This window comes from Schistocerca americana, chromosome 1 (assembly GCF_021461395.2).
Source record: "Schistocerca americana isolate TAMUIC-IGC-003095 chromosome 1, iqSchAmer2.1, whole genome shotgun sequence".
Taxonomy (NCBI): Eukaryota; Metazoa; Arthropoda; class Insecta; order Orthoptera; family Acrididae; genus Schistocerca; species Schistocerca americana.
The window spans coordinates 164,509,167-164,653,345 of NC_060119.1; positions in this window are offsets into that span (position 1 = coordinate 164,509,167).

Here is a 144,179-nt window from a genome sequence, read left to right on the forward strand (position 1 = left end):
AAATTATAGCCGTGAATTACCTAATGGACTCATGAAAAGCTTTGTTTCCTCGTCATGTCCGCCTTCGCGTCATTAAGCCCATCGCCATATGGCTTAAGTTGTTTTATTATATTTTGAATATATTCAGCAGCATGTCTTCTGCTTCTGTGCTACGCAAAAATATATATGTAATTAACATCACATAATGTGCTGTATAAATGACTTAGATGTACATAAATATACAAAAGCAAACGAAACTTATTCTCAGCCAAAAGGGCGATCTGCAAAACATCCTGAAGGAAGAACAAAGGATTATGGGGAAACTTTCTGGCCCGGAAAAAATGGACAGGTACATACTGAAATCTCGTACAGTAACAGAAAAATTATCAAACCTGGCAGCAACCCTTATAAACTGAAGGCTAAACAATGAGCTAAGACACAAAACTGTGACATACAATACATAGCAAAATTAAACATTTTTTACTGAAAAGTATATTAATTCCACAGCTTCTGTCTTTACTCCGTCGATGCCGCTTTCAACGTGCTGGGTACACGCAATGGCAGCTCCGCGGATCCAACAGGAAAAACAGCAAAACGTATCTAATGGCACAGCGTGATCCAACGGGGTCCATACACCAATAATAATAATACTAATACGAGTGTACTAATGTACATTCAAAAACACTGCGTGTAAAGGCATGGCCGGCCGCGGTGGCCGAGCGTCTCTAGGCGCTTCAGCCCGGAACCGCACGTCTGCTACGGTCGAAGGTTCGAGTCCTGCCTCGAGGCATAGATGTGCGTGATGTCCTCAGGTTAGTTAGGTTTAAGTAGTTCTAAGTTTTAGGGAACTGATGACCTCAGATGTTGAATCCCATAGTGCTCAGAGCCACTTGAACCATTTTTGTAAAGGCATGTATGAAGCTGCAACTGCTTTGAAGAATATTATGATGTGTCCGCGTGCCACAGTGGATTGTAAATTGTATACATGTTGTTTATATTTAAACATTTCGTACTTCGTTCAAAAATTCGTAAAGACGAACAAAACTTCGCACACTAGAGATAATGTAAATGACGACTTCCTATGTTTTCTTTTGCATGCACATTACGACATTTCAATGTCAGTCATACATATCGTTGAAGTGGAGTGGTGTAGACTACGTATACATTCTGTTGCAATACAGACACAGCTGATATGTCGCTGACGATACAAACAGCGTAATGAAACAACAATGACCATCCCAAGAAGTGCATAATAGCCCGAAACCGGCGTGGCCATGGAATAATGCTTTCTTAGAAGTGTTTGCGGTTGGATTTTGCCTCCGTTAACGATTTTTAATTCAATAACAATGGCGTAGCTAACGAGACCAGCGTGGGTAGAATAACATCATTTTAATTAATCAAGCAATCACTTGAGCTCCAACTGATCTTTTGTTCACTGCACTGTTTTATAGTCTTTTATAGTTTCGATTACATCGGTTCGTAGACCATGTTCGTTGATATAAATTTGTCAATAATTTGGTCAAGTCGTGTTATGTTTATGAAATGTGAGTTCTTTACGCGATTACAAGCAGAGCTGTCCTACTAATGCACCATACTATTTTACGATATTTACTGTAGAATTTATTCGTTCAATCTGCTCGACAAATCGTTCGATTTGTTCTAATTTACTTAATTTTTGCAGCCTTTCAACTGTACTTTAATTCTTTTTCCGTGTTATTAGGAACAGAAACGCAAATAAGATTTGAACTAGTACTGGTATGCTGCATAACCATATCATACATTAACCTCAGCATGACTCGAACTCTCGAACTCCAGTATTCCAACGTAAAAAGTTCCGACTGCAATAACTGTGCAGCACAGGTCAAAGCACTGAATGGAGATAACTGTCGTAGATGTGATTGAAGTGTTTCCGAATTTCCTTTTCTTCTACGACCATTTTCTACTAAAAAAATTCACGCAATGAATAGTGACATTTACATCTTTGTAATGTCAGTATGCAAGGAATCGCGATGCGGTATCCGAGAGCACGAATTTCGGTTCATAGTTCTTTTTAATGCCCTGTTTGTTAGAGCTAGTGTGCTTTTTATATCCACCTTCTTCTGTCTGTCATGGGTTATTTTGCTGCCTAGACATCAGAATTTCTTGGGTTCATCTACTTCGTGATCAACCAAAGTGGATGTTAAGTTTCTCGCTATCCTCATTTCGGCTGCTACTCATTACTTTCGTTTTTCTTCTGTTTATTCTCGGTCCATATTCTGTACTCATTAGACTGTTTTTAACTTTCACTGTGGACAGCAATGTCATCAGCAAAGTGCAAATTGATATCCCTCCACCCTGAATTTCAATGACACTCTTCAATCTTTCTTTTATTTCCGTGATTGCCTCTTCGATTCGTAGACTGAACAGTAGGGACGAAAGACTACCTCCCTGTCTTCTCACATAGTGCTTAATCCGAACACTTCGTTTTGGTTTCCACTGTTATCGTTCCCTCTTGGTTATCGTACATATTGTATGTTACCCGTATTACCCTACAGCTTACCCCTGTTTTTCTCAGGATTTAGAATATATTGCGCCATTTCACACTGTCGAACGCTTTTTCTATATTGACAAGTCCTTCGAACGTGTCTTAATTTTTTTTCAGTCGTGTTTCCATTATCAACCTCAACGTCAGAACTTCCTCTCGGGTTCTTTTACTTTTCCTAAAGCCAGGCTCATCGTCATCTAACAGGCACTCAATTTTATTTTCCATTCCTCTGCATATTATTCTTGTCAGTAACTTCGATGCATGAGCTGTTAAGCTGATTGTGCAATAATTCTCGCACTTGACAGCTCTTGCAACCTTCGAAATTATGTGATTGACATCCTTCCAGAAGTCTGATGGTAATCCACCAGTCTCACAGATTCTATACACCAACTTTGGTCGCCTTTTCCGCCTAATGATTTTAGAAATTCCGATGGAATGTTATCTATCCCTTCTGCTTTATTTGTGCCTCATATCTACCAGATATTCTGACGCTAATACTGGATCCCCTTATCGGTTCCAGTTTCTTCTTCCATCAGGCACGTCCTCCCTCTAATAAAGACCTTCAGTGCACTCTTTCGACCTATCCACTCTCTCCCCTGCTTTTAACAGTGGAATTCCCATTGTACCCTTAATGTTACCGTCTTTGCTTTTAATTTACCGAAGACTGTTTTGACTTTTCCATATGCTAAGTTAATCCTTCCGACAATCATTTCTTTTTCGAATTCTTCACATTTTTCATGTAGGAATTTCGCCTTAGTTTCCCCGGGTTCCTATTTATTTCATTCCTAAGTGACTTATATTTTTGTATTCCTGACGTTCTCCGAAGATTTTTGTACTTCCTTCTTTCATCGATCAACTGCCTTCTTTCATCGATCAACTGTATTTCTCCTGTTACCCATGGTTTCTTCGCAGTTACCTTTTTTACGTATGCTTTTCTCTCCAACTTCTGTGATTGCACTTTTTGGAGATGTCCTTTGCTCTTAAACTGAATAGCCTACTGAGCTATTCTTTACCGCAGTATCTATAGCCTCAGAGAACTTCAGGTGTATCTCTTCATTCCTTATATTTGCGTATCCTATTTGTTTGCTCTTTGATTCTTCCTGGATAGTCTCTAAACTTCCGCCTGCTCTTCACCAAAGCTAAATTTTGATCTGAGTCTACATGATGTAATCTATCTAAAATCTTCCCGTATCTTCCAGCCTTTTCCAAGCATACCTCTTCCTCATGTGACTCTTGATCAGAGTATTCGCTATTATCTTTTGAAATTTATTGTAGAAATCTATTAGTCTTTCACTTCTCTCATTCTTGTACCAAGCCAATGTTTCCCCGTAACCCTTTCTTCTACTCCTCCTACAACCGCATTTCGATCCCCCATGACTATTAGATTTTCATCTTCCTTTACGTACTTAATTACCCGTTCAGTGTCCTCATATACTTTCTCTATCTCTTTGTAAGTTCTTCAATATTTATTCATTTATTGCAGGACTAAAAAAGTGTTCAACACAAGTTATTGTTTGTAACAGAAATGAATTTTTTAATTTTATCCCAGTGCCAAATCTTAAAAATAAACTTCCATTTAAATCAATTCTTGAGCTCTTTTAGTGAAAGGAGAATGAACTAAACCCATTAATAAGTTTTAGGCCGAATAAACATGTCGTCTCTGTTAAAGTGGAAAAAGGAAAATGTAAAGTAGTTCTCTTATTTTTTAGTTTAATAAATGAACTATTTCATTGTTTAGTTAACAAATTATTTGATTCTTACCGGAAAAAGTGGGACAGGAAAACGAAAAATATCATCTGATATATTACTGACGTGTTAAATGTAAGGAGCATAAGTAGTATTTAACGTCTTATTGGTGGGTATTCTTCACAAATAAGTAGTTAAATTTCAGAAAATTTGCCATGAAACTAGTTGAACATTGATGAACATGTTCAAACTTTCTGTGAATGCAAACGGAACGGAAAACCCAAATGTGCGTGTGATGCGAGGTCATACAAGAGCGGAATTTTATATTAATAAAGTCATTTGAGGACAGATGAAGAATAAATTGTAACACGTCATGTGCTACTGCATCGTACATATTGTTGAGGTAGGCTTTGGGTCAGATTTCAGCCCATTTACGCGGAGACTTAATCTAGCATTTTACATTTCAAATATCTGCTTTACTAAATGGCCGAAACGGTTCATGGTGCAAGATTCCAGTCGCAGGTTGCCTATATAAAGGCTTCCAGGACAGGGAAAAATTGATTTTCTGTATTTCATATAATTTTTGGCCTACTTTATAATTTAAAAATGCTGTCATAACCTAATCGTTAAGAGGAATAATCACACATTACAGACTTAACACGATATGCCAAGTATTAAAGTTAAAAATTGCTTTTAAGTCTTGAGACAGTGAAACTCATGGCGCGCAAATCACCCAGACTATAAACATTCAGTATTTAACCCTCCGTTACTCGCACGAAAATTCGTGACATCCTCACTCGCACGGATGACTGGTGTCATCCACAAAACAAGCGGTCTATTTGTATACTTTGAACGGTCTTAATGAGTGGTTTTTATGATTTTTTTATTAAATCTTAATATAAGACATTTAATATTTGTACAAAGTATAATATATTTTAACGTTTGAAACAGTTTGGCCATTCGAAGAACAATATCTTCAGCTGAATAACTGACATTACATGGTCCCTCTTGTTGCTTACCGACGGTTCTAAATGCATAGTGTAAGCTGTTTTTACACCAACCAAAGCAAACACTTTTAACCCATACATTGCTGGTTTGCTAGGAATACATTGCCTGAACGGACAGTTTCCTCTAAATGCCAAAAGCTGTTCGTCAACAGTAAGATATTCACCAGGTGAAAAATATTTTTGGCAATTGTTCGTGAATCTCTGATAGCAGGCAACGTGTCAAACTCTGCGAACACCTCTATCACGGATATTATCAAACCTCAGACATCTCAACAGAAACCTGAATCGGTTTTCACTTATGCCTAAATAACATGATTCAAGTCCGTTTCCCTTTGAGTTATCCCACAATTTCGGTATACTCTTCCCAGAACATCTCAAAGATCCGCATAGATACAACAAACCAATGAAAGCTCTGATCTCTATCGCATCTGTTTCTTTAGCGTCCCTTTTCCTAGAGAAGTTACCACGAACTTAATTGATGTATATATTAGTGCATGTTGCGATAGTGCTTATTATCTTTTCATCCAAGAACAAATTCAGAATTTCTGTTTTTGTCTTTTTTATACGAGCTTAATTTTTTGGTCCAGGCAAATGCGTACTAAAATTACGAGTTACGCTTCTAACACTGATAGGATATTTACTTTTCCTCCGTTTAGTTATTCCACCTTTCCCTAAAAAAATGCATCCTTTTGAGTTACTTCTTCCTGCGATTCATATTCATCATTTTCTGACACATCTTGTTCTGTTCCTGAATCATGACCGCTTTCATGGACAGTCCTCAGTCTCAGAGTCAGCGCTATCACTGTGAGCATCTTCATCACTCAGCTCATTGAACCATTCCAACCATACATTGGGATCTCTGCTAAACTCTGTCCGAGGTTTTTTGCCTTTGACATTTCTTCCACAATTCAGAAATAAAGAGAATACTAGCTAACATGGAAGGTAACTGCAATCAGTTTCAATACGTCTAAATTTACACACATGAAAGATCGATTGAATCTAGGAAAGTAATAAAATAATACAGACTTAATTTGTTTCAGATTGTGGCAGCAGAGCTCACGGGGATGACAAGTGTCCTCCAGACTATAATTATGTTTCATAAATAATGTATCTTTCGTAACTGAAAGCGAACAACGATTGGAGCTAACAGCCGGAGAGTTAACAGATAGGTACCGAAAATGGCGCGAACTCAGTCCAGGTCTGTCAGACAAAATTGAGCGGGAAAGTCACACGGATGACGAGTGTCATCCGCGCGTGCAACGGAGGGTTAAGAACTAGAGCACTTAGTTGCTTCCAATGAACTTTACATATAGTTTCAAACATTTCTAAACTTTTTCTCTCTTACATGCTTAACGCAAAATATTTAATTCAATAACTGATGTGTAGAGTAACCAGAAGTGTGAAGCTGTTTCGTAAAGGCTACTTCGATTTTTTAAAGAAACAACAGTATGTGATTACTGGTATGGATTCTAACTACGAAAAGATTTGGTACGGAAGACAATGGTGGCTCGAAGCCATACATCTCCAGTGATCTCGCAAGCTGCTCGTCTGCGGATCAACGTTTACTGGAACGTTCTTGCTTCTGTTGTCGTATACTTTTACCAGTGTCAGTTTTCGATACTAATTATGATACACCCTGTATACAAATTTTGCACATGAGCGCCTCTGGTCCCCCTCTCACCTTGACGCCCACTTGGATCGCTCAGGCCTTTCCCTGAGGTGACAGAAGTCATGGAATTCCTGCAATGTCGTGTCGGACCTCCAGAAGCTCCACGTGGCATGGACTCAACAAGTCGTTGGCAGTACCCTATAAAAATACTGATCCATGCTGCCTCTACAGCCGACCATAATCGCGAAAGTGTTTCCGGTGCATGATTTTGTGCACTAACGGACTTTTCTTATATCCGATAAACGTTCGATGAGATTCATAAGGGTGGCCAAATCCTTCGCTGGCACTGACCGGAATGTTCTCCAACCCAATCGCAAACAACTGTGGCGCGGGGAAAATACTATCCTTGTTTGTGAATATGAAGTCCATAGTCTCCGTGTTGCCGAACAGTCAACGGTCGCTTCAATTGGACCGGAGCACTGAGTCCTTTCTATTTGAGCATAACCCATACCATTATGGAGCCATCACCATCTTGCTCTACATCTACATCTACATTTATACTCCGCAAGCCACCCAACGGTGTGTGGCGGAGGGCACTTTACGTGCCACCGTCATTACTTCCCTTTCCTGTTCCAGTCGCGTATGGTTCGCGGGAAGAACGACTGCCGGAAAGCCTCCGTACGCGCTCGAATCTCTCTATTTACATTCGTGATCTCCTCTGGAGGTATAAGTAGGGGGAAGCAATATATTCGATACCTCATCCAGAAACGCATCCTCTCGAAACCTGGACAGCAAGCTACACCGCGATGCAGAGCGCCTCTCTTGCAGAGTCTGCCACTTGAGTTTGCTAAACATCTCCGTAACGCTATCACGCTTACCAAATAACACTGTGACGAAACGCGCCGCTCTTCTGTGGATCTTCTCTATCTCCTCTGTCAACCTGACCTGGTACGTATCCCACACTGATGAGCAATACTCAGGTGTATGGTTCAAATGGCTCTGAGCACTATGCGACTAACTTCTGAGGTCATCAGTCGCCTAGAACTTAGAACTAATTAAACCTATGTAACCTAAGGACAGCACACACATCAATGCCCGAGGCAGGATTCGAACCTGTGATCTAGCGGTCCCTCGGCTCCAGACTGTAGCGCCTAGAACCGCACGGCCACTCCGGCCGGCAATACTCAGGTATAGGTCGAATGAGTGTTTTGTAAGCCACCTCCTTTGTTGATGCACCACATTTTCTAAGGACTTTCCCAATGAATCTCAACCTGGTACCCGCCTTACCAACAATTAATTTTATATGATCATTCTACTTCAAATGCCTTGTTGACAACTTCGGCCCATGGCTTCATGGGTTCTGCACCGTGTTCGAACCTTACCATCCCCTCTTACCAACTGACTGGCCGTGGTTTTGCAGTCGCGTAGGTCACGAGGCCAGAAGCGGCGATGCAGGTGTCGTCGCGCTGTTGGCAAAGGCACTCGCACAAATGGTCCGCTGCCATAAGCCATTAACTCCGCATCTCTCACGGATACGTTCGTCGTTCGTACTGTTGGCACTGACAACACGATGCAAATGTCGCTGCTCTCGGTCGTGGTGAGAGGTAACTGCTGAAATTTGGTATTTTCGGCACACTCTTGGCAGTGTGTATCTCGGAATATTGAAGTCCGCAACGTTTTCCGAGATTGAATGTCCCATGTATATACCTCTAGCTACCGTTCTGCGCTCAAAGTCTGTTAATTCCCGTCCTGCTGCCATAATCACGCCTTAAGCTTTTCACACGAATCATGTGAGCAGAACTCTCGGCTCCGTCAATGCACTGCCCTTCTATGCCATGTGTATGCTATACTTCTCCCATCTGTGTATGTGCACATCGCTGTTCCTTGATGTTTGTCACTGGAACAAACCAGCCCTGATCCGAAGGTACGTAAGATGCCACTGACGATGAGCACGCGCACCGATACTAGTCGGGCAAGATAGAAATGAATGAAGGTGATTTCTATTGGGCAATTTACATCAACATATTTCCAAAGAATGTGAGTCTTTCCGTTTGTGTACGGTATTCCCATGTTCGGACAGACACAAACTCTCACTCAAACACTTGGACACACACAGTTGTGGTAATGCATGCGTGGTGTGGGACCTGGGCGGTAGAGATGAGTTAGGTGATAGATTCCGTGGCTCCGCGGCGCATCCCCGGCCTTTCCCGAAGGTGTCGTGAGTAACGGCCGCTGGAATCCTACACGGGCCCGTCACGACGCTCGCCGAGGTGGCGAGGCGAGTGCGTGTGTGTATGTGTATGTATGTATGTGTGTGTGTGTGTGTGTGTGTGTGTGTGAGCCCGCATGCGTGCCCCTACATCACGCCGCCCCCCTGATTTATCCGTAACAAATTAATGTGCGAGTTAATGGCGAGGCGGCCGGCCGTCGCAGCGGGGCCCCGCGACGCATAACTCAGCGCGCGCAGCCGCGGAGGTCCAGCTCCAGGCCTCCGGCTTCAGCTCCAGCTTCGCGGTGGTGGGCCCTTCCTACCCCTCCTCGCTGCCCCTAAATAACGTGCGCACGTTGTCAGCTTGTTAGCGCCGCCCGGGGGTCCGCAGCGCAGCGCAGCGCAGCCTAGCCAGGAGGCTGCGCCTCGCCTGCCGGGCGACTCAATCCCCACGTAGCATCCTCTGCCCCCCCCCCCCCCCTCACGCCAAGGTCATGACACGGGTCTAAAATCCAGTTAGTTCTGCAGGGGGGCGGGCTGGGGTCTACAGTTTGAGACAGTTTCCCTTCCCACCGCTCGCTGCTTGCCCCTCCCCCCCCCCCCCCCCCCCCACAAAACCTTTCACCACTGTAATTTTTAACGTGCCGCAGATGCCTATGATTCAAATAACTACAAAATATTATGAAATGTTTGTATTCAGGGTGGTCCATTGATAGTGACCGGGCCAAATATCTCACGAAATAAGCATCAAACGAAAAAACTACAAAGAACGAAACTTGTCTAGTTTGAAGGGGGAAACCAGATGGCGCTATGGTTGGCCCGCTAGATGGCGCTGCTATAGGTCAAACGGATATCAACTGCGTTTTTTTAAATAGGAACCCCCATTTTTTTATTACATATTCGTGTAGTACGTAAATGAATATGGATGTCTTAGTTGGACCACTTTTTTCGCTTTGTGATGGATGGCGCTTTAATAGTCACAAACGTACAAGACCGTGGTATCACGTAATATTCCGCCAGTGCGGACGGTATTTGCTTCGTGATACATTACCCGTGTTAAAATGGACCGTTCACCAACTGCGCAAAAGGTCGATATCGTATTGATGTATGGCTATTGTGAACAAATTGCCCAACGCGCGTGTGCTATGTATGCTGCTCGGTATCCTGGACGACATCATCCAAGTGTCCGGACCGTTCGCCGGATAGTTACGTTATTTAAGGAAACAGGAAGTGTTCAGCCACATGTGAAACGTCAACCACGATCAGCAACAAATGATGCCCAAGTAGGTGTTTTAGCTGCTGTCGCGGCTAATCCGCACTTCAGTAGCAGACAAACTGCGCGAGAATCGGGAATCTCAAAAACGTCGGTGTTGAGAATGCTACATCAACATCGATTGCACCCGTACCATATTTCTATGCACCAGGAACTGCATTGCGACGACTTTGAACGTCGTTTACAGTTCTGCCACTGGGCACAAGAGAAATTACGGGACGATGACAGATTTTTTGCACGCGTTCTATGTAGCGACGAAGCGTCATTCACCAACAGCGATAACGTAAACCGGCATAATATGCACTATTCGGCAACGGAAAATCCACGATGGCCGACAAGCGGAACATCACCGACCTTGGCGGGTTAATGTATGGTGCGGCATTATGGGAGGAAGGATAATTGGCCTTCATTTTATCGATGGCAATCTAAATGGTGCAATGTATGCTGATTTCCTACGTAATGTTCTACCGATGTTACTACAAGATGTTTCACTGCATGACAGAATGGCGATGTACTTCTAACATGATGGATGTCCGGTACATAGCTCGCGTGCGGTTGAAGCGGTATTGAATAGCATATTTCATGACAGGTGGATTGGTCGTCGAAGCGCCATACCATGGCCCGCACATTCACCGCATCTGACGTCCCCGGATTTCTTTCTCTGGGGAAAGTTGAAGGATATTTGCTATCGTGTTCCACAGACAACGCATTGTCAATTCATGTGCGAACATTACGTAAGACGAACTACTTGCTGTTGAGACAAATATCTTTACACGTATTGCCAAATGCATTGAGGTTGACGGACATCATTTTGAGAATTTATTGCATTAATGTTGTATTTACACGTAATTACGCTGTAACAGCATGCGTTCTCAGAAATGGTAAGTTCACGAAGGTACATGTATCACATTGGAACCACAGAAATAAAATGTTCAAACGTACCTACGTTCTGTATTTTAATTTAAAAAATTACCTGTTACCAACTGTTCGTCTAAAATTGTGAGCTATATGTTTGTGACTATTACAGCGCCATCTATCACAAAGCGAAAAAAGTGGTCCAACTGAAATATTCATATTTCTTTACGTACTACACGAATATGTAATAAAAATGGGGGTTCCTATTTAAAAAAACACAGTTGATATCCGTTTGACCCATGACAGCGCCATCTAGCGGGCCAACCATAGCGCCATCTAGTTTCCCCTTTCAAGCTAGACAAGTTTTGTTCTTTGTAGTTTTTTCGTTTGACGCTTATTTCGTGAGATATATGGCCCGGTCACGATCAATGGATCACCCTGTATAGTAATGATAATAATAATCATCGCTTTGGAATTTAGCGTGAGTAGCAATATGCGGCTGCCGATGATGATGCTGTGGTGTACGGGAAGGTGTAATCGTTGAGTGGCTGAAGGAGGATACAAGATGAGTAACGTAAAATCTCTGGTTGGTGTGATGAATGGCAGCTTGCTCTGAATGTAGAAAAATGTAAGCTAATGTAGATGAGTAGGAAAAACAATCCCGTAATGTTCTAATACAGCATTAGCAGTGTGCTGCTTGACACTGTTACGTCTATTAAATATTTCGGTGAAACGTCGCAAAACTATATGAAATGGAACCAGCGTGTGTGCATTGTAGTGGAGAGGGCGAATCGTCGTCTTTGGTTTATTGGAAGAATTCCGAGAAAGTGAGGATCATATGTAGAGGAGATCACATATAGGACGCTAGTGCTACGTATTCTTGAGTACTGCTTGACTATTTTCGGATTCGCACCGGGTCGGATTAAAGGAAGACATCGAAGCAATTCAGAGGCGGGCTGCTAAGTTTTTTGCCGGCAATTTCGATCAAAATGCGAGTGTTACGGAGATGCTTCGGGAAATACAATGCGAATTTCTGGAGGGAAGGCGACGTTCTTTTCAGGGAACACTACTGGGAAAAATTAGACAACCGGCATTAGAAGCTGACGTCAGAACGATTCCACTGCCATCAATGTACTTTTCACATAAGGAACAGGAAATAAGAGAAATTATGGTTCGTAAGGAGACATATTCACAGTCGATTCTCCCTCCCTCTATTTGTGAGTGGACCAGAAAAGAAAATAACTAGTTGTTGTAAAAGACACCCTCTGCTATGCACCTTTGGTTGACTTGCGGAGTATGTGTGTAAATATAAACATAGTTATAGAATTATTGTTTTTATTCCGCTGCCTATCCGTTCCAGATGTTCACGACGATAATAGATGTACCGGCTACATGCCTGTCATGATGGGTACTTGCCCGATATAAATCCGCCAATAATTAAATTATCTCTACTGGGTAACTTACGTCAATATTTGTAGGCTACATTACAATACACAATCGTTTTCTTAACCATCTAAAAGCAAATATTGTATTGTCAAAGTCTCATTACGATTTTTAAGGCATTCTGATATTTAGAATGCTATCTACACTTAGGTAATTCTTTTAAGAAATTAGAATATTACGGTTTTACAGGAAATGATTCCAAATATCTCTAATAGAAAATAAATTCCGTTATTAGGAAAGAAATATATATCAACTTGCCACGCACCATCCAAAACTGGAGCTAATTACATGCAATGTCCCACAAGGTTTCATCTTAGGGACCGTATTTTTTATTGTGTATATTAATCACCTTTCATCTGTAACATTATCGGATACTAAATTTGTTTTGTTTGCAGGTGACAGAAACGTTGCAATAAATAGCAAATAAAGTATAGTTTTAGAAAGATCGTTAATTAAATTCTCATGGAGATTAATAAATGGACAATTCTCTGCCACTAAACTTTGAAGAAATACAGTACATGCAGTTCAGAAGTTGTAGGATTTTCCCCATCAGTATATGCTTAAAATATGACGGCAAATAGATAGAAGAATTCTTGGGATTACTGCTTGGTAGTAAATTCAACCGAGAGGAGCATATCACAGGACAGCTGAAGTGCCTAAACAAATCTCTGTTTGCAATGGAAATGTTATGAGACACAGGTGATATAAAACTAAAATAGCTAGCATACTGTGTTTACTTTCGTTGCGTAGTGTCACAGGGGATTATTTTTTGGGGTAACTCATTAAGCCAGGCTAGAGTTTTCCAGGTTAAAAGATATATAATAGGAATTAGCTATCGTATGAACTTAAGAACATCCTGCAGAGGCCTGTTTAGGAAACTAGGGATACTAACTACTGCTTCCAAATATATTTATTTGTCCCTTGGTGAAATTTGTCATTATAATATATCTTTTCTTCTAACCAACAGCCCATTTCATGAAATCAATACTATAAATAAGAGTAGTCTTCAGAAAGTCGTTTTGGTCCAGAAAGGTGTCCATTAGTTAGGAACATACTTTCACAATAACTTGCCAGCAGACATAAGATGTTCAGTTTGAGAGGAGCCTAAAGGATTTAGTGGTAGCCGTCTCCTGCTACTCTCTCAATGAATTTTGTAGTACAACCAACTGATGTGTATATGTCACTAATAATATAAATATGCCAGTAATAGTACAAACTGTCTTCTGCAAGAATTCAGTGCTGTAATATGATGATTGTAAATAACTATTGTTAAATGATTTTTCTATTTGATAATGCATGGCTGCAATAGCCTTAGAATTATCATATGTATCGCGATGTACTGATCTTCTACATGTTTTGTGACAAGTTATTTGTCATCTTTATTATATGTGAAAGGTGATTTAGCATGTCTCTTTGTAAATATATATTGTGTATTTTTCTCTGGCATGTACTACGTCCTGGAGGATCTCCTCACAATCTATTGGAAGGAAAAGTACTTCCAATCTATTTAATCTGTATTACTGGTGTTTGTTGGAAAAAATTTCTTGCTCGTTTGTAACGCCCATGTTCTTAAGTTTCCAAGTCAATCAATTTTTCTTCCTTTTCGTCTTCTTTTGGCAGGTATCTTTCCTTGAAGAATGTTCTCCAGCAGTTTACACCAGTTTTCATTCCTCGTTACCTGGCCGAGATATTGCAGTTTTCTGCATTTCACTGTGGTTAGGACTCATTTTCCTACCTTAATTTTGCGGAGATTGTAGTTGTTAGTACTCTTATTTGCCCATGGCACTCTTGGCATTCTCGTGTACAGCCACATTTCAAATGCGTCGTCGTTTGCCCGTTGTGTAGGTCAAAGACGAGGAATAGGATGGGTAATACGTAGTATCGCAGAAATCTTAATTTTGTTTAGGTTGAGACTAGAGAGGCGGTGGATCGTGAACAAATTAGTCACTTTACAAAACGCGACTCTGGCTTTCCCAGTGCAGGTTTTAATTTGTTGCGAGCCATCCCGCTGGTTGTTAAAGTTAGTTCCCAGATAAGTACATTTGTTTACTTGTTCAATAAGCTACCTTTGATGTTCAGTGTGGTATATCTTTCTTGCCGATAAAAATTAATGTTGTTTTACTTATATTGGTTTCTACGACGTAAGATTCACAGCTCACGTTGATTCGCCACACAAGATGGTGAAGGCCATTTAATCTGTCAGCAAATACTAGTCTCACCAGCGTAGCGAATATTGTTCAGCCTCTTTCCATTCAAGACGAGTCCTTCTTTCGCCTACTCTCCAGTCAAAACTTCTTCTTCGACGTTTTCAAGGACTTTGAAGATATACTCCGAATAAAGATTGAATATCAGTGGTCACAAAATTACAGTTCTCTCTCACTCCTCGCCGGCCGAAGTGGCCGTGCGGTTAAAGGCGCTGCAGTCTGGAACCGCAAGACCACTACGGTCGCAGGTTCGAATCCTGCCTCGGGCATGGATGTTTGTGATGTCCTTAGGTTAGTTAGGTTTAACTAGTTCTAAGTTCTAGGGGACTAATGACCTCAGCAGTTGAGTCCCATAGTGCTCAGAGCCATTTGAACCATTTTTTTTCTCTCACTCCTCGCCATATCTTAAATGTGTCAGATTACTCATTTTCTGCTGTCACAGCAGCATATGGAAACAAATTAAGATTAATTGTGACCCAGAGGTCACTGTTATCTGTGAAGCTATTTTTATCACATCGGCCATATTGTAATGATGTACTGTATCAGAACCCTTTGATTACAACGACATCCCAGAAACTGCAAATCAGAGAAAACATTCGTCCGAAAATTTTAGAACTGCTTGGTATGTAACTGGTTTAAAACGTATAATAGCAACAATTTTCTCATCCTGGACAACATCAAAATGTACACAATATAAATTCGAAGTGTGTCTTTAGCATTATCAATGGTTCATTTATTATGCAGACGATGGCGAGCTTGTAAATGAGGGGAATTCAGTTAGTTGTTTCTGTGTACTTTTTCTGTAGTACTTTGTCTGGAAACTGGTGAATCACTGAACCTAGATTCGGTCAGCGACGAAAACGACGAACGTCTGGAACATCTCAGGTGGTGCAGTGGTTAGTTCACAAGACTCGTATTCGGGAGGACGGCAGTTTTCCGTTATTTCAGAACAAATTCCATGTTTGTTCCTTTGGATCGGTAAGCCGATTTCCTTCCTCGCCCTTCCAGAATTGGACATTTTTCTCCACCTCTAATGACTTTGTTGTCGTCGGGACGGAAAGCACTAACCATCGTATCTTTCTTCGAACATATCGGTGATGCAATCACCATCGGCGTCGAGGGATACCAGCGAATGCAGGCTGCCAGTGTCAAAAAGCTTCAACGCGATACGATAAATGATCAGAACAGCTGCAAGTATACTGTTCAGGAATTCAGGCCAAACACATATTAAATTAAGGCATACAACTGCATGTGTTTTATTTGTGTGTTATACCCAGTGAAGATAGCACTAAAAGCTAATATAGAATTTTTTCCTGTTTTACTACATTTTCTTTCACTTCTTTCCCGCTTTACTTTCATCGTACATTGAAAAGGTCATTTCAGAATGAGTTCTGCAAATTTAATTCTGGATAGTTATGTTTCTTTTTACATAATGTAGCTGTAAAGGCTGTGACTGTCATTTCCAATTATTCTGATATTGCATACTTTCTTATTTGTTGACATGTTACTTGAAATAATTTTCTATGGACAGAGCATAACGACATTTTTATTTTGTATAAAACAGTTAATCGATGTAAACAGAATTTCTGAAAGTGGTATGTCAAGTGAGATATTTGAACGATGTAGAATCATATGTAGAGTTCGACGGAGAAGGCGTCAACAAAGAGTTGGGAGCGAGAAGTAGAACGGTGGTGATCGTCGTGCCGCGTATGTACGGCTACACATCGTGCTCGTGATCGTTGACAAATATCTGGATAGTACTACATCTATGTTCTCGGTGTGCATAGCGATTAAAAAACTAGTGACTTTACGTGTCGCGTTGCTCATTTGCCGGAACTGTGCCTGAACTCATTAAACACAGAACTTTGATATGCAGACCTGTGAACTACATGCATGCTGTAAAAATAATGTTTTCATTTGTAGACAGCACAAACTGTTTACTGCATACCATGGACTGCGGAATGAAACAGAAAATACGCAACGCATTTTCATATCGTATACTGATACGAAGAAATTCGACTGTGACTGTACGGTGTGCTGATCACCGCATGATTGAAGTGATTTATGTAGACAACTGTGCATGGCACTCATCGTTCGGTTCAAAGCGCGAACTAATGATTCACGGTACAATGAACTTGGTTTACTTCCGCAGTGCGCGATCGTAAATCATAAATCTGAAAACTGTGCCTAAAGTGTGTAACTAACATTATTATGTCACAGTAAGTCATGCATTAATGGAAAGAAGGGTGTTTTATTTTCGTCGCTGCGGATGTCGACGACTCGGCGGCAGCATCAGCTAAATGGAAACTGTTTTGAAGGAACATTGGCTAAGAGATACCACGAACTACATCGTTCCAATCAGTTATGTAACATCTCTTTGTGTAGGAACAACAATAACTTGGTCATTCATTTCACGTAATTCTAAACTGGCGTGCAATATTGAAATACTCTTCAGCTTTGTTTTCAATAACGTTCAGAACATTACTTAGAACTTGGTTTCACTCATTTAATTATTTCTTTTCCTAACCATAACAGCTTTGCAAACGACAGTTACTAATATTAAAGATAAGAGTTAAACGGTTTAGGTTTCCTTTCAATTGCTCTTAACTGCCGATTTTTCTTAGTTTCTATATTCTTTAATTGTTCATCTGCATTTGCATGTTTTATTGTTTTGCATTTGATCTCATGCGAATTATTGTGCTCTGCCGATGAATTTTGCACGCTAGACATTAAGCGCCATTGCATCAATAAGCAGAAACACGGCACAGGTTGTTCAGTTTGTTTAGGAAAATACTTTAACAGTGGTAATGTGTTTGACTAGTGCTAATGGGTGATCATTCATGTTGTTACAGTTTTTGGGTAATTACTTGCATGAGTGAATGTAACGTTCAACCAAATAGAAGAAATTCCTGATACTAGTTAACTAAAAATTTCCGGGCGTGGAAATTTAGAGATGACGGATCGGAGTGTTGTCAGTCCGAGTAATGGAACACGGTAGCCTCTAACCCAGTTGAGATTCGAGAAGTGCTGTTTTGGATAACACTTCTGTTCCGTTATCGCCACAACCCTCAATTAGATGTAGGTGTGTCATAATGACGAACAACTTCGCTTTTTATTTCGGTAAAGCCAAATTCATTAATGCTCCGTAGACAAACACATGCTGTAATGAAAATACTATATCTGAGTCGTTACCTTGATATAATGTTATAATACAAAAATGATTGATGTCATATCGCAAAAGTGGTTTACATATTATGAGCCAACATGCTTCTACCGTCGTAAAAAAAGAGTTCGATAGCAGAATATATGTGTTATTTATTAGCGTCCGGTTTGGTCTATCGAAGTATTCAGTTATTTATTTAGTGAATTATTTGGTTACGTAATTAGTGTGTATATTATTCAGACAGGCAACATTAACACAAGAACATTAACACGACGCAAAGAGAAGGTGTCTGCTCAGTAAACAGCCATCATTCATTTCTACGAGTAGTATCTCTAACGCTTGGTGCACAATGTGCAGTACAAAAAGAACTGTTAAATAATATGGTGACTCCTAACCAACGGGCTGCAGTCTATACGAAAGAAAGCATTATACCGGAAAATTCCATGACTTCTAAAACAAACCAAATGGCTTACTGGAATCGCTGAAAGAGTCGGTAAGAATTTTAATGGGATATTCTTTTTTTTAGCAGAGAGTTTCAACAAAACGGTCATCTGAAAACCCATGGCAGACGTCACCTAGCAACGAAAACTTTGTACCAAACATCGAGTTACCTGTTTCTTACCGTATACCAGAAGATTCATTTTCCACGACAGAACAATGTTTTCCATAAGTTTCTATGAGGAACGAAGTAAATTAAAAATTCTCGTACGTAGATCTAGTGTACTGATCGTCGGCGTAGGTACGATAAATGTAAGCTAGTTAAGAGAGAAAGGCAGAAATTTTTTATGCAGACGAATGGTGGATGGACAGTAATATTATTTTTAGAAAATATTGACAGATTCGTCACCTTCAAAGCAATTTACGCAATGCTAATGGAAGCAACAGAATTCTTTTGGTCGAATAGCAATAAACCCTTTCTAATAACTGCACTATATAGAACTGCAAACTCTGTTCAAATTTATCCGTCCGCTTAGGAGGAAGTGATGGACAGTAAATATTGTGATGGACAGGCATTGCGTTAGTTATTTCTAGCAAATATACAGATCTTGTAAACTTTGTCAGTGTTATCATTTACTTTTCTATTTATTGTTATTTAATTTATAATGTAGAAACCTGGAAGAAGACAATAGTTAGTCAGTGAAGACTGTAGTCTTAATTTCTTAGGAGTGACTGTAAATGAGAGGCTTTGTTGAAAGTATCATGTTCACTGAATGCTGCTGATTTCACTGCAATAATGATATCCATTGCCTCTGACGCTGAAGCGTGAATACGTTTTTGCCCTGATGTCATATTCTAGGTCAACTTTGTGCACTCACCAAAACATTTTCACCTCAGAAAGGAGCGGTCAGACTGATCTGCAGTGTCAGTTCCCGAACTTCGTGAAGGCCGTCCTTCATGTGCCTCGGAATTCTAGCTCTGCCATCCCTGTAAATAGAGGGTATATGGTTATAAGTACAGATATTTTTTTCGGTGACTGAGGACAGTGTACTGAACAACATCACATCAGTATTTACTTCATCTGCAGTCTAAGAACTATAGCCAAGTGACTTGTTCATCTGATGTTTCCAAACGGCTCCATGGCACAGGTACAGTCGCGGAACGTGTACAGCTTTCGATAGTTGTACCAAATGATTATGATGTCGGTCTCCACCTGAAAAACAATATAATCAAGCTGCCGTCACTAGTACATGATCAACTCTCTTAACCAAGGCTTACCAATGTACTGAAATACGCCCGACACGAATCGGGATATTTAGAGGATCACCCCTGATGATCTGAAATTTGCAGAATATTGTTTTATATTGTCTTCGAGTATATTACGTGAAGAAATTTCGTTCATTTTGTTCACAAGATGTAGAAAAATCTTATGCTTGAAGATTTTCCTTAAAGAGAATCGTTACTGTAATTATTCTCTATCATAATTATGAGTTACTTATTATTTTAAATTAACAAAATGGTATGAAAGGGTACCCCAAAAAAACAAAACAAAAACATGAACATAAAACGTAAAATAACACTTCATAACATAAAACGAATGTAAGAGAAGTAAGTAGTTAGAATATTAGTGAGTGTTTAAGTACTGTAGTTGGTATGTTGAAAATACTCCGACAGCACATTGTTCACAGCATAATTTCCCAGACGGATATTTCAGAAACAAGCCCTGTTACACAGGGATGTATGTGGTTTACAAGCAGCTTTAATTTTGTTGTAACAAAAGTTTTTATAAGAAAATATTTTTTATGTATCATTGTTTCGAAGATATTCCGTCTAAACTTAAAATGCAAAATTATCTTTCGGTTTATGTTTTACCCATTAAAAGCGAAATTGGGCACAAACAATAAAAAGGCGTATTGCACTATTTTGGCCCTCTATACACCTTACAAGTTTCATCAAGATCGTTTCTTGACATTTGGCGAATGTTCCTTTTAGTGGTTCTAGGCGCTTCAGTCTGGAACCGCGTGACCGCTACGGTCGCAGGTTCGAATCCTGCCTCGGGCATGGATGTGTGTGATGTCCTTAGGTTACTTAGGTTTAAGTAGTTCTAAGTTCTAGGGGACTGATGACCACAGATGTTAAGTCCCATACTGCTCAGAGCCATTTGAACCTTTTAGTGGAGCATTACGACAGCGCGGAAAACAACAGGTAGTTAGACACAGAGAAAAAACAAGTAACACACAGAAGTGGGTACATATTAAGGCACCCATGATCACAATCTGCTGTTATAGCCCTAAGACACTGTACACTTTATCAAGGGGTTTGTCGTTGTCAATAGCGACTCATTAAAGGAAAGTGCAACAATCATTCAATGAACACGATGTGCACTTCGATAAAACTTACTTAAGCACTATGTAGAAAATGTGCACTATTCACCAGGTGGTAATCACGACATAGCCATCCGTACAAACCATGTTTGTGAGCTCCCTATTCCACTGCTAAAAGCGGCATCTACTAGAAAGTGGGTACTGCCATCATGTAGCCCTCAGCATTCACGTCAATTTAGGCTTTACTGTTTCATTGTTGATGCAAAGTTCTCAGATGTTTTCATGTGTCAACTTAAATGAAACTTCTTACGTACATACCGTAACTAGATGCCCACGGTTAAACAGTTATTTATTAAAAAAATTCCAAATATTTATTGCTCCTACGCCTCTCCCTGTCCATCTCCTCCCCCTCTTACTGTTTATCACTTCTTCCCTCCTCTCTCTTTCCATCTCTTCCTCTTTCCTTTCTCTGTTCATCTCCTCCTTTCCCCTCTCTCTGTCGATTTACTCCTCTTCCTTTCTCTGTCCATTTTCTCCCCCCCCCCCCCCCCCCGCCCCTCCCATCCTCATCTCCTCATCGATATCTTCCTACCCAATTTCTCTGTCAATTTCCTCCTCGCCTCCCGTGTCCATCTGCTGCTTACTCCTTTCTGTCCGTCTAGCTCCTCCTCCGCCTTCTCTCTTTAGGTTGTCACCTCCACCCCACTAAAAGGCTGGTGGTTCTCACCCCAACAGTATTTCTTTGCAGATCGTGTTTAATATGTGTACCAAATTTGAAGTATACTAACGCACACACACACACTCGCAAATTTTTGCATTCAGAATACATTATATATGTATAAGTACGTATAAAATTAATTTTCTTGAGTTGTGCTTTCTTCTTCAGACGACCTCGCGATTGGAACCTCGGTTTGCGTTCTTCGCCATCCATCGTGACCTCGTCACCATACATCTATTTATCCTTATCAAGTCCGGGGACGATTCGGATGTCATGTCCGTAACAATACAGAACATCCTAATAGCGTCTCTGCTAGGTCACTAAATTGATAGTATTGACAGTTTGGTAATAATCGACATTTTTAATTAATTACTTATATAATAATTTTTAATTAATCAATACCGTGCAGTCACGACTGTACAAACTCATGATTATAATTGTCTTACTAACAATACTAAATGAGGACTCTGAATACTAATGCCTTTGCTCAGCGTGGTTATCGTGTTTCTGACTGCAGTCCGAAGGCACTTCAACATACTGTGTCCGGAGTACCATTAAAACAATCTCGCACACGGTAATGAACCGCAAGGAGGATCTCTACAATTAGCAGAAACAAACTTGCGCACAGAAACGTTTTATTTTCGCAAGGAACGTTAGGAATAAAATTTCCATTCATATTTATAACCCTCATATTTTGGTGTGAGTATCATCATTACGGAGATAGTCGTCGCTATTATTATCAGCACCATGCAACTTTTTCTGTCGACGTGTTCGCGCGTCGTCACAGCAGTTTTTCTACTGCCTCTCCGTCGTTAGTTCGGCTGATGAAGCGTATCTATTCACGATCTTGCTCGCTCTGTGGATACATATTACCTGCTTACAGAACTGCGAATGAATCATAACTGGGACCTGTCCAATTACGATCCCAGTCTGTGATAACTGTAGCTGCAATCTATCTGACATCAGTGTCGCTGCACATCCGGTGTTATTTCTACACCTGAGATTTAATGTGGTCGCTGAAACGAGGGGTTAGTTAGGGTAAGAAAAAGTTATCCTATGTAGTCATTACGAGAAACATGATTTTATGCATGATGGAAAGAATTTTCTAGTTTACGATCTACGGGAGAAGTGGAGTAAGGGTAGAATAAAAAGAAAACTGACGGATTTATGACAATCTAACAGCTTATGAGCTAAGGAATGTTGGAAAAGCGCACATATAAAAAGATATTACTGCTTGTTACTGTAAAGCGATAGAAATTCTTTACTGATTTGATTCAACATGCAGCTTGGTCGAAAGTACAGACTTCGGGAAAAATTTGTTTTTAAAATAAAATCCGCTGATTTTTACCGCTAGTGATCCCAACTGAATAATGATTCAGGGTGAAAGTATATTAATAATGCCGGCCGAAGTGGCCGTGCGGTTAAAGGCGCTGCAGCCTGGAACCGCAAGACCGCTACGGTCGCAGGTTCGAATCCTGCCTCGGGCATGGATGTTTGTGATGTCCTTAGGTTAGTTAGGTTTAACTAGTTCTAAGTTCTAGGGGACTAATGACCTCAGCAGTTGAGTCCCATAGTGCTCAGAGCCATTTGAACCTTTTTTTTTTTGGAAGAGTTGAAAACAAATATGTCACCAGGTACAAATGGAGCCCTAATTCGGTATTCCAGAGCGTTCTCTGCGCCATTGTCCCCCTAATATAGCTTGTATTTATTACGAATCTGTCGCCTAGCGAAAAGGACCAAGCGACCTGCAAAAAATGAAGGTGTCTTCTGTATATAAGAAAGGTGAAAAAACCGACCAGCGTAGTTACAGACCCATATCTGTCACATCGGTTGGTCAGAATACTTGAACACATTCTGAGTTCGAATATAGTAAACTTCCTTCAGATGGTAAAGCATCTGTCCACAAATTAGCACGGATTTAGAACGTACCGCTGTGTGAAACTGAGTTTGCCCTTTCCTCATATGATATCCTGCAAACCATAGATTGAGGGCAACAGCCAGATGCCATATTCCTAGGTTTCCAGAAGCACTGTAGACTTCTGACGAAGGTCGGAGCATACGGTTTAGGTTCACTGACATGTGTGAGTGTCTCGAACACTTTAAGTAATATAGGCCAGCGTGTTACCGTCGACGGCGTGCGTTCATCAGAGGCAAGACTATCGTCAGGAGTGCCCCAGTGAATGTGGCAGCACTGCTCACAATCTCTATGTAGATAAATCTTTTGCCGGCCAGCATGAGCAACAATTTACGGCTGTTTACCGATGATGCTGTGGTGTATGGGAAGGTGTTGTCGTTGAGTGACCCTAGAAGTGTATAAGATACAAAATTTCTAGTTGGTGTGATGAATGGCAGCTAGCTCTAAATATAGAAAACTGTAACCTAATGCAGATGAATGGGAAAAACAAATCCGTAATGTTCTAATACTCGAACAGCATTACTAGTGTGCTGTTTGACACATTCACTTGACTGAATATCTAGGCGTAACACTGAGGATTGTGGTTGAGAAGGCGAATGGTCGACTTCGTTTTATTGGAAGAATTTTGGTAAAGTGTGGTTCATCTGTAAAGGAAACCGCATATAGAACTCTAGAGTGGCTCATACTTGAGTACTGTTTCAGTGTTTGGGATCCTCAAAAGGTCGAATTAAAGGAAGACATCGAAGCAATTCAAAGGTAGGGCTGCTAGATTTGCTATCAGTAGGTTAGATCAACACGCAAGTGTTACGGATATGTTTTGGGAACTCAAATTGGAATCCATGCACGGAAGGCGACATTCATTTCGAGGACAGCTACGGAGAAAATTTAGAGACCCAGATTCCGAAGCTGACTGCGGAATGATTCTACTTCCGCCAACGTACACTTCCCACAAGGGCTACGAAGATGAGGTGAGAAATCAGGGCTCGTACAGAGGCTTTTGAACAACCGTTTTTCCCTCTATTTGCGAGTGAAACACCAAAGCAAGCGACTAGTAGTAGTACGTGCTACCCTGCGCTATGCTCTGTACGATGTCTTGCGAAGAATGTATACAAATGTAGATGTAGATTACGAAAGAATGGAGAATGAAATCGGCCGTCCCCGATTCGAAGGCACCATCCGGGCAATTTCGTGGAGCGATTTAGCGAAATCGCGGAAAACCTAAATGTGGATGGCCGGATGGTTCAAAAAATGGCTCTAAGCACTTTGGGACTTAACATCTGAGGTTATCAGTCCCCTAGACTTAGAACTCCTTCAACCTAACTAACCGAAGAACATCACACACATCCACGCGCGAGGCAGGATTCGAACCTGCGACCGTAGCAGCCGCGTGGTTCCGGACTGAAGCGCTTAGAACCGCTGGGCTACAACGGCCGGACGGTGATTTGAACCGTTCTCATTTTCAAAGATGATAGCAATGGCATCAGTGAATGTTATTATTAATATAAAAATGGTTCAAATGCTTCTCTACGACACGGATGCCTTTCTGAACTATTTCTTAAAAGAAAAATTTAAAACTTCAGCTTTGCTTTTGCTGTTTACATTTGCCACCTCCATCTGGTCGACGAGTGACTGGATAGAAGCCTTCGACCCACTTGGGCATTTCACGTACGACCAAAATTTTCTAGGGTTCGCGACAAGATTTTTCGGTAAAGTATGATGGAAGTTGTATTCTTGTGCACTGATCTTACGGACGCACGAATTTCTGCTAACTTTTGCCTGTCAACATTTGCGCATTCTTTTTTGAACAGACTGTGCTACACTCTGTTTCCACAGCAATTTCCGAATTTTATCATTAAACAATGGAGGATTCTTTCCGTACTTAGTCCACTTAGGGTACATCGGGGCTATTCCTCTCATTTCAACTGTAAGCCGTCTATAACATGGCACAAAACTTTTTTTAAAAAATCTGTCAGTCTTATACAGTTATGTTATGTTAATTGTGAATATATCACAGAATATAAAAGATCGGAATACCTTTACGCGGACACAGTATTACAGAAACATCTGAATGAGGCACAAATCACAATATATAAAAATGGTGGGGGTATTCATCTGTTTGCGCCCACACCCACTGTATGAAGTAGCACATTGCTGGCACTGTGTCCAGAGGAGCTGCTTGTTTCGTATCTTCCTCAGACCACGAAGCACTTGGCTTTTTCCTTTTTTATGCACGGACCACTTAAAAAGGAACCAAGAAAACGTGCTCCCTAGAATTTCACTGTAAAATATGTTAAACTAATAATTTGACTGAGTGGAAATAGCATCCAGTGTTTGGGGAGAAATAGCCCGATGTGCAGACATTTCGAAAGATGCAGTAAATTAGACCTTTGTGGGAAAAGGCCAGTAATATTTGTTGATATACAAACTGCATAACCCTTGTTCTTATACATTTATTAACAAGTGTTTAAAATTTCATGTTATTGTGCATGGTGCACTCTAATTTGTTGTGTTGCATTCTTCAACTATGGCAATAATCCATCACAATGCGCTTGCCTCTAGAGTTTGTTCTTCTGTACTATCGATAATGTAGTTTGTTCTTCTGTGCTATCAATAATGTAACAGAAAGCAGCTTTACTGTAACCAAATGCGGCGACGCAGAGATACTGGCACACACTGAAGATAAAACGACCTTTATTCTGTGAGGAACTAGCGCACTGTTGCAACATTTCGTATTTCAGGCGGATTAGCTCTATGAGGAGAATAGCCCCACAGTACGCGCGTTCTTTTTTGAACCAAGAGTGCAACAATCTGTTTCCTTAGCGTTTTTCGAATTTAATTATTAAACCACGGAGGGTACTTTCCGCACTTATTCCATTTATTCGGCCCACAAGTCTCCAGAGCGCGATTTACAATCAGTTTAAACTTTGCCCATAGTTCATCAGCGTCCGTCATATTGGAAGAAAATGATGTTCATTCACTGTATAATGCTCCCCTAGCTCTATTGGTCGCGGTGTGGACAGGACGTTAAACTCTAAAATCACACTTCCTTTTAAAATGAGCGAAATTTACAGGACCTGTTGAATGGAATGAACAGTCCAGTGAGCACAGAATACGAACTGCAAGTAATTCAAAGAGAGAAGGACGTATTGAGTAGTACCAGAAATGAGAACAGCGATAACCAAATGCTGAGCATGTGTTACTGGCGTATATACGTCTTTATTTGCCAGTGTATACTTTTATGTATCACAGCAGCTCAATTTTATATGTTGACGAACTTTGAGCCTCGGTAAACAGTTTTTACACGACACCGAGGTGTGGTAACCGTTAATGTATGTGCCTGCTTTGGTTGAGAGTGACTGCACATGCTCGCTAATGTGACAAAATTGTTTCGAATATTTGATCGACAGCAGATAAAGTCGTTCACGTGTAAGTTCAACGTACTTTAAGGTTTCGTTCTGAAATATCTACTTGAACAATTGATTTTCTACCATCATTTTCAGCATCATAGCAACACGCATATTCTTACACTACGTCACTGAAAACAACGCAATACTTTTTTACATGTTAGCATTGAATTGAGGGTCGCACAGTGTGGTTATTGTGGCAACACCATAAATTTTTATGTGGGTCACACAAATTCGTTTTGTTACAAACTTATTACGAAACACAGCAGGTGAATAGCGGACAGTAAACAAAAGATTAATTTCATTCATCATAAACGATATTTTTCTAAAGCATGTAACTGTATCAATAACGACTTCAATAATATCTGTATCAGTTATATTTTTCCATGCGTAGCACCATCCGTGAGGTTACGTAACTAATGGACATCATATCTGCATTTGTGTTGTTCTGACTCTCTTTGAGTGCATTCGTCTTTCTGTGGTACTACTCAAATCGAAAAAACAGCAAATATAAGTCTTGGAGTTTAGATGCTGATGTTATGAAATATAATTTTTTCTGTGTCTACTTACTGGTATTGTACCTTCTTCATTACACGGAAGTTCACAAACACGCAGCACAAAATTCGCACTATTTGTTTGCGTTAAATCATAACACAGTACAAAGATATTGCGCCACCACGCTTACCAAAGACTATTATACAGCCAGAGGTGTTCTTTATAGTGGAAGACTTATGTATTGGCATTAAACTGACACTTACAGCTGTTGTTAGCAACAAAATAAAAATCCTGTTTTACATTATATTTCCTAAAAAGATTGCTCATTTTGCTTTATAAAATTTCGTGGAATGCGTCGTTCTACGTTTGAAAAAATATAACTGGTTCACCAAAGATTGCCAAAGCAAGGTTATATACACAAACAAGATGTAACTAGTAACCATTGGGCCTGATCTGGCGATGCAGAAACAGTTTGTGTTGTGTCCAATTTGAAGCTATGATCTGCATGACTCAGGAAGTTGGACCCTGAGATTAACAGGAAGGAAATGCACGAAACGGTGGGAGATGTATTGCTTGTAAGAAACTAAATAAACTACGTTGTGGGCAGATGAAACTGCGAAATAAGAAATTCCCAGGGATCCGCCCTGGTAGTGATTCGAATTCGGAAAGCATACAAGACTTGAACAAATTAACGCGTTGAGCTTTCTTAGCATTTCGTTCCAGGTTTTCCTTTACTCGAGAGATATTCTCTAGTGTTCGAACTGTTTTCGTATAGTTACGGATTATATTAGCCACAGAGACCATTTCGCGCCATTTTGTCACTAAGTTTTGCACTGCAAAGTTTCCTGGTGATCTTACTTCCACTTTCAGTCATAAGCTGTTGCACAAACAGTTTCGTACAGGTTTCTCACAAATTGTGCTCTACATAACAGTCGACAATGAACACGCGCTGTTTTATAGTGGTCACCATTGTGTTTCATTCAACTGCACGCTAAACACATCTGTTCCTCCCACTCAAATGTAGTGACTCGGGGCAGAGTATGCGGTAGATGGGCATACGCAGGCATGCGGCTGCAACTCGTTAGTAAGTTCTCATGTTCAATAACAAGGGTCAATTTCGTAACAGTATTTCATTTACCAGGTCGGCTCTATTTTACTCGCCATGTACAAATCGACGGGATTTTCCTACCTGATAGAATCTTTCTTCCAAACAACTCAATTTATATTCCGCGTTCTATGTGCAAATTTGGTATTTTTATGTATGAATTTCCGTATCGTGAAGAGTAATTAAAATACATTGAGCTGACAATAGTCCTGGGACACCTTCTAATATCGCGTCTGTGGCGTGGTGTACTGCAACTAGTCGACATGGCGTGGACTCAACAATTCGCTGGAAATCCCCAACTGAAATACTGGGCCACAATGTCTGTATAGGCGTCCATAATTGCGAAAGTGTTGCCGGAGCAGGACTTTGTGCACGATCTGATCACTCATTTATGTCCTATATATGATCGATGGGCCGTGCGGAATGGCCGCGCGGTTTGAGGCGTCATGTCACGGACTGCGCTGCCCTTCCCGCCGGAGGTTCGAGTTCTCCCTCGGGCATGGGTATGTGTGTTGTTCTTGGCATAAGTTAGTTTAAGTGGTGTGTAAGTCTAGGGACCGATGACCTAAGCAGTTTGGTTCCTTAGGAATTCACACACATTTGAACATTTTGAACATGATGGATGGGATTAATATCGGGCGATCTCGGTGGCCACAACATTCGTTAGAATTGTCCAGAATGTTCTCCAAATCAATCACGAACAATTGTCACCCAGAGACATGGCGCATTATCATCCATAAAAATTGTCTGATTTGGATCAAAACAAAATGTCCAGACACTCTGTGACCAAAATGGTACTGAAACAGAGGATGACAGACTAAAGGACGAAATACTAAATGTCTTTTTCCAAAGCTGTTTCACAGAGGAAGACTGCACTGTAGTTCCTTCTCTAGATTGTCGCTCAGATGACAAAATGGTAGATATCGAAATAAACGACAGAGGCATAGAGAAACAATTAAAATCGCTCAAAAGAGGAAAGGCCGCTGGACCTGATGGGATACCAGTTTGATTTTACACAGAGTACGCGAAGGAACTTGCCCCCCTTCTTGCAGCGGTGTACCGTAGGTCTCTAGAAGAGTGTAGCGTTCCAAAGGATTGGAAAAGCGCACAGGTCATCCCCGTTTTCAAGAAGGGACGTCGAACAGATGTGCAGAACTATAGACCTATATCTCTAACGTCGATCAGTTGTAGAATTTTGGAACACGTATTATGTTCGAGTATAATGACTTTTCTGGAGACTAGAAATCTACTCTGTAGGAATCAGCATGGGTTTCGAAAAAGACGGTCGTGTGAAACCCAGCTCTCGCTATTCGTCCACGAGACTCAGAGGGCCATAGACACGAGTTCCCAGGTAGATGCCGTGTTTCTTGACTTCCGCAAGGCGTTCGATACAGTTCCCCACAATCGTTTAATGAACAAAGTAAGAGTATACGGACTATCAGACCAATTGTGTGATTAGATTGAAGAGTTCCTAGATAACAGAACGCAGCATGTCATTCTCAATGGAGAGAAGTCTTCCGAAGAAAGAGTGATTTCAGGTGTGCCGCAGGGGAGTGTCATAGGACCGTTGCTATTCGCAGTATACATAAACGACCTTGTGGATGACATCGGAAGTTCACTGAGGCTTTTTGCAGATGATGCTGTGGTGTATCGAGAGGTTGTAACAATGGAAAATTGTACTGAAATGCAGGAGGATCTGCAGCGAATTGACGCATGATGCAGGGAATGGCAACTGAATCTCAATGCAGACAAGTGCAATGTGCTGCGAATACATAGAAAGATAGATCCCTTATCATTTAGCTACAAAATAGCAGGTCAACAACTGGAAGCAGTTCATTCCATAAATTATCTGGGAGTACGCATTACGAGTGATTTAAAATGGAATGATCATATAAAGTTGATCGTCGGTAAAGCAGATGCCATTCATTGGAAGAATCCTAAGGAAATGCAATCCGAAAACAAAGGAAGTAGGTTACAGTACGATTGTTCGCCCACTGCTTGAATACTGCTCGGCAGTGTGGGATCCGTACCAGATAGGGTTGATAGAAGAGAGAGAGAAGATCCAACGGAGAGCAGCGCGCTTCGTTACAGGATCATTTAGTAATCGCGAGAGAGTTACGGAGATGATAGATAAACTCCAGTGGAGGACTCTGCAGGAGAGACGCTCAGTCGCTCGGTACGGGCTTTTGTTAATGTTTCGAGAACATACCTTCACCGAAGAGTCAAGCAGTATATTGCTCCCTCCTACGTATATCTTGCGAAGAGACCATGAGGAAAAAGTCAGAGAGATTAGAGCCCACACAGAAGCATACCGACAATCCTTCTTTCCACGAACAATACGAGACTGGAATAGAAGGGAGAACCGATAGAGCTACTCAAGGTACCCTCCGCCACACACCGTCAGGTGGCTTGCGGAGTATGGATGTAGATGTAGATGTAGATGTAGATGAAGCCCATGAATGGCAGCAAATGGTCTCAAAGTAGTCAATGATCGGTTCAGCCGGAGCAGAAGACACAGTCAATTCCATGTAAACACAGCCCACACAATGATGGAGCCACGTCCAGCTTTCGTAGTGCCTTCTGATAACTTACGTCCATGGCTTAGTGGGGTCTGAGCCACACTCGGATCCTACCATCAGTTCTTACCAACTGAAATCAGGACTCTTATGACCAGACTGCGGTTATTCGGTCGCCTATGATCCAACCGAAATGGTCACGAGCCCAGGAGAGGCGATGCAGACGATGTCGCGCTGTTAAGAAAGGTACTCGTGTCAGTCGTCTGCTGCCGCAGCCCATTAACGCCAAATTCGCCGCACTGTCCTAACGGATACGTTCCTTGTACTTCCCACATTGATTTTAATGGTTATTTCACGCAGTGTTGCATGTCTGTTGACCCAGTCGACTCTGTGCAAACGACGCTGCTCTCGGTCGTTTAGTGAAGGACATCGGCGGCTGCGTTGTCCGTGGTGAGAGGTAATACCTGAAATTTGGTATTCTCGGCATACTCTTGACACTGTGGATCTCGGAATATTGCATTCACTAACGATTTCCGAAGTAAGATGTTCCTTGCGTCTAGTTCCAACTATCACTCCGCGATCAGTGTCTGTTAATTCCCTTCGTGCGGCCATAACCTCATCGGAAACATTTTCAAATGAATCACCTGAGTACAAAGGACAGCTCCGTCAACGCACTGTTCTTTTAAACCTTTCGTTCGCGATAATACTGCCATCTGTATATTCGCGATACTACTGTCATCTGTATAGGTGCATATCGTCATCGCATGACTCTGATCGCCTCAGTGGATGAGCTTGATGGAGGTTCATTTTTTCTGATGTTGTTACATATAGGGTACCAAGAATTCAAGTTACATTTTGAAATACAGTACATGGCTTAACGGTCAAAAATATCATCCGTAATCAAACTTTGCTTACTGCTAATATTTAGCTTGCAAACCGTTTGGCAAATGTGGAACGGCTTATGAGAAACCCAGCAGACACAGTAAGATACAGAATGAAACTGTCAGTGGCCAATTACTACGATCAGCGATATACACTTCAAAGTTTTTAACCTGGTCTGTCCTAACCATGTGACTGAGTAAAGTTACCGACCCTCTTCACCGATGCAGGTCATTAACTTATCAACAAAATAATGGCATAACACTGTCTGACAAAGACGTACTTTCAGAATACCAAGGTTCTATAACTTTTTTATGATGTTACGTTTTTCCAGAGTAAACAACTAATTTCGTTGTAAAATAATAAACCTAGGAGGAAAATCTTTCAATCATTTTGGCCTAGTCTTCTGTACGAATAATGCTCAAATTTCAATGCTGTGGAAAGCTAATCTTGTCACTGCTAGTTTAATTTTATAACTTCTATTTTTAAAATATAAATACTCGGTTGTGCTGTGAGTGTATAACAAACCTCACATTCTATAACGTTAAATATGTACCGTATTGCTAGGCTTCCTGCAAAACTCGTGCTAGAAAAATGTTGTTTCGCTGGTTGTAACCCTTCTCAAACAAATACGTAACGCTACCAAGTCTCTACCAACCATTAGTTATCACGGGCGAAAAGTCCAGATTTTGGTTTTCAGAAGCAAGCAGATTCACGTGAAAATTTGCTTACTATCTCCTCATTTTAATAACATTTAGAAAATTGCGATTGGTTCCCTGTCTTTTGGTTCGAGCTTAACATCTCTTGTAAACAAAAACTCAGCTTTGACCAGTCGGCAATGTACTGTTAATAACGTCAAAAATTTTTTGATCGTAAACCAATTTAAGACTTCTCTATGTTTTTCTTTTTTTAATGTGTACTTTTTTTCTATTCCGATAAACTCGTTAGAATAATACCAGTGATCAAAGAAAACTCTGATTATATAATGCATATCATTTAACCTTAATTTCTCTCTGTATGTTACTATCTTCGATCGCTATTTTGCCATTCATTTCAAAGGTTATCGCTGAAAGCGAGATATTTCGTGAATACTAATGCATTCGGCGTATCTTCTGTTTTTTTTTCTTTCTTTCTTGTTTGCTTTCTACCTTTTGCTCCACACTGGAATAGTATTGTTATATATTTATTTATTTTGAGAAACTATAATAACAAGTCTGGACTCCTGATATTCTTTTTAAACATCCATATCAAATGGGTTTATTTGAAGAAAAAGCCGCATAAAAATAACGTGTCCCTGCGCACGAATGCCCGAGTTTCCCCAAACCTAGTACCCTGTTGGCCTACGAATTACGAAGAAGAGAAATACTAATTCGACGCCACCGCCACTGTGATGGCGAAATTTTGGAGGTCAGACGTGAAGTTTCGCGAGTGACGTTGGATACACCAGTCCTCGCACTATCAGCTAAGATATGCAACGTCCGACTGGGTTAGTACTTTGACGGGTGACCGGCTGAGAACACAGGTTGCCATTGGCACGCATAAGTCGCCGAACTGGCACCCAATTGAAAGAATTGCTCAAGACCGTTGAACAATGTTGTTGTTGTGGTCTTCAGTCCAGAGACTGGTTTGATGCAGTTCTCCACGATACTCTATCCTGTGCAAGCTTCTTCATCTCCGAGTAACTACTGCAACCTACATCCTTCTGAATCTACTTAGTGTAATCATTTCGTGGTCCCCCACTACGATTTTTACCCTCCATAGTTCCCTCCAGTACTAAATTCGTGATCCCATGATGCCTCAGAACGTGTCCTACCAACCGATCCCTTCTACTAGTCAAGTTGTGCCCAAATTCCTCTTATCCCCAATTCAATTCATCATCTCATTAATCACGTGATCTACCCATCTAATCTTCAGCATTCTTCTGTAGTACCACGTCTCTTCTTGTCTAAACTATTTATCATCCATTTTTCACTTCCATACATATCTACACTCCATACAAATACTTTCAGAAAGTACTTTCTGACTCTTAAATCTATACTCGATGTTAACCAATTTCTCTTCTTCAGAAACGATTTCCTTGCCATAGTCAGTCTACATTTTATATCCTCTCTGCTTCCACCGTCATCAGTTATTTTGCTTCGCAGATAGCATAAAACATCTACCACTTCAAGTGTCTCATTTTCTAATCTAATTCTCTCAGCGTCACTTCATTTAATTCAACTACATTCCATTGTCTTCGTTTTGCTTTTGTTGATGTTCATCTTATGTCCTCAAGACATTGTCCATTCCGTTCATCTGCTCGTCCGTTGTTGTCCCCAACCGAATTACAGCGTCGTCGGCAAACCTCCAAGTTTTTATTTCTTCTCCATGAATGTTAATTTCCACACCAAACTTTTCTTTTGTTTCCTTTACTGCTTTCTCAATATACAGATTGAATAACATCGGAGATAGGCTAAAACTGTGTCTTATTCCCCTCTCTATCACTGCTTCCCTCGACTCTTGTAACTGCCATTTGGTTTCTGTACAAATTGTAAACAGCCCTTCGCTCGCTGCATTTTATCCCTGCCACCTTCAGAATTTGAAAGAGAGTACACTAGTCAACATTGTCAAAAGCTTTCTCTAAGTGTACAAATGCTAGAAACGTAGGTTTGCCTTTCCTTAACCTATCTCCTAAGATAAGTCGTAGGGTCAATATTGCCTCACGTGTTCCCACATTTCTACGGAATCCAAACTGATCTTCCCCGAGGCCGGCTTCTACCAGTTTTTCCATTCGTCTGTAAAGAATTCGTGTTGGTATTTTGCAACCATGACTTATTAAACTGATAGTTAGGTAATTTTCCCCTCTGTTAAAACCTGCTTTCTTTGGGATTGGAATCGTTATATTCTTCTTGTAGTTTCGCCTGTCTCATACATCTTGCTCATGAAATGGAAAAGTTTTGTCATGGCTGACTCACCCAAGGCTATCAGTAGCTCTAATGGAATGTTGTCTACTCTTGGGGCCTTATTTCAACTTAGGTCATTCAGTGGTTTGTGAAATTCTTGAAGCAGTATCGTATGTCTCATTTCAACTTCATCTACGTCCTCTCCCATTTCCATAATAGTGCTCTCAAGTACATCGCCCTTGTATAGACCCTCTATATACTCCTTCCACCTTTCTGCTTTCCCTTCTTTGCGTAGAACTGGTTCTCCATCTGAGCTCTTGGCATCCATACATGTGGTTTTATTTTCTCCAAATGTCTCTTTAATTTTCTTGTAGGCAGTGTCTATCTTACCCTTAGTGATACGTGCTTCTAAATCCTTACGTTTGTCCTCTAGCCATCCCTAATTAGAAATTTTGCATTTCCTGTCAATCTCATTTTGAGATGTTTGTATTCCTTTTCGCCTACTTCATTTACTGCGTTTTTATATTTTCTTCTTTCATCAATTAAATTCAATGTCTTATGTTGCCCAAGGATTCAAAATAGCACTCGCCTTTTTACCTATTCGATCCTCTGTTGCCTACACTATTTCATCTCTCAAAGCTACCCATTCCTCTTCTATTGAATTTCTTTCCCCTGTTGTTGTCAATCGTTCCCTAATGCTCTCTCTCTGAAACTCTCTACAACCTCTGGCTCTTTCACTTTATCCAGGTCCCATCTTCTTAAATTGCTATCTTTTTGCAGTTTCTTTAGTTTTAGTCTACAGTTCATAACCAAAAAATTGACATCGGGGTCCCCATCTGCCGTTGGAAATGTCTTACATTTAAAACCTGATTCCTAAATCTCTGTCTTACCATTGTATGCAAGCAAATGTTAGCTAGGGCTAAGTTGTGCTCTGCGCATAGTTCCAACATGCGACTTCCTCTTTCATTCCTTTCCCCCAGTCCATATCCCCCTACTACTTTTCCTTCTCTTCGTTTTCCTACTGTAGAATTCCAGCCCCCCACGACAATTAAATTTTTGTCTCTCTTATTATCTGAATAATTTCTCAGTCTAAACAAAGCCGTGTCAAAGTGTTTAGGTCTGTTCGCTACCATTCTAAAATGAAATTGAATGAAAGGTCATTACACACGATGTTTTTCGTCCTAAGAATTGTTAGACTTCAGAACACTCGACCGTGTTGTAAACGTAGGCTTCCGCGGCCGTTGTCACAGTCAATAATATTCTTCTGGGTTTGGGGCCGCATTGTCAACTATAAAATTCCGACGGAATTTTATTTGTAGACGTGATTTCGATTCTTTAAAAAATACTCGACTATGAAGCCATTTGTTACTTCATAGAGTTGTCTAGTGACACGAGATTTGTATTGAGATCACTGTTCTTTATCCCGATTCTTGCTATGTTTTTTACTCTTGAAGAAGAGAATGAAAACCGTCACGCAATTTCTTCATTGTTGTTTGTAATTAAACGATGTTCATTCTACAGCTGCTGCGTCGAGCCAGGTTCAAAATTTTAAACAAGGAAATTAAATAAATTTTATTGTGGACAGGGGAAACTAATGATCAGCGTAAGTGCCTATAAATTTAGGCGATACCTGCTTTTCCTTGGAGCAGAATGTATATTTCTGTGTTTGTTCTGTTTTGATCCTCATAAAATACATTAGACTGTGTGACAGAAAAACGAAGCACTCAGATGACAGTCTGGATGTCAATGTAACTTTGTATATGTGCACACCATTGGCGAGTATGTAAATGAGCAGCTGTCTGTGACAGGTAGGTGGGTCACCAAAGTCTGTTAATGTTATTAGTTTTTTCTGTTGTTACCAGGGCTGGTAGGCTATATATGGGAGGTGTACAGCGACAGATGTTGAGTGACGAATGTGAAGCACGCGGAATGCTGCGTAGCCGTCTGAGACAGGGTTATCAGCACCTGAAAGCGTTGGGATCGGTACTCATTATGGGTCTCTATATTAGCGATTAGTCAAATCGTGCAGAATATATATATATATATATATATATATATATATATATATATATATATATATATATATATATGTCCGGTATTTGTATCTGACAACGGCCCCATGCTCGAGAAAGAGAGGGCAGGCATACTTGTGAACACAGATTCCATCGTCCTCCTGTGTCATCTTTCACGCGACCTTGTTCTGATGCCATTTTTCTACAGGAAAATGCTAGTCCATTCGTGGTACGCGTCTCAATGAATTGCTTGGGTGATTTTGAAGTATTGCCGTGGCCAGCTAGATCCACCAGATCTGTTTCCGATAAAACATGTGTGGGATCAGATGGGACACCAACTCCGTCACAGTGCTGGTATATCAAGGACCAGTTCCTACTTGCTCGCCTCAAATGAGGATACAACGGCTTTATGACAACTTCCATAGTCTAATAAGTGCGTGCATCAAGGCCAAAAAGAGTGCAAAGTCGCACTAAAAAATGGGCACGTTTTGCGACTCCATTTTATAGTCACTGAAATAACATCATGTATCGTTTCATATCATGAAGTTTCATTTCTTTTCCACTTCTTCGTCTAGGTGCTACACTTTTTAGTCGGGCAATGTATACTTTCCTAGGAACCTGATGGCGAAAAAGTGACCAGAATTCTAATATTTTGGTATGTATACACAAAGCTTCTTTACTTTCTAAAGTTCTAACGATTTAACCTGGCCAGAAACGGATCCTACGACATGTCCGTTGAGACTGATTTTTTCAAAACCGGAAAAGTAGTTTCCGTGTGGCCTCGAAGCTCGACGATTTCAGTAAGTTGGAAGATCCAGCCATTCCTTATTTGATCGACAAAAGTAGCTAGAAAGTCTCCTCTCGAGAAAGAAAAATTTTCACTATATTTACAGGACAGCTCCACCTCTGGGATATGTGAGTGTGACAGAATTACCGAGTCAGTGTTGCTGTGTTTATTTTGTTGTCGTGTATTCTCTAGCGGAATTACTTCGAAGGGACCAGTGTTCCCAAACGGCCTATTCGAACGCAGATACAGTATTGTGTATGCATAGATAGCACGCCTTATTTATGGCTGCTGTTACTCGAAGCAATTTCCAGCTGCGTTATCTGCCGTTAGCTTCGATAACATTTGTTTATCTATGTTCCGAAAGCGTGGTGTGGCGTCCCAATTACGGCACTATTAAAATGTTAATTCGCGCTCGTGAACAACTCAGTGGCGAGCACAACGTGCGTGATGAAATGCGTATCGCCGGGCATAATGGAAGGCGTCAGCGCGCCTGTGAAAGGTGTTAATTGAATTTCTGGCGGACATTGTGGCGCTGGCCCCTGCGACGCACCTGTCGACGTCACACGTAGGGGCCGGAAGGAGGGGGGGGGGGGGGGGATGTCGTACGTTTCGGCGGGAGAACAGCTTGAGTCCTATGTCGATCCTCTCGATCGATACCAACGAGATTATCGGAATAACACTGCGAACATATCGAGTCCTCTTGCAGCATAGCGAAAAATGAATCTGGAACAATAAAACATGGTGATGATGATAGCCTTTCCTTCATGTAATAGCAGGGCAACGCTAATCAAGAGCTTAACTTCGCTCATTGTTAATCCGTAACTAAAAAAGTTAACTTCATTAAACGTTACTGAATAAGTTTACAGGAGATTCATCGAAAGTTACAGATAATCGTTAACTTGTCATAGTTAATTTTACATTATAGATGTAGTGAAAGGAGCAAATGAATCAAACGTATTACTGTTGCTTACATAAACATTTTTTTGGCTGTGGAAGTTTATGTAGGACATTGAAGATAAACGAAAAGCAATTTAAGCATTTAATGATTTAGTTTTATAATTATTTAGTTATCAACGATAAATTTTAATCGTATACGTGCCAACACTGCACAAATTCTGGCTCTTGTGTCAGGATCAAACCAGTGAACATCCATGCTCAAATACCTTTTCTTGTGAGCTGACCAGTAGTCAGCTGTAGAGGCCAGCCACACGACTTTGCCAAGTAAAATGAAATAATTTAATATTAATTACACTACCCTGTGGTCTTGGAGCTCCAGAGTACTAAAGACGCAGGGACAAATCAAATATAACATTTTGCAATCAGTGCAATTATCGCAACAAGACCTAAAATTATTTAATTTTCGCCTTCAACCTAATCACCTAATAATCGTAATATCTATACTGTTCAACTTACACTAATGAGTCAGAACATTATGACCACCAAACTACTATTGATACAAACCCGTCTTCACTATAGCAGCGTCTGCTGGCGAGGAATGATTGCTAAGCAGACACACATACGGTGCATGTAGTTTCAGTGAGCGTGCTGTCTATGTGTAGAATGGGGAAGGGGCGCTCTCTATCTCAGTTTGACCAAGGGCAGATTGTGATGGCCCAGGGGCTCAGCACGAGCATTTCGGAAACTACACTAGGGGTGCTGTGGTGAAGAAGATGAACTCACATCCAGACATCATTGAGTTGGGCAGCCACCTCTCATTACAAATGTCAGGGCCACCTCTCATTACAAATGTCAGATGTCGTAGGCTGGGCAGACTGGTAAAATAGGGCAAGTGCGAATTGTGGCATAAATAACATCAGATGTTGATTCTGGGTGGAGCACAAGTGCATCTGAACACAAAGTGCACCGAACACTCCTAAAGATGGGCCTCTGCAGTATCTGTACAAATGATGTAAAAGGAATGATTTTGTATGCCACAGGATAGGAACTGTATGTTTAATACATCGACATGGTACGTGGTGTTATATTGCTGGGTTGGAGATCAGTTTCACACTCTAATATTCAAGCTTCAGTCCTCAGTGGGAGAGGAGCGTAATTGAGTAAGAGTTTTTCCGTATTTGACGATATGTATGGTCACTTTGCAGGGTTTAATTGTCAGTGCAATATGGCGATCTGTGTAAAATAGATTTTTTCCCTCTGAAAGTCTCATCTGCAGAAAGAAAGAAAAGGTGGACGGTGCTTCCACACCAGCAGCATCAATAATTCGGAGGGTAAATTCGATAAGAGCTAATCATAAAGTTCCATTCATTCATACGACATCCGTTGTGCTGATAGGAGTATCTACGTAGCAGTGAGGACGTTTGTGTATGATGAAAGCAGGAAGGGTAACATGTGATGGATCTGGTGCTATATTAGGACTGCGAGGAAGAATGCATTTGAGGCTATTCCGCGCTATTTTCGTAAACAGGTTCTGTTAGGGCAAGAATATCCATGCATACAAGCTGAGACATCAAGAAAGCGAGCATTAACTATTTCTGTGACACTACAATGTTTCCGAATATGCGGCCTTGTGTCAGTCATGCTGGGCATCTAAACACAGTTAGATGCATCTCACACGTCGCACTAGGAATAATGCACCCTGTGCTATTTGGTGACGTCAGTATCCCCATGTATTGAATCAGCAATGTTAAAATACACATGCTGCCCAGAGGTGTCTCGTATATGGGGCCGGCGTGAGTCCACATTGGAGTTCTGTGACGTCAGTATGACACTGGGAGAACTCTAACTTTATATGTGAAAATAGAAGCAACTTTCACCTGCTTGCTGTAGGTAGCAGTAGCATGGGAGTGGTGGCTTGTACTGACTTGCATCTGGCAGTGGCTCACGGAGGCGTTGGTGTGCTCTGAAAATAGGTCTTCGCTGCTGTCCGGCCGTGTCAGCAATGGTGCCTAGGTGAACACATATTTCAAGAGGAATTTCTCAGGTGTCAAGTATGAAAGGGATGTCGCCACCTTATGCTTGTAGGACCTGTGTGTGGTTTGACAGCTGATGGCCGCGTCATTTTGCAGGGGCTGCCGGTAGTCTCCTGTGCGGTTTTATATACAGGGGATGGCAGGTGGTGTCTGCATATGTTGATTGCATGACTGTTGTATTATTTTGTTAGCAAGTCTGTAGGCTGTGCTATGCATTATTTGGACAGTTTACGAGTTGATTTCGTGTCTGTAAATCAGTTAACTGCAGTTTGCAGGTCTGTACTGAAATTATTTCAGTAATTTAGGATTTGTTTGTGTGTCTGCAGTGCATTATTTAGGAGTAGTTCACAGGTCTGTAGGTTGTGCTATGCATTATTTGGACAGTTTACGAGTACTGAGCATGTCTACACATCAGTGTGCTGCATTATTTAGGCGTAGTTTGCTGGTCTTTGTGCTGTGTACTGAAATTATTTCGGTGTAGTAGTTTGCATATGTTTAGGCTAAGGAATGCATTATTTTGACAGTTTACAATTAGCAAGCGTGTCTGTTGCAGGTCTGCAGGCTATGTATTGTGACCCCAAGCACATCAGGGTGATTGATTTGTGTCAGTGTGACAAATATACTATCTCACAAAATCCGTCCCTAAGTAAAGTGTTCCAAAATAAATAAAGTACACTCCTTCCTTACTCTCTCCAGCAGCCCAGCGCTGGCTGAGTCATTTTCCCCTCCAGAGAGTCAACTTGGGTTATGTCATGGATGAGAGCACTCCCTGGTGGCAGTAGTCTGTACTAGGTCAGAACCCAAGTACAAGTTTATGGACAGTATGTGTTCCTGATGAACTTGTGAACAGGTATGTGTGGTACACTGACTTAAGTAATGGGCACTTTGGGGCGAAGAAATGTTTTATGAGACTTAAAGAGACAGCACATTTCCCCAACATGGAAAGACGCATTCAGCAATTACTCAAAAAATGTAAGGATTCCCACCATGCCAAACACTTTACTTTTCAGACTAGACCACCATTGTCACCCATAATATCAAAAAGTCTGAAACATCTAGCAGCAACAGATTTGATGGGACCGTTAGAAAGGACAAGTAATGGGAATACTTTTACCTTTGTAGTTTTAGAGTTATCATCGAAGTTTGTCACTTTGACCCCTTTGAAACGTGCAACTGGTGTTACGGTCAGTAAGGCACTACAGTGTGACTTCCTCAAGCAGGTAGGGCATGTAGAAAGGTTAATTTCAGATAATGGGCCCCAATATAGATCTAAACCTTGGTCAGCGACTTTAAAAAGACATAAAATTAAACCTGTCTTCATATCCAGGTACAAACCAAGCGCTAATTGTGCAGAACGAACGATGAAGGGTATTGGAACATAGTGTTGTCAGCACTGTAGTACACAACATACCACATGCTATGTCAGTTTACATCATTTACAGACCATTATTAACGAAATGCTGCACAGCACTACATGATTAACACCAGTCACAGTGCTGAAAAACAAAAGACCTTTGGATAGGGTAAGAGAAGTTGTACAGTCCCCCCCCCCCCCATCCAGATGACCAGCACACCGGCAGATAATAAAATTAGCACTCAAAAACATTGAATGAGCAGCTGCAAAAAGGAAGCTCAGAGCAGACAAAGGTGTGTCCACAGGGGTATTCACTGTGGGACAGTTGGTTCTTGTTAGAACTCACTTATTATCTAATAAAGGAAAACAGGTTTGTCATAAATTTTATTAAGTTTATAAGGGACCTATGATAATTAGTAAAATGTGGTACAGTTGGTGAACTCAAGAATGGGAAAAAATATAGGTCTACATCACGTAAGCCACCTAAAGGCTTATAATGAATGATAATTCTTACAGTGGTCATACATAAATTAGCCATAAGAACTAAAATATAAATGGATCAGAGATGATACAGCAAAGGAATGTAGATATATTTCATGTAGCAGCAGATCTCAAGAGGCAGATGGGATGAGCTACAAACATGTAAATATTAAAAAATAGGTACAATAATACTAATCATTTAAATCATCAAAGTAGGTTAAAAAAATAAAAGAAAACTAATTGCATAATGTGCAAATTAATTAACCTAGACATCATCAATCAATGCTCATTCAAGAAGTAAAGGAACTGTAATAAAATGAAGTAACAGAATGTTTCAGAGAGATATTTTATTTTCTTATGTAAAGTCCTGAAAAAACTATTTAAACATTCATTTCGTATTATTCATGTAAATGTTCAAATGTAAAGATCATAGAAAATTTAGATGAAGAAACTTGTAAGTAGTAGCATTAAGCAAAATCATTGTAAAACAAATGGAACACAGAAGGCATGCAACACATCACATTTGTCTGGAGAAGGGAGCCAAGCTGACACAGAAGCAGGAAGTCGACAGGTATCTACAGTCTCAGTGTGAGAGTTTATACGATTGCACAGTATAGCATTGACGAAAAAACGAAGACAGAAGTAAGGAATTTACTGTCTCACACTTCACATTAGTATGGAGACTGAGAGAGGTTTATTTGAAGAATATTGTCCCACACATAACCCCAACAGCAAGAGGACGGGATACACAGTAGCAGTGAGGGACACAATGATCACACACCCGTGAGGAAGGCCAAGCGAACCAGTTAGTAGCAATGCATAATAGCAAACCGTCTGCAACAGCTCATTCGTACAACCACCTGGAAACATAAACTCAGAATATTTCTCTCAGTATTCTGGAAGAAGAAGAAGATAATAACTGAAAACAGATGTATCACTTCAGAAATTATCTATTCAGACTTGACCGTATCTCATAACAACATAACTGGTAGTCCTTCCGAGTACTTTCGCTGAATAACATAGCCTATCCTTATGCCCGAGAATTTCCAAGTTCCAAAAAAGAAGACATGAAGACACAGAAAGTAACAAAGAGGAGAATGGGTCCCAAGGGCAGAAGACAGCAAGATTCCTTTCTAAATCCTATACCTTAAACCAGTATGAGATTTGGCAGAATCAACAGAAAACAATATTCAACAAAACCATGGCAGTTGTTTCATTCTAACCATCAAACCAACCAAAGGCGGTCAAGCCATCAAACAGAGTACGTATAATGGGGACATCAAACTGCACCAACCATTGAGGGGCTACACTCATAAACCTAGTCAGCAACTACACCAATACAGGGCAATGCCACCAATGTTGTCACATCATGACATTGCCTTGGATGAGCAGTTTGTTATCAAAACAATGCAACATGGAATCGACCACGTAATGGCATTCATGCTCGAACACACAGAACTGTAAATGTCGATAATCTTCATCAACATCGTGCAGAATATACAACTGACTAGCAGCATCAACCACCACTGATTGACAGCAGCATCGGGAAACAAACGCAGCCCAAATTTTAAAGTGTAAAGTGCTTAAGAAAGAAAGTCATGTGTGTGACAAATTCAATGTTATATTTAAAGGGTGTACAAGATAATCACTTCAGCATGGAGTTGAGAAGCCTGCAAATATTCAGTCGCACCTGTACCACTGGGAATTTGTACTTTATGCGTTTCATTTGTTTTCTACTATTCGATTTGTAAATTGTTATAGTATATTCATAAATGTACCATGTTTTATATGTTGTATATCATCTGTAATTGATTAATGTCCTTTCAATCTAAATATATGTTAATAAGAATTTGTGTTTTGTAGATATTTTGGAAACATATCTTTTTAATGATAAATAATGTCAATGAATATAAAGTTTGTGTTAATGTATATTGAAATATGCAAAAATATAAACTATTTTAAAAATATAATGTCCAATTAAGTACATAAAGGTCTGTTTATGATGACAATTTTCAATGGTGATGTAGTATTTCAGTGTTGAGAGTAGATATAAGAGAAACTATAGCTTTCTTAACTCCGCTCATCTTTCACAATCATCAATATGAATGTTTGAGAACTGAAGAATGCCTGACATTATTGTAAAGAAAGAATCAAAGAAAGAATCTAAAGGATGGATGATCCATTTTCATAGAAATTAACCACAAGTACTAGAGAAAAATGTTCTAAGATTAGTTAACTAACTATCTATAAAGGACTGTAAAGCCACATAATAATCATCTAAATAGAAAATTCCTTGTAAAGCAATGCATTTCATATAAAAATATAATGAGGATCTCATACTGTATCGTCCTGTCATTATGGATCAAGCTCATGTAAGATCTGTAAAATCCGGACACCTTACATTTTCCGTCCCTTCTGAATTAATTTTGTGCTACTGTGATCAATAGTTGAGCCATTGCTCATTGCAGTGTAAAATTATAATTTCAAATAATTTAAACATTCTCCAGCTACTTGTCTATCTTATGACAGATGATGTGCATTGACCAGTTACAAATGTCAAAAGTAATTGAACATGATTGTTGTTTATCACTTGACCCCTGAAAGCAACAGTTGATAAATTATATGTAGAATAAAAAAGGGAATAGCTGTTTTGTCTTTCTAGAATAGACCCCAAACTTTCACTTTTACTAATTCCTGCATTCTAGGTACATGCCAACAGCATTTCTAATGATTTTGTTACTGTCTGCACCTGATATTAGCTGCCTTACAGGGTTAAGGTAATATTTACTTAGAATGTCTGACAGTCTGGACTTGAGAAGACAGTTCAGATGCTTTGTCGATTTGCGCACTAAGTGGTAAGCTAAGATTGCACACATTAGTACACTCACTGTGCAGATACAAAGGTCGGACATATGAAATGTCTTCCATCTCTTCTCCATCTACACCTTCGTCCCTTTCTGTAATATTGCTTCCAAGTTCATCTCCCATGTATTGAACAAAACTCCGCCGGAACAGGCCTTGGAAGCCCAGCGATTCCGACCGACCGCCGTATCATCCTCAGTCCACAAGCGTTACTGGATGTGGATATGGAGGAGCATGTGGTCAGCACACCACTCTCCCAGCCATTGTCAGTTTTTGTGAGGGGACCCACTACTTCCCAATCAAGTAGCTCCTCAGTTGGCCTCACAATGGCTGAGTGCACCTCTCTTGCCAACAGCGTTTGGCAGACCAGACAGTCACATACAAATGCTAGCCAATCCTGACAGTGCTTAACTTCAGTGATCTGACGGGAACTGGTGTTACCACAACGGCAAGGACCATGGCATCTCCCACTTATAGGTCTTTTATATATTCCTTCCACCTTTCAAAGTTCTCTTCTTCCCTTAGTACTGGCTTTCCCTCTCTTGAAATTCATACAGCTGCTTCTCGTTCTTCCAAAGGCCTATTTAATTTTCCTGTGTGTGGTACCTACCTTTCCATTATTCATACATGCTTCTATAGCCTTCTATTTATCCTCTACCCATTTTTCACTTACTGTCTAACGCATATTTTAGATGTCTATATTCTCTCTTGCCGAATATATTTGCTGCGATATAGTCTCCCTTCATCAGTTACATTTATTACTTCCTGTCATATCCAAAGATATCTACTAGGTCTCATATTTTTATGTACTTCTTCCTCTAGTACCTTCAGTAGATCATCTCTCAAAGCTATCCATTAATCTTCTACCGTATTCCTTTCACCTGTCTGAGTCAGTCGTTGCTTAATGTTTTGTCTGAAGGTCTCAACAATCTCTTCTTCTTTCAACTTACCCAGGTCCCCCCCCCCCCCCGGTCCCCCCACCCCTCTCCCAAGAATTTTCTATCTGTTTGTAATTTCTTCACGTTTATCTACAGTTTATAACTCATAACTTGTGATCAGACTCAAAATCTGCCCCTGGAACTGCCTTACAATTTAAAATCTAGTTCCGAAATTTCTGTCTTACCACTATACAATAGTGAAACTTTACGGTGTCTCCAGGTCTCTTCCACGTGCACAGCCTTCTTTCATGATTCTTAAACCAAGTGTTAGCTGAGATTGAATTATTCTCTGTGGCATATTCTCCCAGGTGCATCCTCTTTTCTTAGTTTCCCCTAGTCCATATTCATCTAGTATTATTCCTTCTCCTCCTTTTCCTACTACCGAAGTCAAGTCCCCCATCACTATCAAATTTTCACCTCCCGTAACTATTGGAATTATTTCTTTTATCTTCTCATACATTTCTTCATTCTATTCTTCATCCGCAGAGCTAGTTAATTTATAAACTTGCAGTACTACGATGGGTGTGTGCTTTGAGTCTATCTCGGTTATGATAATGCGTTCGCTTTGCTGTTCACAGTAGCTTATTCACATTCCTATTTTCTTATTCATTATTAAAGGTTTGCATTACCTATATTTGATTTTGTATTTATAACTCCGTATTCAGAAGTCCTGTTCTTCCTGCCACCTAACATCACTACTTCCAACTATACCTAATGGTAACCTATCCGTTTCCCTTTTTAAATTTTCTGTCGTACCTTCCGATTAAGAGATCTAACATTCCATGCTCCGATCCGTACAATACCAGTTTCGTTTCTCCTGATTACATCCTTCTGAGTAATCTGCCCCGGATATCTGAACGAGGGACTATTTTGCCTTTGAAATACTTCAAGCAAGAAGATGCCATTACCATTTAACTATACAGTCGAGCTGCATGTCGTCGGGAAAAATTACCGTTGCTTTCAGCCGTTTGCAGTACCAACACAGCATTGCAGTTTTCATTGATGTTACAAGGACAGATCAGCAAATTACCTGGGCAGTGGCCCCTGAAACTAGTGACAAGTCTGCTGTCTTTCCTGAGGAACCTCGTTTTTGCCTGGCATTTCCACAAGTACCACTCCATTGTGGTTGCACCTATGATACGGTTATCTGTATCGCTGAGGCACTCTAGCTACCCTACATCGCCAAGATCCGTATTTACAAAGGATGAAATAGTCAAGACAGACCACCCGACATACATCCGGAATTAATGAACGTATCAATGTGCGGTTTTCACCAAGTTATAGAGGACAAATGGCGGATTTCCTGATGTTTGTATGCAATTTTTATCGGTTATAGTCGCAGAATTTTTTTTGTGGTACTATATTTTGTTCTGTGGCATTCGAAAGAAGCTTCTAAGAAAACTTCTACGACGTAATACGTAATGGACATGATGAAACGGTATGAAGATAACAGCGTGAGCATGGTTCATGAGTTTACTGTCACGGCTGTCACACCAAGTGCTCAAAATGATAACCATGAGCATTTCTAAACGCTATGACTGATTCTAGTGAAACAATACTGCGCGTTGCATTTCGTATGGAGTTAATGGCACCACAAGCCCTTGTTAAAAATTTCATGCCTTCGGGAGCCGACAGTGGTTCCTAACAGATATCTTGTTTTAATTTTCGCCACAGATAAAACTGTAAAAATGTTAAGATTCGTGAGTGAACAAATCATTTTATGTTTTCTGAGCGACCGTTCCAATGCTCTCCGAATGTTCTTTTAAGGATGTCTGTCATTAATTGTACATAATGAGAAGATTAACTTGCCTATGCTTGTAAGCGATGCTTCTTCGTCAAACAAAATTTTCTATGGAATGTCACATCATTTTGCACACTTTGTCGATAACATTCAGAGAACTGTAAGCAGTTATGGAAGTCATTGCTGTGAAGCTGTAGTTGCAGCGAAATGTGAAGAGGATGAAATGCGATGTAATGTATTGCTCGCGGAACAGTCATTTGGTTGACACCTGTCTTACATCTGAGATACTTGCTAGTTGTATTTGCATTGTGTGTAACTGCTACTAAAATGGTAGTTACGTTTAATTTATCAGTTCCTTTTCCTTGACATACTTTATTCTCCACGCTTCCATTATCTAGATCTTTTTGTTATAATGTTTGTAAAGATAGATTGTGAGTACATGACAGAATCTAGCTACTCTTCATAACACAGCCACAATCCACTCTAACACTTTGGCGACATTCACCATAAACTGTATTCACTTTCTCGATCGTCTTATACACTACTGGCCATTAAAATTGCTACACCAAGAAGAAATGCAGATGATAAACTGGTATTCATTGAACAAATATATTATACTACAACTGACATGTGATTACATTTTCACGCAATTTGGGTGCATAGATCCAGAGAAATCAGTACCCAGAACAGCCACCTGTGGCCGTAATAACGGCCTTGATACGCCTTGGCATTGAGTCAAACAGAGCTTGAATGGCGCGTACAGGTACAGCTGCCCATGCAGCTACAACACGATACCACAGTTCATCTAGAGTAGTGACTGGCGTATTGTGACGAGCCAGTTGCTCGCCCACCATTGACCAGACGTTTTCAATTGGTGAGAGATCTGGAGAATGTACTGGCCAGGGCAGCAGTCGAACATTTTCTGTATCCAGAAAGTCCCGTACAGGACCTGCAACATGCGGTCATGCGTTATCCTGCTGAAATGTAGGGTTTCGCAGGGATCGAATAAAGGGTAGAGCCACAGGTCGTAACACGTCTGAAATGTAACGTCCACTGTTCAAAGTGCCGTCAATGCGAACAAGAGGTGACCGAGACGTGTAACCAATGGCACCCCATACCATCAGGCCGAGTGATACGCCAGTATGGCGATGACAAATACACGCTTCCAATGTGCGTTCACCACGATGTCGCCAAACACGGATGCGACCATCATGATGCTGTAAACAGTACCTGGATTCATCTGAAAAAATGACGTTTTGCCATTCGTGCATCCAGGTTCGTCGTCGAGTACACCATCGCAGGCGCTCCTGTCTGTGATGCAGCGTCAAGGGTAACCGCAGCCATGGTCTCCGAGCTGATAGTCCATGCTGCTGCAAACGTCGTAAAACTGTTCGTGCAGATGGTTGTTGTCTTGCAAACGTCCCCATCTGTTGACTCAGGGACGAGACGTGGCTGCACGATCCGTTACAGCCATACGGATAAGATGCCTGTCATCTCGACTGCTAGTGATACGAGGCCGTTGGGATCCAGCACGGCGTTCCGTATTACCCTTCTGAACCCACCGATTCCATATTCTGCTAAGAGTCATTGGATCTCGACCAACGCGAGCAGCAATGTCGCGATACGATAACCCGCAATCGCGATAGGCTACAATCCGACCTTTATCAAAGTCGGAAACGTGATGGTACGCATTTGTCCTCCTTACATGAGGCATCACAACAACGTTGCACCAGGCAACGCCGGTCAACTGCTGTTTGTGAATGAGAAATCGGTTGGAAACTTTCCTCATGCCAGCAAGTTGTAGGTGTCACTACCGGCGCCAACCTTGTGTGAATGCTCTGAAAAGCTAATCATCTGCATATCACAGCATCTTCTTCCTGTCGGTTAAATTTCGCATCTGTAGCAAGTAATCTTCGTGGTGTAGCAATTTTAATGGCCCATAGTGTACATTCAGAATACCTTAAGACTTTTATGATTAAGTTTTTCGACTGCTACAACTGCAGGACGTGTACTGACATCCTTCAAGCGCACAGGTAAACCTGGGTTATGAGTTTGCATACATTTGGCAGACGCTTGCCTCCTCCCCTGACGACGAGACAATGGTTTGCGGCGCTCTTATCTTGATATTATTTGTTTATGTCCCACATGTATTACGTCGCTGGAGTTCTCTTACAAAGTTCCACTAGAAGGAAGTCGGTGTCGCAATTCGGTGGCTATAAAAGATAAAAATTATTTGCGACCACCAGGAAATTCGTCATTTTATCATCTATTGCTAACCGCACCTCGTTTTATTTATTCTTTCTGGATATATCTGGGGTGGCCTGAGTTATCGGACTTAACCTTTATATTGATGCAAATAGAAAGCCGTAACCTTTTTGTTCTCTAGCAAACCGCTTTGACTCTATGTATTTTCATTGTGTGAATCAAGTCAGTTTTCGTTTGACCACAGGGCACGATCTTGATCTATCGCACGACTAAGACGAGAAACGAACAAGCACCGTCACATTACCGATTGCCTGATATGAAAAATTTCATTTAAATATTTATATAGTGCTTTCCAGTGTTACTGTAAATATATCACAAGCAACACGAAACATTAAGAAAGTTAACTACTTGCTTTCTGCCGGCCGCGGTGACCGTGCGGTTCTAGGCGCTTCAGTACGGAACCGCGCGACTGCTATGGTCGCAGGTTCGAATCCTGCCTGGGGCATGGATGTTTGTGATATCCTGAGGTTAGTTAGGTTTCAGTACTTCTAAGTCCTAGGGGACTGATGACCTCCGAAGTTAACTCCCATAGTGCTCAGAGCCATTTTTGAACTTGCTTTCTTTATCTAGCGACAAGAAGTATCGCGCATTTGCTTATCTTTTCCCAAATAAATCGCCAAGATGGTATTAACATTGGTTTTTTATCTATGACGGTTAGAAATACAACACCAATAACTGGAACATCAGTACCAAATTAAATAGACACGTGATCTTATCTAAAATCTAGAATTTTTTGTCTGTTTATTTGAAGTCTTCCAATCGTTCCGTAAGATTTCAAGACAACTTTTGCATTTATTTCGTAGGAAGTCGTAGCAGGAAAAACCGTATGGAGCCTTATTTATCAATAAGGGCGGAAAATGTTTTGATAATGTTGGTTTAACACTAGCCTTTCTTAATGAATCTTTAATTGATCTCTTGTTTATGTACTAGTCATTCCTTTGATTGCTGTACATTACCTACATGCGCTAACAGCAAGTGATCCTTTTTTATTAGACTAACATTTTAGCTTTTCTGCTTGTAGGAAAAATGTCTTCCTTTAATTAAAGTCCTTTAAAAGGTTGTTCAGCGATTCATTCTGAATATTTGGGTACCAGAATTAAAAGTGCAACACAACACTCGTAGGAACGGTAACACTAATATCGTCGAATCAGGCGAATATGAATGATGTATTCATTCGAAGAACAAGCCGATATGCTTCTCATTTGCGGAGAATGTCACCGAAATTCAGCGAGAGCTAGCGACTTATACGCTGAAAGATATCCTCAGCGTACTCGCCCTACACGTTGTATATTTAAATATGTGTATGATAAATTGACAACAACTCGATATTCAACACATCGCAAACATATCCGGCAAAGGAAAGTTACTAACTAGGAAACGCAAATTGGTACTCTTGCCACTATGGTTCGAGATCTTTGTGTTAGTTCGCAAGGGAATGTGGCATGAGCTAGAGTAGTGTTGTTCGTGTTCTACATCGCCATAAATATCATCTTTACCATACCAGTCTCCACCAAGACTTAACTGGTACGGATTGTATGAGACGCATTGAATTCTGCTGATAGGTTCAACTTCAGATTGAGAGGGATGAAACATTTATTTATTTGATTTTATTTTTTACAGGGCTACATTCACGAACCATGGAAACGTTAATTTGCATGACATGCATTATTGGGCAACTGCAAATCCATGTCGGCTACGGCAAGTTGCACACCAAAAACCGTGATCGGTGAATGTATGGTGTGGGATTCGAAAGGACAGAATTATAGGCCTCCATTTCATCGAAGGAAATGTTAATGGTAGGAAGTTCACCACACTCCTGCAAGAAAAATTATGTCTATTATTGGAAGAAATACATCTAGGAACAAGAAACAGACTGTGGCATCAACACGATGGGTGTCCGGCACATTTTTCGCTGATGGCTAGAAATGAGTTGCAGAGACAATTCCCAAATCGTTGGATTGGACGCGGAGGAGATGTGCCGTGGCCGGCTTGTTCACCAGACTTGACGCCTCTGGTTTTTTCTCATAGGGATTCGTGAAAGACATTGTTTACAAAGACGTTCGAACTACACCTGAAGATATGCGAGAGAGAATTGTCAGAGCATGTGCTTCGATAAGTGCCGATGTGATAAGGAATACCACTCCATCCATGATAAGAAGATTGCAGCACTTGTTGATACCAGTGATCAACACCTCGAACACCTTCTGTAAATGGATGTTCATGCTACCTTTTTGACGTTCATTGACCTTCAAAGACCTTGCTGTTTCACACCGTTGGATTCGTCTCGACAGCCGCTAACAGAAAATAAGTACCAAACTATAGCATCCTATTAAAAAAACAGTTGAGCTTCATATCTCTGAAGGGACCCCACCTAGCAACAAAAAACCAGCGTCATATTATGGCCCCGTTGTCCCATGCAATTTTTGTCCCATAAAGTCTTCAGCTCCTATAATACTTTCCGAGTTATTGTTGTTGGCAATAGTTAGTGACTCACTCTGCATATGTGCATATAGCGTGCCTCGATAATTTCTCTCCTTCATACCTCCTCTGTGTCACCACAGCTGACATGTCACTGATGTCGTTTGTGCTAAGAGTGCAGTACACGCGAGGTGTCTGTTTGCTTCCGCCGCCCTGAGTGGAATGCGTAAGTCGTAATAAATGTTCACTAACCTGCAGTCTTCTATAGTTGTTGTCTCCTGGGCAAAAAACAGCACGTAGGTCGTCAGTCCGCTATCTTGAGGCTGTAAGAAACTCTTAGCGAGGAATTGATATTACTTGAATAATTAAATCTCCAATTAGTTTGTTTATATGGGACGCCAGTAGCTTTTTATTGACAGAATACGAGAAACTGCACTGTTACATTCCACTTTAGAGTCACAAATAATTTCCATTCTTCAATAAAATAACGAACTGCTTATTTCCGTAATTATTATCACACTGTTCCGATCTACATGTCCATCTAACCATATATTGCTAATAAAGTTTTAATCTGACGCAGACCGCGGCAGACATGTCTGTTCTTCGATACTTCCGAATCAGCTTTACTCACAAACTAGACATTGCAAATTAAATTTTAAATGACACCGCCGTGGAGAACACTTCCATCCTCCGAGACACTTTTATCTTACAGGTGAACCACTTCGCCAGCCATTCAAGTTAGGTGTGATCCGAAGATCACCGAAATGCTTCGTTTTGCCTTTCATTTAGCAGTTGTTTATTATTTTGCTGGTTATTAATACGTGTGAAATAAGGGAATGACAGCACGCTATTGACAGAAGCTTTTACATGAAATGCAAGTAAATACACTGTTCAATTTGTCTAATATTAAAAACAAAAAATTATCATTTTGACGCACAACTTCCGAATGCAGTAGCCAATCGTGGAGAAGGACCTCCTCACGTTACCCGTACCGAACAAACCATTTATCATCGACAGCTTACACCACATTGTGTCATCTTGCCACTTCTGTCTTCTCAACTGCTCTAAGAAGAGCTTCTTGTACCTGAATATGATGGCTGCAGAGCCAGAAATATTACAGGGCGTGTCGGCTGTGTCGCACTGCTTGGAAACACGGCGCGCAGTAGTTGGCAAGGCATGTAACGGTGTTAGTCATCCCCTCCCCTTAGCGAGAACGGGGCCGACAATATCGATGGACCTACTGCCACTTCCTTGTGAGCGCCTTGTAAGTATGACATGGTATTTTCTTTAATGTACTGATATAGTTCTGAGATAGGCATCGACTCGTTTCAACGTTCAGTTTTCGCTTAGTGCTACAATTCTGCAGTTATTTTCATTATTATTTTTTCGGTTATATTTAATCAATTTTCTCCTGTAGAAGGCATAGAACGCATCTTGGTAAGATGGCCTTAGGCCGTGAGGAGATGCTCCCACTATGCTTACAGATCGATGAGCTGAGTGTTTCATGCTTTAGTTTGTTTCTAAATTCTTATGTGTCTTTGTTAAGGAAACTTTTAATATATCAGGATTCCTGTGATTTGAATATGTTCGTTCCTGCTTCGGACTTCATCCTTTGTTGATGGACACTGTAGTGATCAAATCTCATCCTGAGTTGTTCAAATGTGTCATTGCCTTCATGGATTGGAAACAGTTATTTCGCGGTCACCTCTTCCAGATCTTCATCAAAGATGAGCGATTGTCGTTCAACGCTTAACATAGTAGCCATAGGTCGGAGCTGCCATGTTTCCTTCATTTTGCATCCAACAAACCACATAAGATTACGAACTGAATACAAACATCCATGCCCGAGGCAGGATTCGAACCTGCGACCGTAGCGGTCTTGCGGTTCCAGACTGCAGCGCCTTTAACCGCACGGCTACTTCGGCCGGCTTACCGACATGGGTAACGATTTTTTTCTCGTCCTGCATTTATAGAATTAAGATGTTTTTCACCGTGTCGGTACCTGACCAACGATAGGGAAGTACACAGATGTGCCAAAAAGTTATAAACACCCGCTTAATGGTTTGTGTGTCCCTCTCTGGGACTCCGTGTATCAGGGTTCCGACAGTTTGTTGATAGGTATGTGGAGGTTTATGGCATTAGGTGACTACGCACTGCTCATGTAATTCGCGTAACGGGCCACTGGATGCAAAATGAAGGAAACATGGCAGCTCCGACCTATGGCTACTATGTTAAGCGTTGGACGACAATCGCTCATCTTTGATGAAGATCTGGAAGAGGTGACCGCGAAATAACTGTTTACAATCCATGAAGGCAATGACACATTTGAACAACTCAGGATGAGGTTTGATCACTACAGTGTCCATCAACATAGGATGAAGTCCGAAGCAGGAACGAACATATTAAAATCACAGGAATCCTGATATGTTAAAAGTTTCCTTAACAAAGACACATAAGAATTTAGAAACAAACTAAAGCGGTGATGGCGCCCGATAGCGACCCAGACGGTTCCATAGGCGAATGTGAGTTCACTATATTGCTCCTCAAACCAGTGTAGCACGGATATGGCTTCGAGGCACGGAAAATTATCCTGCTGACAGATGACATCGCAGTCGGGGAAGACATCAAGCATGAAGGGATGCAGGTGGTTCGCAGCTGTCAGCGTGCCCTCTATTACTACCGCAGGCCCCGTGCAGGCGCAGAAGAATGTCTCTCGAAGCATAATACTGTTCCCACCAGTCTGTGTCCGTGGCGCGCTGCACGTTTCGATCCTCTGTTTACTTCGATGACGGCGTATGGGAGACAGCCATCGACCTGGTGTAGAAAAAATATGATTCTCCCGAAGAGTCGACACGTTTCCATTGATCGACGACCGAATGCCGATGATCCCGCGCCCACTGCAATCGTAATTGACAATGTCGTTGACCAAACGAGTGGTCTACTGTGTAGCTCCATGTTTAACAATGTACGATGAATGGTGCGCTCAGAAACACTTGTGCTCTTTCGGTAGATATGCGACTATCTATCATAAATTTTTTTTCTATAGCGTATGGCGCTACACACATCGTTTACACTTACTACATTGTGAAATTATATGATAAAATACACTATAGAATACATAAGTGAAGGATACATACTCAGATAAAATATAATACATAAACACAATAAAAAGTAACATCACAGCAGATATTTTGCGCCACACAAGTCTTCAAATTCTGACGTCCAAATTGGCGATCCATTCGAGGCAGGGCGGTGTGACGTTGGAGAAGTCAGACCGACTACCCTGGTAGGCTCTTAATTCACAGGCCTGGGCGATGTGCTGTATTGTTTGATTAGGTGCCCCACAGTCACAGCTAGGTTTGGGGAGCTTTCCCCACTAGTGTAGATTGTATGCACATAGCCCATGTCCTGTTCGGATTCTGTTTAGACTTTTCCATAGCTGTCGTGGAAGTTCAAAGCCCTTAGGTTTCTCTGATGGACCGATAAGTTCATGATTGTCAGGGGAGGCACTATCACTCCAGCTCTCGTGCCATTGAGTATCCATGCTGAAGTTGTCAGCTGACAGTTGTTGCGCCTGTCTTAAAGGGGGATTTCTGGAGCGGAGTCGTGTTCTTTCCAAAGTTCGGACATCTTCATGGATAGGAAGTAGGGGGTTATTCATTATTTTTGTGTATTCCTTCATCAGAGCTTCCTGTCTTCGTAGGGAGGTTAGAGCTATATGACTAAGTGTTGGAAGCCAAAATAGAGGGGTAGTCTTTATGCATCCAGTTATGGTTCTCATAACAGCGCTGAGCTGGGTGTTCACCTTGTTTATATGCTTGTTGGTTAACCATGCTGGTGCACAGCACTCGGTTGCAGAGTACACTAAGGCGAGTGCAGAGGTTCGTAGTGTGTCTGGTGCTGCTCCCCAGTTAGTGCTGCACAGCCTCTGAATTTTATTGGACACGTTTTCCAGGTGTCTTTTGAAGGATAATGTCCTATCTAAAGTGACCCCCAAGTACTTTGGATATGGCTGATATCGCAGTTGACTGCTATTCATATGAACGTTCAGCTCATATCCCGCCATTCTGTTGTTCAAATGAAAGCAGCTGACTTCAGTCTTGGTGGGATTTGGTATTAACCTCCATTTGGTGAAATACTCATGCATTTTATTTAGGTCAGTTGTGAGGATGTTTTTAGTGTCTTCAAACTGCTTGCTTTGGATAGCTACGGCCATATCATCAGCATAGCTGAACTTCCTTGAAATGGTTTCAGGCAGGTCAGAGATGTAAAGATTAAAGAGCATTGGTGCTAAAACTGATCCTTGAGGCAGTCCATTGTTCAGTTTCCTCTGTTTGCTTATGTCATTACCCTGTATCACCTGGAAGTATCTATCCGAAAGCATGTTGTTGATAAGTCTCAGTGTCATGCGGCAAGGGATTACTTTTATCAGTTTGTGTAGAAGTCCTTCCTTCCATACAGTGTCATAGGCAGCTGTTAGGTCTATGAAAGCTACCGCAGTCTTTATTTTTTTTTTTTTTTTTGAAAACCTGCTTCAATATATGTCGTTAGACTTAGAACCTGGTCTGTGCAGCTCCTATTGGGTCTGAAACCTGCCTGCTCTGGTGGGATGACTTCTAGGATTCGAGGGCCCAGCCTGTTGAGGAGTAGCCGTTCCAGAAGTTTGTAGCAGCAGCTGAGAAGAGCGATAGGGCGGTAACTTTCGGCTTTATCTTATGGTTTGTTTGGTTTCAGCACACCAACTATTTTAGTAATTTTAAAAGCTTTTGGCAGGCAGCCCGATGTTAGTATGGATGAGTAAAACTTGGTCAGCCATTTCTTCGTTTCCTTCCCACATCGAGTCAGGAATTCAGGGTGCAATCCATCATAACCAGGCGCCTTACCCGTTTTAACATCACTGGGAGCAGCTTCTAGTTCTTCAGTTGTGAAGCTCCGAGAGTATTCAGTTTCTTGAGGTGTTGTTCGCTGTATGTTTCTGTATTCCCTTTTTACGTTTTCTGTGTGGTGTTTGTCTCGTGGTGCTCTAGATAGTGATACAGTTCGACTTGCTATCTGGTCTGTTAGCACTGTACGAGCTACTTTGATTGGTGGTTTACTTTCCCCCCCCCCCCCCCCCCCCCCCCCCGCCCAACATCTTTAGTAAGCTCCAAGCTTTTCTACTTGACTTCTTAAAATCCATTTCAGCAGTTGTCTTAAACCATCTATTTCTTGGAGCCTCATCCAGTGCCTGTAGCATTTCATCGGCTACGTCCGTATCACCATGTTTTACGTATGTTTCAAAAAGTTTCTCACAATCTTTGTTCCAGCCCGGAATGTATTCCTTGCGGAACCACGTGGGATACACTTTTTTGCTGTTGCAATCACTGCATCTACAAATCTGTTGTAATTTTTAGGTGTTGCTGGGATCCATCTTACGACCTTGTCAAGTTCTTGGGAGAACAGTTCCCAGTCTGCCTTTTGGAAATTCCATCTAGGTCTTGGTATAGATCGGACCACCGGGATTTGTATGCCTAATTCATATATGACTGGACGATGTCGACTGCGTGGGAAATCTGGTGGGGTAGTTGGTTGCCCACTGTGATTCTGGGTGGAGAAACATAAATCTGGATTTGAGTCTCTACCCCATGCTGCTGATCTGAAAGTTCCCTTGTCCTTTGGATCGAATATGAGACTTAGGCTGTTTTCTTCCATCCAGTCTGTGAGTGCAACGCCATTCTGGTCACTGATGTTGTATTTCCACATTGTATGGTGACTATTGAAATCTCTCAAGTACAGAGCTGGATGGGGGAGTGGGGGTAGTACCTCTGGAGGCCACTGGACGAGTGGAGGTTTGTAAACATTAGTTATTGAAACTTTTATAGTGACAGTGTGGATTCCACTGTCATTGCCAGAGTGCAAAACTTGGGCATTTTCTATGTTGCTGCGGATATAAGTAGCACAGCCGTGTGACTGATGGTATGTAACACCTAGTATCTCGTATCCTGGTATTCTGCCTCTTGCCTTAAGATCGGCCACACTAGTTACATGAGTCTCTTGTATAGCAACAACATCAATGTTCCTCTCACGGAGAATTCGAGACAGAGTTTCGCATTTGGATCTGCTTAGTTATTCAATATTTAGTTGCAAAATTCGGAGGCTAGGTCCGATATTTCTTGTCATGCAGCTCCTGCAGGCGCCATTATCTGACAGACTTGCTTCCATGTGCGCAAGGCCAGGAGATCCTCTAGAGAAGATAAGTCTGGCACCAGCTATCGTTCTAGCTCATTTAGCATTACCCAGGGTGCACGTGTGGACTACTTCCACGGACGTGAGCTAGTTTACACCCCATCTATCCTACTATACAGAGCAGACAAGCCTCCGAAATCGAAAACCACTTTCTGTGAAGAGTCGTGGGCGTCCAACCGTTTAGCCCCTAGAGGAAGTTTCAATGTCCTTCTATCTTTTTCTGTAGATGCTCACGATAGTAGCACGTGAACATTCGACCATCGTCGCCGTTTTCATGTACTCTTTCACAGACGCTGTGTCCCTCGTCAAAGTAGCTTATCTCAATGGATTGCCCCGTTTGCAGCCCTTATCTTCGCTAGGTGGCCCCCGTCCGTGTCTGCTCGTCATACATATTTGTGTTACCGCGTCACGTGCTCGTAACGGTTTCAGGTGGCATCCCACATCGCAGTGGACAATGGTCGTAATGTTTTGCCCATGAAAAGAGGCTACTGTGGTACACTTGTATGTGGCACCCGAATACGATACTAATACTACTGTAAACTAAAATGAAACTACTATATTACAAACGATGTATGTCTCTGATACGCTTTATAAAGCGGATCGCTGATGCGCACGACCGCAGAGCCAAAGATACTGCTTCTGGTCTGAGACTTAGTGTTGGAATAAGAGAGCGGTTAGCGCACAGCATTGGGTAGTTGTCTGTGAGCAAAAGAGGATGGAGTAGGCAGTTTCTGTGGTGTGCTGTGTGAAGCCACCAAGTGATAGACTATAGTGTAGGAATTACGAGTACATGTATTGTTCGGGGAATGAATCTGGAAGCAGTAGTCTTCTCGCAATCAAACTAAAGGTGTTAAATATTAATGACTTTCCTTTTGCTAGCGCGTTATTGTACCTGAATTGGCTGATAATGTGTAACTGTTGAGTATCCCCAGAATGTACCTAAACAGATATGATGTAGAGGTTAGTTAGATGTTTCCTCTTTGCAATATTTCTAAGATTTGTTAACACAGGTATACGTAATTTGATGATTTGTATTTATGCTTTTTCAGTGAAGTTAGATAATACTTGCTGTATAAATCTCATTGTTGTGTTTCAATTAGTAAAAAGGAAGTAATTTTCCTGAGTAATGTAATTTCAGTTGCCAGATGTTTTGGAAAGCAAACTTAACTTCGAATACAATTTCACTATTGAAGAAGTCAGTGTTAATAATTCACACAAATCAGTGCCTCCCGCCTGTCCTGGTCATATGTTTTTCAAAGACATTGAATATTTCTCAAATATTTTCATTCATCAGCCAAAAGAATTTCATGTTTATTTAAAAGTATTACAGACAGCATTGCACACAGCTGAGCCTGTAGTTAGTATATTTTATTCTTCTTCATGAGAGACCAGAATATAAAACGATCCCCCGTTGCTGCTTTAGAGGTAAGACAGTTTTATTTATTTATTTGTTGTGTGCACAGGGATCGAAGTTGTCAGTTTTGAACAGGACAGGGGATTCAGTGTCTAGCGGGCTGAACGTATTTTGCAGTGACTGTATTTCTTTATTGGTATTGGGAGTTGCATGGCTTAATCAGTTCGTACAAAGTTTTTGCTAACAATAACACAGAGTAAGTACACTACTTGCAGTTACAACGCACTACACAACAACTCCATTTATGTATGCATTCTCAGTTCAAGCATTCATTCAATGTATTACAAAGAAGAGATATCTTAAAGAACGTTAGTAAGTAAAATCAGTTGCACGAAATCTTCAGTCGCCCATTTATTCAACAATAATTATTTAAAGAAGCTACACTTTCATTGAACGTATTCTAAAGATTAATAATTAAAGAACGTTACGCTTAAGTATTTCTCCCAACAGATTTTTAAAGGAAATTACACTCTATCAGTGTATTCGTCCGGCGTTTACCCTAGCCTGTTTGAATGCAATAAATAAACCCCTGTATATCCTAAGCAGATTGAGCTCTGAATTCTAATATGCTAAATTGCGTGAGTCTCTGGTTTTTTATTCATTGTCTCGTGCCACGCTCCCTATCCACCACACATATAGAACAAACTACGTCTGTGGTAGGATCCCCCGTTGAAATGGGTTATCAGTTATTTTAGGGAACCATGTAAATATATAATTTTCATTTTTGTCCACGTTTCACTGGCAGAAGCCATATTCCCTAACGTTTTATTGTAAAGATTTGCGGCCATGCTATGTGTTCAGAGAAGAAATATCTATTATCTGTGACTACTGACCCGCTATCTTTTGTTAATAAACCGCATAGATTCAAACTTCACCCCTTCCTGCTATGCATATTAAATGTCTCCACCTGTCATCTCGTATTCTTCATGTCGAGTGATAATGAAAGTTACCGTGGCTCGTAAAATCGACGTCAATTCTGTGAGTGGCCTAATCAGATAGAGACAGATTCAGATCCTTTATTTATCCGCTTGACGCAAGCAAGCTCATTGATACATGGATATCCGTATGTGAATAAGCGTTAACTGATACGCGTTAACTGACAACCTCTATTGATACCGTCATGCATCCTGGGCGATCCTTCTTGTAACCACGAAGCTTAAATCTTTTCAAATGCGCGCCTTACATCTGGCATCACTAATCGAGTCATTTTCAGGACCGTCAGTAGCCTTTTATTTTTCTTCAGTCACCCCTAGTTTCATTATCACAGTTGACAGCACGATCAGAATTAACAAAACTTTTTGTCTTGATTGCAAAATAGTCCACCGGCTTCAATGAAGTTACTTTGGCCTTCATATCGTCTAACTACATACAGCATTCGTTATCGCAAGGTTCTTACACACAATATGCCGCAACATTTGATGTACCTCGTGGTATTTGGAACACAAAATGCTTGACACGCTCAGATCCACCCAGATAACCACGTGAATTAAAAAGCGCTCGCTTCCGGGACGCGGGGAAAAGAAAAAAGGAGAGATGCTCGACACACTCCTGCGATAACGAGTGTTGTATATCTCGATGAATGCAAGAGACTGAAAAGGTAGTCAAGGCTACTGCTTGTCAGCCAAAATAGATAAATGAGTTTATTTATTATTTTCATTACCGCCCGCTATGCAGATTTCAGCTCTTCCTCGCGTTGTATTGCCCTTTCTTAGAACATCGTCTCGGTATGAGTTTTTCGTTCTTCATACTACATTTCACTTATTGTTTTACTTCAGGCGCGGGTACTTATTCGTAGAAGACTCAGTGATAGGTCACAGGAAGCAGCGATTCGCCTGTACGTCTCCAGCTCCCGAAATGATGGCGGCAACACGGCTGATCTGGTAATAGTTGAAGGGAGACCGATTAAACAGCTGTATGTGGCAAGAATGGTAAAAACCGTTGTCATATCACTGATGACCAGGGTACCAAATGGCATATTCCAGTAAGATAATGTGAAACTTCGCACTGAATTTTTTAAGGTTATGTGGTAATCATAAGAAGCTAAGTCCCCCTGTTGCTATGCTGGTGCAGGGGATGAGCATCGAAAGTGAACCCCAGTGTACAGTTTCGGACCGGAGCAGCCACAAGCCACCCCTTTCCCACCTCCCCTACTGTACCACCATGCTACCATTACATGTGAAAGGCAGCCATCCTACTACCTGTCGCCTTGGACGTCGGCCCTGCTCCAGCATCACCACCACAACTGTCTCCTGAAATAGAAAGGAACAGTCTCCTCTGCAACGATTATTTTAGTATATTCAGTCTTTGAAGTAACTGTTTGATACCATCAAAAAACAATCATCATCAGGAATGTACGGATCCTTGATGTGCCTACCCAGCCCCTTGATGTGGTGGGAAGTCGTATACTTTCATATCAGCATACACCCAGCGGTCTTCATCAGCTGACATCGCATGCCTTTGTGACAGGGCAAGACATTTCTCAAGATGACATTCGGAGGTTGTCTCCTTCCATACCGTAACGCATACGAGAATTTATTACTGCCCATGGAGGTCGCACCTCCTACTGGTATCGAGGGCGAACATCAGTTCAAAATGGAATGAAAGTTTTCTAGTTTAATATATGTTGCCGGCCGGAGTGGCCGAGCGGTTCTAGGCGCTACAGTCTGGAACCGTGCGACCGCTACGGTCGCAGGTTCGAATCCTACCTCGGGCATGGATGTGTGTGATGTCCTTAGGTTAGTTAGGTTTAAGTGGTTCTAAGTTCTAGGGGACTGATGACCACAGCAGTTAAGTCCCAAAGTGCTCAAAGCCATTTGAAACATTTTTTAATATACGTTACGTGATAAACATCATCAAATTTTTATATTTTCGATCTGGCGTACGGTATACCATAGCCACTAGTGTAAGTTTACAATATGCTGACACAGATAGCAGCAACTGGACACTGGTACATCCACGTGAGTTTGCACTCCTGTGCCGCCACTATTGTACACGACCCTATCAAGATGATCAGGACTCGTCTTCGTAACGTTAAACTCACTATTAGGTGCCATGAGAGGAGAACCAGCCAGTATAAGAGGAGGGAAAGCGGATTGCGTCGACAATAGAGAGACAGTAAGAACCGGATGGTGAGCCAGGAGCTCAGTGACTTCGAACACGGAACAGTCACTGGATATCACCAGAGTAACAGACCCATTAGGGACATTTCAACCCAATAAAAGCTGCCCTAGTTGACTGTTGATGATGTGGCCGTGAAGTGGAAACGTGAAGTAACAGCCACAGCTAAATCAAGAGGACCGCTGAGAGTCAAATGGTTCAAATGGCCCTAAGCACTATGGGACTTAACATCTGAGGTCATCAGTCCCCTAGACTTAGAACTACTTAAACATAACTAACCTAAGAAGCCATGCAGCAGATAAGTAAAGTAGCTCAATCAGTAGTGTTCTAAAAGTGTGTCATGCGGCTGATCTGGGTTCGTTCCAACTTACCAGCTGGTACGGTTTTATTTTGTCAATTGTTTTAAAAATTATAAAAAACTGTTAAGTTAATAACCTAAAATATTATCAATAAATCATAAATAATTTTATTTTTTAATTAAAAGGCAGTCATAGCTACTGAAAATGTGAATTTCACACATTAATATATTCTTCTTAAAAATTTGAATAATTTCAAATGCATTTTAATGGAGGTAAATTAATTACCACTGTGACAAAATTATCGATGGAGTTTCAGTCATATAACATGTTTTACAATATCATGTTCATTTGTCAATTTTGTATTTCATGTACATGCACCAGAATAATATCTGTCATAAAGAGATAGAAAACAAAAAAATATTTTGGCGTCTTGCACAATTTATGAAGGACGACTGTTTACAGAGCCAACTTTTTTTTTTTAAATCGATTGAAGAACATACTTCGTTGAGATTCCTGAAAACTTCTCTTTCATCAGGAAGCCTGATAGCGTAACAGATACATCAGACGATTTCCTTAAAAACTGACGATGACACCTGATGATGGACTATCGATTGTATTTTTGTACAGTCTTTATGAGAATTTATTTTTCTATTATTTGCAGTAAGAAAAGCGCAGCTTTTGTATACGCTTTATCAGATTTTTTACTTGTCTATAAAAATAGACGTCACATAGTTGAATAAGTGGAGTACCTTTCGGAGGAATCACTTTAATTGTACATGTTGGTGACTTCTCGTCATCCTGAAAGATTTCCTCGTATAATTCAGGCTTTGCTCGTCCACTCCAAGAAACAATATTAAACAGAAACGACTCTTGACTCACGTAAGACTTCAAACACTGGTTGAGATAGTCAGTATACAGTTCTGTGGTTCGCTTCCCGGATTTGGAAGACGTTATTACAAGTTTTTAAAAATTTTGCTCATATTCTTTTACTGTTTTTTGAACTGGGGGACCAAAGTTACCAGTTGCCTCTTGAAAACAAACACTTGAGGCAGGATGTTTCAAGACAGTGAGAGCATATCGGGCAGTATATGTATGCGTCACTTTACTTGTGTCATGTCTTTTGACGAAAATAGTTCTGCTTATTTTGACAGTGAACGCCCTGCTGTGCACCTACTGGTACTGACATCCTGGAAAGAAAAAAATTATGAAAATTGAAGTATTTTGTCAGAGAATAGTAAAAATCGCAAAATGGATTTTTAAATACCCTGTATTGATATCTGTCTGGTCAGTGTTGATCACAAAATCTTTGTTGAAATTCGGTATCAATTTTAACTTCTGGGCTCGAAAAGTCTCTGTAGCGGCTAAGGTTTCTTCGATCGTCGTTGTTTCTTTTATTGAAACACATTTTATCATTTTTCGCTGACGAATTTCGTGCTTATTTTTGAATCTATGAATCCAGCTGTCAGAAGTTTAAATTCAAAATCTGTGAGCTGTTGTTGCTGCTAAAGCCACTGTTGTAAATTCCCTGTAGTCGCTTGCTGATAATTCTCTCAGGTTTCAATGAAACGATCATACGTCCAGGAACTCATTGCTACTTATTTATCAAATTGATTCTCTCCTATTTTTAATTTATTCTCCCCACTGCATCCTTTTTTTTAATAGTTGTAGTTTCCACGTGGGGTGAGCCTTTACGATATTAACAACGTTAATTTTGTAATCAAAGAAAAACGGTCTACTTCTTTTGCCTTCTTCTCTTCTCGTTCATACTTACTCGATGAACTGTGGTCTTCGTACTTTTTGAAAGATTCACCTTCACAGTTTTCATTTTCGTGAGAAAGTTCATCATCAATCACAAGTATTTTTTCAGTCAACATGTCCATAGTACGTCTGTAAATTTCCTCACCCATTGCTTCGCGAGAAATTGTCGTTGAAGATTCCGATGCAGCCAAATTATTCGCAGCAAGGAAGCATTTGTAATAAACAACCGCACCTTTTAACGTTACCTTCGACGCTGCACTGTATATTGTATCCGCAGCTTCTCATACTTTACCGAAGTCGTCATTAACAGACATTCTTAATTCTCAATATTGTGAAAATTCTGATAATATTTCACAGTACAAAACGCTCCAATCTTTACGAATGAACTGGCACTACAGCAGGTAAGGCCCATTGCTCGATTAGATACGTGCAGGCCTTGACGCTTCCTGACCGTCTGCTTATTTGTATATACAATACGACAACATCTATACTCTGCTTTTCCACGAAGACAATGGTTCTTGGAATTTACAATGAATATTTATAATGATTCCATAGCTTATAATATCGTCCAATTTTGTGATAACATTGTTATGACTGTAATTAACGGTTTAATTTACCTCCATTAAAAATGCATTTGAAATTATTCAATTTTTTAAAGAGAAAGTATTGACAAGTGTAATTCACATTTTAAGTAGCCTTTGACAGCCATTTCATAAACAAAATTAAATAAATTATGACTTAACTGACAATGCTTTAAATCATAATCTTTACTCAAAAGTTGTTATAATTTTAAAACAATTGAGAAAACAAAATAAAATCCAGCCAGCAGGTAGAATCGAACCTGGCTTCGTCGTACGTCTTTCCAGCACGCTACTGACTGTTTTATTTCACTTGTATGGTGCGATGCTAGTTCTGCCGTACAGTATGTGATCAAAAGTACACGGACACACCCAAAACATACGTATTTCATATTACGTGCACTGAGCCGCCACTTACTGCCAGGTACTCCATATCAGCGACCTCAGTAGTCATTAGACATCGTGAGAGAGCAGAATGGGGCGCTCCGCGAAACTCACGGACTTCGAGCGTGGTCAGGTGATTGGGTGTCACTTGTGTCGTACGTCAGTACGCGAGATTTCCACACTCCTAAACATCGCTAGGTCCACTGTTTACGATGTGATAGTGAATTGGAAACGTGAAGGGACACGTACAGAGCAAAAGCGTACAAGCCGACCTCGTCTGCAGACTGACAGAGACCGCCGACAGTTGAAGAGCGTCGTAATGTGTAATAAGGAGACATCTGTCCAGACCATCAAACAGGAATTCCAAACTGCATCAGGATCCACTAACAAGTATTCCAATGGCTCTAAGCACTATGGGAATTAACATCTGAGGTCATCAGTCCCCTAGACTTAGAACTACCTAAACCTAACTAACCTAAGGATATCACATCCATGCCCGAGTCAGGATTCGAACCTGCGACCGTAGCAGGAGCGCGGTTACGGAATGAAGCGCCTAGAACCGCTCGGCTACAAGGCTAACCCACTGCAAGTACTATGGCACTTAGGCGGGAGGTGAGAATCCTAGAATTTCATGGTCGAGTCACTGCTCATAAGCCACACACGACGCCGGTAAAATTCAAACGACACCTCGCTTGGTGTAAGGAGCGTAAACATCGGACAATTGAACAGTGGGGAAACGTCTTCTGGAGTGACGAATCAAGGTACACAATGTGGCGATCCGATGGCAGAGTGTGGGTATGGCGAATGCCCGGTTAACGTCATCTGCCAGCGTGTGTAGTGCCAACAGTAGAATTCGGAGGCGGTGGTGTTATGGTGTGGTGGTGTTTTTCATGGAGGGGGCTTACACCCCTTGTTGTTTTGCGTAGCACTATAACAGCACAGGCCTACATTAATGTTTAATCACCTTCTTGCTTCCCACTGCTGAAGAACAATTCGGGGATGACGATGGCATCTTTCAACACGATCGAGCACCTGTTCATAATGCACGGCCTCTGGCGGAATGGTTACACGAAAATAACATCCCTGTAATGGTCTGACCTGTACAGAGTTCTGACCTGAATCCCATAGATCACCTTTGCGATGTTTTGGAACGCCGACTTCGTGCCGGGTCTCACCGACCGACATCGATACCTCTCCTCAGTGCAGCACTCCGTGGTGAATGGGCTGCCATTTCCCAAGAAACCTTCCAGTACCTGATTGAACGTATGCCTGTCATCAAGGCTAAGGGTGGGCCAACACCATATTAAACTCCAGCATTACCGATGGAGGACGCCACGAACTTGTAATTCATTTTCAGCCAGGTGTGCGGATACTTTTGATCACGTAGCGTATATGAGATGCTTATAAGCTACGGTTAAGAAGTCTGAGCCCTTTTTCTCGGAATTTTCCGGATAGTATGCTGTAAGGGTTCTGTGAATGGACGTCCTTGATGTACACTACCAACCTGCAAAGTCTCGTCCTAAACAAACAATGTGGTACATGGGTCCAGCAGCTCCTCATAAACCACATAATGCTACGGGGTAAAGAGCGACACCACTGGACAGTGGATGACTGGAGACGAGTGATTTGGATTGGTGAACCACGCCATACCCTGCTTCAATCCGATTCCTGGAGAACGTTACGTGCCATCACCTGTAGTGCCAGCAGTGAAGTACGGAGGAGGTGGTGTTACGTCATGTGGAGTTTTCCTCGTAGTTACTTTGTGGTCCCCTTCTTGTGCTTGAGGAAACGCTGAATACGGAAGAATATGCGGACTGAATATTGTAGAGGAACAGTTTAGAGACAATAATTTGGTGTCAGCATGACAGTGGCCCCGTCACAAAGCAGTATCTGTGAGTCAATGATTTGTCGAGAATAAAAGCAAACAAAAATAAACAGCATCAGAAAAAGACTTGAAGCCCCAACGGTACTGACCGGCCGCCGTGTCATCTTCAACTCGGAGGCGTCACCGGATGCGGATACGGAGGACACTGCTCTCCCGGCTTGTCGACAATAATAAAGAGTCTGGCCTGCCCGCAGTCCCTACCTCAGCGCAGTGGAACACCTTTTGGATGAGTTAGGAAGTCGACTTCGCTGAAGACCCTTTCTTCCAATACCAGTATCTTCTCTGTGGCGTTGAGGAAGAATGGGTTGCCATTCCTCCTCGGAGATTCAGGTACCTAATTAAAAGTGCCCCAGCAGAGTTCAAAGGCGAATGATGGACACGCCCCGTAATAATGTGCGCTAGTAGTTGTCCAGATACATTTGATCAGATAGAGTATCACCGCAGGTTTAGTGCGCGTATCTCTCTCCCGCACCTATCCCTATTTCCAGGGGATACGCCTTTGGCGGTAAAAAAGAAAGCAATGTCCTTTGGAGACAATTTGTCCGAGGGAAGTTACCCGGGCTGGTTTGTAGAGATGTCGCCCCGGGTGTTTACCATTAGCGTGAATAGCTGCCCCAACAATGTCACGGCGATTAGTCCGCGGCGCTTTACACGCGACTAACAATGGCACCCCGCGCCAAGCAGCGCAGGCGGGCCGGTGTGGAGTGGCGATAATGGATGGGACGCAGGCCCGCGGCCGACTGTCCGCTCATTTGCATGCCGCCGTAAAGCAGCGCGCTCGCTCGTTTGTGGCAGTGGCGGTGTCACCGGCGTGCCTACATCACGGCCGCTGTAATGAGCGCAAGGGCCTCCGTGACAGGCGGCGCGACGTACGGCCGCCGCGCTGACTTATGCCGCATCTCTGCCTCACGCCACGCTGCCTGCCTCCCCGTAACCAGCGCCCCTCCTGTTCAACGCCACGCCATCCTCACGAAGAACGCTGGCTACCTGTTCTCCGATCATGCCTGTCCACAAGGGCTCCCATACCCGGGGACAGCACTTCCCCTCCCCCCCCCCCCCTCACGAGTTGTTTTGGTTTCAAGAAAATGAATTAATAGTCGGTACTACGCAGGGTAGGAACTGAAATTTTTCTATGGCTAACTGCAACCTGTCTTTCGTCTTCCAGAATATATAAAATACTTCATGCCCATCCTGGTATTCCGCCCCCCCCCCCCGCCCCCGTTACAAGCCATCATATGGGTGCTCTTGCCTGGCAATGGATGAACATTTATCGTGCTCAGAAATGGTACCACAAAACCGAAAATACTAATAGAAGCATCTCCAATACTAAATGAAGTATCATAATACTCTACTGGCCATTAAAATTGCTACACCAACAAGAAATGCAGATGATAAACGGGTATTCATTGGACAAATATATTATATTAGAACTGACATGTGATTACATTTTCACGCAATTTGGGTGCATAGATCCTGAGAAATTAGTACCCAAAACAACCACCTCTGGCCGTAATAACGGCCTTGATACGCCTTGGCATTGAGTCAGAGCTTGGATGGCGTGTGCAGGTACAGCTGCCCATGCTGCTTCAACACGATACCACTGGCATATTGTGACGAGCCAGTTGCTCGGCTACCATTGACCACAGGTTTTCAGTTGGTGAGAGATCTGGAGATTGTGCTGGCCAAGGCAGCAGTCTAACATTTTCTGTATCCAGAAAGGCCCGTACAGGACCTGCAACATGCGGTCGTGCATTATCCTGCTGAAATGCAGGGTTTCGCTGGGATCGAATGAAGGGTAGAGCCACGTGTCGTAACACATCTGAAATGAAAGGTCCACTGTTCAAAGTGCCGTCAATGCGAACAAAAGGTGACCGAGACGTGTAACAAATGGCACCCATACCATCACGCCGGGTGGTACGCCAGTATGGCGATGACGAATACACGCTTCCAATGTGCGTTCACCGCGATAACGTCAAACACGGGATGCGACCATCACGATGCTGTAAACAGAACCTGGATACATCTGAAAATATGACGTTTTGCCATTCGTGCACCCAAGTTCGTCGTTGAGTACACCATCGCAGGCGCTCCTGTCTGTGATGCAGCGTCAAGGGTAACGGCAGCCATTATCTCCAAGCTGATAGTCCACGCTGCTGCAAACGTCGTCGAACTGTTCGTGCAGATGGTTGTTGTCTTGCAAACGTCCCCATCCGTTGACTCAGGGATCGAGATGTGGCTGCACGATCCGTTACAGCCATGCGGATAAGATGCCTGTCATCTCGACTGCTAGTGATACGAGGCCGTTGGGATCCAGCAAGGCGTTCCGTATTACCCTCCTGAACCCACGCGATACGATAAACTTCAATCGCGATAGGCTACAATCCGACCTTTATCAAAGTCGGAAACGTGATGGTACGCATTTATCCTCTTTACACGAGACATCACAACAACGTTTCACCAGGCAACGCCGGTCATCTGCTGTTTGTGTATGAGAAATCGGTTGGAAACTTTTCTCATGTCAGCACGCGATAGGTGTCGCCACCGGCGTCAACCTTGTGTGAATGCTCTGAAGAGCTAATCATTTGCGTATCACAGCATCTTCTCCCTGTCGGTTAAATTTCGCGCCTGTAGCACGCCATCTTCGTGGTGTAGGAGTTTTAATGGCCACTAGTGTACATTCAGTAAGGTTTTTTTTTCCATAACAAAAAATGTTCAAATGAGTGAATTCCTAAGGGACAAAACCGCTGAGGTCATCGGTCCCTACACTTACACACTACTTAAAGTAACTTATGCTAAGAACAACACACACGCACCCATGCCCGAGGGAGGACTCGAATCTCCTGTGGGAGCGGCCGCGCAATTCGTCACATTGGGCCTCAAACCGCGGGGCCACTCCGTGCGGTTTTCATAACAAAATTCAGTTATCAGTTGTAAATATATTTTTATTATGCCTTAACGCTTTCTACAAATTAATTCGGCATTTAGAGAAGCCTGTAAAATTAGGGATACTTATTAATCTTATGATCTGCGCTACACATTTATGCGAAGTATAAGAAGTAGATGATAAAAACATTCTTAGTATTGGTTTAGCAGATGTCAGTATCTTCTTCATAGATGCGTAATGCTATGGTATGTCCAGAAATGTGCATATTGTATGTAATAATTATTAAACTACGAGGTGCATTTAAGTTCCAAGGCCTCCGACTTTTTTTCTAATTAACTACTCACCCGAAATCGATGAAACTGGCGTTACTTCTCGACGTAATCGCCCTGCAGACACACACATTTTTCACAACGCTGACGCCATGATTCCATGGCAGCTGCGAAGGCTTCTTTAGGAGTCTGTTTTGACCACTGGAAAATCGCTGAGGCAATAGCAGCACGGCTGGTGAATGTGCGGCCACGGAGAGTGTCTTTCATTGTTGGAAAAAGCCAAAAGTCACTAGGAGCCAGGTCAGGTGCGTAGGGAGCATGAGGAATCACTCCAAAGTTGTTATCATGAAGAAACTGTTGCGTAACGTTAGCTCGATGTGCGGGTGCGTTGTCTTGGTGAAACAGCACACGCACAGACCTTCCCGGACGTTTTTGTTGCAGTGCAGGAGGGAATTTGTTCTTCAAAACATTTTCGTAGGAGGCACCTGTTACCGTAGTGCCCTTTGGAACGCAGTGGGTAAGGATTACGCCCTCGCTGTCCCAGAACATGGACACCATCATTTTTTCAGCACTGGCGGTTACCCGAAATTTTTTTGGTGGCGGTGAATCTGTGTGCTTCCATTGAGCTGACTGGCGCTTTGTTTCTGGATTGAAAAATGGCATCCATGTCTCATCCATTGTCACAACCGACGAAAAGAAAGTCCCATTCATGCTGTCGTTGTGCGTCAACATTGCTTGGCAACATGCCACACGGGCAGCCATGTGGTCGTCCGTCAGCATTCGTGGCACCCACCTGGATGACACTTTTTGCATTTTTCAGGTCGTCATGCAGGATTGTGTGCACAGAACCCACAGAAATGCCAACTCTGGAGGCGATCCACTTTCTTGATCATGTCGTCAGACCGACTTGTGCGAGCCCGAGGTTGTTTTGGTTTGTTGTCACACGATGTTCTGCCTTCATTAAACTGTTGCACCCCCCAACGCACTTTCGACACATCCATAACTCTATCACCATATGTCTCCTTCAACTGTCAATGGATTTCAATTGGTTTCACACCACGCAAATTCAGAAAACAAAGGATGCACGCTGTTCAAGTAAGGAAAACGGTGCCATTTTAAGTATTTAAAATAGTTCTCATTCTCGCCACTGGTGGTAAAATTCCATCTGCCGTACGGTGCTGCCATCTCCGGGACGTATTGACAATGAACGCGGCCTCATTTTAAAACAATGGGCATGTTTCTATCTCTTTACAGTCCAGAGAAAAAAAATCGGAGGTCTTTGAACTTGAATGCACCTTGTATATAACGGTCGAACATGGATATCAAGCAAATCTTATACAAAAAATTTATAATAATAAAACCAACAAGAATATAAATCCCTCTTCATTGAATGAAAATGACCTTATTGTTAAAAAATACACTACAATCCCACTTCTAGGTGACATTTCACATCGTATAGCTAATTTATCTAAAAAATGTGGTATTATGTGTGCTTTACCATCAAATATGCCGCCAGGTTGCTCTTTGTACGTAATGGGGCACTACCAACAGACAAATTTCTCAAACGTGGAGCATATAAGACACAATGTATGTCCGAGTTTTTACACAGGACTCGCATTCGTGTGCACTTGCTCAATAAAGATGACAAGAATTCATGTAAGTCAACATTTGCGGAACATTTCAAAGTAGAGTAACACGCTCATCCTCCTACCCTTGCTTAACATGGAAATTTTGTGTCTAGTTGACAAGTGCTGCAAAATGACCGTTTAGAAGAATTTGAAGTTGTAAACATTCCTTGAGTTCAAAAGATTTGTTGAATGACTGACTTGCATGAATAGAACCGACACTATTGTGAATGCATATCATCTATTTTAAAATGTGTACATTAGGCCATTCCTTTTATAAATCTGAATATTTTTTAAATATATCTTGGTCATATTTTTTAAATATCTTTCAGGTACTGTATATTGCCAATCTGCGTTTACAGTAGTCACATACAATGTGTAGATTTCTCTACATATCATGGCACTATCCAGCTGTGAAGAAGATACTGATATCCATTAAACCAATATTAAGTAAGTTTCTGTAATCTAGTTCTCACACTTCACGTAAATGTGCAGCCTAGGTCTGAAGGTTTAAAATATCCCTAACTTTGTAGGCTTCTGAAAACGACAAATTAATTTGTCGAAACCGGTAATAGATAATATAAATATACCTGTAACTGGTGAGCGAATTTTATTCTGAAAAATATATACTACAGTTGCTGAAAATTGCAGTCATGAATAGAATAATGAAATCTGTGTGCATAATCTTGCTACTTTCTTTTCAGCAAAATGCGAATGTGCAGTGTGATGGAATAAACTTGTTCCTCACAAACGAATCATACAGCGTAGGTTAGGTGTAAGTAGTTCTAAGTTCTAGGGGACTGATGACCTCAGATGTTAAGTCCCATAATGCTCAGAGCCATTTGAACCATACAGCATAAAACATACTTAAGAGAGTAAAAGGTTTCGAATTATTCATCGTTTGAAGTTGCTGCACTTGCATTTGCCGTGTCTGCACATAAAATTATTGGACCTGTGGTCTGCCTGTTATGCAAAACGTGTTTGGGTCATATGAAAAAAAAAAAATTTTTTTTTGCATAACATGTGGACCATATATCCAGTTATGCAACCCTGAAGAGAAGCACATGGAATAGGAGCACAGTGCCACCGTAACATTGACCAGTGAGTGTACGGCACTCAAAGATTTGGTCAGCACATCCATGCAACATTATGTCTCTCCACACAATAACACCAGGGCCACCAAAACAATAACGTTGGACAATGTTCCTGGGTGCATTGCGCATTCCTACCTCTATCCATATGAGGGAGCATCCAGATTAACATCTTAGACTGAGTCTGCTCTCATCCGAGAAAGAGTACGGGAACCCACTCCTCGTTGGTGCAGTCCCTGTGCTGTTAGCACCATCGCAAACGCTGCCGTCGATGTTCAGGTGTCAACGGAACACTGGTCGTCGGGCAAAGAGACGACGCTCATGCAGTCGCTATGCCACTGTGGTGGGTGAAATTGCGTGTCTCTCTTTATTTTTAAGTATGCTTTGTGATGACCTCAACCCACAGGAAAAATAATTATCAAAACCTGAACTGTGAAGTCATCCAAAATTCTGGTTGAAAAACCACACTCTTTGTTATACTTCTCAATTGGTCACGATCCCACTTTGTTTATGAACTGAAATCTCTAATATTCACGAGAAACTGCTCTGAAATTAACCTGAACCGACAAAATTGTGTATATATTCTCTGAAACTTCAAAGACATTTAAGACAATATCTGAAAGGAATTAGAAAAAGTGACAAAATTTCGTGAATCACACACAATACTGTTAATAATTGCATGAACACTTGGGGGGGGGGGGGGGTTTACCATACATCTACCTACTTTTGAGTATAACCAGTGTCTCTTAATACTACGACTCGTAGCAATGCAATATCAAAAACTTTTATTACTGGGCAAAGAGTCCTTGCGTGATTTGACAGCTGACATTTATAATTCACGCTCACGTCAGGAAATGCACTAATACGGGAATAGCAGCTTTTACGTTATTGGTCAGAACGCAAGCAATTATGGCAGTCGCCGTAATTTTCGCGCTAAGCCATATATCGTGACAAAATACTCTTATTAGACGCTGTCATATATCTAGTCTCATAACAATACATAAAACTACATAAAATAACTACAATAATTTTGACATGCAAGGAGAATTAGTTCTAACGAGAGGAAGAAGTTTATATTTACTGGTGTTTCAACAATGACTACCAGGCAACTTTTAAATCACTGATTGTAACTTTATTTTCGTTAGCAGAAAGCAAACATAAACTAAACAAAGAATTTATTTGAATAGAGTCTGTAATTCTTATACTTTTAATAGGGAAGGAAAGTTTCTAGGTCAGGGGATAGCGTTCGGCGAAATCTCTTAACTTTCTGTTGCATACGAAGTGTTGCGTTGGGCAGCACGATGTAGGCGGGTTACGATGATGAGAGCAGGATACAGGCAATTCTGTTGGTTAATCTTCTCCGGCGAAACGCAAATAAAGTTCCGGCACAGCTGTATCATTAACCCCGCAGTGATTAACAAACCACAAGACGCCAGTATACGACCGTTGTTGACATGTCCTCTCTTTCAAAGTACATTACCTAGACATCGCTCGTTTTTACACTTTATGCACTGTCCGTGACGCTATCGTCCATAATTACACAGTTCGTCACATTCATATAGTCTTAGTCACAAATACACAGTTCATAAATTGTTCTTGTGTGTGAAGCACACCGTAAACAATGTCCACTCTGTTCTCGCATTTCAAACTTCGACAACGTCACTAATAGTCATTTATATTGCACAGTTAATTAAAGTCTTCACTTTCACGGCTTGATAGAATGTGAGACAACAGTTCCACCGCCCAAAACCAATACCAGCAAAGTTCATTCGCATAAAAGCACTGTTCGTGTCGGCCACGACAAAGTATTGTTAGCGGCACTTTCACAGTTCGGTTTATTTGCTCTTGAAGTTCGCTGGCGATGGCATTACATACCGCAGTGGTAAAGAGAATTAACAATCTGATAGTTCGGTATCACTGTCCATACAATTACGTATGCTTTTCATAAAACACAGTACTATTTTTTCGCGCACGCTTCACAGACACACCATCCACCATCCCCTCTACTACACAACAACCTTTCGACTATCGATATCACCATCGCTGTCCCCTGTCTATAGATGTTATATCGTTATTGTAAATTACATAAATCTTTATAAATGTTATTGACTGCATTTTTCACAGTTCATAATATTCCAAAAGAGAACTTTACAAACTTTACCACAGGTACAAAGCAAGAAACATATTTATCCATTGGCAAACGAAATAATCACAATTACATCTTTACATTTAAAAACCATAGTAGAATGTTACATAATCACAATTAGAAATGCCCATATGAATAAAAGAAAAAGAATAGAAATCTAAAGAAAATCACGAAAAAAAATTTTGTATGCGTAATTAGCAATGCCTTCACAGCTTGCACAGGCTGATTGACGAAGGTCCCTTCTTGTTTGTTGCACAAAGTTGAGGTCATCTGCTGCTTCAGTTGGCCGTGGTCGACCACCTTCTCTTCTTCCGCAACAATCCCCACGTACGTGGACCAATGCTGTGAGCAATACCAAGCCCCTGGTGCTTCTTCCAGTTTCCCTTAGATTCTTTCCCGTCTGAAGCCCTTCAAATGTCTCCTAGTCATGTAATACCACCGCAAGCACACCGTAACTGCTCGTTGAGTGACACAGACTGTGTATTCCTGTTCCTTCAACTGCCTCACGTTGCGGCACTAGCCCCATTTGGCGCCATAGACGCTTTTACCTCACGCCGAGGTCCACGAGAAAGACAGACCGTGTCGCGTACGTCACAGCACGTGACACAAGAAGCCTTACGAGTGAGTGCCAGCAGCCGTCTCCGGCGGAGGGCAAGTAACAGTTTCAGACGAATCATTCTTGACTGCGTATTTAAGTGGATGCAAGTTCTCGAGAGCACACGACAAAATTAAGACCTTTAGAAAATAATTTTCCAATTAAATACTGATTTTCCGTGAGCCCAGCACGCAGCCGAGCATTCATGAAGTGTAGCGGACAAGCCGACTAGTGTGACGTCACAAGGTCGTTTCGGGGCCCGTATATCTCGTTGGCCCCGCCTCACGGCATGTGACATCCAACTTCCTGCGCGTGACCGGGAGACCTCTGGTAACATTCTCCCACACTTTTGTTCATTTACAGCTAGTAGTTAATATAAGTTCTACAGAGCAGTATGTTTTCTCTGTGGATGCTTCTTCGCTCGACTTCACTACAATTCTTTTATCACCTGCAGACAGGACTAATTGTGCCTCCTGATGCAAAGTGGTTAAGACAAAACAAGAAAAGCAGTGCAACAGTAATCGAACGCTGAGGGATACCAATTTTAATTTCTGTTCGTGCAGACGATGTGACGTCCCTCTTTGTGATACTCTAACAGCCTAAGGTGACTTCACGCGTTCTGCTTCTTAAAGTAAGACATAACTAAGACTCTACTGTAATACGTCTTCTATATAATTAAAAATGTAAATGTTCGTTTATTCAAAATCTTAAATCTCCGAACGTTCTTCACTAACTGCAATGAAATTTTGACAGTGTTGCATTCGGTTACGTGCCTGCTTTTATGTAATTAATGCAACAATTTTTTTTAAAAAAAAGAATGTGTATGGTGTGTAAACACACACACATTATATATATATATATATATATATATATATATATATATATATAAATAAGGGGAAATGAGGCGTCCAGAATCAAAAAGCAATGAGTGCTCTAGAACATTTTTTTGAGGAGACGTAGAAAGCTCCTTACTTCATATGGCAGATATTCGAAATTCCTTTTCATCATAGATTTATGCTTACCTAAGGAGTATATTTCTGACAATCCCTGAAATATTCGGCTTTTATTTTGACAGTTATTACCTAAAATAATTTGGATTCACCGAGTTTTGTCTCTGTTCCCAGGGATCTACAGAGTTATGCTTCTGTAGAGATCGATGTGCATATATTATCATTACATAAAAGTAAAAAGACACCTTAATACTGTTACAAAAGATTTAATAACTTAAACTGAATGTGACTTTAAACAATTGTCTGAAAGTAGTTGATACAAAGCATTTGACATTAAACAATAGTTTGAAAGTAGTTAATACGTCACAAGCTTTCAAATCCTGCGCCGTTCCCTCTAAATTACACTGGCAACTCACTGTCCTCTGGATGAATTTCAAAGTCTGACTCTTCATCTGCATAGTTCTACATACTTGTAGAAAGCAAGATTTTCGTTTTCTTCCCAAATGTGCCCCAAATGCATTTTGAGCAGGAGATCAATATCCTTCACTATATCTTCCTTTAAGGCTTTTCCAATTTCTGATAACGTTTGGCTCCATGGACGAGTTGGTTTTGGCTCGTCTTCATATCCCTCTTCCTTCACAAGGGTCCATTCTATAAGGCACTTCACTTCTTACTAGTGCGTTTCTTTGTTTACTTCTGGTGATCACAACCCGTTTTACAGGGGAAAATCTGAAGTGTCATTGACGAGGTGGCTTAATGACACAAGCAACTGCATCCTTCCAACACAGATTGTTGACATCTACTCCTAATTGCGAAACTATTCCGTGATCCTCAAACACTTCATTGTACTCACTCGGTGAGGTAATTGTGACTTTAGACCTGAGAACCTTTTCTATTCGGCCAAAAATTCTGTCGGGTGTTAGAAACGAATGTCCAGCCACTGGATAGAATATTTTCACTCGTTTCACGTTGACAGGAGCTTCTTTTGTTAGCCAATATCACAGCACACCCAACATCGTCTGGTTTTTGTTTTGCCCTCCACAACTGTCTAACATCAGCTGGATGGTATGGATGTCAGTTAGGTCTGTAGATGTTAACCTGTGATGTACACAAGACACAGTTTCATTGGATCCCTTTGCAAGCTCTGTTTCTTTCCATGTGTATATAAATTTGTTCTCCTTGTTTTGCCGTGAACCAGATGGTCCTTGGCGGATTGTAAAATTATGCACGTACATTTGACGTGTATCATAAGCTGTGGTGTCACAGCCAGAAACCACACTTGCTAGTTGGTAGCCTTTAAATCGGCCGCGGTCTATTAGTATACGCCGGACCCGCGTGTCGCCACTGTCAGTGATAGCAGACCGAGCGCCACCACACGGCAGGTCTAGAGAGTCGTACTAGCACTCGCCCCAGTTGTACAGCCGACTTAGCCAGAGATGGATCACTGACAATTACGCTCTCATTTGCCGAGAAGATAGTTAGCATAGCCTTCAGCTACATTTGCTACGACCTAGCAAGGCGCCGTATTCAATTGATATTTATTATATGAAGCATGTATCATCGAGAGTGATGTTCTACAATTATGGATTAAAGTTAAGTATTCCAGAAGCTACGTACTTTTCTTTGTAGCATTCATTACGTATCCTGTTTCAGACCTCACGCCAGCCTGCATGAGTTTAAGCGCGTGCCTTTCGGCTTCCTCTCATTGTGTCTAGGCTGTCTTGTCTAGACACAACATAAGCAATTAGGTCTTGCAGTTTAGGCAATGGAAGGTTTTTCTGGCAGTCAAATGTCAGGGTTATTTCACCATTGTACTCAACTTTCATTTGCCTGAGCTTTGTGTAAAGCAAGTTGTGTTGTCAATTCTTCTTTCTTCACATCATCTCCAGTTATTCCTTTTCATTGCTTTATTTGTTGTTCTAAACTGATGGACACTGAGCTACAATCGGTTTCTGGGGAAGCGAAACTGATACTATAATCAGATACAAAAACAGATCTGAAAAACTCATACGTAACTTTATCCAGAGTTTTCTCTGGATCCGCGTTAACCATTTTCCAAAGCTTTGCAACTGTTAAATTACTGGACATAAAGAGCCTACTGATGCTTTTTCCACGGCAGTAGTGTGATTGCACTGGTTTCAGCTTCTTAATAAACTCCTTAACCGCACCTCGTTTCCCTTGATAAATATTCGCCATTCGGTTTCCACCTCGTCTTTCATTTGGAGCTTCTCCTGTCTACAGACTCTTTGTATTCTCGCAGTTGATATGCCAAGAACGCTAGTAAACATCCCTTGGCATACGCGCAATTGCTAAATTTGATTTACCGTTTCCAGATGGAGCAAATAGTATCTGATTGAAGTATTTATGTTTTCCTGGAATCGCCTTCTCGGAGATTCGACTGATGTGTGTATAATTATAAACTCGTCCTGTTTAATTTTGTCTGCAACTTTATAAAAGGCCTGATGTGATCTCCTTATATCCTGCATTGATATTCTTGCACACTGGTATACTGATGAAGCTGCATGCTTGCAGTGGGGACGAACTGGAAACCCACTTGCCGAATATCTACCAAAGAACAGTACTAATACGGAGAATGATAGGATAATGCACTAAAAAAATCATCTACTGTACTACGTTTTCCTAAGCTAATGATTATAAAATCAGTGATGCACTGTTCATTCAAGGAAGTCGTTTCTGACTGCAGCCATATGAAATGACCATAATTTATATTAACATAAACCTAATACATCACAATGTAACTTACTGTTTACAAAAATGCTGGTAATAAAGTTCTTATTATTTCCATGCAGTGAAATAGCACAAATTCTAGGTTTGAGGGCTAAATCTTACCTCATGCGTTTTGCTTTGTTCCTCTTCCTGTCAGAAGAATTGACCGATTTTTTACGGCCTTTTCCTTTTGAAACTGATAGTACATGTCTTCCATCAGTAACATCCATGATTACAGAGGAAATGATAAAGCACTCTTCGTATTTCATGCAACAAAAATACCACAAACGCTCTCCATGCACTCACAAACAAGCCAAGCCAAGGAAAATGCGCCAATATGGCTAAGTAACTGTTGACGTGCTACTGTTTTTTTTGTTTCACATTAGTTTGCAGTAGGGACAACTTGACAGATTGCCATCCCTAGACCCAAAAGTAAAGCTTATTAGGTAATACGCTGGGAAGGCTGTTTAATCAGACAAAATACATAATGTGTACAAAGCGAGTTTTGCATCTTCAAACCTTTTTAATAATGGCACATGCTAGGCATATACCAAGTTCTGTTTCTTTATCATACAGTGGATTCACTCAGTTTTGCTTTGCAACCAGAAGTGGAAAGACAGAGTTTTGCATCTATAGACGGTTTTCGAGGTACATTTTAGGGCACAAAAAAGCTGTTTTGTTGGTGTTTTAAGAGCGTAATCGATAGATGGCAGCACAGAGAACAAAATGGTGGCACCAACTCATTTTCGAGAAAAGGTGGATTTACAGCAGATTGCATCTGGACACCTCAAACGTTGTTAGCAAAAATCTCCAAAAGTACTTGACCGATTTACTTCAAATTTTTATACGTTACTCTAATAAACTTTCGGATGGACATAGGCTCGACATTTCTTATTATACATGATAACATAAATGTGTATATAATATACAATAGGGAAACGTTGTTATTAAAAATCTCGGAATTCTAGACCTATTTACTTCAGATATTTGCAGGATACTGTAACGAACATTCATATGGACATAGGCTACATGTTTTTTGAAACGACAGTGTACAGGTTTTTTGTGTCGAGGAAGAAAACACAGCGCTTTTCTATGTTGTGAGTAGAGGAGGGGGGGCGGGGGCAGTTTGTTGTTCTTTCGCGCAATCAGTTTTATCAACGGAAGTAGGACCCTTAAACCATTAGAAAAACTGTTCCCCCATACATATTTTTTCTCATTATATTTCTAACAAATATTGTGTACACAACGTTCTGTTTGGTTTTCTTCATTGCAGCCTGTTTCACAGAAAACAGAAAAGGCGTGTTTATGTCTGATAAGCCTATAATTAGAATAATTTCTATATAAATAAATGGCCGCGTGGGGTTACCGCGCTGTCTAGGCCGCCTTGTCACGAACCGCGCCGCTCCTCGGAGGTTCGAGTCCACCCTCGGGCATGGGTGTGTGTGTCATCCTTAGCGTTAAGTTAGTTTGTTAGATTAAATAGTGTGTAAGCTTAGGGACCGATGACCTTAGCAGTTTGGTCCCATAAGACGTTACCACAAATTTCCAAAATTTATAAATAAACAATGTTCAAGATCAGAGAGAGGAGAGGACTAGATGGACAGAGAAGGGGAGGGGAGAGAATCGACAGAGAGAGAAGGGAAGGAGGAGATAGGCAGAGAGAGAGAGAGAGAGAGAGAGAGAGAGAGAGAGAGAGAGAGGGGGGGGGGGGGGCAGGAGGTGATAGAGAGAGCGGGGTAGGATAAGAAGATGGTCAAACAGAAGGGGAGAAGGAGATGGACAGAAGGAGGGGACAGAAGGGGATTAGAACGTATATCCAGTCCCCATACAATAGTGTTCACACATATAGTGCTATAGTGAGTCCCCATGATGTTTAGGAATATTTATCCGTAAATAAAAACTGTAGCGAGGTTGGACGTCAAGGCTCGAAGTACAGGGTGATTATAATTAAAGTTAAACTTTCAGAACGCTGTGGAAATAATACCACCGGTCAGAATGATTTCAAATTCGAACGAATATTATCGAAGAAAGAGGAAAACGTATGGTAGAAGAAAAAAATAGTGTGAAAATTGATCTTTAGATGGCGCTGAAGGTGTCAGAGTACATAACGAAAACAACTGCCACGCGCACCACCCATGAAGTTGGTATAAACACGCCGGGTACACTGCGTTTCCTCCTTTCGCGCCTACGACGTTCTTCATGACTGCCTCAATGCAGGATCGCGCTCTGCTTGTAGAGCTGTATTACGAGAATGATGATTGTGCACACGTCGCTCTGCAGAAGTTCCGAACACTGAAGGGTCTGACAAAAGGCGTTGGTCAGATGACTGCCGCGAGTCTGGACAAAATCATTCGGAAATTCGAAAATACGGGTTCTTTTGATGTGCAACGTGGTAGAGGGAGGAAACAATTGATTCGACGCCAGTGGAAGCAGTGGCCATAGCAGTGCAGGAGGAGACGAATGGTGGTGTACAAACGTGTACTGCACAGAGAATTGCCCCAACATTGGACATGCCAGTGTGCACGGTACGTAAAATAATAGGCGCTGCACTCCAGAACCGCTCGACTGCCATGGTCGCAGGTTCGAATTCTGCCTCGGGCATGGATGTGTGTAATGTCCTTAGGTTAGTTAGGTTTAAGTAGTTCTGAGTTCTACGGGACTGATGATCCCAGATGTTAAGTCCCTTAGTGTTCAGAGCCATATGAACCATTTGAGCCATCCTTTTTTGCTATCCATTCAAAATTGCTCATGTGCACGAGTTGTTTCGTGTTGACCTGCCAGCAAGAGAGACCTTTGCTTTATAATTTCTTGCTCTCATGGAAGTGGACAATGATTTCCCGTGGAAGATTTTGTGGACAGACGTGGTCCACTTCCATCTGACAGAATATGTCAGTATACAGAATTGTCGAATATGGTCTACGGAAAATCGACACGAAAATCAACCAGTACTTCATCCCGAAACGGTCAGTGTGTGCTGCGGGTTTACGGCATCATTTGCCATAGGGCTATATTTTTTCGAAGAAATATGTGCTTCTGGTCCTGTTACCTGTACTGTCACTGGTAAGCCCTATGAGTGTCTTTTGCGCAACCACATCATTTCAGGTCTCCGAACAGCGTGAATTATCAGTCGCCATTTCCCTAGAACCTGGCCGCCCCGATCACCGGATTTTAATCCGTGTGACTTCTGACTGTGGGGCTATCTGAAATATGTTGTTTTCAGACTTAGTTGCATTGAAGGCACGCATTCCGTGTCGTATTCTGAACGTGACCCCGAAAACACTTCTATCAGTTGTGGAACATGCTGTTTCTAGATTTCAACTTGTTGCAGAAAACGGTGGACAGCAAATTGCACATGTTTTGCCCTGTCACACGGAAATTAATAATCCGATTTGAATTTGATTGATGCTTTTCATGCTGCTTTTGTCCTCAGGAAAATTAAAAACAGATACGATTGATGCTTTTTATGCGGTTTTTGGCCTCAGATCAACTAAAAACGGATGTGAGTGATGCTTTTTATACGGTTTGTGGCCTGAGGACAATTAAAAACAGATTTTCAGTATCACACTTGTACACACATGAACACTGAGTAGTGCAGTTTGTTTAACGTCAAACGTACACCTTAGGCATTGCTGTATGATTCATTTGTTATTTGTAGTCGACCACTATTAAAGTATGATGCTTACAGCGCCATCAATTGTTAGATTTTGTTACTATTCATTTTTCTTCTGCCATATGTTTTCCCCCTTCTCAGATAATATTCTGTTGCAATTTGACGTCATTCTGACCAGTGGTTATATCTACAGCGGTTTGAAAGTTTAACTTCAATTATAATCAACCTGCAGTTCCGAGAAGTCAGACCAGGCTGGCTGAGATAAAGTAATATTTCTCTCTCTCTTTCTCACTCTTACTATCCAAGTCTTTTATGTATATATATATATATATATATATATATATATATATATATACGGCCAAACTTTCAAGAAACATTCCTCACACACAAATAAAGAAAAGATGTTATGTGGACATGTGTCCGGAAACGCTTAATTTCCATGTTAGAGCTCATTTTAGTTTCGTCATTATGTACTGTACTTCCTCGATTCAGCGCCAGTTGGACCAATTGAAGGAAGGTAATGTTGACTTCGGTGCATGTGTTGACATGCGACTCATTGCTCTACAGTACTAGCATCAAGCACATCAGTACGTTGCATCAACAGGTTAGTGTTCGTCACGAACGTGGTTTTGCAGTCAGTGCAATGTTTACAAATGCGGAGTTGGCAGATGCCCATTTGATGTATGGATTAGCACGGGGCAATAGCCGTGGCACGGTACGTTTGTTCAAATGGTTCAAATGGCTCTGAGCACTATGGGACTCAACTGCTGAGGTCATTAGTCCCCTAGAACTTAGAACTAGTTAAACCTAACTAACCTAAGGACATCACACACATCCATGCCCGAGGCAGGATTCGAACCTGCGACCGTAGCGGTCTTGCGGTTCCAGACTGCAGCGCCTTTAACCGCACGGCCACTTCGGCCGGCCGGTACGTTTGTGTCGAGACAGATTTCCAGAACGAAGGTGTCCCGACAGGAAGACGTTCGAAGCAATTGATCGGCGTCTTAGGGAGCACGGAACATTCCAGCCTATGACTCGGGACTGGGGAAGACCTAGAACGACGAGAACACCTGCAATGGACGAGGCAATTCTTCGCGCAGTTGACGATAACCCTAATGTCAGCGTCAGAGAAGTTGCTGCTGTACAAGGTAACACTGACCACGTCATTGTATGGAGAGTGCTACAGGAGAACTAGTTGTTTCCGTACCATGTACAGAGTGTGCAGGCACTATCAGCAGCTGATTGGCCTCCACGGGTACACTTCTGCGAATGGTTCATCCAACAATGTGCCAATCCTACTTTCAGTGCAAATGTTCTCTTTACGGATGAGGCTTCATTCCAACGTGATCAAATTGTAAATTTTCATAGTCAACATGTGTGGGCTGACGAGAATCCGCACGCAATTGTGCAATCACGTCATCAACACAGATTTTCTGTGAACGTTTGGGCAGGCATTGTTGGTGATGTCTTGATTGGGCCCCATGTTCTTCCACCTACGCTCAATGGAGCACGTTATCACGATTTCATACGGGATACTCTACCTGTGCTGCTAGAACATGTGCCTTTACAAGTACGACACAACATGTGGTTCATGCACGATGGAGCTCCTGCACATTTCAGTCGAAGTGTTCGTACGTTTCTCAACAACAGATTCGGTGACCGATGGATTGGTAGAGGCGGACCAATTCCATGGCCTCTACGCTCTCCTGACCTCAACCCTCTTGACTTTCATTTGTGGGGGCATTTGAAAGCTCTTGTCTACGCAACCCCGGTACCAAATGTAGAGACTCTTCGTGCTCGTATTGTGGACGGCTGTGATACAATACGCCATTCTCCAGGGCTTCATCAGCGCATCAGGGATTCCATGCGACGAAGGGTGGATGCATGTATCCTCGCCAACGGAGGACATTTTCAACATTTCCTGTAACAAAGTGTTTGAAGTCACGCTGGTACGTTCTGTTGCTGTGTGTTTCCATTCCATGATTAATGTGATTTGAAGAGAAGTAATAAAATGAGCTCTAACATGGAAAGTAAGCGTTTCCGGACACATGTCCACACAACATATTTTCTTTCTTTGTGTGTGAGGAATGTTTCCTGAACGTTTGGCCGTATCTTTTTGTAACACCCTGTATAAGAACGCACCACGTAAGTGGAGGTATGAATTAAACAACGCCTTCAGTCACAACTTTTCGTGTTTTATTAACTACACGATGCATTTCGGACCCTGTGGGTCCATCGTCAAGTGTAATTTGTCTTAATACATGTTTTATATCTTCTCTTTAACGAGGTGAAATGCATATTGTGGTGCCACCGCCAGACACCACACTTGCTAGGTGGTAGCCTTTAAATCGGCCGCGGTCCGTTAGTATACGTCGGACCCGCGTGTCGCCACTATCAGTGATTGCAGACCGAGCGCCGCCACACGGCAGGTCTAGAGAGACTTCCTAGCACTCGCCCCAGTTGTACAGCCGACTTTGCTAGCGATGGTTCACTGACAAATTACGCTCTCATTTGCCGAGACGATAGTTAGCATAGCCTTCAGCTACGTCATTTGCTACGACCTAGCAAAGCGCCATTACCAGTTACTATTGATGCTGTAAAACATGTACCGTCAAGAGCGATGTTCACCATTTACGGATTAAAGTTAAGTATTCCAACAGCTACGTCCTTTTTTGCTAAAGTCTAACTTCCTTGTCCTGTTCCAGACCTCACGCCAGCCTGCGTGAGCTAAAACGCGTGCCTTTCGGCTTCCTCTCATAGTGGGTTGGCTCTCTTGCCAATCCACAACACATATTCCACATAATCCAAGGAAAGCATTTTTAATGTTTTACCACCGACAAACATTCTTTTCTCCGTCGTTTTAGTACATGTCACTTCATCCAAGAGGCACATTTGTACACACATTTTTATAAAAACTTCACAGATGAGTCGTTGGGCGGTATGACGAGTTTCCACTGATCAATCATCCAAGATTTATGCTCCTGAACCATGTTTTAGGCTTCATTGCGTTGGTTGTCGTCACTAATGGTTTCGGTATAGTGGCTCGTCCATGAATATTCCCTTTACGGAGTTCTCGGCGGACAGTGTCGATTGATATGGGATCTTGAAGATGACTATTGAGCTCTGCAAGCACTTTAGCCTCCATAGTTTTTTGTGTTTTGACGCAATTTATGTTGGCCTACGACGATCTCTGTCATTTAGTTTTGATTTTCGCCCACTATTACGTTTACACGATGATGTCTTTCCATGTTTTCTGTAGGCTGTCATGACTGTTGAAACAGTTGCTCTTGAAACATTCAATAAGCTGGCTGCCTTGGTTACTGATGCTCCAGCTAATCGGGTCCCCGACACGTGCCTTACCTGCGTTGTTGACCGTCAAACACAACCATCCCCTTACTACCGATGTTCACGGATGTTACGGGAGTCGTTGTGCCGGATACTCAAACACCGTAATGCGGCTTGCGGAGTATAAGCGTGAACGAAGGCAAGTGTTCCGGCTGCACCCAGGGCTACAGCCACCGGACTGCAGCTGTGTGCAGTACAATGCGGACAGGAGTGGCTGTTGTTTGCCGAGGGGCGTCGGCCGCGTCCAGATATAGCGGCTCCGTTCCGTGCAGCCACGACACATCGCATGCCGGCCGCGCAGCTCATCAAAACTTCCACATAATTCCGGCGGCCGAGGTGCCCGGCACAGCGCGGGCCAATAAAATATGTTGTTTGTTCGGAACTGCGCTTTTAAACGGAGCCGGCCCGCCCTCTGCTCGCGGGCGGAACGCGATAAGGATCTGTTTTGACGTCTCGGCGACACGAAATACCCGCCGCGGAGCCGTACGGGGCGGTATTAAAATTTTCAAAAGCGGGCGGGCGCCTGCTACCCTTCCGTGCAGCTGTCTGCGCCGGCGAGGAAAACAGCGGCAACTGGAGACGGGAGGTTGCATGCTGCGCGCAAATAGAAAATGCCGGCTGGCGCCACCCTGCGTCGGCAGGGCAACGACCACCGCAGCAGCTACAAGGCGGAGGCGGGACTGCCTGCCGGATCAGATTAGTGCCATAGCCCCAGTCGCGTCAGGTGTCACGATGTCTTGTGAGTCCTTTTTCTTAAAGTTTCGGCCTATCACGTCGTTTGCATGCGACAAACCTGAAAATGACAAGAACCGAGATCCGGAAACCAATTTTCGTCCTAGTATTCACACGTTACGCGTGCATCAGTTTTGGTACCTGATGAAATACGAGGGCTATCCACAAAGTACATTACGTTTTGGAATTAAAAATAAATAAAGATTTGGAATTTTTTTTATTATATACAGATGAAAGCCACACTTAAATACTACTTTTCTACATAGTTGCCATTTAAATTAAGGCACTTTTCGTAGCGATGGACGAGCTTGGAAATTCCTTCGCCGTAAAATTCGGCCGCCTGCGCCTTCAACCACGTAATGACTGTCTTTTGGGACAGGAAAGGTATGATTTTTGTGGATTTCCTGGAAATAGGCACTACAATAAACTCTCAAAGGTATTGCCAAACTCTGCACAACCTCAGAAGAGCAATACAAAACAAGCGCAGGGAAAAGTTGGGCTCAAAGATGTTGCTGATTCACCACAACGCCCGGGCCCACACGGCAAATGCCACTCGTGAAGTTCTCGAATCTTTTAAGTGGGAGTTGTTTCCTCATCCGCCTTACAGTCCCGACCTGGCACCGAACGACTTCCACTTATTCCCAGCAATGAAGAAGTGGTTGGCTATGCAGCGTTTTGATGACGACGCACAGCTTCAAGAAGAGGTGACCACGTGGTTGAAGGCGCTGGCGGCCGAATTTTACGACGAAGGAATTTCCAAGCTCGTCCATCGCTACGATAAGTGCCTTAATTTAAATGGCAACCATGTAGAAAAGTAGTATTTAAGTGTGGCTTTCATCTGTATATAATTTTAAAAAATTTCCAATACTTTATTTATTTTTAATTCCAAAACGTAATGTACTTTGTGGATAGCCCAAGTATGTCGAGGCTAATTCCAAAAGTAAGGTTGTAAGACGTCGTGGTTTCCTGATCTTCATTGCTTACATATTCCGCCCTCACAATCATATTCTGCACATCAAGACGGTTCATTCGAACTCAAACTCGATAATATAAAGTCAGTGTTGTATGAATTCACGTAAATGATATGCAAATAACAAGTAAATCGCAAGCGCGCACCGAGATTAAAATACTCGAAGCTGGCGTACACACACACATTCAAGACACGATGGTCACAAAAGCTTTTAGTTCAGGAGAGGCAAACCGCACGCCAGGAGGCCGGTCCCTTCAGAGGATGAGTCAAACTATCTACGTCGTCCGGCGACTGCCCGTAGAGCAGACAGCGTTTGCCCGAGTGAAAGGGAGAACGACCCCGTGTTTGGCTTAATAGCAAATTCCGCTACGCTGTGTGGGAGCGCCCAGCCTATGCATTCTTTACAAACATAGCACGCAGTTTCAGAGGTTTTCACAGGGAGACAGCAAACGCCAAACGCCAATGCTACAGATATTCAGATTGGTCGCCTTAAACGAAACGTCATTCTCCCGTTTCAGAAGAGCAATTCTGATTGGCAGACGATATTCCTGACGCCTTGAGCTGAAGGAGTAATGGAAGAGACCGAAAGATATACCCCTTCACGTCTGATGTGGAGAGGGGCCATTCTGTTGTCGCTCTTGGAGCGAGAACACGTAGTGAGCGCGTGTGCGCTCGTACGTGTACTCAAAGAGTGAGGAACAAGTCTCTCCTCAGTACTTCACTGGGAGAGCACCTCTGTCGATAGCGAATTCGAATGCGACTCTATATTGAGTCCTTGCGATAGAGCGTTGTTCACTGTGTTGGCCGCCACACTTATTGTGCAGTGTGAACGGACAGAGTCATAGTTAAATGCCTGCGAGCGAATTTTTGAGTGGCATTGCGGTGGACTGGTTATCTGACTGGTGTACCACGCCAATAGTTAGACTAGGGGCGAATAGGAGTCCTTGACTTCATCAAGGAGCATGGAGAGTTTGATTGGCGAAGGTCAATCCAGATAGAATGAGAGTTATCTTACTTGTCAGCAGCGAGCAGCGCAGACAGCAGTCATCGCAGCTTACCGTATTGTGCGCTACAGCTCTTGCGAGCCCCATATTTTCTCCACAACAGTACACTTCACTGCATTTCACATGCGACAGCCTCGACCGTACCTAGCACCATTCTAACGGATAATTATTCAAGTTGAGTAGGCGCGGCTTTCAGCCGTTCTGCCAAGTCAATAACAATCTTAAACTTTGTGTAGAAATTTCATTAGCGAATCCTATCCTTAAGAGATAAATTCACATTCCGAAAAGAACCCGGAAATAACTTCTTCAATTCATAACTAAAAGTGCCATTGTGATTTCTCAGAATTTTTGCAAAAAAAAAAAAAAAATATTTTCGTTAGTTTCATGTTTTTCTTACACTAACTAGCACTACTCCAGTATCCAAGTATCCCACTAGTTACGTAAGAAATTTTGTGAATGTGTGTCAGTGGAGATTATCGCCGGTATACCCACAACATCAAGTTAAACATTTCGCCATCCCTGCTGATGAATGTGGCTGCAGAGGCTTGCACTCAGTGTCGTGTCAGTCAAAGTCTTGGACACATTTCCAAATGTCAGTGAAGAAAAATGAAATGAAATGATCGTATGGCATTGTTGGCCGGCAGGCCCCATGCGGGGAAGTTCGGCCGCCGTACTGCACGTCTTGTTTAGTTGACGCCACTTCGGCGACTTGCGGGTCAATGATGATGAAAGACACACAACAGCTAGTCATCACGAGGCGGAGAAAATCCCCGACCCCGCCGGAAATCGAACCCGGGACCCCGTGCGCGGGAAGCGAGAACGCTACCGCAAGACCAATAAGCTGCGGACGTCAGTGAAGATAAAATGGTGGAGAATCTGCTGATCGCTCCGTGTAACAGGTCGTAGCTGCCGTATTTGCGAGGGCAGTTTGTGGACAAAGTCTGATACCTCGATAAAATCGGCTGACTCTAGACAACTCCTGCTGTAGCTTTAGATCTTCCTTGATAGACGTGTAGAGGCCCAAGTGGACAAAAACTCGCTTAACCAGGCTCGTCGAACCAGGCGAGACAAATCATGCAAAAACGAGATTGCCTGCTGTCCAAAGTTAATTGTCACGAATGGTCATGCCTTCAATACAGAAACGTCACAAATCAACAATACGTTTGGCAGCGGCAGCTGGATACGATGGAGCCGTAGACCAGATGGCTGTGCTGGTAAATCTTGTTACTCGTGTTCAAATTACTGTGGTAAGGTGAGTGCTCCCCAGTCAACTGCACCTGTAATTGCATCTACGCAAGAAAGGTCTTCCACTGGTATATTCCGTTCTCCCTCGACGTGGACTATTAGAGTCGTGAATTGCGCTATGTAGTACAAGTGGCTCATCTAGTACGGTGATGGTTTGTCTGGTCTCTGACGGAAAACATACGTCACTAGCTTGAGGTCAGGGACCAGCGTAAACTGTTGACCTTTCAGCATATGACGTAATTTCCGGCCGTACGCAACTCGCACTTATATGTCAACCAGCTGTTCTGCGACCGGGACATAACTTCTAGTTGAATGTCGTTAATGGCTGTCAATGTTTGTCTACTCACTGCTGAATTGTAGCATCTATTGCAGTCGCGGAATCATCAACCATTAAAGCGATATTTTTTGTATGTGCATCATTGTGATCGGAGGTTTGGGACTTCAGCCGTTCACTTACGTAAGAAAACGAAACACCTACAGCCGTCGTTCTGATGTCGTTTCGGTGCTTCCGTGCGCAATCTTCAGGCCTTAACTAATACTGAAGAGGTTAACACCATCCGTATATGCGATACATCAGTGGCCAACATCTACAACAGTTTTACGCAGAATAATTGTGTAAGTAACCTGTTTTATGTTGATTACGCTATAGATTGTGTAAATACCGGTGACAGCGCTCTGCGCTCTCGACAAGAGATTTTGTGGTTGGACGGACGAGCAGTTAGTGAGTGGGTAGGTAAGTGTATGGACATGATATTCTTAGTGGAGACTCTGCGTTAGTAGGACATGCAGTGTAAAGTGAGATGAAATGATGTGTTTATTAGAAAATACGCAAGGAAATGTATGAAGATAGATGTTTGGTTGATAATGTTTGGGCACTAGAATCATTGACAAATATATAATTTTTGGAACTGGATGTCACATTGTTGTGAACATAGTTCCGCGTAGTCAGCGCGTACACAACTTTCCCACTAGAGCGCGCCCCGCTAAGCACAACAGCACAGGCGCAGCGCTCGTCCGTCTCCGCACTACGAGATGGCGCTGCCTTAGAGATGGACCAAATTCTGCTTCCGCCGATCTGCGTATTAATATGTCATGCAACCAATGAGATTGCTGCTAACGTAGAACCTTTTCTCCTTGCGGATCACACTCGCGCAGTGATACCTGAACGCTCGAGGTATTATAACGAGTGTACAGACCTCCGATTGGTCAGTCTGCATTTGTCTGCACCAGTCTGCATTTGTCTGCACCAGTTTGCATTAGACTGCATTAGTTTGCATTAGTCTGCATTAGTCTGTACCTGTCTGTACCAGTCTATAGTCAAGTTTCAGTCTGCGCCTAATAAGATTATCATATTCCTGTACATAGCCATGAAGAGAAATGTATAGACACTTTGTCAAGTATCAGAGATATGTGAGAATAAGATTAACGTACCAAAACCAAAGGAACTTCAGATTGTCAATTGTAAACAGCATCCAGAATCAAGTTATGTAAGGTCTATGCTTTTTATTATTTTAATACATGTGTGTGAAAATTAATCAAGTTCTGTTTAAAGTTGGTCTCCGTCAATCTGCTACTCTAAGCGTGCAAGTGGCATTTCTATCGTCTGACCTAACGGCAAAAGATAAACACGCCACGACAAGACCACGAGACATATTGCTGACACTCGCCTACTTCGCTACAGCGACAAGTCAAATAATCTGATGGTGTGTGTCTTCCATCTGCTCCTTTCTTCGTCAATTCTGTGGAGACTCTCATCATCTGTTATAAACAATTTTTTCAGATCTTTGCAGACAGAGGATGTTTATTATAGCAGCTCCATCACGAACGAATAAAAGAGGACATAAAAACCAAATCAGCATAGGGGAAGAAAGCATTTATGCCCAATATAACTACCCGTGGTCTAGGGGTAGCGTCTGATTCATAACCAAAACGTCTTCGGTCCCGGGTTCGATCCCCGCCACTGCCTAAATTTTGGCAGCATTGGCGGCCGAAGACTTCCGGCATAAAAAGTCAGCCTCATTCTGCCAACGGCCTTGTCAAAGAGGGCGGAGGAGCGAATAGAGGTACAGGGCACTCTCTTGTACTAGGGGTGGGAAATTGCCCCTAAACGCGGAAGAATCAGCAATGATCAACGACATGAGGATGCAGAAGGCAATGGAAACCACTGCATTAAAGACACGTAACGTGTATCCACAGGACATGTGGTCTGTATTTGAAGAAGTGTCACGATGATCTCTCCATTGGCAAAAGATTCCGGAATAGTCCCCCATTCGGATCTCCGGGAAGGGACTGCCAAGGGGGAGGTTACCATGAGAAAAAGGTTGAATGATCAACGAAAGGATAACATTCTACGAGTCGGGGCGTGGAATGTCAAAAGCTTGAACGTGGTAGGGAAACTAGAAAATCTGAAAAGGGAAATGCAAAGGCTCAATCTAGATATAGTAGGGGTCAGTGAAGTGAAGTGGAAGGAAGACAAGGATTTCTGGTCAGATGAGTATCGGGTAATATCAACAGCAGCAGAAAATGGTATAACAGGTGTAGGATTCGTTATGAATAGGAAGGTAGGGCAGAGGGTGTGTTACTGTGAACAGTTCAGTGACCGGGTTGTTCTAATAAGAATCGACAGCAGACCAACACCGACAACGATAGTTCAGGTATACATGCCGACGAAGCAAGCTGAAGATGAACAGATAGAGAAAGTGTATGAGGATACTGAAAAGGTAATGCAGTATGTAAAGGGGGACGAAAATCTAATAGTCATGGGCGACTGGAATGCAGTTGTAGGGGAAGGAGTAGAAGAAAAGGTTACAGGAGAATATGGGCTTGGGACAAGGAATGAAGGAAGAGAAAGACTAATTGAGTTCTGTAACAAGTTTCAGCTAGTAATAGCGAATACCCTGTTCAAGAATCACAAGAGGAGGAGGTATACTTGGAAAAGGCCGGGAGATACGGGAAGATTTCAGTTAGATTAGATTGAGATTCCGAAATCAGATACTGGATTGTAAGGCGTACCCAGGAGCAGATATGGACTCAGATCACAATATAGTAGTGATGAAGAGTAGGCTTAAGTTCAAGACACTAGTCAGGAAGAATCAATACGCTAAGAAGTGGGATACGGAAGTACTAAGGAATGACGAGATACGTTTGAAGTTCTCTAACGCTATAGATACAGCAATAAGGAATAGCGCAGTAGGCAGTACAGTTAAAGAGGAATGGACATCTCTAAAAATGGCCATCACAAAAGTTGGGAAGGAAAACATAGGTACAAAGAAGGCAGTTGAGAAGAAACCATGGGTAACAGAAGAAATACTTCAGTTGATGGATGAAAGGAGGAAGTACAAACATGTTCCGGGAAAATCAGGAATATAGAAATACAAACCGCTGAGGAATGAAATAAATAGAAAGTGCAGGGAAGCTAAGACGAAATGGCTGCAGGAGAAATGTGAAGACATCGAAAAGGATATGATTGTCGGAAGGACAGACTCAGCATACAGGAAAGTCAAAACAACCTTTGGTGACATTAAAAGCAACGGTGGTAACATTAAGAGCGCAACGGGAATTCCACTGTTAAATGCAGAGGAGAGAGCAGATAGGTGGAAAGAATACACTGAAAGCCTCTATGAGGATGAAGATTTGTCTGATGTGATAGAGGAAGAAACAGGAGTCGATTTAGAAGAGATAGGGGATATAGTATTAGAATCGGAATTTAGAAGAGCTTTGGAGGACTTACGGTCAAATAAGGCAGAAGGGATAGATAACATTCCATCAGCATTTCTAAAATCATTGGGGGAAGTGGCAACAAAACGACTATTCACGTTGGTGTGTAGAATATATGAGTCTGGCGATATACCATCTGACTTTCGGAAAAGCATCATCCACAGAATTCCGAAGAAGGCAAGAGCTGACAAGTGCGAGAATTATCGCACAATCAGCTTAACAGCTCATGCATCGAAGCTGCGTACAAGAATAATATACAGAAGAATGGAAAAGAAAATTGAGAATGCGCTAGGTGACAATCAGTTTGGCTTTAGGAAAAGTAAAGGGACGAGAGAGGCAATTCTGACGTTACGGCTAGTAATGGAAGCAAGGCTAAAGAAAAATCAAGACACTTTCATAGGATTTGTCGACCTGGAAAAAGCATTCGACAATATAAAATGGTGCAAGCTGTTCGAGATTCTGTAAAAAGTAGGGGTAAGCTATAGGGAGAGACGGGTCATATACAATATGTACAACAACCAAGAGGGAATAATAAGAGTGGCCGATCAAGAACGAAGTGCTCGTATTAAGAAGGGTGTAAGACAAGGCTGTAGCCTTTCGCCCCTACTCTTCAATCTGTACATCGAGGAAGCAATGATGGAAATAAAAGAAAGGTTCAGGCGTGGAATTAAAATACAAGGTGAAAGGATATCAATGATACGATTCGCTGATGACATTGCTATCCTGAGTGAAAGTGAAGAAGAACTAAATGATCTGCTGAACGGAATGAACAGTCTAATGAATACACAGTATGGTTTGAGAGTAAATCGGAGAAAGGCGAAGGTAATGGGAAGTAGTAGAAATGAGAACAGCGAGAAACTTAACATCAGGATTGATGGTCACGAAGTCAATGAAGTTAAAGAATTCTGCTACCTAGGCAGTAAAATAACCAATGACGGACGGAGCAAGGAGGATATAAAAAGCAGACTCGCTATGGCAGGAAAGGCATTTCTGGCCAAGAGAAGTCTACTAATATCAATACCGGCCTTAATTTGAGGAAGAAATTTCTGAGGATGTACGTCTGGAGTACAGCATTGTATGGTAGTGAAACATGGACTGTGGGAAAACCGGAACAGAAGAGAATCGAAGCATTTGAGATGTGGTGCTATAGACGAATGTTGAAAATTATGTGGACTGATAAGGTAAGGAATGAGGAGGTTCTACGCAGAATCGGAGAGGAAAGGAATATGTGGAAAACACTGATAAGGAGAAGGGCCAGGACGATAGGACATCTGCTAAGACATGAGGGAATGACTTCCATGGTACTAGAGGGAGCTGTAGAGGGCAAAAACTGTAGAGGAAGACAGAGATTGGAATACGTCAAGCAAATAATTGAGGACGTAGGTTGCAAGTGCTACTCTGAGCTGAAGAGGTTAGCACAGGAAAGGAATTCGTGGCGGGCCGCATCAAGCCAGTCACTAGACTGATGATCAAAAGAAAAAAAGTATCAGAGATATGTGAGAATAAGATTAACGTACCAAGACCAAAGGAACTTCAGATTGTCAATTGAAAACAGCATCCAGAATCAAGTTACGTAATGTCTATGCTTTTTATTATTTTGATAAATGTGTGTGAAAATTAATCAAGTTCTGTTTAAAGTTGGCCACCGTCAATCTGCTACTCTAAGCGTCCAAGTGGCATTTCTATCGTCTGACCTAACGGCAGAAGATAAACACGCCACGATAAGACCACGAGACATATTGCTGACACTCGCCTACTTCGTTAGAGCGACAAGTCAAATAATCTGATGGTGTGTGTACCGAACGTCTTACAGTACGCACACCACGGATATAGTAAATTTAAATTATCAGTATTTTCAGTTAAGCATCAGATCATCATTTCCTCCACACAAAACACATTGAAGCATGTCAGCATTGTACCTTATTGAATCATTAGGTAATAGAATATTTGTAGGAAAGTTTAGTGCCTAGTAGTTACTTTTTTTCTTTATTTATTTGTCAGAAAGCACATTGGTGGAAGGCTACTGGCCGTGGCATTCAAAGCTCAGAAGGAAACTATACTGGTTTTATGTACAAGAATTTAACGTTTAATATGTAACGGATATTATTGTTACTTTATTATGACGTGAAAGTGGTCAAGCTTTGATTATTTAAATATATTAAAATGTAAAATAATGTAGAATAAGCTGTAGCCAATCAGATGGATGGCTTCAGGAAAGGGAACTGCCCTAGTCAGTTGAGCGATGATGTTCGGCGCGCGGGAAACGCGGCCGGAGACGGGCAGAGGGACAGTGCTGGTGCAGCGGGCGGTCGGTCTTTAGGCAGCTAGGAAATGAAACGACTTAGAAAATTTGACGTTGTGTGGTATCGAGGGACAGTCTCTGAGCGGTGAGCAGCCGAGCGCCTGGTGTGAACTCTTAACTTTTCGAGCGGTTAACTAGGTGTAGTATTGGACTTGTAATTCGCGATGAGATTGTGAATGATCGAACTGTGTCAAATGGATGTGCTCTCGAGTGTGATAATAATTCTAAATACGGCCATTTTCGCTATTAGTTTGCTTCCTGAATAAACATTATTCTAACAAAATCGCAACTGTGTGGTCTACATCATTTATGGGTCGTTAATTTAGCTCCCGATATTATTATTACAGCTGTTATATGGTATATTAACGTTGTATGTCTCATAGAATTCCGCAAACTTGCCATCAGCCAGACAATGTGACAATGTGACAAGGGTCACAAGTGTCTAATTTAGGCCGTGTAATGCGACACGTGCAGTTCAACACCTAGACGAGTTTGAGCGAAGACATTTCGGCGAAGAGGAACCGCATGTGAGCCCGAACATATTTGGGATGTTAGCTAGCAACTGTCGCATCATATGTAAGCCAAATTGCCATCTCTTGTTTCTTCCTTTAAATAAACTTTTGATAAATTTTAAATATATCCGTAACCTATCATGTATCTTATTTATTATCATTATCTACTATAAGTTAGCAACAAGTGTAAACAGAACTGTGTATATGCATTTGTACTTATATATATATATATATATATATATATATATATATATATATATATATGTGTGTGTGTGTGTGTGTGTGTGTGTGTGTGTGTGTGTGTGTATGTTATTTTTAAATCTGTTCTTTTGAAAAATTTTCACAAAAAAGGTACCAGTAATAAAACAGAATTTATATGATATAACATGTAAAATCACACAATGAGCGACCTGCTATATAACAACAGGCAGCTAGTCTTTACTTGAGAAATAAATAAATAAACGCTACCAGGTCACGGGTATGTTATATAAGGGACGTGAACAGCGTCAGACGTTCGATGATCAGTGGGAAGGACGCAGAGACGTCGTGTACTCGTATGAGACATCGTTATCACCACCACACAGCGCTTGAATGACGCCTCATTGCGGGTCTACGTATGGACAGCTGATCGAATCGTGCAGTATCCGGACTTGATGTGGGACACTCAGATGTGACAGCGCCCTAATGTTGGACTTCATGGAAATGTGAGGGAAATCATACCCGTCCTGAAGATTCAGGTCGACCACAAGGAGGATTGCTATATTGAGCACCAGGCATGTCATAACCCCTCCGCATCTACGCCTACCATCTGAGAACGAGTAATGCATCTATGCAACATTTTTTGTTATCCTGCACCATTGGTCGGAGACTAGCTCCAGCCACAGTGAAGAATTACCATCTGACGTGTAGGCTGCCATTAGGCTGCAATTAACAACACAACACAAACGACTGCGTTTGGAGTGCAGCCATGACTGGCAACTACAGACTGCTGATGAATGGTATCACAATATTTATAGCGTAGAACAGCGATTCTGCATTACCCAGGATGACCGTGGTCGGCGAGTATGGTGGCAAAGTGGAAAGGTGTTGCGTTATTGCAACATTTTGTGTGACACAGCAGTGTTTCCCTTAGAATCACGATGCGGAGGAAGCCATCGGGTATGACTTCGTCAGGGGTGCAAATGACTGAGTGAACTCTTGCAGTACAACGATACCTCACGGACATTCTGCGTCCTCGCGTTTTACCTCTCATACAACAGTATCGTGGTCCATTTATCAACAGGACAATGCAGTAGTGTCTGCGTCATCATGACACACCCCAACGGCCAGCGACACCCCCAGATCTGTCCCTGATAGGACATGTATACGACCAGTTCGACGCCAGCTCCGTGCCAGTGTCGGATATTAAGGATCAGTTAGAACAGCTTGAGCCAGCTTGCCTCAGGAGAAGAGACATCTGCTTTGTGCCACCCTTACCAAATGAATCAGTGCATCCATCCAGGTCAGAGGGGGTGCAACGTCATACTGATAAGTAGGTTCATACTGCTAAATTCTTCATAAATTTGTCTCGATTTTGAAATCACTGAAATAACATCACATACCCTCTCAACCCGTGGTATTTCATTTCCTTTCCTCTTCCCCTTGTGGGTACCTCACGATTTCTATCAGGCAGTGTACGTGAACCCAAGTGTCGCTTTAATTATTCAGCCTGGTGCACGTATTAACTGATATTTATAAACTTTACAGCTAGTTGCTTCTATTTCAGTAACAGAACATTACTGTGTTGCCTATGAACCTCTAGACACCACAGAAGAGTTGACCCGCACGTTCATCTGTTACGCTAGGTTATGATAAAGAGATAATTTAGATAACAATGGTCATTCAAGATGTGGTTCGTGAACTCGAGTGTGAATAGATGACGGCAATAAGCCAAGACAGATAAACGGTCTCCCATGTCTGTAACTGGGGGCATGATGTTTGGTTGCGAACTGAGGTGTGTGTGGAATCCAGAGCGAGAAGGAGTGAAGGTTGGTGAGAGAGCTGGAGAGGTGTTGGAATCTAGATCTAAAGAAGGGATATGGGGACTGGGACTATAGGATGGATACATGTGGCAGAAAAAGGAAGCCCATTGAAGCTGACTTTGGATATGGGATGGATGTGTGGGGGTGGGGGGAAGCTGGGGCGTGTTGGTTAAGGTGTAGCAGCAACCCTCTGTTACAGAATATTAGGTTGACAACTGAGTTATTTTCGTCGAATTTACTGGATGCATAGGATTTGGGAAGATGCTCGAGGAATATGAGGATACGTCTAGGAGAGGGTAGATGGGTCCGGAAGATGAGGCGAAGCGCTTGGCCTCCTAGGAAGGGGTGGTGAAATTTTGGAGATACTGGCTGCTTTGGCAAAGACAGATAGGGGTTGTTTTGGTGCAGGGGTTTCGGAAAAATGTTCAACTCGTTAATAATTTTCGTAACGTTTGTCCACAGGTATTGTACGCTTTTTGTTGGACGGTTTTTTGGTGCGGGTGCCGTGTTAGGTTGCGGTCGAGAGTTACTCTAAGAGATTTTAATGTGTTACTAAAATGGATGGGATTGTTATCAATGGCGAGATGTATGTTAGGTTGACGAAACTGACTGGATGATTACTGCTTGGGTTTCGAAAGGACTGATTATGATACATTAGTGGCTACGTCAGGACACAGAGTTGTTGCTGTGTGTATCAAGAGGCTACTGAGAAGCATGGAGGGCTGAATGACGAACAATGAAGGCGTTGTCGTCAGCTTACTGGAGAAGATGGATAGGGACTGGTGGCTGAGGTAGCAGTTGTGCAGAGGAGTTAGAGGGGATAGAGCTAATCCTTGGGCCACACCTGCGGATGGGTGGAAGATGTGGGATTGGATGTGGTTGGTGGTGACAAAAAAGGGTCAGTATGTCAGAAACGAAATTGTAATGAGCAAATAACAGATTGCAAGTGCTCATGTTTCTAATTTTGAAAGGAAAATTGGTAGTGCACATGTTTCTAACGTAGAAAGGGCCCGCATCTGGAGACAGAATGTCTTATGTTTAGTATTTCTTGAACTTTCTATCAATCTGGTCTGGTAATGGTCCGTGACTGACGCACAGTACTCAGCATTTGCAAGGTGGCTATAATTTCGCCCCTTACAAGCACTCATCTACATACTTTGCCGTGATTTACAACCGGAACTAGGTATCATTTGATAGGTTGTACATCGCATATATGAATATCTAAAGAAGACTGACGTTGTCATGTACATCTTGTAAATAGTTGTTAACGCTTATTGCATGAAAGGTGGCGGAGTGCCTTTATCATCAATACGGCGTATTGAATGATTGCCTATACTAGTAAAGATTGGAATGCCAGTGGAAATGAAACGGCAAGCGAAACTCAAGCCCTGGGTGTAAAAGCCCACAGGTCTGCGTGTCCTGCTTGATACAGGAAATAGCCAAGACGGACGGTCGGGGCACCTGAGCGCTGAAGCCGTTCGGTGATGAAGCGGAGCCGCAAGGGTAACCGAATAATACTTCGGAAACTCTGGAAATCATGGACGCAGCGGAGAGGAACGAGGAAGCGTTACCTCGGAAATCATGCAGGTTGCGTTATTTCCGAGGATATTTACTCTGAGAAGCGTACCATTGTATGTATTCCTAATTAACGGGGATAGGTATTTCCACGCAAGCTTTCCGCGCTGGACGAGAAAAGACTAAAATATGGTTGGTCAGCGTTCGGAAGAATCTGTAGAGAGGGAGAGTATTCCGTGGTTTCGAGAATATGATTCACTTTCTGCAGTTAAGAGGGAGGGGAGCCGAGCTTTGCTGGGAAGCCAGCGGTGGAGGCAAATAAGTCTTCCGAGCACCCGTGTTTGACAGTCGCTCAGTATCAGCTTTTGTTGGTACAGATAGACCTTGCTGTCTTTGCTCTCAGGAGATTTTATAGTTAGAACGGTTAGGCACTTTACTGTTGCGAAGTTATACGATTCTGAACTTGACCTCCGGGTAGGGAGTCGTCGTTGAGTATGCAGCGTTCAGTGACTGAGAGCACTTCTTCTGCCTCTACTCATGGTGAGATGCTCTCTGAACTCTGTTCTTGTGGCTGGGAGTTCGACTGTGGAACTCAGAGAGGAGAAGGCAGTATTAGATTATTCTAGTCAGAGGACCGTCTTCTACTGTCCTAGTGTTTGAATGAGGCTTTTTTTATGTTTTGTGGCTGGAGTTCTTCCGTCGTCGCAGACGTGTATGTGAATCATCACTCCGACGCACCGGACCGCAGTATATACGGTGATATTGCTAATTGCTTCTGCTTATTAGGGCTATAAAGCTAAACAGCCGTGATCGTGTAAATTTTATTTCCACAGAGGTTGCACACCACTGTAGATCATCTTTGAAATTAGTGTCTTGTAGTGCTTGATACGCAGGTGATGTCAGTCATCTCGCGTTATTTATATTAGATTACGTAGTCATAAAAAGGGACAGATTTGGGCAATTGATCAATCATATTAGTTAGGAAATCCATTTTTATCTCTTTATGTCCATTGGAAATTGATATATAAACATTTTTAATATATAAAGGGGTTTTAATCCACAATAAATGTATAAGCAGAAAGTGAATTTATGATTTGTAGTTACTAGTTCCGTTAATTATTCATTTATGCTGATGTAATTTATATGTTAAGGAACAAGAAGGAGGAGATAATATCACCATTAAGAGATACTAAGAACTGCTTCAGGGGATAGTCAGACAGGTCCAAATATTCATTTTCGCCTTCAACATTTTCCACTATGCACATTCATTTTACACCCACCTGGAGTAGCATCTTGGACATCATTAGGTTAAGCAGGGTGTCACTTCCTTTATTCTTTATGTTCAGAACAAATTTCTCGCCCAGCCTACAGAGCTACTGTTGGAAACAGAATTTTGTGAGCGGTTTGAAATTTGGACCATTATCTTAATATATTTTGAATGTTTCCCTAATGTTCTGACCTCTCCAAATTTCATAATTTTTTCTGTGTTCTTTTATTTGTTGTTTTACAACCAATCAGCATCGTTTCTACGACTGCCAGAGTGACGTACACCCCAAATCACAACGTTATCAGAATACTGTTCGACACATCCGATGTCGAGTTCTTACTTTGACTGTCACACATATTTTTTTCGCCACTGTTAAAACCTGCCTTGCTGCCATTTCGATTTAAACTTTCTTGGTTTCTCTAAATCATTTCTGTCAAACACTGCTATGGTCTGCACCATCCTCACCAGCAGAAGCTTTCGGTGCCGCTCCATTGAAGTTGCTATTACCTAGACATTAATTCTCGTAATCTCTTCCATCCGTTTATCACAAGGCTGTCCGTCAATGTTGGATCTGATGTCTCGATGATGGAGGTGAACAAATATCTGACAACACAATCTGTTCTTTGTATATGAACTACGTGTGGATAGTGTAATTAGAAGTACATATTTGTCCCGCCTTTATTTTACACTGAATCTTCTACTCTGCAATGGAGAGTGCACTGTTTTGAAACTTCCTGGAAAATTAAAAACTGTGCCTCATTGGTATTCGAACACCGAACAGTGTCACACACGTGCAATTCTCTTACCAACTAAGCTTTGCACGTGTGACTCAAAAAGCAGGAGAGAGGTACGGCTGAACTGCTTTTCTTTCAGAGGAAAAATCTACAAATAAAGGAATGGGCTAGATATGTGTGCCAGGAAATCAAGATGTATAGCCGCTATATCGCTCCACGACCTAGGGCACAAAATTTTTACAAAAAAAGACAATATGCATTAAAAAAGTTCAGTTATACAGAAGACAGAGGAGTAAACAAAGATGGTGTCCAAGCCATCCTCCAGACTTCAACAAAATGCACAGAACATTAAATTCACCTGTGAACAGGAAATAAATAATAATATAAACTTCCTTGACCCATCTGCAAGCTAGATGACAATTATGTATTCCAAATTTACGCCAAACCAAGCACCACTGACATTAACGTACATGCTTCTTTCTGCCGCACCAACATGAACAAACTATCAGGATACCAAGCAATGATTCATTGAGCTCCAAGAATCCCATTGAGGACTGTGAACTTCCAGAATGAAACGAGAATCATAAAACAAATACCCGCAACTACTGTCTGTAAACCTACACTGACAGACAATTTAACAAAAAGATGAAAAAGAAAATCAACAAAGAAACCACGAAGAAACACGAAAATATACTAACATGCATCCCATTCTTGAGTAACATCTCCAAAAAAATTGCCAATATCTTCAAATGGCATAAAATAAGAATTTTATTCCAAACAAATAATAAGATTTGGCACAGACCGCCTCATTGCCTGAAGAGCAGCACAGATATATTTTTATCCTCTGGCATACATAAAATCAAAGAACTCATCAATGCCTTCCAATACAACTCACCACAACGTTAGCGCCCCATATGAAAGACACATGACATTCATGCTATATTATACAAAGTAATCTTAAGATACTACACACAATGAAGAAAGGACACGAGATTCCTTATAAATAGCTAGACATCTGCGTCCAGGAAGAAACTTGGGGAAAACCAACTCAGTCACAATAATGAAACAGGATCAATCAATTTTTTTCAATAGCTTTGACAAAGTACTTGTAGCGTTTTAACAATTTACAATAAATTTCAATGAACACCAATTCATTTAACCTTGTCCATTCATATCACAGTAAGCTCCACCTACAGTACATATATAGGATTTCTTTTAATCCATTTACTGTATATACAAATTACCTGATTTCATGCACCCTTGTAATACTAGGAAAAACCTACGAAGTATAAATATGAAATATGTACGAAAAATTTTGTTAATAGGACAATATAAAAAACTAACTAACACAATAAATAAATAAATAACACTGTCCTTCTCCTGAATGACAGTTACCTCTTCATCTCTCAACAACACTTACAAACACTAGTCATGTCACACTCTAAAACATACCCTCTTGGACTCACAATATTTAAATATTACCTTCACACAATCTGACTTACTCATTTACACATCAATGTTGTCACTTGCCAACAAAAATCTTTAGCCTTACCTTTTCCTTGCATGTCATTTCATAGCCCTCAATAGCTTAAACTTCACTCAAATAACCTCCTGTTTCATATTTTCTAGGTTTCTTATTTAAATAATTTTCTTTGTATTTTATCTATATTTCACTTCATTTTTAGTGTTAATGGCATATAGCATTTACTGTAAGCAAACATTCAGAATACATCTCTTCGTTGTTGTAGAACATACAAAAATTATTAACAACCCATAACTAAACTAAATAATAAGGAATTCAGTACTAAAACTAAACAATGTATTGTAAGATTATAATGTTTAGGTATCCTGTATGCATATTCTACATTAAGTTCCGTCTTCAGATTTACAGTAGCATATGTATTCCGTTTCCTGGAAAGAGACTTCTTCCTTCATGCCTTTGTACTGGATTGATACCTTTTCTTCAGCAATGCATTTTGTATGAATGTGTAGTGTTTGTTGTTTCGGACACATCCATAAGAACAGATACACTATGTGATCAAAAGTATCCGGACACCTGGCTGAAAATGACTTACAAGTTCGTGGCGCCCTCCATCGGTAATGCTGGAATTCAATATGGTGTTGGCCCACCCTTAGCCTTGATGACAGCTTCCACTCTCGCAGGCATCAATCAGGTGCTGGAAGCTTTCTTGGGGAATGGCAGCCTATTCTTCGTGGAGTGCTACGCTGAGGAGAGGCATCGATATCTGTCGGCGAGGTCTGGCACGAAGTCGGCGTTCAAAACATCCCAAAGATGTTCTTTAGGATTCAGGTCAGGACACTGCGCAGTCCAGTCCATTACAGGAATGTTATTGTCGTGCAACCACTCCGTCTTAGGCCGTACATTATGAACAGGTGCTCGATCGTGTTGAAAGATGCACTCGCCATACCCGAATTGCTCTTCAACAGTGGGAAGCAAAAAGGCGCTTACAACATCAATGTAGGCTTGTGCTGTGATAGTGCCACGCAAATCAACAAGGGGTTCAAGCCCCCTCCATGCAAAACACCACCACACCACACCACCACCGCCTCTGAATTTTACTGTTGGCACTACACACGCTGGCAGATGACGTTCACCGGGCATTCGCCATACTCACATCCTGCCATCGGATCGCCACATTGTGTACCTTGATTCTTCACTCCACACAACGTTTCACCACTGTTCAATCATCCAATGTTTACTCTCCTTACGCCAAGAGAGGCGCCGTTTTGCATTTACCGGTGTGATGTGTGGCTTATGAGCAGCCGATCGACCATGAAATTCAAGTTTTCTCATGTCCCGCCTTACTGTCATAGTACTTGCAGTGGATCCTGATGCAGTTTGGAATTCCTGTATGATGGTCTGGATAGATGTCTGCCTATTACACACTACGACCCTCTTCAACTGTCAGCAGTCTATGTCAGTCGACAGACGAGATCGGCCTGTACGCTTTTGTGCTGTACTTCCACTATAACACCAGCTACAGTGGACCTGGGGATGTTTAGGAGTGTGGAAATCTCGAGTGCAGACGTATCACACAAGTGACATCCAATCACCTCACCACGTTCGAAGTTCCTGAGTTCCGCAGAGTGTCCCATTGTGCTCTCTCATGATGTCTAACGACTACTGAGGTCGCTGATATGGAGAACCTGGCAGTAGGTGGCAGCACAATGCACCTAATATGAAAAATGTATTTTTTGGGGGTGTCCGGATACTTTTGACCACATAGTTTACTACACACTCATATAGCACATTCACCTCGATGGTCAACGAATCCACAACCTTCAGTGTGGATGCACATTTACATTCGGCCTCCAGTGGGAATCTAAAATTAGCGAGCATGGAGCGCATGGACAGGTACTGCAGACAGGTGGGAATATGAGTTAGCTGGGGAGCGCGCCACGATAGTCCGCGCATCTGACAGAAACACTTCGCCCACGTGGCGCAGTGGCTAATGTAACTGATGAGTAAGCAGAAGATCCTGGCTTTGAGTCCCAGTCCAGCACACGTTTTCACTCTTCGCCGTGGATTCCGCATAACGTCCCGATGCAGCTGATATAATTAGTTCCTTCCGTTTCCTTTCCTTTCTCATCCCTTCACCTTGAATTTACACAATATTTTTTGCCTTACCAGTCCATTCCCAACTGAACAGCCACAGTCACATTAGCGAGAAATAACATTTACTGAACTAACCATATGTTTGAATAGAAAATTCCCATAATGTTTCCTCCTTTACCTTAACTGTGTTCCTTCCTTTTCCCCATTCCACATTTATGTGCACCGAAATAGTCACATCCAGTGCCAACATATTTATTAAAGAAATTATTTCTTTCATAGCTGTCTGTTTCTCTTCCCCAGCAGTTTAAGGCATCATTATCCTAGACTAATTTGTTGTTGTGCGTCTCGACCCACAAACTTCCACACTAATCGAAATCACACTGTACAAGATAAATCACGATATCTCAGCTTCTTTACTACCAAGGTCTACACTGCTGAAATCTCATTATTCGTTTTCTTGCCTAACAATGTCAACCCTGCTTTGACATGTTGGCTACCAGTCTTGAGTTTCCTAGTCTCATATAGTTATATTTGAATCTCCATTCGTCTTTGCTTCTTCCACTTTACATTCCGACCCGACTAATTCAAATTCATGACTTGATTATTGAGGTTGTATACCTCCCCCGTAAAACGAGCTATCAAAGCTTGCTTAAAGTCTTCTTGATCTTTCATCAGTTCCTTATCTAGTCCTCACTTTTCATCAACTACCAAATTTCTGTTCTTTTCAACCTCCTGCCTCTGCTTCTCCCTGCATTCCTCATCCTCCTGTCTCTTCTTCACCCTACGTTCAGTCTATTCCATTGTTACATAATATAACGACATTTTACTACTTTCTAGCAAACTCCTCTTTATCACTTTGCCGTAACTGAAATACTGCTTTCAGATACATAAGAAAATTTTATCCTCTTACCGGTTTCAAATATTCGAGAACTGTTTATATCACCGACATACTACTTGCAAAGTACAAATTTTCTGTTGATACGTTTAGAGAACTTCTCAGATGGAAAGAAACAACAAAAAGTAATGTTTCTGAACCAGACCTCACTACCGTCACTACCGGAGGCTGAGAAATGCACCGATAATGCTTAATTTTCACAACAAAACACATATGCCTTCTGCTAAGATCGGTGTATGCACATGAAAAACGAAATGTACGTTGAAAAAATGCATAGTGAGTATACAAGCTCTCTTAAAATGTATCATTCACAACGGGGAAATTCCTAGAGTATTTAAAAAGGGCAAAAATTGTACCTCTGCTAAAGAAAGGTATTGCGAAAGATGTAGAAAACTATGGGCCCATTTACCTGTTGTACCGGCCGATGTGGCCGATCGGTTCTAGGCGCTACAGTCTGGATCCGCGCGACCGCTACGGTCGCAGGTTCGAATCCTGCCTCGGGCATGGATGTGTGTGATGTCCTCAGGTTAGTTAGGTTTAAGTAGTTCTAAGTTCTAGGGGACTGATGACCTCAGAAGTTGAGTCCCATAGTGCTCAGAGCCATTTGAACCATTTGAACCTGTTGTCACTATTCTCAGAAATATTAGAATTAAGTAATAAAGACGAAGTAATAAATTACTTGAATATATATAACCTTTCAAGTGATTCATAGTTCGGTTTCAGAAGTGGTAGTAGTACAAATTCAGTCATAGTACAATTCACGAAAGTGTTACTTGGTTGCTCACGACAAAAAGAAGTGTGTTCCATGCTTATTTTTAGATCTTTTTAAGGCTTTTGCTGTAGCTGACAATAAGATCCTATTAAATAAAAGCTTTAGGAATAAGAGGCGTAGCTAATGACTGATTCCGCTCATACCTACCAGACAGAGGACAAAGAGCAGAGGTAACACATATCTCAAATAAGTTTAAATTTTTAATAAAATACTTACCAGAACCAAAATACGTTAATAAAGGAGTTCTTCACGGTAGCATATTAAGTCCAATACTGTTCCTTATATATACCAATGACTTCTCCAGTAGTTTTAGTTAGGAGGAAAAAAATTCTCTTTGGTGACGACAGCAATATTGTAGTCACTGAGAAAACAAGAGAACTCTTTGCCGAGAAAGCAGATGAAATCATCAAGGAAGTTTACAATTGGTCAACAAACTATGAAGTGACAGAGTAATAAAGAATACAAATCCGATGAATTTCAGTTTGAAGAGGAAAAATGACCCTGTTAAATTAAATGTAGATGGCACCTCTACAGAATGCGTAAGGAATTAATGCTGATTTTCAGCTGAAGTGGTGTGAACACACAAAATTACTTCTAAACAGGATGTCATCGTCACTTTATGGCCTTAGAGTTCTGTCATCTGCGCGTAACAGCCGGTGTCTTTTAGTTATGTGCCTTTCGTTATGTACATTCAATTCTTAACTACGACATATTTTTCTGGGGAAGAAACGTACAAAATATGATCACAGTTTTCAAACAACAGAAAAGGACCATAAGAAAAATAACCAGAAATAGTAGTCGAGATTATTCTATCGGTCTAGCCGAAATACTTGGTGTTTTGACTACACCATGTGAATAAATTTACCAATCAGTTGTACACATCAAAAATAACATTTATAATTACTGAACGAGCAGCTCTGTCCAACACCGTGGAACAAGAGTTACGCTGAATGTACATTTACTGAGAAAGAATAAACATAAAACTCAAATCAAGGAATAAAACTGTTCATTAAATTGCCGAAGGGGATTGTTCATATATGATGTACACATACGTTTTAGTTTGTTGTCAGATACATTTTTCTGCTAATTAACCCGACCACAATCTTACTTGACAGACCGTATATTTGTTGGAGTTCGTTCGAGGACAAACGAAGTACTGTAGCAGTAAGTATTGACAAAATCGGTCACCATGGTATCCTATAGTAAATAAGGCGAGTTTGCTCTCAGTAATGTAACGAAAAGTGAAGTTAAGATCCGTGTTTCACCAGAAATCATTTTTTATTCCAATTGCGGCTTTATAGTCTAACCGGCTGCAGTCCATAAATTGCAGAAAAAACGAGTATCCCATTTACTGAAATATGTTGTATCTCCGATGTCACACGCTGTGAGGCCGGAGCTATTATACACATACAGAACAGTGTGCGGATGCCTGCCTTACAGAAATTGTTCGGGTAACACACACACACTCTCTCTTGCAATTATACAAGTGAAAACAACTACCACAATGTAAGCTAGTCTCGTGAAGTGATTTTTTTAAACCAACTGTCACATTATAAGTTACTCTCGCGAAGTGATTTTTTTGTTCTTACTTGGAGATAAGAGGTCGGACTGTGCTCCTCTTTTCAACGAAAAAATTTCATAGTCGGCCTGCATGTGTGTGCAGTGTGGTCCAATTTTAAAGAAATTACTTGGATCAACTGCAAAATTCCGTAATTACTCTTCTTCAAATCTGTAGCTAATTGTATGATATTAAGAAAAAAGTAGCAGGCTACGATATGACTATTGAAAATAGAAACATTTTAAATAACTTACACCGTATCCTCACAATAACTCACAACAAAACTATTGTTTTGCGAGCGCAGCTGCGTGTAACAGCTGGTTTACAATATATCGAAATTTTTTATTAATTCTCATAGCTATTTCCTTTTACAATCTCTAAATTCTTTTTCATCCCCATAAACTCACAGATCTTTTATCAATATTCCAGAAAAACTCATAAAATTTTCTTCTCCAAAAAGTCAGCGAAAATTAGTAACAGTCGTATCATTACATATTAAAAAACAAATAATAATTATATCTCTTATAATCAGAAGATACCGCCAATTTGAAAGTCTCTGACTCGTTCCAATTTTACATTTTTCACTAAGAGATTTTACTAGCAAAAGCAGTCGACGTTTTTTCTTTCAAGTTTACTCCAGATGGCAATAGCCTCAGCTTTCGCGAATCGTCTCTTTCTTCCTTGTGTGTTACAAACATGGCTCCCAGCATGAAAACCAAACAACCATAACTTAACTCTTACTCTCTCTTTCCCTACAAATGCTTAAAAAATATTTTACTTAAATTAGATTTCATTTCGCTGCTGAGAAAAATTCGAATTAAAAAAAAAAAAAAAAAAAAACTCTCTGCTTGCAACCGGAAATCGCTAATCTTGACGTGAAAATATACGCGCAAAGCCTTCCTTACATACTTATTTAGATAGGTAAACGTAACGTACGTTTATTTTGTTACTTTCCAGAGAGTTGAAACAAAGAGCTACAATTTTCTAAATATAGGATCATTTAATCTATCATGTAATTGAAATATATAACCAACTGTGTACAATTAGTATAAATGAAATTGCTATACAATCAACATAAATGAAATCGCTACCAATTGTAGTTATAGATCCAGAAATGTACAAAGTTTTAGGAATGGACGCAACGAACTGTACAGTGTTGGGATGTGTTTTCTAGCAGCGGGATGCTCATGTAAGTGAGGTATTGAACTGACTGTCCAATTTCCTTAATGTACAACTCAATGTGCCTTCTAAATGACCTGCAGAGGAGGTCAGGAAACGATAAGCTTTCTCAGTGCGCTGTTTCCAACACGCTGTTTGTGGATTCGGTGATGTAAATAGAGTTCTTCAGATAAGCTCATAAAAAGAAATCTACTGGTGACAAATTAGGCGACTGTGCGAGAGATTCCCGAGGCCCATGGCGTCCTAACCACCTTACAAGAAATGCGTTGTTCAGTTCTTGCACGACATTACGAGCAAAATGGGCTGGATGACCAACGCGACGCGTCCACATACGGCATCTAATTCCAAGGCAGACATTTTCAAGGGGAGCACCCAAACTGACGACAATAGAAGCTCGACACGTCTCACCTGTCAAATCTGCGAAGTACTGTGGACCGAAGATTTCTCACTACACATTAACGGACCACTTCCTTAGACGATCGACATGACTAACCCACCTAGTTAGTATTTTATTACTTTTCATTGCACCCTAATTCGTGAAGGTGGATTAATCAGAGGACGTAATACCTTGTAAGATAGCCAGATAGAAATTATTCACGGCCTTTTCGCAGAAACTAACTCTCCAGTTGTAACCGTTCCCATGCAACTCCTGTGCCAGACATAGGTCGTACTGGTGAAACTTGAATCGCATACTGTTTGTCACACAGAATACCAATGACTGCATAAACTTTTTGTAAGGTGACATGGAGATGTGGTGTACTGCAACTGAACGAAACATTTCCACGCCATCACGTCCAGCAGGGCTTCGTCGTTTCCACCGCACCTTCACGATCTACTTGTTCTTGAAATTGTTGTTCAGCACGTGTGAACGTAAATGATGACCTCGCTCTTCGATAGATATATGTCAAGTAACGAGCGATGGCTGCTTCCTTGGTACTGTGTCGTCATTCGACGGAATTAACAACGTGTTACTATATTCGGTGGATGTGTGTTTCATGTTTATTCCATTTAAATGTCCGTGGCAGACCGATTGTTTGTACATTCCGACCAGTCTTGTATGCGGCAGCGTAATGATATTTTCTACAATCTAACCGAAGGTTACTTGAAACACTGCATTGAGGAAGCTTATCACTCCGTGACAGCAGCAACTTTACATCTCAGCCGCAGGTTGTTTAGAAGGCACAATGTGTTGTACGTTCAAGATAAATGAGCATTTCGCCACGAGAACATCCATCTGGATGCAGTTGATTATATATAGTGTATTGCATCCACCCGCAAAACTTTAAACATTTTTAACTCTGACTGAATTTTCTCATTTTGAAAGAACTGAAGGGCGATCCGTTTAATTGTTAAAAACCATTCAACAGCCAAGATCGCATAAAATATTTTTTTTATTTAAGACCAGCGATTTCAACATACGAGGATGAGTCAAATGAAAACCTTAAATTTGTAATAACAAGTAGAAATTCCGCTCCGTTATTCTGTAACTTGGAAGCGTGCTACAAACAGCATGCAGAATGGCCTGTAGGTGGCAGCAGAGTGCAGATGCACACATACCGTCGCAGTATCCGTATAAAGATGGCCGCCCCACTTACGACTTGCACCAGGGAAGAACAGCGTTCTGTTATTCGGTTTTTGCGTAGTGAACGTGTGAAACATATTGAAATTCATCGACGAATGGAGGTTCAGTACGGTGATGCATGTTTGTCACAGCAGCAAGTCTGCGAATGGAGTAGGAAGTTCACAAATGGTGTGACTTCAGTGGAAGATGCTCCTCATCCAGGTCAGGCACAATGAGTTGTGACTCCACAGAACATTGCAGTAGTTGAAGCCATAGTGAAGGAAAACCGCCGAGTGACACTGAATGACATTGCAGCATGTTTACAAATTAGTCATGCCTCAGCGCACCACATTGTGCATGATGTGCTTCAGTTTCACAAAGTGTCTGCAAGACGGGTGCCACGGCAGCTGACTCCTGAAATGAGAGAATGACGTGTTGACGCTTGTGAAGAACTTCGTTACTGGGGACAAAACCTGGGTTCACTTCCATCATCCGGAAACGAAGAGAGCGAGCAAGGAATGGCGCCATTCCTCATCACCAAAAGCCAAAGAAGTTTCGAACAGAACCATCAGCAGGGAAGGTTATGCTGATTCCCTTTTGGGACGAAAAAGGCGTCATTTTGGAGCATTACATGCCTAGAGGGACCACTGTCACCAGTGCATCATACACAGATCTCCTAAAAAATCATCTGCGGCCTGGAATAAAATCAAAGCGACGTGGATTGCTGTCAGCAGATGTCCTTTTGCAACATGACAATGCAAGTCCCCATACTGTCCATACAGCAGATGCAACAATCACAGACCTGCATTTTGAGTGTCTTCCTCATCCATCATACTCACCAGACCTTGCCCCCAGTGATTTCCATACGTTTGGACGACTCAAAGACGGAATGAGAGGAAAGAAGTTCCATTCTGATGAAGAGGTACGCCACGCGGTGAATGAGTGGTTGCGCGGACTACCAAAATAATTTTTTTCTAAAGGAATTTATGCACTTTGTAAGCGCTGGAGGACTTTCATTGAGCGTGGGGGAGATTATGTTGAAAAGTGATACAGCTTTGTACCACTTCTGCACAATAAATAATATTTTTAAAAATATTTAAGGTTTTCATTTGAGTCACCCTCGTAGTATGCTGGCTTCTTCAGATCTTAAAATCTTTTGTTGTAAGACACGTTCATTTTACCCCGACCTCATGCGCAAGATGTCATGTAGATAAAAATAGCACATTATATGTAACAGTGTCCCTTTGTAGTACGTCACTCATTAAAAATCACCCTGGCCTGCCATGATAATGTGCAACACATTTCTGTAAGTCCCCTTGCGTAACTGCTGTAACGTTCCCTGGCAGCACACACACTATTAATAAACTAAAATTTAATTGTACTATATACGCCGCTATGAAGCAATTTGTATATACTGTAATTATTTAACAAAAAATATTATTTAATTTCGTATAAAGGATATTCGTTATTATTGTAATATTTTCTGTAATAATATTATCAATGTATTTATAATTGTAATATTTCTATACTCATAATGTAATTACGAAATGTGTAAATATCTGCGATAACAAAAATGTAAAATACAGCCGCAGATTGCAAAGAGACATTAACGGTTGATAGTGATATAAATAGGAATACATAGTGTGCATTCTTTGTCTTCTTCCTCGAGAGCTGAGAGAGAGAGGAACCTGTGACGTAGCATTTTATGAATGGGTAGACTTCATTTGTCTGTATCTAGATTTAGCCGCCATTAGAGGAGAAATTACAAACTAATGTAAGTTGAATTATTGTTGTGATCTAAATACATTATAATTTATCAATAGTGTGTATTACTAATGTAAATTAGCTTGCCCATGTCATCTATAATATTTCTTTAAAGAATTTTCAGCATTTTTTAGCAATTATCGCTGGTGTTGCTGGGCTGTGCCGCGACCGATTTGCAGCGGCGGCACATTTAAAAAATTGTTCCGCTAAGAAAAATTTAACCAAACCCGTAAATCTGGAGCAGATAAAAATTAGCAGTGAGTTAAGAAAATGTTTTTCTTTTACAGCGATCCTGAGACTGAGGGAATTTATTACTAGTTTCACATTTGTGCATTCATAGGCGGATAGTTAACGTTGAAATTTAACAATTTGTTGGTTCTTTCAAATAACTTAAATGTATAGTGAAGTGTGTTCTATCAATGATAATTAAACGTCGGCTTGGCAATATTTAACCATTTTCTGCTAATAGAGACAGTCTTGTGTTCCATAGCTAACGCCGGGAAAGAATTCAGTAAATATTAAAAAAAAAACCACTGCATTTAGAAAATATGTGCCAAGGCCGAATTATGTAAAAGATTTAATTCTCAACTAAATATTCTTAATCAGTTAATATGAATTTATCAGCATGAGAGGGTTGACTAAGTTCACGTAATTTTAAATGTACTTAATTCCGTCTAAATGAATTTTTATTACCACACGTAAATAAGGGGTTCTACAACAAAGTTCGTACAGAAAGAAAGAAAGATAAAAATAACAAAAAACAATTAAAAAAGGTAACTACTTATTTTTTTTAATTTAATTCAATTTCATTAAACTGCCTTGGGTTTGTTATTATTGTAGCCAGCTGCGACTGCTTCCACTAACCTCAGCAACTTTAGAGGAACTGGATGTTTTAGACAAAATCCAGAGTACCTGGTATAAAAATTTTCCCGACCGTTACCTGTCGCCAGACGTCTTTGTTGTGGGTGATTACGAAAAACATTCCCCGAACTGCATTTTATACTTAAGTGTGAGGAAATCTTGAAAGAACTGGCACAATTTTCTGCTTCAGAAAGTTTCCGGTACTACTATGGCAGCAGATATAAGACAAAAGACGCTTACTCGGCCTCCGCCACCGCGCTGCTCCACGGTCGGTGAGTCAACACCGCGGCCGACTGGCGATCGCTTCCAATCAATAGCGGGTGTCGCCCGCCGGCTCAGGTTTCTCCCAGCTAGCACCCATCCACACCTGCTGCTAACTCTGCCCACACGTTTACAAGTCCTTAAGTGTCTAGCATCCAAGGTAGTTTACCTTTACGTTTTTACGGGCATCAACACATCTACCAGCGTTCTCGACTATTTCTTTTCACAGTAAACTTTGAAATTAGGGCAGCCACAGCCTGAATATACCATTTTGAAAAGATGGGATCGCTTTAGCTGTAAGCCCTTAATTTATAAGTACGACCGGTTTTGCAGTATTTTATTGCATCATCAGGTGTAATTAAAGAATGTCATGAGAATGGATTGGGAATGGGATGACCCAGCGTTCACAGCAAATTTTCCCTTAGCAGCGGATATCAACAATAAAGGAACAGTCCTGTGATACACTGAGGAACAGTATCTGGTCAGCTAGCGCGGTCCCCAAATGCCGAAGTGGTGATTAAAGCACAGACCGCAATGGATCATTCACAGAATAACAGTAAAATTGAGCAGCTGACTGTCCCCCACTTCCCAAAGGCCTGTTTAGCACAGAATCTGCATCAGCATCTACATTACACACCATACAAGCCACCGTACAGTGCATAGCGGAGGGTACCCTGTGCCACAACCAGTCGTTTCCTTTCCTGTTCCTCTCGCAGATAGAGCGAGGGAAAAACGGCAGTCTATATGCCTCCATATGAGCACTAATTGCTCGTGTCTTATCTTCGTGGTCCCTACGCGAAATGTATATTGTAGGCAGTTTGATAGTTCTGCAGTCAGCTTCAAATGCTGATTCTCTAAACTTTTTCAGTAGTGTTGTTCGATATGAATGAAGCATATCCGTAACACTTGCATGCTAATCGAACCTACTGGTAACAAATGTAGCAGCTTGGTTCTGAATTGCTTCGATGTCTTCTTGCAATCCGACCTGGTGCGGATCTCAGATACTTGAGCAGTACTCAAGTATAGGTCGCACTAGCGCTCTATATGCGGCCTTCTTTACAGAGGAAATACACTTTTCAAAAACTTCTGCAGATAAACCGAAGTCCACCATTCGCCTTCCCTGTCACAATCCTCACATGCTCGTTCCATTTCATATCGATTTGCAGCATTACGCCCAGACGTTTAAACGACGCGGGTATATCAAGCAGAACGCTACTAATTGTGTATCCGAACATTACGGGTTTCTCTTTCCTGCGCATCCGCATTAGTTTACATTTTACTACATTACGAGCGAACTGCCATTAATCACACCAACTAGAAATTTTATCTAGGTCATCTTGTATCAACCCACAGCCACTTATCTTCGACACCTCCCTGTACACCACAGGATCACCAGCGAACTACCGCAAATTGCTGCCCACTCTTTGTGCTAGTCAGTTTATGTATACCTATGGAAAATAACAACGGCCTATCACACTTTCCTGGGGCACCCCTTACGTTACCCCTGTTTCCGATGAACTCTGGGTTGTTTTACTTGGTTCTATTACTTAAGAAGTCTTCGAGCCAATAACGTATCTGGGAACCAATTCCGTGTGCACGTACCTTTGTTAACGCTCTGCAGTGGATACCGAGTCGAACGCTTACCGGAAATTTAGAAATAAGGAATCTGCGAATCTGCCTGTTGCCTTTCACCCATAGTTCGCAGTATGTCATGTGAGAGAAGAGCAAGATTGGTTTCTCATGAGCGATGCTTTCTAAAGCCGTGCTGATTCGTGGACATAAGCTTTACGATCTCTAGGAGATGTATTACATTCGAGCTCAGAACATGCTCAAAAATTCTGTAGCAAACCGATGTAAGAGGTATTCTGCGCGTTCGTTCGTTTACCCTTCTTATATACAGGAGTCACCTGCGCTTTTTTCCAGTCGCTTGACAAGTTCCGCTGGTCGAGAGATTCGCGATAAATGCAAACTAAATAAGGGGCCAATGACGTGGAGCACTTTTTGTAAAACCTAACTGCGACTCTATCCGGAACTGGCGACTCATTTGTTTTCAACTCTTTCAGTTGTTTCTCTACGTCAGGGATGCTTAATATCATATCATTGATACGGGACTCTGTACGATTGTGAAACGACGATACATTTGTGCGATTTATTAAACGTGGAATTTAGAACTTCGGTCTTCCTTTTGCTATCTTCTGCCAAACCAGACTGGTCAACGAGTGACTGGATAGAAGCGGTAGACCTTGTTAACGATTTTACCTAGGACTAGAAGTTTTATTGTACTGATGATGCAACTAAAATGTTTCGAAGCCGATGGGGCCCACAAATAAAGGACTTACAGCTAAAGCGGTCTTATCTTTTCAAAACGATATCTCTTTTGCTATTCATTTGCGCTGTAATTGCAAGGATCTTCCATACGTACAATGCAGTATCTTTTCAGCTGTTCCCTTCACCCATGCACCAACAAATACACACTATTTTCACCAAACAGAATGATTTACATCCCTCGACATCCACAATAAAGAACATAATCTTTTTTGTACAATATACAATATAAACTTTTATTATGATTGTCGCTGAAGCTGTGTCTACAGTTCCTCTGAATTTTTTAAATCATGCCATGTAGCCTACAACAGCTAAACTTTTGTTTATTTTCGTACTGTTGTACAATTTCGACCTTAAACTATTTTCAAGAACCCTGCCAAAAGGTTTTCTATAAACAATACCAAACCTTCAGTACATCATGTTTCGTGAAGTGCAGTGACCAAAGAATACACGGTGCCCCAGGAGGGACAGTCAGTATTTTGAGATATCACAGGAACGTTCACTTCAAGCAAAAAACTTCATACGTACATATGCCCTATTCCGAATGTTTTCCGAGATAGAACACATTCAACGTGCAGTCTCCTAGAACTTAGAACTACTTAAACCTAACTAACCTAAGAACATCACACACATCCATGCCCGAGGCAGGATTCGAACCTGGGACGGTAGCAGTCGCGCAGTTCCGGACTGAAGCGCCTAGAACAGCTCGGCCACTGCGGCCGGCTTCTAGATGATCAAGCAGCTAACAAATGTACCTAGTAATTTATTATATTTGGCATTAATTGCATTGTGTGCAATCACTGTCCTTAAGTTTAACCAAAAATTATCTATTGGGGATCCAGTATTGTTTCGCATAAGTAAACTTGTAACATGGCACTTGAAAATGGCCTATGGCCGCAAGTATAGATTAGTACGAAAACGAACTGAAATTCAACAGATGCAGGCAGCATGGACTCATTCAAACAATGTATTAAATTGGGACAGAATTACAGTATACACTCCTGGAAATGGAAAAAAGAACACATTGACACCGGTGTGTCAGACCCACCATACTTGCTCCGGACACTGCGAGAGGGCTGTACAAGCAATAATCACACGCACGGCACAGCGGACACACCAGGAACCGCGGTGTTGGCCGTCGAATGGCGCTAGCTGCGCAGCATTTGTGCACCGCCGCCGTCAGTGTCAGCCAGTTTGCCGTGGCATACGGAGCTCCATCGCAGTCTTTAACACTGGTAGCACGCCGCGACAGCGTGGACGTGAACCGTATGTGCAGTTGACGGACTTTGAGCGAGGGCGTATAGTGGGCATGCGGGAGGCCGGGTGGACGTACCGCCGAATTGCTCAACACGTGGGGCGTGAGGTCTCCACAGTACATCGATGTTGTCGCCAGTGGTCGGCGGAAGGTGCACGTGCCCGTCGACCTGGGACCGGACCGCAGCGACGCACGGATGCACGCCAAGACCGTAGGATTCTACGCAGTGCCGTAGGGGACCGCACCGCCACTTCCCAGCAAATTAGGGACGCTGTTGCTCCTGGGGTATCGGCGAGGACCATTCGCAACCGTCTCCATGAAGCTGGGCTACGGTCCCGCACACCGTTAGGCCGTCTTCCGCTCACGCGCCAACATCGTGCAGCCCGCCTCCAGTGGTGTCGCGACAGGCGTGAATGGAGGGACGAATGGAGACGTGTCGTCTTCAGCGATGAGAGTCGCTTCTGCCTTGGTGCCAATGATGGTCGTATGCGTGTTTGGCGCCGTGCAGGTGAGCGCCACAATCAGGACTGCATACGACCGAGGCACACAGGGCCAACACCCGGCATCATGGTGTGGGGAGCGATCTCCTGCACTGGCCGTACACCACTGGTGATCGTCGAGGGGACACTGAATAGTGCACGGTACATCCAAACCGTCATCGATCCCATCGTTCTACCATTCCTAGACCGGCAAGGGAACTTGCTGTTCCAACAGGACAATGCACGTCCGCATGTATCCCGTGCCACCCAACGTGCTCTAGAAGGTGTAAGTCAACTACCCTGGCCAGCAAGATCTCCGGATCTGTCCCCCATTGAGCATGTTTGGGACTGGATGAAGCGTCGTCTCACGCGGTCTGCACGTCCAGCACGAACGCTGGTCCAACTGAGGCGCCAGGTGGAAATGGCATGGCAAGCCGTTCCACAGGACTACATCCAGCATCTCTACGATCGTCTCCATGGGAGAATAGCAGCCTGCATTGCTGCGAAAGGTGGATATACACTGTACTAGTGCCGACATTGTGCATGCTCTGTTGCCTGTGTCTATGTGCCTGTGGTTCTGTCAGTGTGATCATGTGATGTATCTGACCCCAGGAATGTGTCAATAAAGTTTCCCCTTCCTGGGACAATGAATTCACGGTGTTCTTATTTCAATTTCCAGGAGTGTATATAGGAAGCTCTCATACTATTCACTGGTGATGATGTATGAACTGTGAATCACATTATATTATACTTAAGAGGGTCACGAAGCTGGAAGGAGCGACGTTGAAATCTCTGTCCTGGTTTAGTTTTGCCAATGTTTCCCTGAAGGACTTTCTAGTGAATGGTTACTTCCGCCATCTTTTTCCAGTCTGCACTATTGGTCCGTCTCTAATGATCTCAGTATAGACTAGACGTAAAACCATAACCTAATTTTCTACCACTTCCGAGAAAATAACGAAAATAACAACGTTTGCTCCTTTTTTGGAAAAAAGAAAGAACAGAGAATAGAAATTTTATTGAATTCCCAACAGTAAACTAAACTAAAACGTATGAGATCTGTTTGCTGATCAGTAAGCATGTATTCCATAAATCAAATGAACTGTCTGTTTTAAAATAAAAACTTCCTTCGCCAATTGCTCCACATCAATTTCCTGACTCCTTTTATTTGGTACATTTTATTTTATATAGACCCCTGTGTTTTAATTTAAGGTAAAGCTAATAATTCAGAATTATGGACTGACTTATTTTTGAGGTGCCTGTGTCCACAAGATTACTGACTACCTACTTAAGTTTGTTGAAGAATATAAACGGGAGGTTAACTTCAATTCGATTACAAGAGAGGGAGAAGTTCAGAATGGAGAAAGGATTTAGCAAAGTTACTCCATTTCACGAAAACTATTTTCTGCTGCCTCATCTAATCTGAATCTGATTTGATTTGCAGATGACCTTGTTTTGATTTCTTCAGATTCAGAAGAACTTCAGCAAGGAATGAACCAGCCGAACAGATGACGTCTGACAGAAGAGCAGAAAGACAAAAATAATATACAGTCAGCATGTTGATAGGAGACTAGTGAAGATTACTGATGCAGCTAAAGGAAAAGTTGGCGAAATTGTTTGTTTACGGAAACTGGAAACGGAATGGGGACGGACGTTTAGAGAAAAGAGGTACGGATGGCTTGGAGTTCATATAGAAAATATTATTATGTAATCAGCAATGTTTTAAAATGTGCCATAAACGGAACGTGTACGCAGCTAGATTAGCTTCCATAAAACATTCTGCGCTGAGAATCGACTAAAAAATTTTACGAACTCAGTTCTAGTAGAACGAAACAGCAAAACCCTGTTGGCGTCGTCTGTGATGTTGTCAAGGCATTTAACTGCGTGCATCATAAAATTCTATTATGGAAACTAAAATATTATAGCATTAAAGGTCTTTCACTTAGGTGGCTGGTGTCAGGTGATAAAAATAGAAAATAGAGCAAATGGTATGACAGGAATAAGATTAAATTCAGAACTGGGAGACATTAAATGTGGTGTTCTGCAAGGTTCATTGCTTGGCCCACACCTGTTCTTGGTCTACATAAATGAATTACTGGTAAAACTGGAGGACTCTTCAAAACTGTTATGTTTTTATGTGATGCCCCGAGTATACTGGTAAGATGTGCACAAACATCCATACAAGGCACAGCCAGCAGAATTACTTACAGCTGGTTCACAGCTAAAAACAAAACCCTTAATCTCGCAACTCGTTTTTCCCATTTCCAAACAAATAAAAATGACTTGCAGGTACCACAATTGGAGATCAATGGGAATAAACTGGATGAGGCTTCATCTATGACGTTTCTGACCATCCAGGTGGATAATAATCCGAGATGGCACCAAAAAGACCTCTCATTGTGTTGGCCTACAGGCAAGAATGTTAGCATATAGTTTCACTCATATCTGTCTTACAGCATAATCTTCCGTAGGATATTGTTAATCGTGAACGGTGATCGTAAAGTTTTAATTGCAACGCCGAAAGAATAAAGTTACGAAATTACCAGGGTTGCCCAGAAAGTAATGCACCGCATTTTTCTTCTCAGCCGAAGACAATGCTGCTAATGCGAAACGTTACGTATGTTCGAGTATTATTTGAAGTCTCCTGAGAGCGCGCCAAGTTTCCGCCACTTCCGACAGATAGCGTAGCTGCAGGACAGTTTCAAAATGGCGTCTGTAGGTGATGTATGTTACAAGCAACGTGCCGTCATTTAATTTCCCACTGCAAAACAAAATGTGGAGAATATTCACAAACGCTTGTGCAAAGTCTTTGGAGCATCTGCTATCGACAGAAGTATAGTTAGTCGCTGAGCGCAGAGGGTGAGATCATCTGAAGACGGTTCGGCGGGGTTCCACGATTTGCAGCGGTCAGGGTGAACATTCACGGCTGTCACACTTGACAGCCATGACCTAGCTCCCTCGGACTTCCACTTGTTGCGGCCATTAGAGGATGCCATTCGTGGAAGACATTTTATGGACGATGAGGAGGTGATTCACAAAGTGAAGCACTGGCTTCACCACTAGGACAAGGATTGGTACTGAAAGGGCATACACGCCTTTGTTTCACGCTGGAGGAAGGCCATAGAACGGAATGGAGATTACGTAGAAAAATAGGATGTGTAAATAAAACACCATTCTTTCGAGTGTGTAATTCTCATTATGTTCAACATAGAATTGCTGGAGCAAAAAAAGTGGTGTATTACTTTCCAGGCAACCCTCGTAATTTTTCTTTGTTTGTAGAAACATTTCTGCACTCGTGGAACATGTTGACATCCTACCGCTACAGCACTGTAGCACGCCGATAGAGGATCCAAACGAAATGGCACGTAAAATGGCCACGCAGTGACGGAAATCTAAATATGCAATAAAGGCAATTGCGACTTTGCTACTTGAAATGAATGCAGTCGCCGGAGCAACTGTTTCCCTATGGAATCAAACCTGATGAAACAAACACTAGTTACGTAACTTCATTCCTCCGGCGTTAGAATTAAAATATTTGACTACTTCTCGTATTGTAGGAATTCAGAGTCTGGTAGCGGTAACGAAGGTGAGCTGACTGCTGAATAGGGAACAAACGACAAATCGCTCTTCAGGCCTCCGTCAAGAAATCGACAGTTACTGAGACCGTTCATAGCTGTGACAGGCCTCAATAGCAACCAGGGTGTGCAAAATATCTTCCAAGTGCGGCCAGGCTTTCGTGCAGAAACGGTATGCACTGTAGAACAACGCGGGAAGGAGCGTACAAGATTTTATTGTCTACACTGACCTGAAAAATACGCTTTAGCCGAGAATGCTCTAGATAATGATCACGTGATCAAATCTGACTAAACCTCTTTCATGGCTCGCACTAACGGCTTCTGGGACAGTTTAATTAAAGAAGCTATCGATGTGAAAGTCAGTGACAACAGTCGTAACAGAGACAACCGTCTACAACTTAGTGCAGCGTGCGATTCAGCAATCGCAGGATTGGAGAGTGAGCTTGAAACGCGCAGCCAATGTATGCTCATGCATGGCGATACTGTATCAGTGACGTCACAGGTGGCAGCCACAGTTTATAAGATTACAGAGCAACCCTTTTCACTTGACAACGACAGAGGAGTACTTGGTCGAACGTTCGTAGCATTTTAACCTCTTGACGCGGCTGGAAGCTCGGGACCGTTTTGTCCGTCGTATACTGACAAAACGGCAAAGCGTGCATGAGATCTAACATTGACTATGCTACAGGAAACCCTGTAAGTAGAACTGCAGTTTGCAATAGATATTGGAGTGTTTATTTGAACCACCAGAATTGGTGTAGAGAAATCGGTTTACAAAAGCCTGATTTGGGAACCACATCTAACCACAGTAGCCAAAATTGTAGGGGTGTTAACTGTTGCCCTCGGATACTCTCGCAAATTATCAGTTTTTCGTTTTGATGAGTGATGGTGAATAAACAATCAAGAAATTTATGTCTCGGCATATCGTGGTGTCTGTAGTGGTGATGATACAGGGTGTTTCAAAAATGACCGGTATATTTGAAATGGCAATAAAAACTAAACGAGCAGCGATAGAAATACACCGTTTGTCGCAATATGCTTGGGGCAACAGTACATTTTCAGGCAGACAAACTTTCGAAATTACAGTAGTTACAATTTTGAACAACAGATGGCGCTGCGGTCTGGGAAACTCTATAGTACGATATTTTCCACATATCCACCATGCATAGCAATAATATGGCGTAGTCTCTGAATGGCCAGACACCTTTGACAACGTGTCTGGCTGAATGGCTTCACATGCAGATGAGATGTACTGCTTCAGCTGTTCAATTGTTTCTGGATTCTGGCGGTACACCTGGTCTTTCAAGTGTCCCCACAGAAAGAAGTCACAGGGGTTCATGTCTGGCGAATAGGGAGGCCAATCCACGCCGCCTCCTGGATGTTTCGGATAGCCCAAAGCAATCACACGATCATCGAAATATTCATTCAGGAAATTAAAGACGTCGGCCGTGCGATGTGGCCGGGCATCATCTTGCATAAACCACGAGGTGTTCGCAGTGTCGTCTAAGGCAGTTTGTACCGCCACAAATTCACGAAGAATGTCCAGATAGCGTGATGCAGTAATCGTTTCAGATCTGAAAAATGGGCCAATGATTCCTTTGGAAGAAATGGCCGCCCAGACCAGTACTTTTTGAGGATGCAGGGACGATGGGACTGCAACATGGGGCTTTTTGGTTCCCCATATGCGCCAGTTCTGTTTATTGACGAAGCCGTCCAGGTAAAAATAAGCTTCGTCAGTAAACCAAATGCTGCCCACATGCATATCGCCGTCATCAATCCTGTGCACTATATCGTTAGCGAATGTCTCTCGAGCAGCAATGGTAGCGGCGCTGAGGGGTTGCCGCGTTTGAATTTTGTATGAATAGAGGTGTAAACTCTGGCGCATGAGACGATACGTGGACGTTGGCGTCATTTGGACCGCAGCTGCAACACGGCGAACGGAAACCCGAGGCCGCTGTTGGATCACCTGCTGCACTAGCTGCGCGTTGCCCTCTGTGGTTGCCGTACGCGGTCGCCCTACCTTTCCAGCACGTTCATCCGTCACGTTCCCAGTCCGTTGAAATTTTTCAAACAGATCCTTTATTGTATCGCTTTTCGGTCCTTTGGTTACATTAAACCTCCGTTGAAAACTTCGTCTTGTTGCAACAACACTGTGTTCTAGGCGGTGGAATTCCAACACCAGAAAAATCCTCTGTTCTAAGGAATAAACCATGTTGTCTACAGCACACTTGCACGTTGTGAACAGCACACGCTTACAGCAGAAAGACGACGTACAGAATGGCGCACTCACAGACTGCGTTGTCTTCTATATCATTCACATCACTTGCAGCGCCATCTGTTGTTGAAAATTGTAACTACTGTAATTTCGAAAGTTTGTCCGCCTGAAAATGTACTGTTGTCCCAAGCATATTACAACAAACGGTGTATTTCTATCGCTGCTCGTTTAGTTTTTATTGCCGTTTCAAATATACCGGTCATTTTTGAAACACCCTGTATGTTTGTGTATATGTATAAATTTATTCAGTGTCGGCATGTAGATACACAATGAATGTTTTTCTTTTCCGTAGCCGTGTATGGAATCCGAAGGCATGTATTAATTTCTTAAACTATATTTATAAAACGCCTTGTTTCATTACATTCGTAGAGAAGTAGAGAAAAAATTCTCCCAGCACTGGAGGTGAGCCCTTGCCTCCAGAGAAACACGTAACGTTTCATCGTTGCATTTCAGTGCATTGCAATGCCTACGTTTTTAATCTGTTCTGCCTAAGATGACTAGTCGGTAATAATTAAGATGGTCAATAATGTATCATAACCAAACACAGCCTCACTAAAATTTAGTTGTGAAAACATAACAGAAAGGTTACTTTCGCTTTTATAATATCAGTTGGATATTATACTATGGAAGTAGGGATCAAACATGTTGAGAATTGTATAAGCATTGCATTCATTACGTTGAATCGTATGATGTGGAACACATCGATCATTAAGGACATTTTCACAAATATGATACACTTCAAAAGTCAAGAGCACATAGATTTTTCAAAGACTAAATATTGATTCCTAATTCGCATAATATTCTTCAACTCAATATCTAACTTTTAGTACACGTTTTATAAAGTAGTTATGCTCTTATTCAGCGTTGAAGCTACCTCAATACCAAAATCACCAAAAGCGATTCAGGGGCTGAGTCGTGTAAACGTAACAAACAAAGTTAGTTTCGCATTTGGGATTTACTATGTTTGTTGGGCACCTTCACGTGTTTTTTCATACTCGCACTATCGCCCCTGCAAGCAGTACAGTTCTGTGACACACCCTGTGAGACGAAAGCTCGTCGCAGGTTGGAGGAACCTCCAACGCATCTGCCGTGTCATGTCAAACGTCGGGAGGGCAGGAACCCGTAGGATGACAGTGGGCGTGCGTGGACAGGATGCGGGAGTAGATCTCCCACCCACCGCTCACCTCTCATTCATTCAAATCGTATTGTAAATTATGATAATTATGTTTGTGTTAAAACGCCTGATCACAGAAGCAGGGAAAGCTCTGAAGGGATCATTAATTACCGCGGTGCAGCGTCATGGATATGCATCGCCCACGCCTCCCTTGTCTCCTGCCTTCAGTGACACGCCTAGATGGACGGTGCCTCTCGCTAGCTTTTATTCCCTTCCTCTCAGCTTTATCATTTCTTTCTTCGATGAGTTAAGGGAGGGGGACATCTACGAACGAGGCATCTTCCAGTATCCTCCCTCGTCACCGAGTAAGATTTAGACAGCGGACTCGCTTTGAGGAGACGGGGGTATACATTCGAAATTTCCGCCCAGCAAATAGATTCTGGTTTTATATGGACTCCGTAATCAGATTAAGGCGCACTCGTGAGTAATTCCTTTCGAAAGAAATTATTCGGTACACCCACACCGATAATAATGACTTAGGAGGGGTGTCTGGGTTATATGATGGGTAGTCAAAGTTTTAATTATCCGCAAAAAAAAGGTCAAGCTACGGGCGTGAAACCTAGTGATGATGTTAGTTATCCTCTACATAATAAGCATGGAATGCGTCACATTTTTCCCAACAATGAATTATTTTGCGGAGGCTCTGTTAGTAGGAAGTCTATATTTCGGGTGCTCAGAAAATGTTACATCTCAAAATCAAGTCTTCGTCATTCTGGAAAGGAGGAAGAATTCGCAAGGTCCCATGTCAGGAAAATTCCAGTGCTGAGGCAAAATCTGATAGCCGAAAGAAGCAGCATGAGCGACCGTGTCCTGCACGGAGTGAGCAGCGGCGTTGCTCGGAATATTTCTGGCGAGGCTTCGTCATTGCTGCCTCCCGTAACGTTACCATGAGATTTTGGTTATATGCTATTGTGACAGTTTGTTCGTACGCGCATAATCTGTTAGGACCACACCATGGCAGTCCCGAAAAAGCTCGCAGTATTATGATGCTCGATAAGGCTATTTCTTCGCCTTTATCAGCAGTGATGGACCCAAGTGTTTCCACGCCTGGAATTAATCCTCCGTCTGAGGGACATAGTAATACAACCAACACGCTGATTAGGCGGCTTATGAAGACACGTGGATTGGCCTGCCACAGCTTTTCCAGGGAGCGTCAGCAGTCGCGGAACCTAGTGGACGGCCATCTCTGTCGTGGTTCGTTGTTCGAGAAAACAATTAAAATTTTCTGGCCACCCCATGTAATGGGACAGGAAGTTTCCTCAATAGCTTTCTTGGTCAGCGCAAAGGATACACACCTAAGAGGTAAGAGTAGTAGTTAAATATTTTCTTGTTTGTGCATCATAGGACGTTTGTTTATCTGGTGTCTACAAACGATGTTTTTTTTCCCATGCGACATGAGCGACGCAGAAGGAATCGACGACGTCAGCAGTTTTCACCCATCCATTCAACCGTAAGAGTATCTCGTCGACTTCGCCATCGAATAGACGTCCACGGAAAAAAGGAGAACCAGAAGAAGAAGATACCTCTCACGTCGACTCCCGACTGCGACAGTCTTTGCAAAAACGAAGCGGATGCCGTGTAACTTTGCATTGGTTAGAGTCAGTCTCTGTCATGCTGTTAGTGAAGAAGGTTGAGATATAATTTTATGTATGCTAAGAGTAGTAATTAGAACTACTTACGTTACGTGGTTCATGTTGTATGAGGAGAGTGAAAGAAAATTACCAAGAATTGTGTAAAGTTTCTGTGAAGAAATTGGACTTGGTTATAAGATAAAAGTAAGGCTGATGTCGTTTGATATATTTTTCCCAACTGTGAAGGATTTCGTGGAGGTATGTTCCGTCTATGCAACTAAATGAAAGGCCGTCTTTTTGTTGCTGTGTGCGTTTCGCTTCTTTTATTTGTGAAGCATCTTCAGTGTCCTGTAATACGTGTTTCTTTTTATACATATAATACGTGTATTATCTAGTAGTTACAATAGATTACCATGTTCCATTTTTGTCATGTTTTTCTCTTGATTTTCAGATTAGAACTTTTGTAGCACAAATTTCGTGAGGTGAAATTATCGTTCGCTGTTACTTGCGATTTAAAGCGCTGTTAAGCCCATATGTGTGGCCTTGGAGATGTGTTCTTTAGACTCCATGTTCCAGCTGGCCAATTTCCGACGTTTGTTCACACATCACTTACATCACTTGCAATTTTCATTTTGTGAACAACATGTATGTGTTTACAGTATATAGCGTTGCCAGCTGTCGCTCTTTGTCTTTCGACTTTTTTGATTTGTTTTGTGGCGTGGTTTGATATTTTTCATTTATTTTGTGTGTGTGTGTGTGTGTGTATTTTGTTATGTGTAAATGTGTAGTTCTTAGTGAGTGCGTGGATTTTTTTAATGGATATTAGTGTGTGTGTGTGTGTGTGTGTGTGTGTGTGTGTGTGAGAGAGAGAGAGAGAGAGAGAGAGAGAGAGAGAGAGAGAGAAGACAGGGACAGAGAGAGAGAGAGAGAGAGAGAGAGAGAGAGAGAGAGAGAGAGAGAGAGAGAGAGAGATAAGTTTGGGCTAACATGAACAGAGAGTTATTGCTTATATTGATTTGATGATTAAGTACTTTCTTTTTTCACTGTAAGTGAAAGTTTTCTTGTAATGCCAGGTGTTTTTTGTTGTGACTATTCACTCTGATAATTTTTATGCCTTGTTCCATGTTGGATGGTTCATGTCCATGTTTTATCAGATGTTCAGCGAAGGTGGAATAGCTATTTTCATAATTCCTGCTTCTTACAAGTTGTTTAAACCTAGTTTTGAAGTTCCAACATGTAATTCCCAGACATACTGATTCACATTCTTGGCACTATAACTGGTACTTGCCTGCTCCTTGGTATCTGTCTGGTTTGTCTGTCGTTTATAAATGTGTGTGAAGTGTGTTTCTTGTTGTGCAAGCAATGTGTAATTCCTGTTTCTTTGATACATTTGCTGTCATGCGTGTTGCTTTGTGTTTGTACGTTGAAGTGTGCCATTTTTTTCTGTCAATCATGTAATGAGTGTTACTGTTTCGTATTTTCGTGTGTGCTGTAGTGGCTGTGGCGTTAATGGTGTTTGTGTTCTCTGCTCAGTTGCGTTTTGACTTTTTGGTTGAGGTTTTGAACTATATGGGTATTGTAGCCATTGTTTGTAATTCTTTTTCACAGCTTTCGTTGCTGAGTGGGATATTATTTGGTCTGTGTAACATAAGTCATACGATCGATAATTTTTGATTTTGTGGATGGACGGATGAAGCATGTGTAATTATATCTGTGAAGAATTTAGGGAAAGATTCGTTCATCAAACAGTTGACAACGAGCAGCATCTTTGATTTTTGACTTAGTTCAATCAAAGTGAAATTAGCTCTTATCACTACAGTCAATAAAAGTAGATTGCTCTGGAATATTTATTTATTATTATTTTAATTTAGAAGCGACATCGGGGGTGGTCTTTGGAGACGTCATGTATGTGCGATAGTTTTGAAATTATCTGTAAACACGAGTAACGTGAGATGCAGATACAGCGTAAACCGCCGATTCTATCAGGAAGAGAATCTCTGGCGAATCGAGCTTACGAAATTGCCTGTGAAAATGGGATATTAATTAACTCACATAGACTTCGACAATATGTACAGCGAATGATGATAAAACAGAAGGAACCCATACATGCTGATGTTCCACAATGACTTGACGTACATCTAATTACGTAGGTGTATTGATTTCGCTAATAGTGTTGATAGCTCACTGTCAAAGGTAAATATAGAATTGTAGGTAGTCACAGCAACGACAGATTAGAGGTGAAAATCCGACATAGATGGCAGAAATTAACATCGCCGTACTAAGCTGGCACATTTATCTCTATATGCGGCCCCAAAGACAACAGCGAAACCACTCAATCTGTACAACTGAGATAAAAATTTCTTCGGAGCTAGTGAGTAGCCCCCTTGCGTAGGTGTTTACTGCTGTATAAAGAATGCAGCAATGCGTCGCACGTAACTGCTGCTAGACTTATAGAGTACGTGCCACTACTGAAGAGGTCGTACCACTATACCCTTATTATGCATATTTTGATCAATTAAAGGAAACGCCCAACTCGTCAACAACATGGAATTAAACTATTTGAAATCCGTGTCGGAAAAGTATTTAGTGTGTGGGGATCTATTGTTTGTCTGCTAAACGATAGCCATGTCCCCGCTATATCCTTTCTTTCGGGAGTGCTAGTTCTGCAAGGTTCGCAGGAGAGCTTCTGTAAAGTTTGGAAGGTAGGAGACGAGATACTGGCAGAAGTACAGCTGTGAGTAGCGGGCGTGAGTCGTGCTTCGGTAGCTCAGATGGTAGAGCACTTGCCCGCGAAAGGCAAAGGTCCCGAGTTCGAGTCTCGGTCGGGCACACAGTTTTAATCTGCCAGGAAGTTTCATATCAGCGCACACTCCGCTGCAGAGTGAAAATCTCATTCTGGAAACATTTCAGCGCTCATATGAAGGCACTCTATTAGGAAATAATATTGGAGGGCAAGTACTGCAACATTAAAAGTACATTCTGTTATAACTGTAATTAAGATAGTGCATTAACAGGAAATATTCTTTCAGAAAAATAGTATATGCTATGGATATGAAAAACACTGTCCGGAGCTTTCAGTTAACATGCTGCAAGTTATAATTATATGAAACTACAGCCATCTAGTAATGTTGAATTAAATTAGGGCTTTTAAATACACAAAGTATGGTTTCAAGATTGGTGGATAAAGTTTTAGTTAAGTTACATTGTGTCAGGTAACCATTCTAAGTAAGACAAGATGGTTGGAACAGTGTGTAAAATTATGTAGATAGTTTGTGTTACCTGCATATCCAGTTGACGTAAATGTATTTGCAGTGCGTAAACTTTAATTATGGTGGAATCTAAAACTTATTTTAGTACTGGCTACAGCTATAGTATTGTAACATTCATAAACTTACAACATGATCACTACTGGGTTTGATTGTGGGGTAGTCAGTCACTTATTGTAAAATAAAGCAATGAAATGTGAAATTACGTTATGAGTGTTTTACAGTTTAATTTTCTTACCGCCTCCTTCTCTTTTCCTTTCTTTCCTACCGCTCTTAGGCCAATGCCGCAATATAAACATATTAAGTACTGACGTAAGATTTCAATAGCTTTTGACTGTGGAAACGAAAACTAACGAAATATGCTACAATTCGGACAAAATGCAAGTTTGAAAATGGGCATTCACACAGAATACAAACAATTTTTGTTTCTGTTTGTCTCTCAGGTAAAATAAGTGAATCCTTACTGATTATGCATTAAAAGTCGTCGCTTCCCTTAATAACCTTTTGTGGATCTGTGTAAGATCAACTAACGTGACTAATGCCAAAGATCTAGACCTTACCTTCAAAACAGCTTCAAAATTTACATTAATTTTCACTACTGTTCTCTTTCTTTTTGCTTTGTAAATACATCACTGTGTGATGAATTCTTCTCGGGTTATCAGCTGAGTGGTGATAGGAACTCGACCGAATTTGTTAAGGTACCCCAAGGGTTACGCCTGGACGAGAAGGATCTACCAGTCAGCTTTGATGTAACCTCTTTTCACCCGGGTGCCTCTGGGTGATTCCTTAGCTCTACTCGAAGATCACTTCAATGAGGACACACTCAGACTCTTTCGTCTCGTGTTAACCACAACGTACTTCAAATGTGGTGGGAAATTCTATGAACAAACAGATGGTGTTGCCATGGGTTCCCCCCTGGCCCCAGGTATTGCCAACTTGTACATGGAGCCCTTTGAAGATGTGGCACTGAACACTGGCCACCTCCCGCCATAAACCAAAGGTGTTCTCCAGACACGTAGATGACACTTTTGTAATGTGGCCCCATGGTAAGGAAAAAGTACAAGAGTTCCTACGCCATCTAAAGTGGCATACATAACAGCATCAAATTCACCGTGGAGGTATAAAAGAATGGCTGCCTTCCCTTCTTGGATGTTTTGATCAAGAAAAATCATAACGGTACGTTGGGACAATCGGCCTACAGGAAGAAGACGCACACGAACTTATATCTCAATGCTTGGAGCTGCCACCATCCTGCACAATGTAACTCAGTACTGAACACCTTGTTAGAAGGAGTCAGGTCGATCTGTGACAGCGAGAGTTTGCCGCGTGAGTTAGCACATCTGCGGGAAACCTTCCGAAAGAACGGCTACACCGAGACACAAATTAGACACGCCTTACGTATAGACAAGAAGCGGAAGAAGATACCAGAAGAAGACGAAGCAAAACGTGTGACGTTTCTGCCGTTTGCTGGACAGCCAACAGCCAAGATCGCAAGAATATTACAGAAGCACGAAATAATGAACATCTTTCGCGCACCGAAAAAAGTCAAACATATACTTGGCTCAACCAAAGACCAGCTGAGGCTGCAGTATTGAGTGCGAATGTGGGATGGAATATATCGGGCAGCGCTGTACCGAACACATCAGGAACGTACGACTAGGACAGACAAACAAGTCCGCGGTAGCAGAACAAAGCATTATCGAGGGACACACCTTCGAATTCGAAAAAACGAAGAAGCTGTGCAGTGCCAACAGTTTCTGGGACTCGATCTTCAAAGAGGCAGTGGAGATACGTCTGCACAACAATTTAGAAAACAAGGATAGCAGTTTTCAGCTCAGTGCAGCGTGGAATCCCACAAATGACAAAATACGTCAGCGTGGAATCCCAAAATTGACAAAATATGTCAGAAACGATCGGATCTGAAGGCAACCTCGTTCGCAGACAGACTGGATAGCCACCGGCTCTCGGCGTGATTGGCCGGCCTACAGTAGGGGAAGACGGTCAAGCAGCTATATAGATATGCAGAACACAGCATCCCGACAATTCGCCAGAAGATGATGGGTACGAAACTCATTGTAACATTTGCCACCACTCGGCTGATAACCCGAGAAGAATTCATCAGTGGAATACGCCCAGAAAGACTGCAATCGCATATATCATTGTGTGAGTTTACTATTAGATTACGAACATTGCCCAAGAGCAAAATGAAACTTGATCCATGACCTCCTCTCCTCAACACTAGAAACAACTTTAAAAATTTTCCGATCACTCCTCCCCTCCCCCCCCCCCCCCCTCCCCCGCTTCTCACCCTGCCACTCAGATCATGCCGCTTCTTTCGGGAGTTTTTTCTTGGTCACCAGGCGAATGCATATCAATTCCAACTACTAATCTTTCTCTCAGTCGCAGTTTACTGTGGAAAAAATATTTTGCAGTTATATGTAAATGAGATCTGGTTCGTCGCAAATTCTTCCAGCTAATTATCAGGGGAGATGCTGGCAGGGCAGAGGCCATGCCAACTGGGTTTCATTGCGAGGCGGTTGTCAGTTCCGGCATTTGCCTTTTGAACCAAGTCAGCTTATTGTCACAGACAAAAACTGTATGTATTTGTGTGAGTGTGTGTTTGTGTGTGTGTGTGTGCCACTGTTTAGTTTGTTCAATGCCATATCAAAAACTCGCATATTGGAGAATTATTAAAAGTTTCGCCGTCACCGAGGATTCATTGAATAATTGTTTAATGAGACGTGAATTGTCATTTAATTTATGGAATCACTTGCCATTGATATTTCTTAGTAAATCATGGTGGATGGTAGATTTTCAATGTTTCTGCACTGTGTTCGTATGCAGTCAGAGGGGTGAGATATCTTTAGAAATAACCAGCGAAATCTGCAGCTTAGAACACAAGAGAAAGCCGATAGATCGCTCCGTTTTTTTCGAATTACTTAAGAAAATCGCCTGTTTTATCCACTCACAGCTCTACAAAACAAGTGGCCTGCAAAATGAAAAGTTAATGAAAAGACAGGACATTGTAGGTAAAATTAAAGATGAAATGCCGTTTTTTGACACACTTTCAAAGACGTGGTTTCAGAACACTTGCATACTCCGTCTTTCATTATCTGATGCAAATTTATTGCAACAAGGAAAGGCTGTTATCAGCTCACACGGTTTCAGACCTTACAATATAAAACTGCAAAGCAAAAATTCCGCATTGCCTTCCACAAACAATTTTGGTTCAATGTGCATGTTCTGTCACGAACGGTGAGTTACTTTCAGTGCAAGCGGGACTGCTACGGTCGCAGGTTCGAATCCTGCCTCGGGCATGGATGTGTGTGATGTCCTTAGGTTAGTTAGGTTTAAGTAGTTCTAAGTTCTAGAGGACTGATGACCACAGAAGTTAAGTCTCATAGTGCTCAGAGCCATTTGAACCATTTTTTTCTCAGTGCAAACTACTGTACGTTGCGCTCAGTTCTGTAAATACTTCATATATATAAAGCTAGCTTAGCGTTCACTGCTTCGCTCGTGTAGACTGTATAGCCTACATTGATTTTTCTTATTTTTTTAATGGAATTTTTATATTGTTCGCAAGCTGGAACATTTTCTAAACTTTTCACGTTAATGAATGTCCTACGAGCACGGTCTTTTCCGAATGTACTTCTGACCGAAAAGCGATTCTGGTAGCTGAAGTCCAAGGGTTTTGTTAATCATGCCTTTTGCTTTCTTGTGGTGGTATTGCCACAGAAAATTTTTGTGGAAAAAAGAAACAACTCCTTCGTGACTGTCTGTGCATTGCGTCGCCAGTGATTCACAAGGCATGCTGCGGAGGGGTAGGTATAGCTTTTTGAAATACCTGTAGTTGCTTTTCGTGACACACTGCGGTAGCGAAAATGAGGCACTGACTCCTTGCTCTTCATTTTGCAACCTATGAAGAACGGAAGTGCTTGAGCAGAATGTGACGACTATCTACCCTCATGCTTCTAACTTCCAATCTCGCCTTTCCACTCTTTACATCATCAGGACACAGTTCATCCCTTAAGACAGTTCTGATGCACTTATATGTGGTGTTACAGAGCACGTTAGTAACGGTAGCAGTATCGAGAAACTCAACACACACAGTTTCACTTTCTGAATTTAATACTTTTTCTTAACCCACTTCATATAACAATAAGCAGCAGTTTTATACCATTAAAACATTCTTTTTTATAATATGCGATGTTTCTGTCCCCTGCAACGTGAGAACCATTAGTGCTAGAGAAAAAAAAAATGAATAGAATCTCTTTTGTATGAAATTAAATGTAGTTTAATTCTATGCAGGGAAATATTTCCGACAGATGCCGCGGTTTTCGAGATTTTCCAGGAAACCTAAAAAAGGCAACCTTTTTAGTCTCCCCCGTCCCTCACGTTCACGCCCCATCGGTCAGGACATTTAATATATTGTTCACGACACTACCCGCTAATACCGTAAAAAATTTGCGAATACGTGAATTTTCCTCTTATTTTTCCTTCTTTGGCTGGACTACTGACGCCATAGGGCACAGTCGACATCATGTGGTCCTTCCTCTGGGCCTGATCGCGGGGTCTACCTCTTTTTTTACTTCTTATTGGCGGGCGAGAGAAATTCGGCCAAGGGTCAAAAAGTTTCATCTGAGAAATGATTCCCAACTAGCGATTACCGCTACGTATCAGCTTTAGAATTTTTCAGAACAACTGAAAATTCCTGCTTGTCTCGAGCATTCGTTTTAATCGATTCGGCTATCCGAGCACGCTTCCGGGAGGCGCACAAGCATCCACTTGTCCTGGGTCTACATTCCCTAGTGCTCCTACTGTAGTAGCACGATGCCCGTACAGATTTAAACAACGATTTTCGATCGGCACATTGCCCTGCTATGGAATGAAATCCTGTGCTGTAGCGCTGTGTCTGTGTTTGGTTTATATAATCCGAAGCATTGTACGAAGCACGTTTTGAATTGTAGAAAGAAAACTACTTTATTTTTAAAAGGAAAAATACACATAATATCTTCTAACCTGTGAGAAATGTGGATAAAAATGTGAAAAATTTAAGTACTTTACAGACAAGAACTGAGCATTTTACTTTTAAAAATGAGATGTTATTGAACGTGTCAGCGATGGTAGGCGTAGTGAGAAATTTAACACTCGTAGTTCAGCTTTCTAAATGAAAAACATTCGGGTAAATTCCTTGATAACGGTCTTCGACTGCCAAAGTATTCCTGGTAACGTTTAAAACGTTTAAACGTTACGAGCCTTGCTTTGACCAACATATTACCATTGATGTATTACACTTAGTGATACTGATGTACCAGCAATGTACTTAAGTACAGGTTCTTTAGTAAGCATGATCTGAGTTACACTTAGTAACGAAGGAGTTGTGGCCAATATTGTTCATAAGTACTTATTCCTTAGTATGCGTATTCTGAAGATGCTTTTTAGTCAACCAAAACCACTAATAGGCCAATTATAATTTTATTTTTTACTGCGATCAAGACCATTAAATTTTAGTTAAATAAACATCTCCCAATTCTTTTGTGAATCCTCAATTTTGTTTTCACTATGAATAAAATCTCATAATTTCCAAATACGTTTGCCTTTTATTGATATAAATCACTGATCTGTCACTGAAAATGTCAGATGATCAAAAAATATCTTTTTAGAACAGACGTTTTTTGTGAAGAATGTGGAGTATAAAGCAAATTTTCTAGCTAATCGGGTGCTCGATACATCAGCATGTTGCATTCAGAGAACAATTATCGCTTAGTTGCGAACAAAACATAATGTGTGGAATTTTTGACACGGTGGTCTCGTATAAGCGAAATTTTAATGTCTCGAAATGGTAGAATAATCAGCGAAGTCAATCGTTTTTTAGGACTGAATGTAAATGAAATTCAACTTATTGTATCATATGGCATAATTTTTGGGCAACTCTGTGCTCTCATCCAGAATACTCTTAGCCCACAAAATAGCTGTCAGACACATCAGCGGTGTCACTTTGCAAGCTTCGTGCTAAATAATTATATCCCATCATGTTATTCGATGTTGATAACGCTAACTCATTCAGAAGAAACTGCTATATTATTTCGTTGAACGCTGAATGGAAAAACGATATTCACTTGAATCATGATTCTGTAAACTTTATGCAGAAAGGCATACACTATTCAGCAGGTTTCATTTTCTGTAGTTTTCAAAAATTGCTGAAACATTTCAGTGGCATACCCCAAGTCTTCGAATCTAGGTTGGAAGATTTCCTTATTGACCCTCCTATTCTGCAAAGGAATTCCTCGTTGTAGTCGACAACTTCTCTCTGTCACTGTGTGTTCTGTCCGAACATAGTTGTTCACACAGTTGTTCTCTTCCTGTATTCTGCTGTTCTTTTCATTCCACGTAGCTTTCGTTTCCTTTAATGTCATCCACTGTCTCGTTTCTTATCCTTCCTTTCATTCTTATCACACACACTAACCATTCCAATACATTCACCATTAAACAGTACAGTAATAACAAGTGACGAAGTCAGTTCTTTATTATTTTTCATACAACTTCCGGAAGTCTTCTTCTCTCCCTTATGCTTTCCAGCATCTGTTCATTAGTCACTCTGAACACAAGTAATTCTCTCCATCCTTCAACAGCAACATCTCAGACGCTCCAACTTTCTTTCGTCCTTTCTTCACAGTGTCTATATTTCAACTCTATATAGTGCAAGATTCCAGACAAATCATGTAGCTAGTCTTTTCCATAGCTCTTTAATAGCTTCCCCTCATAGTAAATTCCTTTTTGTATTGAAAGCTTCCTCACCTACTGCAATACGACTTATGACCGTCTGGTGCCACATTAAATATTCCATAATTATGCTTCCTTGGTACTTGGCATCTCTCACTTGGCTAATTCTAATTTTTTCTATATTATCGTTAGCAAATCACCATACACTTTGTTTCTTTACTTATTGAGCAACGTAACATTTTCTTCACATGTGTCAGTAAGAGTTTCAGTATGTTGTTTACCCGGTTTTCACTTCCAGCTAGTAACACTATATCAACCACAAATCATACACGTGTTAGTCTCTTTCCTCCAACACAAACTCCGCTTCTTTTAACTCAGAATTTCTCAACAATTTTCTCTATGTGTATTGTAAATTGCAATGGAGAAAGACAGCAGCGTTGCCTCGTTCCCCTTACGATCATACTATCCCAGTAGTACAAGTTTATATGCCAACTAGCTCTGCAGATGACGAAGAAATTGAAGAAATGTATGATGAAATAAAAGAAATTATTCAGATTGTGAAGGGAGACGAAAATTTAATAGTCATGGGTGACTGGAATTCGAGTGTAGGAAAAGGGAGAGAAGGAAACATAGTAGGTGAATATGGATTGGGGGACAGAAATGAAAGAGGAAGCCGCCTGGTCGAATTTTGCACAGAGCACAATATAATCATAACTAACACTTGGTTTAAGAATCATGAAAGAAGGTTGTATACATGGAAGAACCCTGGAGATACTAAAAGGTTTCAGATAGATTATATAATGGTAAGACAGAGATTTAGGAACCAGGTTTTAAATTGTAAGACATTTCCAGGGGCAGATGTGGACTCTGACCACAATCTATTGGTTATGACCTGTAGATTAAAACTGAAGAAACTGCAAAAAGGTGGGAATTTAAGGAGATGGGACCTGGATAAACTAAAAGAACCAGAGGTTGTACAGAGATTCAGGGAGAGCATAAGGGAGCAATTGACAGGAATGGGGGAAATAAATACAGTAGAAGAAGAATGGGTAGCTTTGAGGGATGAAGTAGTGAAGGCAGCAGAGGATCAAGTAGGTAAAAAGACGAGGGCTAGTAGAAATCCTTGGGTAACAGAAGAAATATTGAATTTAATTGATGAAAGGAGAAAATATAAAAATGCAGTAAGTGAAACAGGCAAAAAGGAATACAAACGTCTCAAAAATGAGATCGACAGGAAGTGCAAAATGGCTAAGCAGGGATGGCTAGAGGACAAATGTAAGGATGTAGAGGACTATCTCACTAGGGGTAAGATAGATACCGCCTACAGGAAAATTAAAGACACCTTTGGAGATAAGAGAACAACTTGTATGAATATCAAGAGCTCAGATGGAAACCCAGTTCTAAGCAAAGAAGGGAAAGCAGAAACGTGGAAGGAGTATATAGAGGGTCTATACAAGGGCGATGTACTTGAGGACAATATTATGGAAATGGAAGAGGATGTAGATGAAGATGAAATGGGAGATATGATACTGCGTGAAGAGTTTGACAGAGCACTGAAAGACCTGAGTCGAAACAAGGCCCCCGGAGTAGACAATATTCCATTGGAACTACTGACGGCCGTGGGAGAGCCAGTCCTGACAAAACTCTACCATCTGGTGAGCAAGATGTGTGAAACAGGCGAAATACCCTCAGACTTCAAGAAGAATATAATAATTCAAATCCCAATGAAAGCAGGTGTTGACAGATGTGAAAATTACAGAACTATCAGCTTAATAAGTCACAGCTGCAAAATACTAACACGAATTCTTTACAGACGAATGGAAAAACTAGTAGAAGCCAACCTCGGGGAAGATCAGTTTGGATTCCGTAGAAATGTTGGAACACGTGAGGCAATACTGACCTTACGCCTTATCTTAGAAGAAAGATTAAGGAAAGGCAAACCTACGTTTCTAGCATTTGTAGACTTAGAGAAAGCTTTTGACAATGTTGACTGGAATACTCTCTTTCAAATTCTAAAGGTGGCAGGGGTAAAATACAGGGAGCGAAAGGTTATTTACAATTTGTACAGAAACCAGATGGCAGTTATAAGAGTCGAGGGACATGAAAGGGAAGCAGTGGTTGGGAAGGGAGTAAGACAGGGTTGTAGCCTCTCCCCGATGTTGTTCAATCTGTATATTGAGCAAGCAGTAAAGGAAACAAAAGAAAAATTCGGAGTAGGTATTAAAATTCATGGAGAAGACATAAAAACTTTGAGGTTCGCCGATGACATTGTAATTCTGTCAGAGACAGCAAAGGACTTGCAAGAGCAGTTGAATGGAATGGACAGTGTCTTGAAAGGAGGATATAAGATGAACATCAACAAAAGCAAAACGAGGATAATGGAATGTAGTCTAATAAAGTCGGGTGATGCTGAGGGAATTAGATTAGGAAATGAGGCACTTAAAGTAGTAAAGGAGTTTTGCTATTTGGGGAGCAAAATAACTGATGATGGTCGAAGTAGAGAGGATATAAAATGTAGGCTGGCAATGGCAAGGAAAGCGTTTCTGAAGAAGAGAAATTTGTTAACATCGAGTATTGATTTAAGTGTCAGGAAGTCATTTCTGAAAGTATTCGTATGGAGTGTAGCCATGTATGGAAGTGAAACATGGACGATAAATAATTTAGACAAGAAGAGAATAGAAGCTTTCGAAATGTGGTGCTACAGAAGAATGCTGAAGATTAGATGGGTAGATCACATAACTAATGAGGAGGTATTGAATAGGATTGGGGAGAAGAGAAGTTTGTGGCACAACTTGACCAGAAGAAGGGATCGGTTGGTAGGACATGTTCTGAGGCATCAAGGGATCACCAATTTAGTATTGGAGGGCAGCGTGGAGGGTAAAAATCGTAGAGGGAGACCAAGAGATGAATACACTAAGCAGATTCAGAAGGATGTAGGTTGCAGTAGGTACTGGGAGATGAAAAAGCTTGCACAGGATAGAGTAGCATGGACAGCTGCATCAAACCAGTCTCAGGACTGAAGACCACAACAACAACAACATCCTCAGACATTCCATTTCCATTTCCACTCCATTTTCAAACCTTACATTTATATCACTTTTTTTTAAATGTATTTGGCACCAGTCCCTTCTCCATCTTGTCACCTTCCACCTTTAAAATACTCATCAACTTACACCTTTTTACTCTGTAGATGCCTTTTCTCAGTCAACAGTGTCTCTGTTGTTTATTCCTTTATTCTCTCACAAATTTGTTTCAGGTGCTCTTAATCTTTAGTTCCTTTTGTTTACAAATTTTCTAATCAGTATTGTATATGCGTTGATTCGTTCTATGACGAAGTAATTTTTTGATGCGTTGTCCCCTGGAAACTGATAAATAAATGAAAATAAATAAAGCAGTGGCGGTCGCCTTCAAAATAGGACACAGTTGAGGCTGCGCATGTGTTCCGTAGATCATTTAAACGATTGTTTTGTGCAATGAATACTTTCTTTCTAAATGATGACTATCTCAGGAATTATTCTACAAGACACTACTGAGTGGAAATATGCAGAACATATCAGGAGGTTGATTCGTTTGTTTCCAAAAGTAACTGAACATAATTGTCTGGGAAACTCAGTAATATGCTTCTTCCACTTCAGGTTTTCATTAGTATGTACACCGAAAAATTTTGAAGAAGGTTTGCTCAACAGATAAAGCTACGTATACATTCACTGAACAAATATTCCAAGCGTTAAACTACACCTGAAGATATGCGAGAGAGAATTGTCAGAGCATGTGCTTCGATAAGTTCTGAAGTGATAAGGAATACCATTCAAGCCATGATAAGAAAATTGCAGCACTGCATTGATACCAATGGTCATCACTTCGAACACCTTCTGTAAATGGACGTTCATGCCACCTTTGTGACCTTCGTTGACCTTCAAAGAGCTTACTGTTACACAGCTATCAGAAAATAAATACCAAAGTATAGCATCCCACTTAAAAAAACACACACAGTTGACCTTCATATCTCCGATTCGACCCCACCTAGGAACAAAAAACTAACGTGATATTATGATATTATGGACCCCGTTGTCCCATGCAACTTTTGTCCCACAAACTTTTCAGCTCCTATCATACTTTCGGAGTTATTCTAGGTGGCAGTAGTTAGTGACTCACCCTGTACACCTCAACCCAGTACCACTTCTTTTTTAAGTTAATCTTAAACCATTGTATCCTGTTCTCATTAACAAGCCTCACTACTCTATATGAACCTACCCCAGAGCTGTAAGATGGTATGTTGTCTATTTCCATGAACTGTGCATTATTATTATATAGTCCGTTAACAACGTAGTATGCATTAGTTATTCGTCCTAAGCATTATCCATAAAAATCCAGTAATCAAAGTGATTCTTTGCGCTGTTCAAATCACTTATGAATTTCGTTTTCCGCGAAGCGGCACAGGTGTTCGGCCATTATTTAAAATTAATCTAGAAAGTTACCATTCGTTACACTGCAAGTAGGCTTTGAAAATCGAAACAAATTCGTGTACTATTGCACCATGCCTAACAGATCCTCAGTAATGCGATGCGAATAGCTTTGTTTCTTTTTCGACCTGGGCTGTTGTTAACACTATTTATTTACCATGGTAGTGATTTTGGCCTATTGTGCCATTTTCAAGTGATTGCTCACTACCAAGTTCCTTCGATAGCAGTTATTGAGTGAAGTGATGCTTTCTTTTGTATGAATGGCAGAGGATTGTGTCGTATTATCTACATGAAATATCTAAACTTTGTGAGCACGAGGACACTGTGCTCTTAAGACCGGAGGATACACTGACGCGGTTCATAGTGAGGTATCACTTCAAAATGAGATTAAAGGCAGAAACTGCGATCTTGGTGAATAAATACAGTATCTGATTAAAAACGTATTCGGACACCCTATTTGATGTAGAACTGACCAGTAGATGTCATAAGAGGAGATTCCGCCTGTACAGAAGTAATGTGTAGTCAGTGGATAAGCCATAACATAAGACTGGGTCAGGCAGGAGAGCTCAGTGATATCCAATGTGAACTTGTCACTCGATGTCGCCTGAGTAAAAAATCCATCAGGGATAAATGAGTCATCCAGCAATTCGACTGTTTGGTGGTGTAATTGTGATGGAAACGCGACGGAACAGCCAGAGCTACACCAAGGCTAGCTAGACATCATGTACTGATGGACGGGGACCATCGAGTGTTGTGAACGGTCCTTGTATAATGTCTCACGCAGTCACTGAAAGGAATCATTCATAAGTTCAAAATTGTTACAGCAATCCAGGTTGCACATCGTATGTGTGCAGAGAGTCAAAAGCATGAGCACCTTCTCATAAGTCACCCATTTCTGTTGTCAAAGCTAAGTGACCCACGAGTGCTTCAAAGATTGAGGCGATTGGAGTAATGAATCACTGTATGCCTTTTGGCAATCCGATGGAAAGGTTTGGGTTTGGCTAGTGCCTGGAAAACATTAACTGTTATGTGTAGTGCCAACAATCGATTACAGGCGAGGTGCAGTTACAGTGTGTGTGAGTGTGTGTGTGTGTGTGTGTGTGTGTGTGTGTGTATGTGTGTGTGTGGTGGGGAGGGGGGTTCTCGTGATTGGGATTCCCTCATTGCTTAAGATAACGCAAAATACAGAAGGATTTGAATATATTATTTCAGAGCACTGTGTACTGCGTGTGCTATAGGGACAGTTCGGAAACGAGCACTGTTTGTGTTAGGATGACCGTACACCTATCGTAAAGCATTAGTGAAGCAATGA